Source organism: Schistocerca gregaria, chromosome 3 (genome assembly GCF_023897955.1).
Source record: "Schistocerca gregaria isolate iqSchGreg1 chromosome 3, iqSchGreg1.2, whole genome shotgun sequence".
In the NCBI taxonomy this organism is placed as follows: domain Eukaryota; kingdom Metazoa; phylum Arthropoda; class Insecta; order Orthoptera; family Acrididae; genus Schistocerca; species Schistocerca gregaria.
In genome coordinates this window covers 857,636,849-857,769,218 of record NC_064922.1, presented here as the reverse complement: position 1 = coordinate 857,769,218, position 132,370 = coordinate 857,636,849, and the positions used below count along the sequence as shown (strand labels likewise).

Genomic DNA, 132,370 nt, shown 5'->3' with positions numbered 1-132,370 from the left:
GTGTGGGATCCGCACCAGATAGGGTTGATAGAAGAGATAGAGAAGATCCAACGGAGAGCAGCGCGCTTCGTTACAGGATCATTTAGTAATCACGAAAGCATTACGGAGATGATAGATAAACTCCAGTGGAAGACTCTGCAGGAGAGACGCTCAGAAGCTCGGTATGGGCTTTTGTTAAAGTTTCGAGAACATACCTTCACCAAAGAGTCAAGCAGTATATTGCTCCCTCATACGTATATCTCGTGAAGAGACCATGAGGATAAAATCAGAGAGGTTAGAGCTCACACAGAAGCATACCGACAATCCTTCTTTCCACGTAAAATACGAGACTGGAATAGAAGGGAGAACTGATAGAGGTAGTCAGGGTACCCTCCGCCACACACCGTCAGGTGGCTTGCGGTGTATGGATGTAGATGTAGATGTAGAATGACTGGTTGGAATAAATTGCTACACCACCTCTAATTTGCTCTTTCCTACAGTAGCTATTTACTATACTAAAATTGTCCAATTTGGTAACTGCAAGTTCATTCTCATTAGCCCAGTGTTTACTCAGACAAAAAATATCAAACTGGTTATCAAGACCACAGTTCTTAAATGTTAAGGTAACATGCTTTAAGATCCACACTGCAGTTTTCTATTTACTTAGACATAAGAAAATGAAATTTTGTTCATGCATATAGAGAAGATAGGCATATTGCTGAAAAGTTATTGCAACATCTTGGTCAATTTTACTAAAGTATTAAATATTGTAGTTAAATAGGCATAATAACACGTAGAATTTTACATCCACATATACGGCACAAAAGATGCACATTATTAGACACATGAGTGTATTAGTGAAAGGAGTTTAGTTTACCTAGGAATACTTTGATAATTATGAATTGTTGATCAGAGAGATTATGAGGCAGAACCTGCAGATATGAGCAATTTTACAGGTATGCATATGACTGAATTTTACGAGATTAAATATTAGTTGTGACCCACATCTGCAATATAGTGTCTTTAATGATTACTGTATAAAGAATGTGCTTGAAGCAGCTTCAATACTACTTCCAGCATTAAAACTCATAATAATACCAGCAAAGTGTAAGGCAAATGATATTTACATTAATAAGTCACACACAGAATGTAAAACTGCTTAGTGTTGTAAAGACTGAACTGGTCAGATACAAGGATTATAAAAATGACTGTAATGTTAATGTCACACCACATGAATTCAGTGCCTACTGTGCTAGTGCTTGTGACATCAGTTCCTCTAGAGCGGCTAAGTGAAATTACAGAACTGAGAAGCTTTCAAGATTGCAGATTTTTTTCCTGCACCATTTGTGATGAAGCAAGCTGGGATAATTTTAATTCCTCTCTTGTTTTGCCATCTTCCTCTTTAATTTTTTTTTTCAATTATAACAAATTACATGATGTAATCTGCATTTTCATAATAGAGAAAGGTTGACCCTCAGTTTTAAAGATTATAAGAACTGATCTAATTTTGAGCTTAGTTTTATGTATGCAATTAATTTTCTGGTTTATTTTGATTATTCCTAGTTAGTATTTTTCATTATAGGGTGAAATCAGAAATTGTTTCGCAACTTAAATTCTATTGTTGACATATAAACAAGTATAAATTCTGTAGTAATTGTAAACATTTGGAAGACGAAGTACTACTAATCTTCAAGTATCTATTTAGCTCTATTCAAAAACATGTTAGCAAAACCATCTCTTTCTTAATTCCAAAGTAATTAACAGTTTTGTCAAAAGTATTGTTTGAGTAACTATATTTGTTAATTTCATAATTTAAACAAATAATTCGGCCTAAGCTTCATAGTAGAAAAAACTGTTAAACGGAAGCAATTTTTGATGAGTTCAGTTAACTTAAGTTGTAATTGTAATTTCTCTAAATTTAACTTTAAACAATGTGTAGTTTCAGCACTTATTATTGTGATGATATATAAGGGCCCAATTTTGGTCACAAGACAGTCAGTCCACAGCTGAGTTTCAGACAAGAAACCTGTGTTGATTAGAACAACAACAATGCTTCAAATTAACTGTGAAACAAGTGTTAAACAGTTAGGCCGTGTGTAAAAACAGTGACAGTGTCTGCTCCATATGTACCTGATTATTCCTCAAGAACTGTGATCTTTGTGGTCAGGTTTTACTGCTCGTAGATGTTCAACAAGAAACTATGGAAGCAGTATGTGGAGTTTTGCCTGCTAACTATTAAAGAGGTTTATCAATGGTTAACTAATAGTGCACTGTGTAATACTGGGGGCTACACAAAGTGAAAATTGAAGCACTGTGAAATGCAACTGTGCACCTTTCGGCAACATGATTTACAGTAGTGTGTGTCAGATTCAACTACCCATTTTTCAGCCAATATAACAATGCAGTATGTCAACACCAAGAACAATCATTAACAAACTAAGAATTAAAAGCAGGTGGGACCGCCACACATTTTGAATAAATTTCTTCTATATCTGAATAGAAACAGGTCCAGTTAAATGATATCATGAAATGAATTGCAAAAATAAACAGCTCAAAAGTGGATGGCATTTATGGATTACCTAATTTTGTAAGTAAAAAAATGGGAGACACAGTAGCATACCTACCCTGTTTACTTGTAAACTGGATTCTTACTAGTACTTATTTTCCAGCATGCATAAAAATGACAGTGGTTACCACACAAAAAAAGGAGACAGTCATGGCAACGTAACTATCGACCAATTTCTCTAAAACTTATTCGATTGAAACAAGTAGAGTGCTCCAAATCCGTAATCATCTGCTTGTTAACAGTATTCTTAGAGGCTCTCAGACCTGGCTTATCAACTGTGGAAGCACTGGAAAATATAATTCATTTACTTTTTCTTCATTTGAATCCAAATCTCTGTAAAACCTCATAGAGTTGAGTAAAGCTTTTGATTTTGTCAGCCACCAAAATCTATTAAAAGATTTTAATTTTTGTTGTTTTAAAGGCAAAATACTGTCCCTGGTTACATCTTATCTGAGTGAGAGAAAGCAAATTGTACATTTTAACGAAGTCAGATTAGACTCTCTGGGTGTCAAACAAGCCATCCCATGAGATGTCCTATCAGGTTCTGCACTGGGACCTTTGCTTTTCATTATTTATGTAAATTATTTGCCCAATATGATGCCACGTAAGTCCACATTATACACAGATGACATTACTTGTGTTATGGTTGATAGGGTCTCAGACTCAGTTAAGCAGAAAAGTGCAAAACAACACAGAATATTCAGTACATGGTTCAGTTTAAATGAATTAAAAATGAATCACTCGAAAACTGTAAATATTTTTTAGCTTGTGTAACAATGACAAATGTAGTGTATCTGTCAAGCTTCTTGGCATTCATCTCGATGCAGAATTAACTTGGGAAACTCACACTAACTATGTACACACAAAGTTAGTCCAAGTCACCTACCTGCTAAGTAAACTTAGAGCTTGTGTGAGTGACAAACTAATGGTGAATTCTTAATACACTTTTTGTCATAGCCACCTCATTTATACAGTGCTGATGCAATTCCTTTGGGGTGAAAAGAAATTTTATCTAGCAGAAAAAAGCCATTAGGTGCATTACTGGAGTAAGAAACCATGTGTCATGTAGGAAATAAAGATCTCAAAATACTAACAATTGTAATACTGTTTTTCTCAGCTGCCAGGTGCATATCAAACAAACCCAAGACAGCAATGATCTGTGGGAGTCTATACATAAATATAATACTTGTCAAAGACAAAAACAAAATAATTACACATACATAGGGTTACAATTATTTAATATCTTAAACATCACAGCATGGAGTGTATCACTGATTGTCTTCAGGACATTACAAAAAGGTGGCTTGGAAAACAAGCATTTTACGCAAGAGAAGAATTTAAAATGTATAATAAAAATGATCCAATCCTCTAAAGCTTCAGTATGCTCTGATAATTGTATTATTTGAGTTTTCTTAAAATGTTTATTGCATCATACTGTTGTGCTTTATTTTCATAGAGCATTTATACTTGATGACTAACACGTATCAACCATATCTCATTTATATTTGTTAAAATGTTTTTCTCAGAATGTGTATTGTGTCTCACATACTGTTTCTCACATTTTCATTCTGCATTTTTTATATTTAATGATTATAACATGTGTCTATTATAAATCATATATTCCTTTAACATGTGCAAAATATGTGATTATTATGGAGCCATACAATGTGTGTAAAAAGATGACATCAATTACATGGAAAATGCATAATGATACATCTGTAAATCAATGAAACAGATTTTAAAACAAAACTTTGTTTTTTAATGTTGGTTGAATGACCATCTGTCTTGTATTTTGGACTTATGACTGAGAATAAATAAAGCCATGGTAGTATATTAAAACAATGTGGCAGTGTTTAATTGTAGGGAATATGTTTTTCATGAAAAATGTTTGTCCTCATTTCCGAGCCAATTCTCCTGTTTTATGTATGACCTTTCCATTCCTTAAAACATAGATTCTCAATGAAAATGAGGTTCCTAAAGTCAATATTGACCTCTTCAGTATTGATTGTTCTATTTTCATGTGTGTTGTTTAACTTCAGTTTATGAATAGCTTTTCCCCTCCAAGCTATTTTCTTGCTATTTCAGTCTCTTCATAAATCCCATTTCCAAGTCCCTGACTGACTGCCACCAGAGACTGAATTCAGCATACGTACTCCCTTTCTCATTTACAGCTCCCAGCATTTCATTTAAGCATAATCTAAAAAAATGGTTCTAGAAATAGACTACAAACTTCTTCCTGATATTTCAGTACTTTGATTAATGTGTTGCGAAATCTGCTATTGTTGTTTTAGTGGCCCTACCCCCTTTGAAACCATGTTATGCACTCTTCGTACATTATAAGCCAATGTGGTTCTGCAAATGGTGATGTATGAGATGCTCACATTGGAGCTGGAATAAGAAGTTATGGGTTTAGTGTTGTAGGACTGCCGGATCCAATGGTTCACACTATACCACATTTAATAAGCACTATTTTATTACTTGGAAGCACACAGATAGTTATATACATTCTTAATTCTCCCTGCACCTGTGTACTATTTTGCGCTTGGCCACAGACTGGTTGCAAAGAGCTTGCCAAAACAAAGATATTACATGCGACTTGGTTGACAGTCACCACTTTAGCCCCCCCTAGAGTGTGGAGCACATAAATAACGGGGCATACATGTAAAGGAAACACCCAGGGGGGAGGAAGGAGGCATTTAAACCGAAACCATACCTTACATTACATTAGTAATTGAAGATTTCGAGCCAGCAAGGGGGGCGGATGGTCCTGCCTGACTGGGCGAATCCTCGCACAGCAGTCGTGGGATCCGGGGAGGGGATGGTGGGTTGTGAGGAGCTGGGGTAATGGGTCTGAATGCCTGTTGTGGTAGGACTTTTAGCATTCATGAGTTGGGACCAACAGGCTTGGGGACAGACTGGAGAAGATTCAATGTGTGTTAAGTTGTCATTGAGGGAGGTGGCTCGTTCATAGAAGATACACACATTATCCAGCTGCATAACAAAAAACACTTTAGTGCTGCAAATAAAATCTGTGTTAACATTCACTACCACTTCCGTATTCGGGTTGACAGTATGTCCACATGAGTCATCGGCAGCGACATCACACATTCCGAGGCTGGTTCCTGATATGTCGCTAAATACTAACAGGGGAGAGGAGGGGGGCTGCCTGTAGGAGGGGGAGTCATCACACACATGACTCTGTAGGGGAATGTCACATGCACCTGTAGCACTGTCACACGACTGGATGTGGGTAACATGGCATGTGCAGGAATGGGCATCACTCACCCATGGACTGTTGCTAGACGCCTCATGCGAGGCAGGTGTAGCAGGGGTTGGAAGCTGACTGGGTGGGGTATTGGGCAATTCTCTCAGAGACCATGCTGGTTTGAGGTGGCAGACAGATACCGTTTGAAGTGTGTCATTAATGAGCACTTTGAACCTGTTGGTATGCCATGATATGACTCTGTGCGGGCCGGATGGTGTCATCACACACCGTGACATGAGTGCACGACGCCAAATCCTTATGCAGAAATGCAGGAGGGAGCAAGTGTGGTCGAGGAGGTGGGATGCGAATGTTAGTGATTAGCTCCTTAACATGCCTGATGAATGTCGAATTGCAAATTTGTTCTGGAGGAAGTGAAGGACCAACTAGCTCTGCTGGGAGTGTGAGGGGTTCTCCATACAGTACTTCTGCCAGGGACGCACCAAGGTCCTCTTTGTAGGTGGCCAAATGCATAACATTACCCATGGTAAGGTGCTGGCCCACTCACCTCTGTGGCACATCAGGGAAGCTTTAAGCATTCGGTGCCAGCATTTGACAAGCCCATTGCTCTGGGGGTGGTACGAAGCACAAGATCCACATAAATAAAAGGGCTGTGATAGTAATGAGAGGAATTACCTCTACCCAGCAGGTAAGCCTGTCAATGGTGGACAGTATGTAATGGAAGGGGCCCGAGGGGGTTAAGGGCCCGATGATATCGATGCGTGTGTTGTGGAATCTTCTTTTCGCCACATCGAACATACCCATGGGGGGCTGTGCATGATGTCCTACTTTTGTGCTCTGACAAGCTACACATGCTCGCGCCCAACTGCGAGATTGTTTTATCACCCCAGGCCAAATGAAACATTCAGATACCAGATGTGCAGTGGCGCGAATGCCACGGTGTGCCAAGTTGTGGATACTATTAAAAATGTCCCAACAGAGAGGTGCAGGAATCACTGGACATATGCATCCTATTGAAATGTCGCACCAGATGGGCAATGAAAACCCGGGAAGTGTCTATAACTCTAGTTTGAGTCCTGTTTTAACACATGAGACAGGAAATCAGTGATGGTGTTGTTGCCCCTCTGACGTAATGTATGTCATTCATAAGCTGACATATGAGGTCCATATGTCGAAAACGTCTTGGGAATGAGTCCTTGCCTGAGTTACAGAAAGCGTATACCAATGGCTTGTTGTCAGTAAATACCATGAGATGGCGACCTTCAATATCGTCTTGGTGGTGGTGTAAATAGCAAACAGATCCCGGTTGACGGTCGACCATTTATGTTGGGAAGCGGGCAGTTTGTGGGAGAAAAATCTGTGCGGCTGTATGGCAGAACCCACGGATTGCTGAATTATGCCCCCACTGCTGTATCACTCACATCTGTAGTAAGCAAGATGGGAGCATCAGCAATGGGATGAGTGTCCATAATGGCCATCTGTAAGGCTGACTTTAGATTATCAAATGTGCGATGCATATCTGGAGTCCACGTGACTGCCCAAGAAGCTGAAGTGTTTTTTCCTGATAGAGCATCTGTCAGAGGGCTTCTATGCCAGCAGTATGGGAGATGTGTTTGTGGTAGTTATTTACCATTTCAAGGAAGCGGCAGAGGCCCTGAAAATCTTTGGGCAAAGGCACCGTACTAATGGCCTCGACCCATTCTGGTAGGGGGCAGATGCCTTTGGCAGAAACCCCATGGTCCAGAAAAGTGACACTAGTTCAGTGGAGTTGTTACTTAGCATTGTTCACTGTAACACCATTTGCTTTTAATAGTTGGAACACTGTATTTAAATGGAGTTCATGTTCCTTGAGGGAGGAAGAAAAAATTAACAAGTCGTCCAGGTACAGGTATGCAAAGTCCAGTTTTCCAACCAACGAGTCGATGAACTGTTGCCACATCTGTGCAGCATTTTTAAGGCTGAACAACATAAACAAATACTCAAACAACCCAAATGGGGTATGATAGCGTTTTTTTTTTTTTTTTTTTTTTTTTTTTTTTTTTTTTTTTTTTCAATGTCCTCTGGTGCCATTGGCAGTTGGTGGTACACAGTCGATTACATCAAAAATTTGTGCTCTGAGCAGTTGGGAAGCAAAGTCTTGATATCTGGGATAGGATAATTATCTAGAATTTTTCTGGTGTTAAGCACCTGATAGTCACCGCAGAGGCAGAAAGTGTCATCTTTCTTGGGCACCAAATGAATGAATGATGACCAACTACTAGAAGAAGGGCGCATAGTCTTACTATCTAAAAGTTGCTGAATTATAGCTTTGGTGTGTCTAAGTTTTTCTGGATTTAAACACATAGCCTTTGCACATACCGGTGGACTTCTATGGTATTGATTCTGTGGACAGTACCGCTGTTGATTGTGAACACTGATGGGGATGATGGACCTGCACCCAATGCACTATGACTAACCTGTAATGCACACGCTTGTGTGTCCCAGGCCAGCGGGTCAGCAGCAATGGTGGTGATCCACTGGCAGTCCTTGTCATGGAGCTCATTGGGGTACTTGGTGGTGTCTCGGGCACAACTTCTATTTGGCAGCAGAAACGTCACATTGCAGGTGCAAGGGAGCTGTGTGGGGGTTAGGGGCATGGCCATGTGTGATAGCTAGGCGACCTTTACCTAGCTCACACAATAGAATGGCTCTTTCGAATGAGAGGGAAGAGATATCTGAACCGGTGGTACGGTCTATCAAGTTAAAGGTTGTGTGACAGCGCATGTGCTAAGAGAAAACTTATCTCAAGCATGGGTTCAGTCCATGGTAAGGGGTTATCAGTGTCCTGCAGATTCAGGCTTAAATTAGTTATTCCATGAGATTGGATCAGGGAATTGTTGGTGGCTCGAAGCAGGGGCAAGGCTGACGCTCGAATTTAATACCTGCAGAAAAAGGTATCACACTAACCTTGGTTCCCGTGTTGACTAGAAATGATAGGCAAGACACTGCATCTTTCATGTACAAGCGTCCTGGCATGTGAGGTGAAGAAGTATGAAGTGATAGGCGTCTGTGCTGTGCAATGCGGCCCATAGCACCTGAATTGGGTTGTGTTATTAGTTTGGGAACGTGCATGAAGAACAACATTTCTTAGCTGTGTTGCCAAAGCAGGAATGGAAATAACACCAAGTGGGATGGTGCATGGCCTCATCTGTCAAGCTGGCTGAGATTGAATCAGCAATGGAGGGGGTCTTGTTTGTAGATTCCTCCGACGGCAGCGTTGCAATAGTGCTGGTAGGAGAGGAGTTAAGGCAGTGGCTGCCAGGAGGCATTGGGTTCACACGCATGCATGGAGCAAGTCATGTGAACTCTGTACCATACAATGGCAACTGCCACGCAGGTGTGCCAACCCTTGAGGCCTGAGGTCCCCCTAGGGGAGGGGGTTATGCAGGGGGGGGGGGGGGGGGAGGCGGGGGGCAGATTGTTGTAAACATGCTCTGCGATCTATAGTTTAGCGTCAGTGGGGCTGAAGTTACATGCAGAAGGTGAACTTTAACTTCTGGGAGAAGTTTGAGCATCCAGATGGTCCAAAGTATAACATCTGGCATGTGATGTGTGTCAAGCAACTCATTACTGATGAGGAGGATAGCTTCCTCTGTCGAAGTGGATAGTCGCTCAAGGATGGTGCATTGGGTGAATGTATATTTGTCTGTAGTGGAGGGCAAAGCCACAATAACTCAGATCAGGTCCAGTTCATCATGGAGGTGACATAGCAAACAAAGGAACTTCGAATTGTTGTAAGCGACACCGTGTAGCTGCAGGATGTGGTCAACCAAGGCAAACCATGTGCGTGGGTGGTCCTTGCAAATGGGTGGTAGCTTAGGCCAACAAATGGGGAAGTCTTGACATAACTGTTTGTCAGAAACTGTCACTCCCTGTCCATAGCTCTGCAGCGTAATTGGCTTGGGTCCAGTAGCGGAGCACCAGCTTCTGACTCTGTCAGTGGCACATGACACGGTAGGTGTGGCTGGCTCGACCTTGGTCGAGAAATCAATGAGTCGGGTGTTTGACGGAGTAATGTCAACAGGCATAGAATGGACCAGCGTGGTAGAGTCGACCGATGTGTGGGAAAATACGGAGTACAGTTTCCAGGCACCTCCCCTACAGTTGCATTAAAACTGTTAAAATCACCTAATGTTTGTGGAACACATGTGGCAGGAATAGCGCAAAGTGGACACTGGTAGTGTGTGTGTGTGTGTGTGTGTGTGTGTGTGTGTGTGTGAGGGGGTGGGGGTGGGGGGCTGTACCACCACTGATTCTGGTGCAAAGTTCACACTGGCACTTGGAAAACCCATAAACAAAGTCACTGGAGTTTGAGCACATTGTGTCAGCTGTTGTTGAGCACTCGGAACATGTGGAAAGTTCATATTCGGCCTTAAACGTTCACTTTCAAAGTTGTGTGTGTGAAGAATGTTTTGTTGGTACAGAACACTGCCACACGACTCCTGACTCATGTACAGTAACGAAAAGTTATTGTTCATACCTGATGCTATCACATGTGGCTGTGGGGATGTAGAAGCACTGTGATGCTGAGTACAGCTAATCAGTGTGTTCAAGCACTGCATCAAACTATTGTGAACACAAGATGGGTAATTGGAAAACCATGCCACGGGAAAACATAGTTGGCACATGTGTGGTGTAGTGGGCGGCAAGTGATCCATTGCATACTGCTTGACAGTGTGAGAGTTTGTTGTAGCACTCACCAACAAAATTCAGAGTCATCAGTATGTGTTTAGTGTTGTAGGATTGCCAGATCCAATGATGCACACTATACCACATGTAATAAGCACTATTTTACTACTCAGAAGCACACATATACAGTTATAAACATTCTTGATTCTCCATGCACTTGAGTACTATTTTGTGTAAGGCCACAGACTGGTCGTAAAGAGCTTGCCAAAACAAAGATATTAAACACGATTTGATCGATAGTCACCACAAAGTGTTATGTAGATCAGTGGGAGAAGTTTTGTACCTTGTTTGCCTGGTAAACAAAATCAACAGGGGAAAGAGTAGGGTGCAGTGTGTGGTACAGGTGTGTGTCACATAAAAATACAGAAGTTGTGTTCATGATTGATATTTTATTCAAATTTCATTTTATGTTGTTTACTTATTTTCACATCTTCTTGGTGTAGTATGGATGTAACACCATTTGTGTAGTTTGTAACTCCTGAGGGTTCTACTGAGTCACATTTCTGATAGTATCATCAAATGCTTTCGCAACATAATCTATGTTTTTTGTGTTTAAACCACACATATTTGCTCTTCCACTGCTGTAGAGGTAAATGTGCCATCTAGTCTTCAAATATTCAACTTGCTGGGCTGCAACAAAACAGAATATTTTAGCAGTATCAGTCAACAGCAACAATATTTTAAGTGTGCCAAAATGTATATAAAGTATGCATAATTTAGGAAGTAAATGAAGTAACTCATCAAATACTGTGTTGTAGATGGGCACATAATCAAGACTGAGAAAATTACTAGCTTTCAGATGAATCCTTCTTCTGAGCTGGCAGATTTTATCTCTGTGCTTGTTAGATTCTGAACATTGGTACTGTACATCTGCTGATATAATTTTTTTGAACTAGATGGGATATGTTATTCATTGATTAAGCTACTAATTAAGAGTCTGAATAATTTATCATAACGTAAAATAATTTTCAAAGATGGCATGCATACATGTACGTAGGATATGCTCAATGCAGAAGCATAAAATGGTTCTGTATACTAGAATGTCAGGCAGGGAGGTAGCACCAAACATGTTAAAGACCAGTATAATAAATAAAAATGTCTTATTAATGTTTTGTAAAATGTGTCCTAAAAATTCTGAAATGTAGTGTGGTAAAATTTCCTATAAGTTTGGCTGTAGATTGTGGCCCCAATGTTTAGGATGATGTGAAGGTGACAATTTGGCTGTGAGCTTACAAATACAGTGAGTGGCACGTAAATGCTGCAGTGGTGCCTGATACGTAGTGTAGTGCTATATTTAATGCATTTTACAATATTTCACACACTTTCCTTTGTTGCTGTTGTGGTCTTCAGTCTAGAGACTGGTTTGATGAAGCTCTTCATGCCACTCTGCCCTGTGCAAGCTTCTTCATCTCCAAATAACTACTGCAACCTATATCCTTCTGAATCTGCTTAGTGTATTCATCTCTTGATCCCCCTCTGCACTTTCCTTTACAAAATCTAAAACAGCTAGATAAGTTGCGGGTACTGTGTACATCTCCTGACATCACTTTTGCAGGAAAGTTACACTAAAAATGATGCAGTTTAGAGAGATCTTTAATGCAGTATACACTTAACCTGCACTTTTCATAGGCTTCAAGTACAAATACTAAAACTGCCGATTACATCACCTTAGCTTTGCAAACACGTAAATCAACAAGGCACTGCTTGGTTTGCATTATTTTTAGTGCAACTTTTTGTGCTAAATGTCTCACCAGCCGATAAACATAGCACAAAATTCAGATAATGTTTATTAGATAATAAACAATCCCTGATGAGTATTTTGATGCCTATTAAGTACATAAATCATACAGAAATGCAAGGGAGGGCCCTTCATGTAACCTGCACATAAAAGAGTTATTTCCCACATTTTACACCATTTTTCAAGTCCCTTGAAAAGTGTAAAAGCAGGGTTCTACTGTATTTAACACTGATAATTTCAAAGAAAAAGTTTACAAATTTAATTTAACAGGTAATTATTAACACTGTAAAATTTCTTTTCTTCTAGATAGCCTCCGGGCATTTACTGTCACATGCACCATCCTGTAGATTTTCAGGCTGACTTGTCCAAGGGAAGTTAGTTGGTGGGGTTTTCTTTGCAATTGGTTCTTCCTCTGAGGATTATGGATGCATTTGTTATCTGCTATGAATTATCTTTTATAATCATTGTTTTATATATGTACAGTAAAAGTTAAGACATCTGACTTTTGAAACAGTTTTTATTCTCCACTCTGTCATTCCATACCACAGATACAGTTAGAGACTCTACAGTACTGTGCACAACATCTGATTGGTGTGTTTGATGTTGCACATTATCAGAGTCTACAACTTCTGAAAAGTATTGAATTTTGCTTATTGTTCTGGAAAATATTAACCTCTTCAAAAATAATCAGCAGTTCCCTAAATTCCTCCCTAGGATTTCTGATTGCACCACAACCCCAGTAAACTTTTGCTATATTCAGAAAGAGTCAACATCTTGCACCCAGCACAAGTTATATGAAAGTATGAACATGAAAAGCAGTCTGTCAATGAACTTATTAGATCAAAAACAGTAACAGCACTATTTGTTTTTGTTGAACATTTTTAGTTGATTAACTTGAAAGCTTTTGAGATATCACTAAATGCACTACAGTGATTACATATATACAGACAGCTTAAAAACCACAGAGTAACAGTCAAAATAAGGAGTTGTGGGAACTATAATCCACAAGTTAATACAGAGATAGTATACACTAACTTTAACCAAACACAAAAATCCAGGAACAAAATACCCTGGGGAAGACCAGAGAGAGCTCACAAAACAGCATAATACATAAACAAAGATACTGTTAGATTGTTCATCACATAGGCACAAAGACAGTCCACACTTTCAGATACTTATTCAACTGCTTGTGTCATTACACAACCCTGTAGAGTGGAGTTCCTGGAATGAAAGGATACTTAAGCTGTCCATTCTCCTGTGAGCCGGCACTGGTATTGATGAAGTGCTTGTTGAGAGAAGAAGAGCTTGTCGACATGTGAACATCTGTCATGGCTGACTCCATTGACAATGACTGCTGGGTGGCGGGTGGGGCCAATGGGATGGAGGGCTGGTCAGCATTGGAAGGTCTAGAAGCAGACATTGGCTAATGGAGAGTCTTCTGTTGCTCAGTGTCACCTGATAGAAACAGGTATGTTTGTTTTGCCTGTTCAGTGGAGACCTTGTATGTCTTGGTGTTAATAAAGAGCATCATTGTTTGAGTGGCTCTTTCTAAAACTAGAAATGGGCCATTGCAAGGTTGCAGTAATGATATCCATGCAGAGGATGACATGGATACACTGAGTGAGGTTTTATGGATGAAAATGAGTGGATTTGCATGGTGAGGTGCCACACTGTGAGATACCACAGGAGACCAGAAATCTGAAATGCAGTTTCCCATTTGTAGCACCAATGATCAAGTATCGTCAGGTTGATTTTCTGGAGAAAAAGTTTGATGGAAGTCTCAGTATTTTGCTGTACACCATTTCTGTCACTGAAGCACATAGGTCAGTTTTGAAAGCAGTCTGTAGCACAACTAATACCAGCAGCAGTGTAGTCAATCAAGAAGACTTGTGACACATTACTACGGACTTCAGCATCCTGTGCCAGCATTCAACCATGCCATTGGCTGCTGGATGGTAGCTGGTGTAACAGTGATGACTGAACCCAAATAAAGCAGCTCAAATTGTTGACATTGATCGGGATGTGACATCTGTTGGGCATAAAAACCTTGAAATCCTTGTAGTCAAAAAGGCTCATAACACTGTCGGCAGAAATGCCCATAATAGGTGAGGCTTTGAGCCAGCGGATTGACCTGTCAATAGCTGTGAGAATATCCTGAATCCTTGCAGTGAGGGTAATGACTGTATGAAGTCTGTGTAGACATGAGAAAAACAGCATGTTTGTTCTCGAAAGGATCTGAGAGCCTCATGGTCATGGCATTTGACTTAGCCTGTCCAACACAGTAAGCAGGTATTAACCCACAAATAACAATCATGTCATACTCCCAGCAAAACATACCTGTCCATTACCAAACAAATAGTTGTGTTGGCTTCAGAATGTGCTCGGTCATGAATTGCATCAAAAACCTGTTGCCACAACAAAAAGGAATGAAGGTCAGGATCAGCTCTGAAAAATGTCACACAAGATGAGGAAGCTGCCCATAGATACTTTTTTCAGCAGGATTCCACTCATTTGTTTTGTAAGGAACTTGTGTAAATCCTTGTCCATTTCCTGTACCATAGCTAGACAGTTTCGATCCACTCTTGCAGAGAGTGCATTGATTCTCGAATAGTAGTTGATGACTACATTGTCAGCTCCTTACAAGTGATGGAAATCTTCAGTGAATTGCACAATTAATTTTAACTGTCAAGGATAGCCGGAATTGTGAGGGTTATTAAACACCAGAGACACTGAAGTGGCATGCTTCAACATGTGGTTGGAAGTATCTAATTGTTCTAGAGATTGCTAACAGCTTGCAGGAGTAGTCCCTCCATTTAGTCTGCACATCAGACAATTTATGGAAAAAAATAAAGAGGCTTTTGTTGCAGTACCTCCCCTATAGCAGTCTGTCTAGCATGTATGACCACATCTACAGGTGCTGAATACAGAGGGTGAACAAGGAGGGCTGACTCTCACAAGGAGGATTTAACTTTGTGGAAAGCAGAAAACATTTCAGGGGTCCACGTGATGGAGTATTTTCTTCATGAAGTCATGCCAGAAAGCACTACTGTGAGTGGTACCTGGACCACTGCTATGCATGGTAGGTGGTATGAGTAGAAATGAGCCGCACCTAAGAAACGACGTAATTGCTGATATGTTTCAGGACAGGGAAATGATTGAAAAAAGTCCACCTTAGACTATAAGGGCTTAATACTTGCAGGAGTCACCCAGTGTCCCAAAAAGTACACTGCCTATGTGTGAAGTACAAATCACCATTTATCTTCAATCCATAATCAGAAAGCCTCTCAAAAATAGTCTGTAGGTGAATTTCTTTCTCAGTATCAAATGGAGAAAAAATTACCATGTCATCAAAGTAAGCAAAGCAGAAATTCAGACCTCAGAAAACTTCATTGGCCAAACATTACCATGTTTGTGTGGCATTGTTATAGCTGAATGGCATCTGCACACATTCAAAGAGGCCAAAAGGTGTGATTACTGTTATCTTTTGTACATCCCCTGGTGCTACTGGGATTTGATGACAGGTCTTCTGGGGGTCAATAATGCTAATATTTATGAGTCTCCCAGAGCAGATGTAAAATTATATAAGAGGCGAATAGGATAGCAATCCAGTGTGATGCACATGTTCAGGTTGTGATAGTCACCACATGGATGCCATGAACCATATTTTGCTAATTTTTGAATTAGCAGTTAGGGAGAAACCTAAGGGCTGTCAGAATGCCTGATAACCCCACAGCCAGAAATTCTTCAAACTCTGTCTTTTCAGAAGCATAATTATCACAAGCTAATCAACAGGCCTTGCATAGTAGGAATAAAGTGTTTAGTTTAATGTTTTACTTGAAACTGTTGTGTGGACTGGTTTTCTGCTACATCATCTCTGAGTTGATGTAAGTGCTCGTGAGCCATATCAAGTACAGTGGTACTGTCAGAAATGTGGGCTTTCAGTGACTCATTGTCTGCGAGGATGTACATCTTTGTAACCTTTGAAATTAAATCACTAACACTGTACAGAAAGCTAAAGATTTCCTTTAACTCTGGTGTTTTTGCACCTACCACTTGTAATGGATCTGGGGAATGTATTATTTTCAACTGAAGTTATTGATACCGAATTTAGTGGGCGAAGTGGTGAATGTTTTTCTCTTATATTTTTGTCGGAATTTTTATAAATTATAATATACTTATTTTTTATGTTAATTTACTATTACGTTTAAAAATTGCGATATATTGATTGATATTGGTGGATATGACGAACAATATCAAAGAGACTTATTACAAGCGGAAGTTTGGGTGTCGAGTGGAATATCTTTGAAGCTAGAGTCATTCTTTGTCACTTGTAGGGTCGGCTGTGGTCGGTTGAGACGCAGTCATGGAAAAAAGTTGTACTTCCCTGTGAAATAAATCGAAAGTGAATGATGAACGTATGAGTTGTTCGTATTACTTATATCAAGTAGCAGCAAGCAAGCACATCCAGAAAGAAAAATGACATTAGAAACACCCAAATTGAGACAGACACGGTGAACAGTGGAACTTCTGCATCCAACAAATTGCCATATTGGAATCATACTCATATTAGACAACTGAAGCCACCTGAAGGAATTTAACTATTATATATATACAAAAAAGTGACCACTTTATTTGAACTATGCCAGGTTTTATTGCAAAATAACAATAGTGGAACGACAGTTTCACACTGCGCATGCTGAAGTCCTCTTGTGTGGGGGTACTGGTGTTGCCGAGCTAAAAGCACCTCATAGAATTATTATATCAACATGTACAATTTCATTCTCCATGTGAAGCGTAACCTCCCATATGGACACAGTCGTATTGCAAAAGTGCATAAGATCGCAATCAAGTATGGGCTCAGTGATGTCAGAGATCAGGAAAGTCCATCAAAACTTCTGTGAGAATCCTAAATCCACAATTGCAACTCAGTTACCGAACATTAGAATCTCAAACTGTTTGCTGCTATGAGCCAAGATTTTATGGATGAACTGTTTGTTGATATTGCAAGGAGGACACTGATGCCCAAGAATGTGTCAGTTAAATAAAATAGCTCATTCCACATGTTCTTTATATACAGAATAAACTGCCTGTAAGCCATGTTTTTGAAAGATATGTTGTGAATGCAAGGGAGTACACTGTTACCAAGAAGTGAAGTATCAGTGGTACATCTTCCTCTAGTGGGGGTAGAATTATTTGTTGTAGTGAGTAAGCACTGTACAGTGGAGCAATTGGTCATGCCTAATTTCGATTGCTGCCCCCATTTGAGTAATCACATGGCTGAATACATTTGTGTGCCATCTGACGAAAGTGTGAATGATACCAACACAATTATGTGTGCTGGTTGACATTAATTTGTGCACTGTACCATCTGAAACGTTGAATGCTGCCGGGAGTGGTTGGAACTCCTTGGAGTTGCTGCTGAAGAGTGTCAATGTTGCATCATAGCACACACACATGTTCTGAAAGGGAAGTGCTGCTCCTTAGCAGTGGTGTCCGTCACCATACCCACAATGCTGTGTTGTCTCAATTTGTGGGGGCCTACTTGTGTCATTGAATGATACAAAATGATAAAGTTGATCTTCGACATTTGGTTGGCATACAAAGATTACAGCCATGCATCATTGCTGGGATCCTATATGGTGAAACCCTTTCACTTCCCACAGACTTCACACAGTCTACAATTGACAGCACAAACTGATCTGCCAACATTAGTGGACCAGTTTTGCACACATACTCAGAACGTGTATATGATGCTAACATCACCACACATGCAGCCAAAAGTTTTCATTCATGAGGCCTTTGCCAGTGTGAGTTCATAATGATACGTGATGACATCATATGTCCAGCCGTCAAGCCACTTTACACAGGGCATCACAAAGTTTTGTCACATAGTGCATGGCACACCAACAAAGGTATCACTCCCAAGGCTCAAAACTATGTGGGTTTTGCAGGACAACCACACTATGCCCCACACAGACATTTGACCACATAATTCCAACACAGGTGAGCAGACTACACTGATGCCCACACCCTCATTCCTGGTACCAGCACCAACTAGACAGTTGCTCACAGAGCTACCATTACCATCAACAGCACCAGATGTTACCGCTGAATTGCATTACAGCAGCATCAGACAGCTACTCAACACTTAGGACAATATCACCTGTAGACCATTCACAGACACAGAGAATGATTTGATATGTGTGGAACTGTAGTTGCAGCTGCAGCCCAATACTCATCTGGTAAGATGGCACTGAACATTATAGTATGGGATTTTTCAACCACCATTCATTTAGCTCTCTCATTAATACAATTTTGCTTTGGACTATATCATATGGTAAACTGGGTAGTGATAGCTTCGAAGGGCAGAAATATTTTTAGTTCATTGTTAACATATTCCTTTCCATTGTCAGACAGCAACTTCTTGATATTTCTTTCTGTCTGCTTTTCCACCACGAATTTGATATTCTTAAATGCCTGTGTGACCTCAAACTTCTTCTTCAAAACAATTAACAAACTTGTATCTTGAAAAATCATCAACAAATGTGAGAAAATAAAGATTCCCAGCAATTGATGCTGTCTCCATTGGCCCATACAAATCAAAATATACTAAGCCTAAGATGTTTTTAGAATATTGTCTGCTAGCTTATAGCACAAGACAGGACTGTTTTTTCATGATTCATAAGTCACACAGATCCTGGACTACAACACCCTCATTTAGTTTTTTTGAAACCTTTGCCAAATTGGTATACTTTTTCAATTCATGTGCTCTAGCCTGCTCATCTTTTCCATCACAAACTAATCCAATTTTATGCCCTTTGCCTACAATTTTACTGACAGAGAGAAAATTCCCAGGTGAGTTTGGGATGTGAATGATGGTGGATGCTTCTGCTTCTTCTGTTTTATCACCAGTATAAAGGGTCAGATTAACACTTCCAGAAATGTCCACTACTAAACATCATCTGCCACACTGAGTAATGAGCTATTACAATGCTTGGCATTATGATGCTCCCCTTCATTGTTTGTGACATGATTCAATCCAAATACTACATCTCTCTTTTATGAGATGATTTAGAATCTTCTGCAAGAAAGGATTTGTTGTTTTCTGACTACTTTCTAGTTATATTTCTTTTGTCACTGCTTTTTGATGAACTTCCTCCTTTATTGCTCTCACTAGAACAATATTCAGCTATATGATTTGGTTTGTCACACTTGTATCATTTAGTAATTCATTTGTATGACCTCATTTATTAAAATATATGGTTCATTCTTCAGGTTTGACACCTTGTAGTAATTTAGTTTCAGTTTATTAGAATCTCCAGTGATATGTGTGCCACTATTTTTGAATATCATAGTCATTGGTTGATAATAATGATTAGGTAATTCAACCAAGATAAAATTTCCTTAACATACATGTGGTCGTTATGATTTGATCACAACAGTTCTCTATCAATTTGCCTTTATCGAACTTGGCTGTGAATAATGTTGTAAGAAAGCCCATTCTCTGTGTGAGCCCGGAGTCTTATATTCATACCCTTTAAATGAAATAATTTGTCTTGTCCACAAAGAGTACAATCCAAGAATGTGCTCTTCTGTCTCTTTTCTCCCAACAGCCATCCCATTTCATTAGTTCTGAAGGAGTGTTTGCTATAACATTCCACAGTTTGTCATTGATCAAATAATAAAATATGCCTTCAAGGCAAATTTGCACATCAAATTTTCATGTTTGACCAATTTTTCAGCTATCACAAAAAAAGAAGAGGGTGTTCCATTCATGTTCAGCTCTTAAGGTATAAAATAAAAGACAATCTGCACATACAAATGAACAGTCAGCGAAAATGGAAAAAAAAAAAATTGGCAACGTAACTTAATTACACACTGACTCTGGACTTCCGTGCATTGTTTCCATTTTTAACATTTATAAAACTTTGCTTTCAAATCTGGGATCATAATCTTCTGATTAGCATTTTTAGTTAATTGACATTAAACCTTTGTAAAAGAACGTTTTATTTAATAAAAAAAACCAGTATGTGCACTACAATGACTACACAGTTTTGGTCATGATAATAATCACAGAGTAACAGTAAAAACAAGGAGTAAACAAAAAACTGTTGATATCAACTTACATCTTCCAACAGTTTTAAATAAATAGTATAATTAATAGTGGATTGTTGCTGTTCTACATTTTTTTGTAATAATTAATTTGTGTCTTCACACAACCATGGTGACATCATGTCAGTTTTTGACAAAATAGAAAATAATCATAAATCTCACATTTCTAATTTCTTTACCATAATCACATGACGCTAAAACTAGAAAAGTTCATGCCCATAATGCAAACCATCCATGAATGTGTAAGATTGTATTAGGTTGTTGATTTTTCTTGGAAGCACCTTTTGATTATTAGTCTCTTGCTGAAAATTAGTTGACTGTTTGACTACTCTGAGAACCTTTTCATCCTGGCTGGTAGGTCTCCTCTGACCTGGGGTCCTTGGTAACTTTTCCAAACTCTGCCTCTTTTCGTAAACTCTCCAGTTGTTTTCCTTCATCTCTCCTCCTTCCCATTCAGTCCTTCTGCTGGAAGGAACAACTAGCTCTAAAAGCTTGCATACATAAAACCTTTTTTTTTTATGTGTGTGTTCTCCTGCCGCTGCTTGGTGAGTAGATTTTTTATCTGTCTAATTACATTATACAGACACAATACTGTGGATTTTATGTTCATTTACTGATATATTTATTTTGATTACAACACAACTGAATGACAACCAGTCCTTCATATAATCTCTTGTATGAGTTACACTTTGTTGTTTACCACTTAATCAACCAAGCAAGCAATCCCTGTTGATATCAGACAGTAGTTACAATAATCCACATCTGCACAAATATTCACTTGTAGCAAGTCATGAGCTAGTGACCAAAATGAGTTCACAAACTGAGGTAGAGATGTGGCTTTGGTGATTGCTACCCATATACTGTACTCAGATTTTAGCTGGTTGATTGCCCAGAACATACTGAGAGTTCATGTCTTTGTGAATTTAGTGATTACATCCTAGTTTATAAAAATTTAAAGATCATGTTAAGGAGTGATGTCAACTGGGGATTTCTATCATAATTTTCATTAACTGAATGATGGGTGACTAGGAGAGTATAAAAGTTCAGGGTGCTGTTTGCTTGATTCGCAGAGGATTAGCTGTTTCGTGTAAAATCTTCAGGTTCATAATTCTAATACTTTGGTTAAATTTTTAATAACTGACTCAGTTGAAAAAACAAATGCATTATCTGAGTGAGGAAAATTTAGCCAACAAAAATGTAATGCCAAATCTGAGAAGTAAACAGGCTAAAGAATTTAAATGGAAAAAATAATTTAGGGCATGGTAAAAATTCAATTACAGATATTTTCTTAATCAGTTTTCAGAAAAGTTAAACTGGTTACTACAAAGAGTGAAATACATAACTATGTCAGTCTCCTCAGATTTACTGATTAGCTCATAACCTTTTTTACAACAACATGTCTTTATAACAGGTACTGATTTATTTCAAATAAAGAAGTTCTATGTAAAATTAACTATGCCAAGTGAATCTTTAATTGTTCAGTTAGAATCTGCTGCGTAAGATTACCTCACCTATTACATAAATAATAATTTGGCATTTCTGTATACTACACTTCCCACAAACATTATGTGCACAAATGGAATTGTTTGAAAGAAAAGGAAAACATATTTAGCATTAAAGGGGTTGAATGGTAGCAGATGGATCAAATCAACTTTGCTATTTTTCAATTGGAATAGAAACTGGGGTAATATTATTCAGCCCAAAAGGCCTTCTTCTAACATAGAAAACACACACACACACACACACAGGTGCGCTTGCATCAATGAGTGTGTGTTTTCTATGTTAGATGGAGACCTTTTGGGGTTTGTTATGTCTATCTGTCACTCAGCATCTCCCCTGTACGCCGAGTAGCAGTCTACCCTTTTCATAATACTGTCATTATTCCTTCTTAGATTTTCCATTGTTTGGAATAGAAATAGGAGGAGAAATGATTCTGGTACATGTTAACTGATTATTCTTTAATTGCTTGGTAAAACAAAATATAGCCACAAAAATGCAGATGTTCTACACTACTAACTATTTAGTTAACCAGCATTCCCTCTAATGAGGCCATCATCAGATAATAATAATGGTGGCTTTGAAAGCAAAAAGCCAGTTAATTAAATAAGTCAGCACTGTTGAATATCCATATTTTTGTGTTTTTATTCTAATTAAAAAAAAGGTACTGATACACTAAACTGGCATTGAGAGTTATGGACCAGGAAAAACACATTCATGTCTGATGACATACCTGTGAGGCCTGTGTATGAGAACAGTCCTTTGTGTTCTGTTATATGGCTCCAGGTACCTGGTGTCTGTAGTCTTTCTAGAGCCAATTTCAGCTCTGACCTCATGTTCTTTATTCGTGTTGTCATGATCTTCAAACAGTCTTTCCTGAAACATGGAAATAAAATTAATTATGATTGAAATGAATCACATTATCTTTATGGATAAACAGAGCTGTAAAATGACATGAAAGTGAGATGGTAATTAAGAATGAAGTGAGACAGCATTGTATCCTGTCAACATTATTTAATGTGAACATAGAGTACAAAATAAGGGAAACAAGAGACATTTAGAGAGGAATTGAAGTTCAGGGAGAAGATATAAAAACTCTAAGGTTTTTCCAACAACAATGAAAATTCTCAAAGTGATTGCAGAAGTCTTGAAAGATAAGTCAAACAGAATGGGCCATGCCCTGGGATGATATTACAAGATGGACATTAATCCTTGGTTAGAGCATAAATTAAGACACTAAAAGTAACGGACAAGATTTGCTACTTGAGCTGCAATGTGACTGGTGATGGAAGATGTAAAATGGAAATAGAATTTAGTTTGGGAGCAGCAAGAAGAGTTTAGCTGAAAAAGAGGAATGTACAGTACTGACAGTGCATTAAATCTAAGTATTAGGAAGTCTTTTCTGGAATGTTTTTATGGATAGTAGCATTATATGGAAGTGATATACATGTGGTAACCACTAAAGCCAAGGAGAAAAAAGAAGCTTTAGAAATGTAGTGGGTGGGTAGATCAGGTGACCAACGATGAGGCATAAAATCCAAGAGACAACATGGTGGTACAAACTGACTACAAGAAGGGATAGCTTGATGTAACATTGTTGGACTCATTGGATAACAACTAATTTCAAATTTGTTAATGGAGGGTAAAGATTGTGGAAGGAGATCAGGGCTTGAATGTAGAAAGTAGATTCAAATGGATGTAGCTCTGTAGAGATCAAAAGACTTGTACACAATAAAGTAGTGTGAAATGCTGCATCAAACCAATCTCTGGACTGAGGATTACAGTTACAGATAAATAGTAAAAATATCAATTTAATCTACTTACCACTCATTGCGGAGGACTGGGTCATTAAGGATGTGATTAACCACTCGAGCTCCATGAGCCGGAGGGCTCTGATATATAGGTCTTATGATAGCATTGAACTGGGACTGTATTTTAAATTTGTCTTGTGGTTTTTTGACTACAATTGCTAGATTCCCAACCCTTTCACCTAAAACATTAAGATAAAAGAGGTACAGATTTAAATGCTAAAACGCAAACTGTATTCTTATGTAGTGAGTGTGTGCATTACGTACTGTATAGGCCAAAATTCTTTGAAAATGATTGTGCACAAAACAGTTCAAAACCTCTCTCTTCAAAATGTCTAACAGGCCAAGCATCTTCATCCAGGTCCCCAGATGCAAAGCCAAGATAAGCTGCATCAAAGTAAGGGAATAGCTTCCTCTCCTATATAAATAAAATGTCATTGGTCACATTACAATGAAAATTTATTGAATTTAACTGAAGGGAAATAATAATAATTTGTCATCAATGTTGAAACATTATGCACACCATGAAATTTCAAAGTTTTGACAGTTACTTGCATGACGTCGGCAATTCTGGTCCACTGTTCCTTTGTGGGATCACAGCCTGTTGGATTATGAGCACACATGTGCAAGATAATGACAGAATTTTCTGGTGCAGTAGAAAGATCATTTATCAGTCCATCAATATCCAGGGATCTTGTTGCTGGGTCCCAGTACCGGTACTGCCGTATCTCATTGAATCCAGAGTTGTGTAGAATTTTTTCATGGTTATCTACAATTAAATTTTTGTATCCAGTCAGTTTGGTTTAAAAAAAAATGTTTCTTGTAGTTTAAATTATGACAGATTAAATAATCATTTCCTTTTTGTGAAATAATGTATCAAGAAATGTTATTCAGTTATTGTATATTGCTTTAATGGTATTTTTCTGACTTTAACAATAAGCATAAATGTATCTCAAAATTCCTTGGAGAAAGTTGACTTAAACATACCCCATGCTGGTATGGAAACATAAGCAGTCTTGTAGTTTAGTATTTTTGATAGGAACTCTGCTCCAATTCTCAGTGATCCTGTCCCACTGAGAGAATGCACACCAAAGGCCTTGAAAAAATTTAACAGAGAAGTATTAAAACACAAACTCAGTGTTAAATAAAGAGGTAACTATCAAAACTGTCAGTTTTTAAGAAGTAATATTAATAGAAAATACTGAAGTTCTATACACGTGTAATACTAATATTGCTTAGTAACCTCATAATTAACAGTATATGAACAACAATCAAAACAGAATCAGCTGAAGTGAAACTGTTCCATTTGTACCTGTTGAGATGATTAGTACATAGAAAATATTCATGTAATCAAGTAAATACCACATTACCAATAGAACATAGATAGCAGAAATTTAGTATAACTGAGGATACAGCAGATCTTTTTAAAAGTAGTGGCTTTTCTTCTAACATGAATCGATTGACAACCCTCTTTTGTCTTAATCAATAACAGAAGTGATATCTCTCAAGGCTAGAAGTGAACTATTTGGTTCTAAGCCAGATGGGACTGAAAACTATAAAAAGGAAGCAACTAATGATCTTGAGCAAGCTGAGGAAATTTGTGGAAATGATGTGGTGTAAGAAGCCAACAACAACAATACAAATGAGGCAGTCACATGGATGGATATTCCAGGAGCAGAAACCATTCAGAAGCCAACAAGACAAAAGAAGAAGATGTCAAGCACCAGAACAGATGATTTTTTTATCGACAGAATCTCTCAAAACAAATTTGAGGTAAGTGATCTAGTAAAAATGTCCTCCGGAAATTTGGATGTTGATTTAAAATCCAGTAGACAAATAAACTGCAGTGACATTATCTTTCCATTCACCGCCAGAATGTCCAGCCAGTCACAAATATGGTTTTAGACACTGCAGTTCTGCTAAATACTGAACTACATTTTGTCTGTCACAGCACTGCTTGAATGTAGATCAGATTGCTTCATTTTCAGTACCCGGCTAGACACCTGTAAATTACTTCTGTAGAAGAAAAAACAAGAATTGAAGTACTGCTATTTTGATTAAAAGTGGATTGAAATACACAGCTATTGAGTTTTCAGTACCTCAATGCAGAAAGAGACTTTGAAGCAAGAGCTGTAGAAACCAGTGAAGTAAATACAGTTGTGCTGTATCTATTGTTCACCAAATAGGATGTTTGAGTCATTTCTCAATAAATTTGAAACATTACCAAATAGGATACCCATAGACAAGAAATCAACAGTACTGTGTAGGGATTTCAACACCGACTTTCTTGGAACAAGTGAGGCAAAATAACTATTGCTCAACCTAACAGACATTTTCAGTTTATAATAAGAAAAAGAATTAGAGTAACTACTGTTACTACTCTGAACCAAATATTTGTAAACACAACCTGTATGGCACAATGTGTAAATACAAATTTTAGTGATCAAGAAGCCCAACAGGTAACCCTCTCAGGCTGTTCACTCCCATCCAAAAGCACAGAATAGCTGAGACTGCAAAAATGTTCAACACACAGAGTGCAGAAACATTAAATCAGTTAGTATCAGTACATAGGTGGGAAGAAGTTTATCAAATGCATGGCACCAATAGAGATTTGAAAAGGCCCCTGACATTCACAAACATTATTTTGAGAAAGCATTTTCTCTCAAATGGTATGTGGTAATGAACAGAAGTCTAAAAACAAAGATATGTATAACAAGAAGCATAAAAATCTTGAGGAAGAAAGGAAGAGAATTGCTCAGTTACACAAAAAGGCAACATATTCCCTCTTCTTAATGGTCACAGTACAATTTGGAAAGCAATAAACCAGGAAGGAAATAGTAAAGTGGAAAATATCACCTTGAACTATGATAACAATGGACATACTGATTCCCATCAGCTTGCAAATTCTAATGACTTCAAGTTGAACAAATATATTTCAAGTAAGACACAATACACGAAAGTCACAGATCAAGTAAACAGAGTAAGACGTGTGTACACTTTAACAGTCAAATCATAACTGAGTCCAAGTCTAGCGGCCGCTGGCTGGCTGGCCGCCTAGGTGGCACTGATGCTTCACGGCTGGCAGACAGCGCCGCATGTAGAGGACACACGTAACTGCGCGGCGGCACTTTGAAAGATCAGCGAGTCACAACACTTTTTCCAACCTTTGATTTTTTTGCACAGGTCTTGGTGGAGGTGGCTTGTAGACTGCTAACGTCCATAGGTGTTGTTTGACTGGCCATAAAGTTTTGATGATGAGGTTTCCCATACAGACGGAAGTGTCCCCGATGATAGCAGTTCGAGATGACAGGAGATGTGGGGGTCGAATCTGCTGGGGCCCTGTGCACCAATCTGCCCATTGCAGCAAGTCCGGTTGTTATAACAGGAGACATGCAAAGTGTCCGCGTCCGTAGGAGAAGGAGGCGAGTAGAGTTGCTCCTGGTGGCATCAGTTCTTGTGCTGGCACCGATATGTCGGGGAGAGGACTGGGTTGTGAGTAATGGGACATTCCAGTATCCTGAGTGTCAGGTAGAGCCAAAGGTGGTGTATTAGCATCCGGAACAGGTGTTGCCGGCACACGAGGCCGAAGCTGGTCCAAATGACGCACTGCAACACCTGTGTCCGTCTGGATTTCATACAGCCGTTGGCCACGGTGTCGTAAGATGCACTCAGGACTCCATTTTGGCCACCTGCCATATCCCTGTACCCATACAAGGTCGTCGGCGGTGAACCGGACAAGTGAAGGCACCCGTGGCCGTGAGGTGGAAGGCCGCAGAAGATGAAGTAGCGTGCGGGGCTGTCAGCCATGTAAGAGCTCAGCCAGGCTGTGGTCGCCCATGGGGGTGAAATGGTAAGAAGCCAGAAATTGCAGAAGCGCATCATCAGCAGAAGAAGTCAGAAGTTTCCTCATCTGAGCATTAAATGTGTGGACCAGTCGCTCAGCCTCACCATTTGACTGTGGATGGAATGAAGCAGCCATGACATGCATGACGCTGTGACAGGTACAAAAATCCACAAAATCGGAAGAGGCAAATTGCGGACCATTATCAGTAACAAGAGTAGAGGGAAGGCCTACCAAAGAGAAAATGCGAGCTAGAGCATTGGTGGTTGCCCCAGTGGTAGGTGACTTGCAATGAACAATGAAAGGAGAGTTAGAGTAGGCATCAATAACGAGAAGCCAATAAATACCTAAAAAAGGTCCCATGAAGTCAGCATGAATACACTCCCAGGGCTTCTCATGCGAAGGCCACAGTGACAAAGATGACTTCGGGGCAACGGCCTGTGACACACGAGGGCCACAGGCAGTGATCATGTGTGCGATTTCAGAGTCAATGCCGGGCCAGTACACATGACAGCTCGCCAGAGATTTTGTGCAAGAGTACCCTTGGTGAAGTAGGTGCAAGACCGAAGCACTCAAAGACACAGGTACCACAACACCCGGCGAAGCATTTTCAGTGGAAAGGAGGATAACACCATCCCTAGCCATGCGGCGGTAACGCAAAGTGTAGTAGTTCTGCAACTGATCAGAAGTCTTAGCGGATGGACGATCTGGCCAACCCTTCTGAATATGGCATAAAACCTGGGAGAAGATAGAGTCAGAACCCGTAGCAGCCGCCAGCCCATCCCCAGTGATGGGGAACCTGTCCACAACCTGCTGCTCGGCAACATCCAGGTGGAAACACAAAAGTTTGTCCCTATCGAATGCCAGACCAGGACCCATGGGAAGGCGAGACAGTGCATCAGCATTTGCATGTTGAGCCATTGGCCAGAAATGAATCTCGTAATTGAAACGAGACAAGTAAAGAGCCCAATGCTGGAGGCAGTGTGCAGCCTTGTCGGGAAGTGACGTTGATGGATGAAACAAGGAAACAAGTGGTTTGTGATCTGTAACAAGATGAAATTTAGATCTATAGAGAAAAACACCAAACTTACAAAGAGCATAAATAATGGCCAAAGCTTCTTTTTCAATTTGAGAATACTTTTGTTGGGCATCCGTGAGCAGTTTGGAGGCATAAGCAAATGGGTTGTTCAGAACTGTCAGAAAAACGGTGTGCAAGGACTGCACCGACCCCGTATTGAGAGGTGTCCATGGCAAGAACAAGATGTTGGCCAGATCAATAAGCAGCCAGGCATGGGGCCTGTTTCAGCATAGTCTTCAATTTCTGGAGAGCCGCATTGCATGACACGGACCAGTGAAAAGGCACGTTTTTATGCAACAGGTGATGCAACGGCTGAGCCACCGAAGCAGCAGATGGTAAAAACTTGTGATAGTATGCTATTTTCCCCAAGAAGGCCTGCAGTTACTTAACAGATGTAGAGCGAGGAATGGCATCTATCGCAGGGACAGTTTGCTGAAGTGGACGAATACCATCCCGAGAGAGTTGAAACCCCAAGTGCGTGATAGATGCCTGAAAAAATTTTGATTTCTGAAAATTACACTTAAGACCGCACTCTGTAAGACATGATAAAGTGTGCAGAGATTCTGAAGATGTTCTTCAGTGGTGGAGCCAGTGACAACAATGTCGTCCATGTAATTTATGCACTCAGGGACAGAAGGCAATAATTGTTCCAAGAATCGCTGAAAGAGAGCAGGAGTGCTGGCAACCCTGAATGGCAATGGTTGGTATTGATAGAGGCCGAAAGGTGTGTTAAGGACCAGAAACTGAAGCCGGGAAACAGCGTTGAGAGGAAGTTGATGATAAGCTTCTGACAGTTCAAGTTTAGAAAAATAGTGGCCTCCAGCAAGTTTAGTGAACAATTCTTCAGCTCAAGGCATAGGGTAAGTGTCAATAAGGCATTGAGCATTTACAGTGGCTTTGAAATCGCCACAGAGACAAATATCACCATTTAGCTTAGCAACGACAACAGGAGAGGACCACTCACTGGAAGTGACAGGAAGCAATACCCCTGAAGCAGTGAGACGATCCAGCTCCCGTTTGACCTGATCACGAAGGGCCACAGGAATGGGCCTAGCCCAAAAAAACTTAGGCCGAGCAGTGGGTTTGAGCATGATATGAGCTTCAAAGTCATTTGCGCGGCCTAACCCAGGAGAAAAAAGGGACAAAAATGTCGTCGACAAGGAGTCCAATTGAGCATAAGGAATAGCATCAGAGACAATATTGACAGAGTCATCTATGGGGAACCCAACAACGCGAAAGGCATTGAAGTCAAAAAGATTCTCTGCATTACTATGGTCAACCACAAATATGGGAACAGTGTGAATGACAGATTTGTAAGATACCGCAGCATCAAATTGTCCCAAGAGAGAAATCTTCTGTTTATTGTAAGTCTGTAATTGCCTAGTGACAGGTGACAGGATTGGAGAACCCAACTGAAGAGACATCTGAGAATTGATGATAGTGGCAGGAGAACCAGTATCCACCTGCATCCGAAAGGGAAGAAGTACAATTGACAGACAACACAGAATCAGAATCAGTGCCAGTTTCATGAACATCATGTATGTGGTCAGATTTGCAAACGGATGACACACGACCCTTTTTTTTTGCATTTTTGACACACAGGCCAACTTTGTCGACAATCTTCTCGTGAATGTTTCGTAAAAAACCACAGACATGAAGGAAGTTGCCGTGGGTTTTGCTGCAGTTTCTTAGAGGTTTGTTTACGGTTAGGCCGAGGTTGCATTTGGGAGCATACTACAGCCATATCGGCTGGCGGGGACATGCCACACGCCTTGTCAACATTGCACAGAGGTTGTATTTCCCTGAAGTCGCCCCATGCCTCTACTTGCACTCCAGCAGAGCGAGAAATTTCAAAAGACTGAGCGGTGGATTGGACTTCATCTAGAGTCGGATTTGCCAACTGAAGGGCACGTTGCCTAACTTCTTTGTCGGGTGCCAATCGGATAATAGCATCCCGTACCATGGAATCAGCGTAGGATTCTTTGTGAACTTCAGTAACAAATTGACACTTTCTACTGAGGCTGTGAAGTTCACTAGCCCAAGCGCGATAGGATTGATTTGGTTGTTTTTGACAACGATAAAAGGCAACACGAGAGGCTACCACATGTGCTTGCTTTTGAAAATAGATGGACAGAAGTGAGCACATTTCAGCAAAGGACAAAGACACAGGATCTTTCAAAGGAGCCAACTGCGACAAGGACCAATACATTTGAGGTGAAATCCATGAAAAGAACAGAGACTTACATGTTTTTTCATCTGGCCAAAAGCTTACTTGTTTAGCAGTATTTTTGTCATGCCAGTAAGCTATTGAACATTCCCACTATGTGGTGAGTAGCAATCTATCCTCTTTATAATATAGTCATTATTTTTACCTGGGTTTTCCATTGTCTAATATAATAGTACATGTTTCACATTACTAACACAAAAATTTTCTGTAGAGTATATCGCCATACCCGGTTTTCGAGAATAGCCCTTGACTTTTCACCCAGCAACAGTTTAGTGGCAGAAGAGCTGAGTGAATCCATCCCAAGAATCATCAGATATTCATGGTTCAGGTTTTCATCGGTCACTACTTTCTCTTCTGTTCTTTTCACCACTGGTAACACCCATGGCTTGCCTTCATTGTTCCTGTAAGCTGAACACTAATAAATGCTGTTATGTTTGGAAAAAAGTGAAGCATATAACTTTGTGAAAAACTGCATGTATCTATTTAGATATACTGTTTCTGGAATATCAATTAGTACTTCATGTAGCAGAATCCTTAGTAAAGAAAGACTGTTCATATCATGCCTCACATTTTAGGAACATGATCCAAGTGCACACTTATGACAGTACCACAAAATATCCTTAGAGTTTATTTTTTGAAAGCAGAAAACTTTACATTGTGTATTTTTATGTTTCTTTGGATCTGTTAAATTTGCCCACTTATACTGTTATGAGTATGCACAGAAGTGACATGAACAGATTTTTTTTCCTTCCATAGACCAGTCTGTTCTCACGCATTATGTCATTTGTCTATCTGCAACTAAGGATATCTGATAGTTAGTTGTGCCTAGTACTACTAATTTACTGTAGTTCCTCATCTCACCTACCTTTAGAATATCACTTCATGCTGCCATACTATTTTTAATCATTTCATGAGGTGCTACTAATAGAAAAATATTTGTTTGCTTCATTAGTATACAAGTATCTTGTATAGTTTCTGCAAAACAGAAGATACTACAGTTTCTGGCAGTACAGCATTGGATATCCTTATGAAGTGACACTGTAAGCCTCTCTCTCTCTCTCTCTCTCTCTCTCTCTCTCTCTCTCTCTCTCTCTCTCTCTCTCTCTCTCTCTGAGACATCCAGTCCAGATGCTTGCTCAACAAGTCTGAAACTGGAGTTGGTTCACACCAAACAATTTGTATCTTAGTATCACAAACTCAAATGTTATGCAATTTCAAATATACAACTGTAGTCCATTGTTATATTAGTGAGATATTAATGATACACTACATGAAAGACTTTGTATAAAATTCATGTGTATTAGCTGGATAACAAATGAAATCCAAGCAAACACTTGGATAAATTCATCAAAAACCTTGGTTTGGAATATTTTCAACTGCATTATGTTTCTTTGAAGAACAAGATGCCAACTTATTTAGGATATTTTAATGACAGAATAAATTTATTTGCTTTAATAGTCTGGTGGGAAAATATGTAAAAACTGAAATGCCCTCACACTTCAAGAATATCATAATGATTCCAATTTCAAAGAAGGGAGGTGCTGGCAGGTGTGAATTTTACTGAACTCTGCGTTTAATAAGTTGTAGTTGTGAGATACTAACAGTAATTGTTTTTAGAGTAGTGGAAAAATTGGTAGAAGCCGACCTCAGGGAAGATCAGTTTGGGTTCTGAAGAAATTTAGGGATACTTGAGACAATGTAGACACTAAAATGTATCTTAGAAGACAGGCTAAAGACAAGAAAATCTCAGTTTATGTCAGTTATAGATTTAATTAGAGCATATAAAGATGTCAGCTGAGCTACACTGCTTGAAATCCTTTAGGCAGCAGGGATAAAATACCGAGAGCAAGGATAAAATACTGAGAGCAAAAGGTTATCTACAACTTGTACAGAAGCCAGACAGCAGTTATGAGAGACAAAGGACATGCTAGGTAGCATCAATTGAGAAGGAGTAGTTGTTCTCTATCCCAATATTACTCAGTACGTACACTGACAGTCAGTAAAGGACACTGAGGAGAAATTTGGAAAGGGAATTAATGTTGAGAGAGAAGATATAATAATCTTGAAGTTTATTGGTGAAAGTGTAATTCTCTTGGAGGAACCAACTTGGAAGAGCAGTTGCATACAATGGATAATGCCTCAAAAAGAGGTTATAAAATGAACACCAACAAAAGTAAAACAAGAGTAATAGAAGAGAGTAAGTAGATTCAGTCTAAAGAATGGATAATGCCCCAAAAAGAGGTTATAAAATGAACACCAACAAAAGTAAAACAAGAGTAATAGAAGAGAGTAAGTAGATTCAGTCTAAAGTTTCCATACCACACATTTTGTAAGCTTTGTGGAGCAGCCTTTACTGGTTGAGTCAGCCGAGGAGGATCATACAAATATATTACATACTCAGCATGATCCCTAGGGTTGCTGGAGTGGGAAAAGCTTGCCTTCTCTTAGAGATTACTCTGAGAGAATCATACAGCTTACATACATGCTAATGTAGAAACAAAAAGTATGCTGCTTAATAGCAGTCCTGTATAACAGGAATGCTTCTTTACTAACGACTTCACATAATGAACCAGCACTTCGAAGTTTCCTTATCTTGCCTACTCAGTTTGGGCAACATCCATCTGCTCCTCAAAATTGTAATATTAAACATTAACAACATATACAACAGAACCATTGATAAAGATTGCTATTGTGCCTTGTTTCTAATGGCTGTGATATTACTGATATTCCAAAGAGTTCTAGAATCTACAATTTCACACCACAGTCAGGAAATTCCAGGAGACTGCACACATTTTGAGATATTGGAGTGACTCAGTCAATGGCAAGCAAAAAACAATAACAGTCAGAATGGGACTGAAAAGTTTAGAAAAAAATTAATTTTGAAGCTGAAATAGTTTCAAAATGGTAAATGAATAGTATCTGAATTGTGAAAGTAACTGAAAATGGATAACAAATAACTTTGTAAAGTTAATTGTGAAGAACAGTGAGGTATGAGTAATTTAAAGACTGTGTATTGATACATGTAAAGCAGCCATTAGCAGTACAAAGCAACTTTATTTGTTACTGGCAACCTTGTATAAGGGTTGGATATCCAAAGGAGTCTTAAACAATTTCAGACGAAGTAATTAAATAATTGAAATGTTCTTAATGTGAACTAGAATTAAAGAAACTGACTTATGTGGGTTGTTTAGGGGAGGAGACCAGACAGCAAGGTCATCAGTCTCATCGGATTAGGGAAGGACGTGGAAGGAAGTCAACCATGCCCTTTCAAAGGAACCCTCCTGGCATTTGCCTGGAGTGATTTAAGGAAATCATGGGAAACCTAAATCAGGATGGCCGGATGCGTGATTGAACCATCATCCTTCTGAATATGAGTCCAGTGTGCTAGCCACTGCACCACCTCTTGGTATGTGGTAAGCAGTATGAGAGATGTTGAGCTGTCAGAGACTGACAAGGGTCCATAAACTCATTCCATGTGAAATAATTAACTGTGTTTAATTTGAATGATGTTAAAGGATGCAGTGGACATTTTGGTTTTGGCATTTTCACTTGTCTGAGTGCTACTAACATTAAATTAGCAACTAACAATCTCTCACTCCATCAGCAGTCAAATAATCCACACTCTCTAACTCTCTATATCATGTGCTCATACAGTATATCAACGTATAAAACATGGTTATGCATCCAGTACGCAGTTCCCTAATACACATAACATGTCAGCAGATAGTAGCGTCACCACCCCTATTTAAATTAATGTCTAGCTGTCTTGCGATGCTTTACCATGTGAAAACAAGCATTAGTGACCTTGCCTAGGATCATCCTCCACAACAAACGATCAATGGATCAGTGACAGTGGCAAGGGAGTGGCTATGGGGGCTATAGCCCCCCCGCCCCCCCCCCCCCCCCCCGGCCATGGAGTATCATATTACACTGTATAAAATCACTTCATAAATCAGTGAATCCAACAGATTCAATAATTTTTTTAAAAAAATAATTGTGTAGCAGTATAGGTTGCAATGTATTTAAAACACATTTTAACAAAAGAATAAGAGTGGAGAATAGCTTACTATCTAAACCAAAAAATGTCATTTCACTTAAAATAGGTGTATTGTTATAAAACACATTTTTTACCCCTGAACTCCAAAACAGTTACCAAAAACTACTTTAAGCAACACTAAATTTTAGTAGTTTGTCAGTAGAGGATCCAAATTCTCCTTTTGTTAAGTGATATTCCATCCCCTCAAACCCCCTCCCCCCTCCCTCTCACCATTAGCCAGCCGCCCCCCCCCCCCCCCCCCACCTTCAATGACTTCTAGATTCGCCCATGCATTGGATATATATTTGACAGTACTATGTAACACCTATGATATCTTTTTTAACAATCTCCTCCTCATAGTTCATAGGTTCAAAATTAAAGGACTACAGGCAGACAGAAAATTCCCCAGAAAACAAAATTGCTGAACAACAGTAGTGTCACACATTCACCTTATGCTTTAAAGACCCAAGATCATAGCACTTCTGGTCATATCTTCTAAATTTGGTTGTGTTAATTTTTTATGTATGTGTCTTTGGAATTCTAAGCGATAATCAACAAAATTGTAAACAGTAATAGAGAAATGTGACTATTAGTCACTGTTGTTGTTGTTGTGGTCTTCAGTCCTGAGACTGGTTTGATGCAGCTCTCCATGCTACTCTATCCTGCGCAAGCTTCTTCATCTCCCAGTACCTACTGCAACCTACATCCTTCTGAATCTGTTTAGTGTATTCATCTCTTGGTCTCCCTCTACGATTTTTACCCTCCACGCTGCCCTCTAATGCTAAATTGGTGATTCCTCGATGTCTCAGAACATGTCCTACCAACCGATCCCTTCTTCTAGTCAAGTTGTGCCACAAACTTCTCTTCTCCCCAATTCTATTCAATACCTCCTCATTAGTTATGTGATCTACCCATCTAATCTTCAGCATTCTTCTGTAGCACCACATTTCGAAAGCTTCTATTCTCTTCTTGTCTAAGCTATTTATTGTCCATGTTTCACTTCCATACATGGCTACACTCCATTCAAATACTTTCAGAAACGACTTCCTGCCACTTAAATCTATACTCGATGTTAACAAATTTCTCTTCTTCAGAAACGCTTTCCTTGCCATTGCCAGTCTACATTTTATATCCTCTCTACGTCGACCATCATCAGTTATTTTGCTCCCCAAATAGCAAAACTCCTTTACTACTTTAATTGCCTCATTTCCTAATCTAGTTCCCTCAGCATCACCCGACTTTACTCGACTACATTCCATTATCCTCGTTTTGCTTTTGTTGATGTTCATCTTATATCCTCCTTTCAAGACACTATCCATTCCGTTCAACTGCTCTTCCAAGTCCTTTGCTGTCTCTGACAGAATTATGATGTCATCGGCGAAGCTCAAAGTTTTTATTTCTTCATCATGGATTTTAATACCTACTCCTAATTTTTCTTTTGTTTCCTTCACTGCTTGCTCAATATACAGATTGAATAATATCAGGGAGAGACTGCAACCCTGTCTCACTCCCTTCCCAACCACTGCTTCCCTTTCATGTCCCTCGACCCTTATAACTGCCATCTGGTTTCTATACAAATTGTAAATAGCCTTTCGCTCACTGTATTTTACCCCTGCTACCTTCAGAATTTGAAAGAGAGTATTCCAATCAACATTGTCAAAAGCTTTCTCTAAGTCTACAAATGCTAGAAATGTAGGTTTGCCTTTCCTTAATCTAGCTTCTAAGATAAGTCGTAGGGTCAGTATTGCCTCTCGTGTTCCAATATTCCTACGGAATCCAAACTGATCTTCCCCGAGGTTGGCTTCTATTACTTTTTCCATTCATCTGTAAAGAATTCGCGTTAGTATTTTGCAGCTGTGACTTATTAAACTGAAAGTTCGGTACTTTTCACATTTGTCAACACCTGCTTTCTTTGGTATTTTAATTATTATATTCTTCTTGAAGTCTGAGGGTATTTCGCCTGTCTCATACATATTGCTCACCAGATGGTAGAGTTTTGTCAGGACTGGCTCTCCCAAGGCCGTCAGTAGTTCCAATGGAATGTTGTCTACTCCGGGGGCCTTGTTTACAACTCAGGTCTTTCAGTGCTCTGTCAAACTCTTCACGCAGTATCGTATCTCCCATTTCATTTTCATCTACATCTTCTACCATTTCCATAATATTGTCCTCAAGTACATCGCCCTTGTATAAACCTTCTATATACTCCTTCCACCTTTCTGCTTTCCCTTCTTTGCTTAGAACTGGGTTTCCATCTGAACTCTTGATATTCAAGCAAGTGGTTCTCTTATCTCCAAAGGTCTCTTTAATTTTCCTGTAGGCAGTATCTATCTTACCCCTAGTGAGATAAGACTCTATGTCATTACATTTGTCCTCTAGCCATCCCTGCTTAGCCATTTTGCACTTTCTATCGATCTCATTTTTGAGATGTCTGTATTCCTTTTTGCCTGCTTCATTTACTGCATTTTTATATTTTCTCCTTTCATCAATTAAATTCAATATTTCTTCTGTTACCCAAGGATTTCTACTAGCCTTCATCTTTTTACCTACTTGATCCTCTGCTGCCTTCACTACTTCATCCCTCAAAGCTACCCATTCTTCTTCTACCGTATTTTTTTCCCCCATTCCTGTCAATTGCTCTCTTATGCTCTCCCTGAAACTCTGTACAACCTCTGGTTCTTTTAGTTTACCCAGGTCCCATATCCTTAAATTCCCACCTTTTTGCAGTTTCTTTAGTTTTAATCTACAGTTCATAACCAATAGATTGTGGTCAGAGTCCACATCTGCCCCTGGAAATGTCTTACAATTTAAAACCTGGTTCCTATATCTCTGTCTTACCTTTATATAATCTATCTGAAACCTGTCAGTATCTCCAGGCTTCTTCCATGAATACAGACTTCTTTTATGGTTCTTGTACCAAGTGTTACCTATGATTAAGTTGTGCTCTGTGCAAAATTCTACCAGGCGGCTTCCTCTTTCATTTCTTTGCCCCAGTCCATATTCACCTACTACGTTTCCTTCTCTCCCTTTTCCTACTACCGAATTCCAGTCACCCATGACTATTAAATTTTCGTCACCCTTCACTACCTGAATAATTTCTTTTATTTGATCATACATTTCTTCAATTTCTTCGTCATCTGCAGAGCTAGTTGGCATATAAACTTGTACCACTGTAGTAGGTGTGGGCTTCATATCTATCTTGGCCACAATAATGCGTTCACTATGCTGTCTGTAGTAGCTTACCTGCATTCCTATTTTCCTATTCATTATTAAACCTACTCCTGCATTACCCCTATTTGATTTTGTGTTTATAACCCTGTAGTCACTTTACCAGAAGTCTTGTTCCTCCTGCCACCGCACTTCACTAATTCCCACTATATCTAACTTTAACCTACCCATTTCCCTTTTTTAATTTTCTAACCTACCTGCCCGATTAAGGGATCTGACATTCCACGCTCCGATCTGTAGAACGCCAGTTTTCTTTCTCCTGATAACGACATCCTCTTGAGTAGTCCCCGCCCGGAGATCCAAATGGGGGACTATTTTACCTCTGGAATATTTTACCCAAGAGGATGCCATCATCATTTAATCATACAGTAAAGCTGCATGTCCTCAGGAAAAATTACGGCTGTAGTTTCCCCTTGCTTTCAGCCGTTCACAGTACCAGCACAGCAAGGCCGTTTTGGTTGATGTTGCAAGGCCAGATCAGTCAATCATCCAGACTGTTGCCCCTGCAACTACTGAAAAGGCTGCTGCCCCTCTTCAGGAACCACACGTTTGTCTGGCCTCTCAACAGATACCCCTCCGTTGTGGTTGCACCTACGGTACGGCTATCTGTATCGCTAAGGCACGCAAGCCTCCCCACCAATGGCAAGGTCCATGGTTCGTGGGGGGGAGGGGGGGGGGAGCAGTAAAAAACACTTGCCTATCCCGCATTAAACAAATGATAAACTACAATAGATATGTATAAAGTATACATTATCTCTACATTACCAGTATGTGATGTCATTATAAGACTGATCCAAGAATACTCGTAAATACACAATGGAGGGAAAAAAATCCAGTCACAACACAACATTAAATTTACACTATAAAAACAATTTCCTTTACCAGCATAGGATTGAAATGGGATAGACAAGCACTTTAGTTAAAACACATCAAAAAAAGGACATGGTGGAGACCTACATGTAACTGTCCACGCTCATCTTATCTAGTAAATGGCTGGGAAGATACTGCTGCAGTCGCTTGTTGTTGCGAGGGGTCTCCCCCCCTCCCCAGACGCCGCCCAGTGCTGTCTCGCATATATGCATGTCCTACAGTCCCCAACCCAAGCAAGGAGGATCACAGCATTTGCAGGCTGTCTCTGGATGAACTTACATTGATCACAAGGCACTGCTGGCTGCATATGTGATGCCAATGTTAAGGAGGTGGTGAATTACTGATCAGTGTATTGCTGTGGCTAACACTCAAATTCTCTCTCCATGTTCCTGCCCACTATAGTCTGATCCATGAATGATGGTGGTTTGTACATGTCAAGTCACAGGCTGGGATTGAATTGTTGATTATTCCAAGTGGCAGTGAGATAAGCACATGCCCGTGATTTGTGCTTGAATAATGCATATACCCTGCAAATTATGTCTCTCACTTACTTTTGCAGAGTTTATGACTTACCACTGCTATCTACAATGACAACTCACAACAAACAGAATCAAGATTCCCTAAACAACTCACTATGATCATGTTTAATGATTGCATTAGCTTCTGCATTCACAGCAGTGTGATCAGAACATATTGAATGCTCACTGGCTGTCAGAGCAAAGAACAAACCCAAGCTTGACCACCAACATTTGTGACTCCAACTATAAATAGTATTGATGTATTACAAAGATTCCCATGCAAAGTAGTTGGGAGGCACTGACAGGAAGCTGCTGTGATAATATTAGCAAGATGCATCTTGTCAAAGTGCAGCAGCAGCAGAGGAGAATACAGCCAGTTTTAAAAAACTACGAGGGTCGGTCAAAAAGTAATGCCTCCCATTTTTTTTCTACTTAAAAAAATTAAGTTAAGTGAAAAATTTGAATTTGGCGCCATTCCTCAAACCTTCTTCTGCAATACACTGCAGTAGTAACTTTCTGTGTCAACAGGTGGCAGCACAGCAGAAGTTTGTAAGATGGCCGACATCGATGTTCGTTTGAGACAGCGTTGTGTGATTGAATTCTTGAATGCAGAAGGTGAAACGCCCATACACATTCATGAAAGACTGAAGAAGGTGTATGGTGTTGTGACAGTGGATGTCAGCACTGTTAGACGATGGGTTCGTCGTTGTAAGGAAGCTGAAGGGCAAACACCGTTGACTGACGAAAAGCGGAGCGGCAGGCCGGTGAGTGCAGTGACTCCACACAACATTCAGCAAGTTGATGACATCATTCGCGGTGACCGTCGGGTGACTGCAGATGAAGTGTGTCGCATTATTTCTCTTAGTAAAAGCAGTGTGATCACGATTATTAAACAATTGGGGTACTCAAAAGTTTGTGCACGGTGGGTTCCAAGAATGTTAACCGATCAGAATAAAGAGGCAAGGAAAACAATGGCCTCCCAACACTTGCAGCGCTTCCGTTTGGAGGGAGATGAGTTTCTGAAAAAAATTGTGACCGGGGACGAAACATGGGTGCATTTTTTTGAACCCGAATCAAAGAGGCAGTCAATGGAGTGGCGTCACACAAGCTCGCCGAGGAAGAAAAAATTCAAAACTGTGCGATCGGCAGGGAAAGTTATGGCAACAGTTTTCTGGGATACAGAGGGTGTGATTCTGGTTGATTTTTTGGAGCAGGGATGCACAATAAATTCTGTTCAATACGTCACAACCCTCAAAAAACTTAAAGCACATCTTCAGCGAGTTCGCCCAACAAAATCAATGGCAGATGTTCTTCTTTTGCATGACAATGCAAGACCACACACCAGTCGTCACACCTCTGACAAGATTGTCAAAATTGGATGGGAAGTTTTGCCTCATCCCCCATACAGCCCTGACCTGGCACCATCAGACTTCCATCTGTTCGGGCCACTAAAAGAAGCTCATCGTGGGATTCATTTTGAAGATGAGGAGGCCGTCAAAACATCCGTGCGTCAATGGCTTAGGAAGCAGAGCTGTGATTTTTACCGTGCTGGGATGCATTTCCTTGTTCAAAGATGGACCAAAACTGTAGAGATGGGCGGAGATTACATTGAAAAATGACAAAATGATCCTCAATGTTGTGGTTTTCAACCTATGTAATTGCATTTAAATTTACTGACAATTAAACGTAGAAAAAAAAATAGGAGGCATTACTTTTTGACTGACCCTCGTATTTAAATATTTTTATTACACGTCTCTAATTAACAAGAATGTAAATCTAGAAAGAAAGTGTTATTAACATTCTGTATACCAGCAAAGCTCTCCTGTACAGTAAACACTTTGTTTAAGCTGAGTATACTTGGAAAATACTCGTCCAGCTGCCAGAATCCATATCACATACCTTGACCACACAAGCAAGCTGTATTACCACTCTACTTAAATGCACAGGCACACAAGCCAGGCCTTAGCTTTCGATCATCAGTGGACCTACATGAGGACACGTGCACAAATAACTTATTTATACAAGTGATCATATCTTGGAGTCTATAATTGCTTTGACATCAATATAAATTAATTTATAGGTATTTTGGTGTATGTCATTCATACTGCAGTGCCAGAAGTTTTTTTTAATTATTTTAATTTTTAATTTTAATTTTTTTTTTTTTTTTTTTTTTTTTTTTTTTTGTGTGTGTGTGTGTGTGTGTGTGTGTGTGTGTGTGTGTGTGTGTGTGTGTGGTGGTGTGATGCTGGTGGGATTAAATCATAAATGCTGTTTAGTGTGTCTGTGAGCTAAAGGCTTTACCATCACACAGCCTTCCAGTGTAAGTCTGTGTGTTACCTTCTAATTATTTTCTTTCTCATCTGTTTATGGTCTAAGATGTATGTAAATGCAGTGAAGCAATAACCGCAACTTATTATATTAACAAAAAATACACTGATATCCTGTGATAAACAATTCCTGCAGTGCATTATTTGACAAGTACACTCATGTGTGTACTTTCTGCAAGCGTATGTGAAAATTACCGAACTATCAGTTTAATAAGTCACAGCTGGAAAAACTGATAGAAGCCGACCTCAGGGAAGATCAGTTTGGATTCCATAGAAATGTTGGAACACGTGAGGCAATACTGACCCTACGACTTATCTTAGAAGCTAGATTAAGGAAAGGCAAACCTACGTTTCTAGTATTTGTAGACTTAGAGATAGCTTTTGACAACGTTGACTGGAATACTCTCTTTTTAATTCTGAAGGTGGCAGGCATAAAATACAGAGAGCGAAAGGCTATTTACAATTTGTACAGAAACCAGATGGCAGTTATAAGAGTCGAGGGGTATGAAAGGGAAGCAGTGGTTGGGAAGGGAGTGAGACAGGGTTGTAGCCTATCCCCAATGTTATTCAATCTGTATATTGAGCAAGCAATAAGGGAAACAAAAGAAAAATTTGGAGTAGGTATTAAAATCCATGGAGAAGAAATAAAAACTTTGAGGTTCTCCGATGACATTGTAATTCTGTCAGAGACAGCAAAGGACTTGGAAGAGCAGTTGAATGGAATGGACAGTGTCTTGATAGGAGGGTATAAGATGAACATGAACAAAAGCAAAACGAGGATAATGGAATGTAGTTGAATTAATTCAGGTGATGCTGAGGGAATTAGATTAGGAAATGAGACACTTAAAGTAATATAAGAGTTTTGCTATTTAGGAAGTAAAATAACTGATGATGGTCGAAGTAGAGAGGATATAAAATGTAGACTGGCAATGCCAAGGAAAGCGTTTCTGAAGAAGAGGAATTTGTTAACATCGAATATAGATTTATGTATCAGGAAGTCGTTTCTGAAAGTATTTGTATGGAGTGTAGCCATGTATGGAAGTGAAACATGGATGATAACTAGTTTGGACAAGAAGAGAATAGAAGCTTTTGAAATGTGGTGCTACAGAAGAATGCTGAAGATAACGTGGATAGATCATGTAACTAATGAGGAGGTATTGAATAGGATTGGGGAGAAGAGAAGTTTGTGGCACAACTTGACTAGAAAGCATTGGAGGGCAGCGTGGAGGGTAAAAATCGTAGAGGGAGACCAAGAGATGAATACAGTAAGCAGATTCAGAAGGATGTAGGTTGCAGTAGGTACTGGGAGATGAAGAAGCTTGGACAGGACAGAGTAGCATGGAGAGCTGCATCAAACCAGTCTCAGGACTGAAGACCACAACAACAACATGCCATGAGATGATTAATTTATAGAATTTCCCACACAATACAATGCCAGAGTATCTTATGCCATTTAGAATCATTTTGTAGAAAATGCCATGATGTCAGTAATTTATATGTCCAAGAGCAGTGGAGCCCCACTGCTATTGACCAAGAGCAACAGCACATGATGATGACATAGGAATGCGACTGTCTGAGAGCAAATTGGAGACTGGAGGGTATGAAAGGATACAGAAGGGAGGGGATGTGCGACCTAGAATGTAACTCATGCAGTTGTGCTATCTGTAGTCTGATACCAGTGACCTTGAAGACAACAAAAGCAATTGCCTCAACTGTAATCTGACAAGCCCTCTCAACATGAGGTGTAAACTTAGAACTGTTTATAACTGGTTTGGGGGTAGCACTGACAGTGCTCCTCTACCACCCCTGTGTAATGCAGGATTAATCATTAGCTGTCCCGAGACGGAGACCAGCCAGTATCAAAGAACTTCAGAACAATAGATACCAAAAGCCATAATTTTATTGAAAAATTTTATTTAGCTACCAGTTTTGGTGCCTCATTGGCACCATCTTCTGGTCCCTATACATGAAAGTAGATAAATCATCAAGTCACAAAGGAATAGGCCAATGACCTCAATAGTTTGGTCCCACAGAAACTTACCACTACCACAAAGGAATAACCACAACTAAACTAAGACCAGGCAGATTTTGTGTACCTGGCAGACAGGGACTATTGAGCATTGTGATGAGTGGTTGTAAGATATGGCATGGAATCCATCGAAGGAATCACTCACGAGTTCCACAGTGCTACCAGAGTGGAGTACAGTTGTTGAACAGCTTGTCATAAGCCACACAGTTCTGCAGTCAGTTCTAAGAGATGCTTGAGGTGGTGTAAAGAGCAATGCTACTGACAGTGAGTAACTGGAAACAAGTGTTTTGGAGTAATGAGTCACACTACACCCTGAGGCCATCCGATAGAAGTGTTGAGGTTTGGCAAAGGCCTGGAACATGTTATCTTCTATCATGTGTAGTGTAACTGTGAATTACACAGGAGGTTGTGGTATGTTGCTGGGATGTTTCTCATTGTTAGTTTGTGGTCCCCATATTGTGCTTAAGAAAATGATAAAAGCACAAGGATATGAACTCTTTTTCAGTATTGTTTACTGCATACAATAGTGGAACAGTTTAGAGATGGTGATTGTGTCACCATGACAATGCACCCAGTCATAAAGAGGCATCCATCAGGGAATGGCCTGTGAATAATAATGTTCCTTAAATAGACTTCCTTGCACAGATTTCTGACCTGAACCCAGTGGAAAACCTTTGGGATGAGTTAGTGTGTCGATTTCACTCCAGACTCCAGTGTCAAACAATCTTTCAGGTTTTCACTCTTGAAGAAGAGTGGACTGCTGTTCCTTGACAGACATTCAGACACCTCATTGAAAGTGTCCTGAGCAGCAATCAGGCCATCATAAAGGTGCAGGGTTGACACACCCCATATTAATATCCACTAACAGCTGTCCAGATACATGTGATCAAGTTGTGTAACTTAAATCTGTCATCTGTCTTCCTCGAAGTTAGATTTATATGGTAGTTGGTACGCATATCCGTTTAGCATTACCATCACCCACTATTAGCGGGCGAGGCCACTACATGCTTGTCAAACTGGCTGCCAGCGATTCAGTTGTTGAGAATGGTTGCCGCAGCTTTGAAATGCTTGAAATAGTCAATGGCATCGCTTTTCCCACCAAAAACATCACTGGTATCGTTCGTATTGCAATTACAAACACGAAAAAATGAAATAAAAAATTCACGTCGATGAAATAAATTTTTGGCATTCATCCAAGTTCTCAACATCGTAAAAAAATTACTTTGTCGACGAAAAAGTTTAGGGGTACGCACTCCCAGAAACCCAAAGAAAAACAGCACTGATAATAAGTAACTAGTGTCTCTGTGTAAATCAGATGTGTGTTCAACTCAGTCACAGCAGCAACCCAGTACGGTTTCGTTTACCTAAGCTCACCAGGAAACAGCTAGCATATTATGGTCGCTCGCACGATATTCCCTTGATTGTGACTCTCGTCATTATCGATAGGTGACACTTAAGTTCGGCCATAGTAAAACAGAAATGCGAGTTGTGAGGTACGCTTTTTAGCCGCAGCATGCTTATTGTAGATCTTCATTCTGTGCGAGCAGTTGGATATTAATTGGCGGTAACTGAAAAATCCTCTAAAACTGGCATATGAATAAAAACAGTCATCACACTTAAACAAGATGATTTTGTTCTCAACAATATTTGAATTATATAGAGTACAAAAATGGTGTGTTTACTATGATGCAGGCATACCATTTGTTTTTCACCCTTCAAGTTTTACAGAAATTACTTACTGCTGCCTCTCCACCCTCCCCCCCCCCCCCCCCCCCACTCTCCCAGCCCACAGGTTGTGATGTTACCTTACAAGCCCGTGAGCGGTATTCAAGTACGCATCGCGCAAGTGTCTTATTTCCATCTCTTTTGTAGATAAGCTGCAGTTTCCAAGTATACTATCAATGAATCGTTCTTGTTGCTCCAGTACTCCCCAATCAAAAATGTATTGTGAGTAATGACAGGAATCGGCTACACAGATAATTTAAAAAAGAGCTGATTAATCGATTTACACAGTAAAAACCAGCAGAAAAGTACAAAGACCTTACTGACATGAGTCTTGACTGATTGCTTTATTGTCCCGCATCCTTCGATAGTGGTGACATATTAAACCCCTTGAACAGTATTCAAGTGTGGACCACTGAAGTATTTTGCGTGCAGTACCTTTTGTAAATAAACTGTAGTTTCCCAATATCCTACACGTCGATAATACCCATCCACTTCCACAGCTACAAGTGAGCCTACATCTTCGAGCCACTTCATCTCTCTAGAGACATCGTCAATCCCAAATATTTGTATGACATATCTGATTCTAGTAGTTATTGGTGGTACATAATTATATAGGTTTCGAAGTTGGAAGAACCTTGTAAGAAGATTTCCAGATCAAGTTCTGTTGCACAATTTGTGTCAATCTCCACCTGAGAAACAATATAATTAAGCTGCTGTCACTAGCATACAGTCAATTATTTTCGCCAAGGTTTACCATGTTACTGAAATATGCCTGATACAGACCAGGATATTTAGAGGATTACCCTCACAGTTTGAAATCCTGTTGAATTTTGTTTCGTATTCTGTTCTCCATCCTGTATACTATCTGAAGAATTTTCATTCATTTGCTGTGCATGGTGTAAAAAAAGGTTATGTTTTAAGCATTTATTTACAGATTATTATTATTGTAACAATTTTGTATCATGGTAATGAGTTATTTATTATTTTCAATTAACACATTTGAAATGGCAAACAAAAAAAGAATGTAAAACATAAAATAAAAATCTAAATAATGAAAAAATATAAGTAAAATAAATAACAAGGCTAATAATGGATGTTTAGATATTTTAATTTTATATGTTGAAAATAATCTGACAGTCCACTGTGTACACCATAGTTCTCAAAAATGGTGTTTCAGAAACAAGCTTTATTACACATAGATGTATATAGCTTGAAAGCTTCATTCATTTATGCTGTAACAAAAGTTTTCATTTTTCAAAATTAATTAATGATGCTGTGCCATTTCGCAAAATTTTAAATTATTACAAAACTCGATTATACAGTTTTCAAGAAGGTTAATTACATACCAACTTTCGCATGAGAAACATTTTTTATATATCACCATTTCACAGACATTTACTCCAATTCTAATACACCAAATTACTTTTTGGCGTGTGTTTCACCCCTTAAAAGTGAAATTGGTCACAAACAAAAAAATACATACTGCATTATTTTTCCACCTCTACACACGTGCCAAGTTACATCATAATCGTTTATTGACACTTGGGAATGTTCCCTTGTCAGTTCAGCATGTTTTGTTTAAAAAGTATCTACCACAAGCATTGATCTAAAGATAAAGGTGTGCTGGGTTATGTAGCACATTTTTATTCTGCATCTATAACTACATCTACATCCATACTCTACAAACCACTGCAGAGTGCATGGTAGAAGGTATTTTATTTATTTATTTATGTGTCCATGTAAACATCTTTTTCAGTACATACACTGTACGGAAGATATTGGACAGTGTATATTTTTATCTGTTTGTTTTACACCTTACAAATATTTGGCATTTAATTTTTTGTGATAAATTGGAACAATATCACGAATATTTACGAATGTACTTCGTAACTGCACCATGTATAGGAGTTCTTTTTGTTACATTCCACTATGCAACATGGGAAGAATGGCTGTTTAAATGTCTCTGCTTGTACTGCAATCAGTCTAACCTTTTAATTAATATCATACTTCCTGAGTCACTCTACGTGAGCAGTATGTAGAAGGGAATGTTGTCGCCAGTGGTCGGCGGAAGGTGCACGTGCCCGTCGACCTGGGACCGGACCGCAGCGACGCACGGATGCACGCCAAGACCGTAGGATCCTACGCAGTGCCGTAGGGGACCGCACCGCCACTTCCCAGCAAATTAGGGATACTGTTGCTCTTGGGGTATCGGCGAGGACCATTCGCAACCGTCTCCATGAAGCTGGACTACGGTCCCGCACACCGTTAGGCCGTCTTCCGCTCACGCCCCAACATCGTGCAGCCCGCCTCCAGTGGTGTCGCGACAGGCGTGAATGGAGGGACGAATGGAGACGTGTCGTCTTCAGCGATGAGAGTCGCTTCTGTCTTGGTGCCAATGATGGTCATATGCGTCTTTGGCGCCGTGCAGGTGAGCGCCACAATCAGGACTGCATACGAGCGAGGCACACAGGGCCAACACCCGGCATCATGGTGTGGGGAGCGATCTCTACACTGGCCGTACACCTCTGGTGATCGTCGAGGGGACACTGAATAGTGCACGGTACATCCAAACCGTCATCGAACCCATCGTTCTACCATTCCTAGACCGGAAAGGGAACTTGCTGTTCCAACAGGACAATGCACGTCCGCATGTATCCCGTGCCACCCAACGTGCTCTAGAAGGTGTAAGTCAACTACCCTGGCCAGCAAGATCTCCGGATCTGTCCCCCATTGAGCATGTTTGGGACTGGATGAAGCGTCGTCTCACGCGGTCTGCGCGTCCAGCACGAACGCTGGTCCAACTGAGGCGCCAGGTGGAAATGGCATGGCAAGCCGTTCCACAGGACTACATCCAGCATCTCTACGATCGTCTCCATGGAAGAATAGCAGCCTGCATTGCTGCGAAAGGTGGATATACACTGTACTAGTACCGACATTGTGCATGCTCTGTTGCCTGTGTCTATGTGCCTGTGGTTCTGTCAGTGTGATCATGTGATGTATCTGACCCCAGGAATGTGTCAATAAAGTTTCCCCTTCCTGGGACAATGAATTCACGGTGTTCTTATTTCAATTTCCAGGAGTGTATCTGACATCTGTATTCAAGCATCTGCCAGTTAAGGTTTTGCAGCCTGGGACAAGAAAACCTGTCATCATTCATACTGTCTTTTATTTATATGTCCAACATTTCCTGTTAGGTCTGCTTTGTACAGGTCCCACAAACTTGAAGATCATTCTTGTGAGGCACACAAGTTTTTTGTTAGACTTTTTATTGACTGATTGCATTTCCCTAGTATCCTACCAAAAGACCAAAGTATGTTATCTGCTTTACATATGACTAGGTCCACAAAAGCAAAACGACGATAATGGAATTTAGTCGAATTAAGTCGGGTGATGCTGAGGGAATTAGATTAGGAAATGAGACACTTAAAGTAGTAAAGGAGTTTTGCTATTTGGGGAGCAAAATAACTGATGATGGTCAAATTAGATACGATATAAAACGTAGACTGGCAATGGCAAGGAAAGCGTTTCTGAAGAAGAGAAATTTGTTAACATCAAGTATAGATTTAAGTGTCAGGAAGTCGTTTCTGAAAGTATTTGTATGGAAGTGAAACATGGACGATAAATAGTTTAGACAAGAAGAGAATAGAAGCTTTCGAAATGTGGTGCTACAGAAGAATGCTGAAGATTAGATGGGTGGATCACGTAACTAATGAGGAGGTACTGAATAGAATTGGGGAGGAGTTTGTGCCACAACTTGACTAGAAGTATGGACCGGTTGTTGGATATGTTCTGAGGCCTCAGGGGATCACAAATTAAGCATTAGAGGGCAGTGTGGAGGGTAAAAATCGTAGAGGGAGACCAAGAGATGAATACACTAGGCAGATTCAGAAGGATGTAGGTTGCAGTAAGTACTGGGAGATGAAGAAGCTTGCGCAGGATAGAGTAGCATGGAGAGCTGCATCAAACTAGTCTCAGGACTGAAGACCACAACAACAACAACAACAAGTCTGGCCAAGACATGCACTACCCGAGTGTGCCCGCAGTCCACAAGTGCAAGCGAGACTGCCAAGCGCTCCAGCTTCCCCGACCACTGCACTACTCTGAATAGGTGTGCGAGTTAGACGACTATATGCTTAAGATTGCATACATGGTAAACTTAGGAAGACGTGTTTTCAACACAGTGTGACTACTTCTAAAAGGTTAATATTGTAGCTTACCAGTATAAGCAGGATTTGATCACCCACGATTACTTTCAACTTTATATATTTCTGTCAAAGTAATAACTTTTATTTGTTGATTGAAGAAGTGTATTAGATAGTGCTGATGTGATGATCATAACTACTGCAAGCTTTACATATAGGCATTTAGCATTAAATTGTAATATTTATTAATTTATACACATTTCGTTTTTTAAAATGTATAATATATTTAGAACAATGATTCATGATTGAGTCAAAGACATGGAGTTATACAGAGTAAAATCTGTTAAAATCGAATGTTGGCAGGTTTTGTCAGTTTCATAAGAGAAAAGAAACGTTCATTCAAATGTTTAGAACGAAATATTGAAATAATTTTACCAGCTCGACTATGTAGTCGAGAGTACAGCTCTTGCAATAATATCTGATAAAACTCTTATAAATTCATATTTTGGACAAAGAGGTAGTGAGCTAAATGATACAGTGAACGTCTGAGGCATATTAGCAGCCAAAAGCAAGAACAATCTGGCAAATAAAACGAAATCCGTCTTCATTCATGCTACATTTTGGAATCCCTTTGAGCACTCATTATAAAATGTTTCAATAAGTGAAACGTAGTCACATCTGGTACACAAATGACTGTCTAGAGTTACCGGAAATGTAACATGTCATGGATGTAAAGCTGATTTTCCGCATGATTATTTTTCTCCATCGTATCTGTTACCAAATGATCCTCCCCTGGCATTAAGACACTTAATGGATTCAAATAATTGGTGGCGTCCAGTGTAAAAGATTTTGTCACCACTCTTCTTAACTATAACTCAGTTTTTTAGCTAATGGCCATTTTCAGTTCTGCGGCATTCACTATCGACCATCAGAAGACAAGAACATCATATCGTCTTTGTGGCTGGTCCTTTAATAATATTCCAATAACTGTTTTTACAGCTCATACTAGTACATTGGCACATTAAGCACTCTGCATGGTCTTTAAACGACGCAAAAAATATGGTGATTCCCATTCGACATTGAACAATGTGTCTGTTTTCAGTCGTCTATTTCTGGACAAACAAGTAGACGTCGTGGTATTGATAATCCGGAATGTTAATGTAATTTCAGGTGAACAGTATCGCTAGCAAGCTGGTTGGCATGTCACACAGCGACTGCCTCGCATTAGCGGTGACCGGCTCCAACCTGGCTTCTCTTTCCGAGTTCATCTTCGCTCTCTCAGCCCCACTTGCCGCTGCACCACGCTGCAGCATAGCGAGGCAGCAACGCTAGTGTGCTCTTTGGCCAGGACTGGTCTACGTGGTCAATCTGTTTTCCACATCCGTACAAGCTGTCATGAACGGTTTTTTGTGTGAGTTGACTGAATCGAATTGTGCTTTCCAGTGAGACCACACGGCAACTGAACTTTTTGTTTCTTTTTTTTCTATATTTATGGTGCATCAAGTTCAGAACTCAGATATCAATTTATGCAGAGCTGTTTCCACGCAACTCTCAAAGGTTTTTGAGAACATCGACTCTGAAGTTTTCCGAGCTTAACGCCCATAGTGAGGTCATCTTTTCGATGCCCACATGTTGCTGTGGTAGAATACTCATCTACCACGTTGGTTGTCTGGGTTTCATCCCAATTCGTAGTAAAATTTTAAACAAGTACGTAAGAATGAAAAAAATTAATTGGTAATGTGTTTTTAATTTAATCAATTTTTATAAAAGAACAGTAGTTAAATTTATATTTGTAATGGAAACCGTGTTTTTGTGTATGATATGTAATTACAAATAAGTATATCTGCATATTTCATTAAAAAGACATTCTGATATCTGTTATTTAGTATATACACACATCAAAAGCAGTTTTGCATCACCTCGGTTCCCAGAACTCCTGAAGACACACGTTGAATGTGGATATTGTATCAGAGATACAGTCCCTTTGGCTCTTCAGAGAAGTCACTAAACTCCCCCAAAAATGGAAACAACCATGCATGAACAGCACCTATTAGACGGAGGGGATCCGACAGCCGATCAGTTCCAGTCGCTCCATCAGGAAGAAGGTACACAGCTCGTGTTGTCTGTAGTTCAACCATGCCTAGACGGTCAATACCGCGGTTCGATAGCGTCCGCATTGTTACTTTGTGACAGGGAGGGCTCTCAACGGGGGAAGTGACCAGGCATCTCAGAGTGAACCAAAGTGATGTTGTTTGGACATGGAGGAGATACAGAGAGACAGGAACTGTTGATGACATGCCTCGTTCAGGCCGCCCACTACTGCAGTGGATCACCGCTACCTAAGGATTATGACTCGGAGGAGCCCTGCTAGCAACTTTGAATGATGCTTTTCGTGCAGCCACAGGACGTCGTGTTACGACTCAAACTGTGTGCAATAGGCTGCATGATGCACAACTTCACTCGACGTCCTTGGCGAGGTCCATCTTTGCAACCACGACCCCATGCAGCACCGTACAGATGGGCTCAACAACATGCCGAATAGACCGCTAAGGATTGGCAGCACGTTCTCGGATATGCTTTCAACCAGACAATCGTTGGAGGCTTGTTTGGAGGCAACCTGGTTAGGCTGAAAGCCTTACACACACTGTCTAGCAAGTGCAACAAGGTGGAGGCTCCCTGCTGTTTCGTGGTGGCAGTCCTGAGACTAGTTTGATGCAGCTCTCCGTGCTACTCTATCCTGTGCAAGCATCTTCATCTCCCAGTACCTACTGCAACCTACATCCTTCTGAATCTGCTTAGTGTATTCATCTCTTGGTCTCCCTCTACGATTTTTACCCTCCACGCTGCCCTCCAATACTAAATTGGTGATCCCTTGATGCCTTAGAACATGTCCTACCAACCGATCCCTTCTTCTGGTCAAGTTGTGCCCCAAACTTCTCTTCTCCCCAATCCTATTCAATACTTCCTCATTAGTTACGTGATCTACCCATCTAATCTCCAGCATTCTTCTGTAGCACCACATTTCGAAAGCTTCTATTCTCTTCTACATCTACATCTACATGACTACTCTGCAATTCACATTTAAGTGCTTGGCAAAGGGTTCATCGAACCACAATCATACTATCTCTCTACTATTCCACTCCCGAACAGCGAGCGGGAAAAACGAACACCTAAACCTTTCTGTTCGAGCTCTGATTTCTCTTATTTATTTTGATGATCATTCCTACCTATGTAGGTTGGGCTCAACAAAATATTTTCGCATTCGGAAGAGAAAGTTAGTGACTGAAATTTCGTAAAAAGGTCTCGCCGCGACGAAAAACGTCTTTGCTGTAATGACTTCCATCCCAACTCGTGTATCATATCTGCCACACTCTCTCCCCTGATAATACAAAACGAGGTGCCCTTTTTTGCACCCTTTCGATGTCATCCGTCAATCCCACCTGGTAAGGATCCCACACCGTGCAGCAATATTCTAACAGAGGACGAACGAGTGTAGTGTAAGCTGTCTCTTTAGTGGACTTGTTGCATCTTCTAAGTGTCCTGCCAATGAAACGCAACCTTTGACTCGCCTTCCCCACAATATTATCTACACTACTGGAAATGGAAAAAAGAACACATTGACACCGGTGTGTCAGACCCACCATACTTGCTCCGGACACTGCGAGAGGGCTGTACAAGCAATGATCAAACGCACGGCACAGTGGACACACCAGGAACCGCGGTGTTGGCCGTCGAATGGCGCTAGCTGCGCAGCATTTGTGCACCGCCGCCGTCAGTGTCAGCCAGTTTGCCGTGGCATACGGAGCTCCATCGCAGTCTTTAACACTGGTAGCATGCCGCGACAGCGTGGACGTGAACCGTATGTGCAGTTGACGGACTTTAAGCGAGGGCGTATAGTGGGCATGCGGGATGCCGGGTGGACGTACCGCCGAATTGCTCAACACGTGGGACGTGAGGTCTCCACAGTACATCGATGTTGTCGCCAGTGGTCGGCGCAATGTGCACGTGCCCGTCGACCTGGGACCGGACCGCAGCGACGCACGGATGCACGCCAAGACCGTAGGATCCTACGCAGTGCCGTAGGGGACCGCACCGCCACTTCCCAGCAAATTAGGGACACTATTGCTCCTGGGGTATCGGCGAGGACGATTCGCAACCGTCTCCATGAAGCTGGGCTACGGTCCCGCACACCGTTAGGCCGTCTTCCGCTCACGCCCCAACATCGTGCAGCCCGCCTCCAGTGGTGTCGCGACAGGTGTGAATGGAGGGACGAATGGAGACGTGTCGTCTTCAGCGATGAGAGTCGCTTCTGTCTTGGTGCCAATGATGGTAGTATGCGTGTTTGGCGCCGTGCAGATGAGCGCCACAATCAGGACTGCATACGACGGAGGCACACAGGGCCAACACCCAGCATCATGGTGTGGGGAGCGATCTCCTACACTGGCCGTACACCTCTGGTGATCGTCGAGGGGACACTGAATAGTGCACGGTACATCCAAACCGTCATCGAACCCATCGTTCTACCATTCCTAGACCGGAAAGGGAACTTGCTGTTCCAACAGGACAATGCACGTCCGCATGTATCCCGTGCCACCCAACGTGCTCTAGAAGGTGTAAGTCAACTACCCTGGCCAGCAAGATCTCCGGATCTGTCCCCCATTGAGCATGTTTGGGACTGGATGAAGCGTCGTCTCACGCGGTCTGCGCGTCCAGCACGAACGCTGGTCCAACTGAGGCGCCAGGTGGAAATGGCATGGCAAGCCGTCCCACAGGACTACATCCAGCATCTCTACGATCGTCTCCATGGGAGAATAGCAGCCTGCATTGCTATGAAAGGTGGATATACACTGTCCTAGTGCCGACATTGTGCATGCTCTGTTGCCTGTGTCTATGTGCCTGTGGTTCTGTCAGTGTGATCATGTGATGTATCTGACCCCAGGAATGTGTAAATAAAGTTTCCCCTTCCTGGGACAATGAATTCACGGTGTTCTTATTTCAATTTCCAGGAGTGTATGTGGTCCTTCCAACTGAAGTTGTTCGTAATTTTAACACCCACGTACTTAGTTGAATTGACAGTCTTGAGAATTGTACTATTTATCGAGTAATCGAATTCCAACGGATTTCTTTTGGAATTCATGTGGATCATCTCACACTTTTCGTTATTTAGCGTCAACTACCACCTGACACACCATACAGCAATCTTTTCTAAATCGCTTTGCAACTGATACTGGTCTTCGGATGACCTTACTAGACGGTAAATTACAGCATCATCTGCGAACACTCTAAGAGAACTGCTCAGATTGTCACCCAGGTCATTTATATAGATCAGGAACAGCAGAGGACCCAGGACGCTTCCCTGGGGAACACCTGATATCACTTCAGTTTTACTCGATGATTTGCCGTCTATTACTACGAACTGCGATCTTCCTGACAGGAAATCACGAATCCAGTCGCACAACTGAGACGATATCCCATAGGTCCGCAGCTTGATTAGAAGTCGCTTCTGTGGAATGGTGTCAAAAGCTTTCCGGAAATCTAGAAATACGGAATCAACTTGAGATCTCCCGTCGATAGTGGCCATTACTTAGTGCGAATAAAAAGCTAGCTGCGTTGCACAAGAGCGATGTTTTCTGAAGCCATGCTGATTACGTGTCAATAGATCGTTCCCTTCGAGGTGATTCATAATGTTTGAATACAGTATGTGCTCCAAAACCCTACTGCAAACTGACGTCAATGATATAGGTCTGTAGGTAAATGGATTTCTCCTACTACCCTTCTTGAACACTGGTGCGACCTGCGCAATTTTCCAATCTGTAGGTACAGATCTATCGGTGAGCGAGCGGTTGTATATGATTGCTAAGTAGGGAGCTATTGTATCAGCGTAATCTGAAAGGAACCTAATCAGTATACAATCTGGACCTGAAGACTTGCCCGTATCAAGCGATTTGAGTTGCTTCGCAACCCCTAAGGTATCTACTTCTAAGAAACTCATGCTAGCAGACGTTCGTGTTTCAAATTCTGGAATATTCCGTTCGTCTTCCCTGGTGAAGGAATTTCGGAAAACTGCGTTCAATAACTCCGCTTTAGCGGCACAGTCGTCGGTAACAGTACCATCGGCACTGCGCAGCGAAGGTGTTGACTACGTCTTGCCGCTTGTGTACTTTACATACGACCAGAATTTCTTCGGATTTTCTACCAAATTTCGAGACAATGTTTCGTTGTGGAACCTATTGAAGGCATCTCGCATCGAAGTCCGTGCCAAATTTCGCGCGTCTGTAAATTTTAGCCCATCTTCGGGATTTCGCGTTCTTCTGAACTTCGCATGCTTTTTCCGTTGGTTCTGCAACAGCGTTCGGACCTTTTTTGTGTACCACGGGGGACCCGTTCCATCTCTTACCAATTTATGAGGTATGAATCTCTCAATTGCTGTTGCTACTATATCTTTGAATTTGAGCCACATCTCGTCTACATTTGCATAGTCAGTTCGGAAGGAATGGAAATTGTCTTTTAGGAAGGCTTCTAGTGACACTTTATCCGCTTTTTTAAATAAAATTATTTTGCGTTTGTTTCTGATGGATTTGGAAGAAACTGTATTGAGCCTAGCTACAACGACCTTGTGATCACTAATCCCTGTATCAGTCATGATGCTCTCTATCAGCTCTGGATTGTTTGTGGCTAAGAGGTCAAGTGTGTTTTCGCAACCATTTACAATTCGCGTGGGTTCGTGGACTAACTGCTCGAAATAATTTTCGGAGAAAGCATTTAGGACAATCTCGGAAGATGTTTTCTGCCTACCACCGGTTTTGAACAAGTATTTTTGCCAACATACCGAGGGTAGGTTGAAGTCCCCACCAACTATAACCGTATGAGTGGGGTATTTATTTGTTACGAGACTCAAACTTTCTGTGAACTGTTCCGCAACTGTATCATCGGAGTCTGGGGGACGGTAGAAGGAGCCAGTTATTAACTTAATTCGGCTGTTAAGTAAAACCTCCACCCATACCAATTCGCACGGAGTATCTACCTTGACTTCACTACAAGATAAACCACTACTGACAGACACAAACACTCCACCACCAATTCTGCCTAATCTATCTTTCCTGAAAACCGTCTGAGACTTCGTAAAAATTTCTGCAGAACTTATTTCAGGCTTTAGCCAGCTTTCTGTACCTATAACGATATCAACTTCTGTGCTTTCGATTAGCGCTTGAAGCTCAGGGACTTTTCCAGCGCAACTACAACAATTTACAACTATAATTCCGACTGTTCCTTGATCCAAGCACGTCCTGTATTTGCCATGCACCCTTTGACATTGCAGCCCACCCCGTACTTTCCCGAGGCCTTCTAACCTAAAAAAACCGCCCAGTCCACGCCACACAGCCTCCGCTACCCGTGTAGCCGCCAGCTGAGTGTAGTGAACTCCTGACCTATTCAGCGGAACCCGAAACCCCACCACCCTACGGCACAAGTCAAGGAATCTGCAGCCAACACGGTCGCAAAACCGCCTGAGCATCTGATTCAGACCCTCCACCCGGCTCTGCACCAAAGGTCAGCAGTCGGTTCTGTCGACGATGCTGCAGATGGTGAGATCTGCCTTCATCTCGTAAGCAAGACCGGCAGCCTTCACCAAATCAGATAGCCGCTGGAATCCAGAGAGTATTTCCTCAGATCCAAAGCGACACACGTCATGTGCCACCACCTGCAGCTGGCTGCACCCTGTGCTCTTCATGGCATCCGGAAGGACCCTTTCCAGATCAGGAATGACTCCTCCCGGAATGCACACGGAGTGCACACTGGATTTCTTCCCCTCCTTAGCCGCCGTATCCCTAAGGGGCCCCATTACGCGCCTAACATTGGAGCGCCCAACTACCAGTAAGCCCACCCTCTGCGATTGCCTGGACCTTGAAGGCTGAGAATGATCCTCTGAAACAGGGCAGGCAGCTACATCTGGCTCAGCCAGAGACAGTGCCTGAAACTGGTTTGTCAGACGCACTGGGGAGGCTTTCTGATCAGCCTCTGGGGACGCCTTTCGCTGCCTGCCACGCCTTGGAACAACCTCCCAATCAACCACAGGCGAGGGCTCAGCCCCACTGCGGGCAGCAACCGGGGCAACCACAGCGGCAGACCGATCTGGGGACAGACGTGGGGACAGACGGGACGAGGTTGACATCCCCGTGATACCCAAGTCCGGCTCCCCACAGTGGTGCCCATTGGCAACAGCCTCAATGCGCGACCGAAGTCAGCGCCGATTGCAGCTGTGAGCGAAGGGATGCCAAGTCAGCCCTCATCCAAACACAGCAATCGCAGTCCCTGTCCATTCTAATCGATGTTGTCCAAACTATTTATTGTCCATGTTTCACTTCCATACATGGCTACACTCCAAACAAATACTTTCAGAAACGACTTCCTGATACATAAATCTATATTCGATGTTAACAAATTCCTCTTCTTCAGAAACGCTTTCCTTGCCATTGCCAGCCTACATTTTATATCCTCTCTACTTCAACCATCATCAGTTATTTTACTTCCTAAATAGCAAAACTCCTTTACTACTTTAAGTGTCTCATTTCCTAATCTAATTCCCTCAGCATCACCTGATTTAATTCAACTACATTCCATTATCCTCGTTTTGCTTTTGTTGATGTTCGTCTTATATCCTCCTTTCAAGACACTGTTCATTCCGTTCAACTGCTCTTCCAAGTCATTTGCCGTCTCTGACAGAATTACAATGTCATCGGCGAACCTCAAAGTTTTTACTTCTTCTCCATGAATTTTAATACCTACTCTGATTTTTTTCTTTTGTTTCCTTTACTGCTTGCTCAATATACAGATTGAATAACATCGGGGAGAGGCTACAACCCTGTCTCACAACTTTCCCAACCACTGCTTCCCTTTCATACCCCTCGACTCTTATGACTGCCATCTGGTTTCTATACAAATTGTAAATAGCCTTTCGCTCCCTGTACTTTACCCCTGCCACCTTCAGAATTTGAAAGAGAGTATTCCAATCAACCTTTTCAATAGCTTTCTCCAAGTCTACAAATGCTAGAAACGTAGGTTTGCCTTTTCTTAATCTAGCTTCTAAGATAAGTCGTAGGGTCAGTGTTGCCTCTCGTGTTCCAATATTCCTACGGAATCCAAACTGATCCTCCCCGAGGTCTGCATCTACCAGTTTTTCCATTCGTCTGTAAAGAATTCGCGTATATTTTGCAGCTGTGACTTATTAAACTGATAGTTCGGTAATTTTCACATCTGTCAACACCTGCTTTCTTTGGGATTGGAATTATTATATTCTTCTTGAAGTCTGAGGGTATTTTGCCTGTCTCGTACATCTGGCTCACCAGCTGGTAGAGTTTTGTTATGACTGGCTCTCCCAAGGCCGTCAGTAGTTCTAATGGAATGTTGTCTACTCCGGGGGCCCTGTTTCGACTCAGGTCTTTCAGTGCTCTGTCAAATTCTTCACGCAGTATCTTATCTGCCATTTCGTCTTCATCTACATCCTATTCCATTTCCATAATATTGTCCTCAAGTACATCGCCCTTGTATAAACCTTCTATATACTGCTTCCACCTTTTTGCCTTCCCTTCTATGCTTAGAACTGGGTTGCCATCTGAGCTCTTGATATTCATACATGTTGATCTCTTCTCTCCAAAGGTCTCTTTAATTTTCCCGTAGGCAGTATCTATCTTACCTCTAATGAGATAAGCTTCTACATCCTTACATTTGTCCTCTAGCCATCCCTGCTTAGCCATTTTGCACTCCTGTCGATCTCATTTTTGAGACCTTTGTATTCCTTTTTGTCTGCTTCATTTACTGCATTTGCATATTTTCTCCTTTCATCAAATAAATTCAATATTTCTTCTGTTACCCAAGGATTTCTAGTAGCGCTCGTCTTTTTACCTACTTTATCCTCTGCTGCCTTCACTGTTTCATCCTTCAGAGCTACCCATTCTTCTTCTACTGTGTTTCTTTCCCCCATTCCTGTCAATTGTTCCCTTATGCTCTCCTGGAAACTCTGTACAACCTCTGGTTCTTTCAGCTTATCCAGATCCCATGTCCTTAAATTCCCACCTTTTTGCAGTTTCTTCAGTTTTAATCTACAGGTCATAACCAAGAGATTATGGTCAGAGTCCACATCTGCCCCTGGAAATGTCTTACAATTTAAAACCTGGTTCCTAAATCTCTGTCTTACCATTATATAATCTATCTGATACCTTTTAGTATCTCCAGGATTCTTCCATGTATACAACCTTCTTTTTCGATTCTTGAACCAAGTGTTAGCTATGATTAAGTTATGCTCTGTGCAAAATTCTACCAGACGGCTTCCTCTTTCATTTCTTAGCCCCAATCCATATTCACCTACTACGTTTCCTTCTCTCCCTTTTCCTACTGACGAATTCCAGTCACCCATGACTATTAAATTTTCGTCTTCCTTCACTACCTGAATAATTTCTTTTATCTCATCATACATTTCTTCAATTTCTTCGTCATCTGCAGAGCTAGTTGGCATATAAACTTGTACTACTGTAGTAGGCATGGGCTTTGTGTCTATCTTGGCCACAATAATGCGTTCACTATGCTGTGTTTGTAGTAGCTTATCCGCACTCCTATTTTTTATTCATTATTAAACTTACTCCTGCATTACCCCTATTTGATTTTGTATTTATAACCCTGTATTCACCTGACCAAAAGTCTTGTTCCTCCTGCCACCGAACTTCACAAATTTCCACTATATCTATTTTAACCTATCCGTTTCCCTTTTTAAATTTTCTAACCTACCTGCCCGATTAAGGGATCTGACATTTCACTCTCCGATTCGTAGAACACCAGTTTTCTTTCTCCTGATAACGACATCCTCTTGAGTAGTCCCCGCCCGGAGATGCGAATGGGGGACTATTTTACCTCCGGAATATTTTACCCAAGAGAACGCCATCATCATTTAATCATACAGTAAAGCTGCATGTCCTCGGGAAAAATTACGGCTGTAGTTTCCCCTTGCTTTCAGCCGTTCGCAGTACCAGCACAGCAAGGCCGTTTTGGTTATTGTTGCAAGGCCAGATCAGTCAATCATCCAGACTGTTGCCCCTGCAACTACTGAAAAGGCTGCTGCTCCTCTTCAGGAACCACATGTTTGTCTGGCCTCTCAACAGATACCCCTCCGTTGTGGTTGCAACCATATCGGCAGCATATTGACGAGGCATTCGTCTTCATGGACGATAATTCGCGCCCCCATCGTGCATATCTTGTGAATGACTTGCTTCACGATAACGACATCACTCGACTGGAGTGGCCAGCATGTTCTCCGGATATGAACCCTATCGAGCATGCCTGGGATAGATTGAAAAGAGCTGTTTATGGACGACGGGGCTCACCAACGTCTCTGAGGGATCTACGCCGAAACGCCGTTGAGGAGTATGACAATCTGGGTCAACAGCGTCTTTATGAAGTTGTGGTTAGTGTGCCACGACGAATACAGGCATGCATCAATACAAGAGGACGTGCTACTGTGTATTAAATGTACCGGTGTGTACAGAAATCTGGACCACCACCTCTGAAGGTCTCGCTGTTGGTGGTATAACATGCAATGTGTGCTTTACATGAGCAAAAAAAGGCGAAAATAATGTTTATGTTGATCTCTATTCCGCTGTTCTGTACAGGTTCCGGAAGTCTCGGAACTGAGGTGATGCAAAACTTTTTTTGATGTGTGTATTTAATGAATTTTATATTTAAATGATGTAGGTATTCGAACTGAACAGGAAAAAACAGTGACTGACGTGAAATTCGAACCAGTGATTACGTGTCGAGCGCTACCGTTTTTCGCATCTTCACGTATTATATGATTCACGGAAATGCTTGTAGAAGATGCAACTCCATTTGAAATATTGCACTGGCTGACAATCGAACATACGATCCCTCATGGCAGGTGAGCATTCCACCGCAGAGCCACGCTGTCTATCGAGAAAAATCGACCTTACTTTACCTTATTAATGTTGGCAGCAAAACTTGAAAGTCGATTTTCTCGAGAATTTTTGTGAGCTGCAATGAAGTGCTTTTGTGGTTGATACTTCAGTTCTGAGATTCACGTACCATTCATACAAAAAATTACAGATAACTGGTAGTCAATTGGTCGCCTGATTAGCCATAGAAAATTACTTTTTTTTATTCTCTGAAGTGCAGATTTTTACATTTCTGAACATTTAAAGCAAATTACCAGTCTTTGCATCACTTTAAAATATTACCACGGTCTTAGTGAATATGCGTAAAGCTCTTTTTTTTCAGATACCGCCGTGTTAGAGACAACTGCATCCGCTCTAAAAAATCTGAAGTTACTACTAATATTGTCCGTCAGAGCAATAATACACGTCAACAACAGCAGGGCTGCTAATACGTTTTCCTGGAGTCAAGAGTGAAATTACTTCGCGCAATGGCCGATGACTCGACTTCCGAGATACGATAACATGCTGCACCCTCCTTAAAAGAAATGTTCAGTCAAGTACAAATTTCATACGACCAACTTTTTTAGAAGGGTTGGCGTGCTACTGATTCAAATTCTTTTGCGAACTCACGAAATATTACATCTGCCCGACGGTCTTTGTGTAAGCATTCACGGCGTCATTTGGGACACGAGCAAGATGTTTCACATGAACAATTTTTTCAGAACCCATGCTGGTTTTCATGGGGGAGGTCATCCTGTTCGACATACTTCATTGCGTTTTTGTTGAGAGTATGTTCTATGATTCCATGACACATGTGTACCAATGATATTGCGTGGTATTTTTGTGGAGCATCTCTGCTATTCTTCTCTTGGGAGTAAGCTGTTTTGACGTGAGGTTTCATCCAACTACTAAGTACAATTTTTTTAAAATGATGGACCTATGATAGACACTGGAAAGAAAGTGGTACACCTGCCTAATGTCGTGTAGTGCCTCAGCGAGCACGCTGAAGAGCCACAACACTATAATGTCTGAAGTAGTGCTGGAGGGAATTGACACAATGAATCCTGCAGGGCTGTCCATAAATCCATAAGAGTGCGAGGTGGTGGAGATTTCTTCTGAACAGCACATTGCAAGGCATTCCAGATATGCTCAATAATATTCATGTCTGCGGAGTTTGGTGGCCAGCGAAATTGTTTTAACTCAGAAGAGTGTTCCTGAACCAACTCCGCAGCAATTCTGGACGTGTGAGGTGTCACAATGTCCTGCTGGAATTGGCCAAGTCCATCGCAGTGCACATTGGACACAAATGGATACAAATGATCAATCAGAATGCTTACGTACGTGTCACCTGTCATAGTCGTATCTAAATGTATTAGGGGTCCCATATCACTCCAACTGCACACGCCCCACACCATTAAAGAACCTCCACCACCTTCAACAGTCCCTTGCTGACATTCAGGGCCCATAGATTCATTAGGTTGTCTCAATACCTGTACATGTCCATCAGCTCGATATAATTTGAAACAAGACACGTTCGAACAAACAACTTGTTTCCAGTCAGCAACAATCCAATGTGGGTGTTGATGGGACCACACGAGGCGTAAAGCTTTATGTCGTGCAGCCATCAAGGGTACACGAGTGGGCCTTCGGCTCCGAAAGCCCATATCGGTGATGTTTCGTTGAATGGTTCTCTCACTGATACTTGTTGTTGCCCAGCCTTGAAATCTGCAGCAATTTGCCGAAGGATTGCACTTCTGTCACGCTGAACGATTCTCTTCAGTCGTCGTTGGTCTCGTTCTTGCAGGATCTTTTTCTGGTCGCAGCGATGTAGGAGATTTGGTGTTTTACCGGATTCCTGATATTCACGGTACTATCGTGAAATGGCCGTACGGGAAAATCCCCACTTCAACGCTACCTCTGAAATGCTGTGTCCCATCGCTCGTGCGCCGACTGTAGCACCATCTTCAAACTCACTTCAATCTTGATAACCTACCATTGTAGCAGCAGCAAACGATCTAACAACTGTACCAGACACTTGTTGTCTTATACAGTATAGGGGTTGCCAACCGCAGCACCGTATTCTGGCTGTTTACATGTATCTGTATTTGAATGCGTTTGCCTGCAACAGTTTCTTTGGCGCTTGAGTGTATTACAGTTAAGACAGGGGCAAACTTGGTCGTAAATTCTGCTTGTAATCTAACAGGGACTCCATCGGGACCTGAGGTGTTGTTCAAGTTGAGTAATTTCAGCTATTTCTCAGCACCGCTAATGCTAATATCTATACCATTCACCTCTGCAGTTGAACTAAACTTAAATTGAGGAAGTCACTTGTGGCTTCTGATTTGCTTACTCACTCTCCATTGTCATACAAAATTCTACTCTGTGTCAATGCAGATACGCTAAATAAAGTATTTATTCAACAGAAGCGATCAGTAATAATATTCTGTTACGTAAATAACCACACATCTCGTAGAACCTCTTTAAGAATGTTTGAGTCTTACAGTCACTTCCCAGCACATATACGTCTTACAGGTACTTGTTTCTAATAACTAGTTTTTACTACATGGCTGCACGTTCAGAGACCGTGAATAGTTACAATTGAAAGAAAAACAGCCCTCGGTCACTATTTTTAACAAATTAACCTGGCTTCAACACTGCTAAGAGTGTCTTCCCCAGAATTTAAATCAAAGAATGGTCTATATTCTATAACATGGTCACAGAACTATGGCTAAAAACGTATGATAGGGTATAAGTACGGAATCATCGTGACAGACTGGTAGTACTTATATGCCATTTATAAAATAATAAATATGCCAAAAGGGCATTAGTCATAAAGATATTTAAGATAAAGAAAACTGTTATGGCGAGCCACTAAGGGCTGCTCGTTACTTGCGTGGTGCAGGTTGCAAAACGGACGAGTTCTTTATTTAAATTCTAAGGAAGACACTCCTAGCAGTGTTGAAACCAGGTTAATTTGTTAAAAATAGTGACCGAAGGCTGTTTTTCTTTCAATTGTCTTATCTCTGCAGTTATAATAAAAGACGCAGTGATAAGTTCCGTGTAGGCTTCGCTATCTAGTCTCGGTATCAGAGGAGTTTAGTACTCTGCTGCAGAGTCGTCAACAAGCTCTCATCTCATACAAAGCAATTAATTGGGAATCCCAAACAAACAAGTAGACATGCTTCTAAGCTGTCTGCCTATTTAGATTCAAGGATTAGAATTTCCCATTAGCTACATGGAAAGCAATAGTGTATTGTAAACAAGCCTCTATATTTTCAGATTTGGGTGACTATATTGTTTGAAAAATAGCAATGTATATCTACATCTGCGTACTTACTCCGCAAGCTACCGTACCACTATTGGTCATTTCCTTTCCTGTTCCAAATGCAAATAGAGCGGGGGGAAAACGACAATCTACATGCCCCCGTATGGGCCCTAATTTCTCGTATCTTACCATCGTGGTCCTTACGCGTATGTATGCTGGCGGCAGTAGAATCGTTCTGCAATCAGCTTCAAAAGCCGGTTCTCTAGATTTTTGTCAATAGATTTACTCGAAAAGAGAGTGACCTTCCCTGTAGGGATTCCTACTTGAGTTCGCGAAGCATCCACCATGATACACAAAATACGTCAGAACACTGTTGCAGAAGCAACGAAAAAAGCATGCCAAATTCAGAAGGACGCAAAATCCACAAGACTGGCCAAGTTTCACGGAAGCGCAAAATTTAGTGCGGACGTCAATGCGAGATGCTTTTAATACTTTCCACAATGAAACATTGTCTCCAAATAAGGTAGAAAAAGCAAAGAGATTCCGGTCGTATGTAAAGTGCACCAGTGGCAAAAAAAAGTCAATACTGTCACTGAGCGATAGCGTTGGAAATGTTACCGATGATGGTTACTAAATACAGTTTTCCGTAATTCCTTCACGAAAGAAGACGAAGTAAATATTCCAGAATTCGAAACCAGAACAGCTGTTAGCACGAGTGACATAAAAGTAGATATCTTTGGTGTTGCGAAACAGCTCAAATCAATTAAGAAAGGCAAGTCTTCCGGTCCAGATGGTATACCAATCAGGTTCCTTTCAGAGTATTCAGACACAATACCGCCTTTCTTAGCAATCATATACAACCGCTCATTCGACGAAAGGTCTGTTCTTAAAGACTGGAAAGTAGCACAGGTCATACCAATATGCAAGAAAGGAAATAGGAGTAACCCATTGAATTACAGACACATATCACTGGCCTCAATTGGCAGCAGGATTTTGGAGCATATACTGTACTCGAACATTATGAATCACCTTGAAGGAAATGACTTATTAATACATACCCAACACGGATTCAGAAAATATCGTTCTTGTGCAACACAACTAGCTCTTTATTCCCGCGAAGTAATGAGTGCTGTCGACAAGCGATCTCAGATCGATTCCACATTCCTTGATTTCAAGAAGGCTTTTGATACCGTTCCTCACGAGCGACTACTAATCAAATTGCTTGCATATGGAGTATCGTCTCGGTTGTGAGACTGGGTTCGTGCTTTCATCTCAGAGAGGTCACAGTTCGTAGTGATAGACGATAAATCATAGAGTGGAACAGAAGTGACATCTGGCTTTCCGCAAGGTAGTATCATACACACTCTGCTGTTCCTGGTTTACTTAATGATCTGGGTGATAATCTTAGCAGCCCCCTTAGATTGTTTGCAGATGACGCTGTAATTGCTGGCCGTTGTGGCCGTGTGGTTCTAGGCGCTTCAGTCTGGAACCGCGTGACCGCTTCGGTCGCAGTTTCGAATCCTGCTTCGGGCATGGATGTGTGTGATGTCCTTAGGTTAGTTAAGTTTAAATAGTTCTAAGTTCTAGGGGACTGATGACCACAGATGTTAAGTCCCATAGTGCTCAGAGCCATTTGAACCATTTGACACTGTAATTTACCGCCTAGTAAAATCATCAGACGATCAATTCCAATTACAAAATGATCTGGAGAGAATTTCTATATGGTGGGAAAAGTGGCAGTTGGCACTAAACAAAGAAAAGTGCGAGGCCATCCACATAGGTACTAAAAGAAATCCGATAAATTTTGGGTATACCATAAATCGCACAAATGTAAGGGCTGTAAATACCTAGGAATTGCAATTACGAGCAATTTAAATCGGAAAGACAACATAGATAATATTGTGGGGATGGCGAAACAAAGACTGCGCTTTGTTGCCAGAACGTTTAGAACATGCGACAAACTCACTAAAGAGACAGCCTACATTACACTTGTCCGTCCTCTGCTGTTATATTGCTGCGCTGTATGGGATCCTTACCAGGCGGAATTGACGGACAACATCGAGAAAGTGTAAAGAAGGGCAGCTCGTTTCGTGTTATCGCGCAATATGTGTGATAGTGTCACTGATATTATTCGCGAGTTGAGGTGGCAGTCACTGAAACAAAAGCGGTTTTCTTTGCGGTGAAATCTATTTACGAAATTTCAATCACCAACTTTCTCTTCTGAATGCGGAAATACTTTGTTGACACCCACCTACGTAGAGAGAAATGATCACCATGATAAAATAAGAGAAATCAGAGCTCTAACGGAAAGATTTCGATGTTCCTTTTTCCCAAGTGCCATTCGAGAGTGGAATGATAGAGAAGTAGTATGAAAATGGTTCGATGAACCCTCTGCCAGGCGCTTGCGCGACTCGCAGAGTAACCATGTTGATGTAAATGTAGATCATAACAAGTACATGTTGGCTGAAACTACCAGTAACAAATCTAGCAGCCGATCTCTGAATTGCTTTGATGTCTTCCTTCAATGTGACCTGGTACGGATCCCAGACACTCCAGCAGTACTCAAGAATAGGTCACCCCAGCGTCCTATATGCTGTCTCCTTTATAGGTGAGCCACTCTCTCCTAAAATTCTCCCAATAAACCGAATTCGACCATTTGCCTCCCCTACCACAGTTTTCACATGCTCGTTCCATTTCATATTGCTTTACAACGTTACACCCAAATATTTAAACGACTTGACTGTGTCAAGCAGGACAATACTAAAGCTGTATCCGAACATTAAGGGCTGTTTTTCCTTCTCATCCGCGTTAACTTACATTTTTCTACATCTAGCTTCCATTCATCGTACCAACTAGAAATTATATTTAAGTTATATAATATCCTCTTAGAGTCAGTTAACTACGGCACCTTCCCATGCACCACAGCATCACCAGCACAACCGCAGATTACTGCCCACCCTATCAACCACATCATTTATAGTTGTAGAAGCCGGCCGCTGTGGCCGAGCGGTTCTAGGCGCTTCAGTCCGGAACCGCGCTGCTCCTACGGTCGCAGGTTCGAATGCTACCTCGGGCATGGATGTCTGTGATGTCCTTAGATTAGTTAGGTTTAAGTAGTTCTAAGTCTAGGGGACTGATGACCTCAGATGTTAAGTCCCAGAGTGCTTAGAGCCATTTTTTGTACGTAGAAAATAACAGCAATATTATCATACTTTCCTGGGGCATTCCTGACGAAACGCTTGGCTCTGACGAACACTCGCCGTAGAGGACAACTTGTAATGTCCACGGTGGAGAAGCCAAGGCAATGGGTGGGCATCAGGGGAGAATAAGTTTCAAAAAGGAACAGAGAACTGCGTTAAAATGTGGTACCAGCTTTATTGAGTCTTTAGGGATACATGTGGTGCAGCTGGGAGCGGCCGAGATCACACGTGAGCTTTTTCCAACGCTCCCATTGGTCGAAGGTGCAGGTGACGTTCGCCAAGGCATCTGGTTACCGAGCAAACTATACTTACGCCCAGCATGGCGTGCTGGTAAGGTGTACGAGCTGTTAGGAGCGGTCTCCCAACAAGTAGCAAGCTTAGCCAAAGAAACCACTACATTTTTTTAAATGAATTATTCCGATTCCCTCCAAACGGGTGGTCACCTGCGGGGTAAGCAAGTAAACTTGAAGCCACCAGTAGGAAGCAGAGAACGGTCACTTAGTATACCTGAGGAGGCAACAGTTTCTTTTTTCGAAAGGTAGCCGCTCCATTTGTATTTTACTATGCCAAATTTAGCACAAATAGCATTAGGCAGTAAAGTGGTATCTTGTTGTTAATACAGTGCAAGTACTGGGTTTCCAAAAGTTGTTTCTCTTTTGTTAATAAACATATGCCTTCATTCGTTCCACATCCCAGAAGACTTTCTTTCCTGGCGGTCTATACATAACAGAACGAGTGGATAAATGAATGAATTCGATTTAGTAACGCTTTCCATTCGCTGTCAACACCCTTTCTCGCGTGACTCGTGTACCTGTTGCAGTGCACTGCGTTGCTAATTTGGACGCCTCGCTTTACACCGTCGCCTCGCCAATATTAAACGAAATACAGTACTGCTGTAGTAAGATGTGTTTAGAAGGGCCAGACAAATTTCATATAGTCAGCAATATACACCGAAAAAAGTTGCCCGACACCCCTGTGGCCACACGAATTGTAGCCACACGTGCTACAACATGACTGGCCATTAAGGCACGGCAGTGTGTTCTGCCCTACATTTAGGGGCGAGGAGAATTCGCAAGGGGGCACTGTTCCATAGCCGACAAGCGCCAGGTAGAAGTGAGTGCAGGTCAACTGCTTTTATATCACTACGGACTCAAGTTAGAAAGAATAAGAAAAATATGTGAGAAAATGTTTACCAGTCACGACCTGACTGGCGATCACCCTTCGGTTTTTCACTGCTGCTGATTCCTACAGAAGTCTAATGTTCCGGTACCTGTTTAAAGTTCACTATTCATTAATAAGCCTCATGCCACCTGGATTGTACACTGCTGTGGTAGAACGACTAAAAGATTTTATTAGGGAAGTCTGGAATAAGGAAAAACTCTTATTTTGTTTTTGTTTGCCAGCATCAGTTTGAAGTTTCAGGTACGCCTCGAGACAGTATCAGACTCATGGCATAAGGCGCAGCCCATGTGGGCGAACAGTCACCTGAGCTTCCACTCTTCCTACACAGCTTTTCTGTCGCGAATTTTGCATAGGTTCGCAGACTTTGGAATTTCTTGAATGCTTTATCAAACATTATTGAGAGCTCATCAACAAAAGCTTGCCCAGTTTTTTATTTTATTTTATTTTATTTTTTTAGACTGCCATCTTTATACATATTACTTCCGGTGACCCACAGCTCTGGACGTAGATGAATCGTATAAAATTCACAATTCTCTCGTTTGTCCAGTTTGACATTGTTCTACGCATCTAACTCACAAGACATTGCAAAAAATGGGGCAACATGTACGCTTTCAAATTTCGAACAAAAGCAAACCGATATCGTTTTCGCTCAGACGCGTGAGAGCGGCGCTGTCGGTGAGAAAAGTGAGAAACAAAGGCGAGAGTGAGAGGTAAGCACTTACAGACAAGGACAGAGATAGATACTGCACTGCAAAAGGAAATATTCGCCACCGATGATGGGCAACGCCAGCAGCCCCTTGGCAATACGCCGTCAACTAGATACAACAGCCTGCAACAGCAGCAATATTGCCCAGCCATAACGCAAAATAACAATCTACTGCAGCGAGTTTGACCGCACCACTGTTGGTGCCAAACAGTGTTGTAAAATGTGGCCCACCTACACGCACCTTCAGAGTCTGCATCGGTGTGATGTCCTCAATGCCGACCATTGCTCTACTCCTAGAAGCAGCAGACATACATCCTTATACTTATCGCCAGTTTCTGGTATGCAATTTTATGTTGCGACACGTTTTTAACATTGGAGCGTTCATAAAATAACTGAACTATAGCATCTTCGACGAACCAGTTGTCGTTACTGTCTTGAAACAAAAGGTGCCCTGACGACATTAGCCGCTACTCAGCAGAAACATTTCGTTCCTTGGCAGGCCACCGAAGGTACGAGCACCTCTAAATTCTGTTTTCTCAGTTATACTTTTCGTGTAACATACATCCAATCCCGGGATGTAGAACGTCTGACACTGACGACGTATTCAACACAACTTGCCAAATGCAGTGGCAGGTCGGAAATAAATTATCAACCGCATGTGGGTAGCGTCTTTTTTTCGTCCTGATCTCCAAGTAGGACGTCCACACTCCCTTGTTGAGAGCCGTTATTTATTCCAGAGCCAGTGGTCACTGTTGCAGGCTCTCGACTTCATCAGACTGCTTCAGTGGCAAGAAATCGGGCGAGAGACACTGTGGCAACGCTGGGGTAAATGTCACAATGGACTATCGCTTCTGTTTCTTACTCTCACTACCGTAATTTCTGTGCTCGCGAAACTATCGCTGTACATGTGAACATAATACTTGGCTTGTTTGCTTCATGGCACCATTAATGAACCCTACAGTGGCTAAGTTCTCTCACCATTTCTTCATCGTATCTGACTCGTTAAGGATACTATCGCTTGTCAACACACCAACAATACAGAGACACGACTGTTTTAATCTTACGAGTATAATGTCAAAGGTGGTTGAGCTGCAATCGTATGAAACCCCAGTAGAGATTCTCAGGGTTCCGCCGCAGCAAGACTTCCAACAAAACGAAAGCCTGGATTTCCTCGCAAAGGACGCGACGCGTAATGGTCGCTTGCTTAACCCATTACTGGCCAGTGTCCCTTTTGTGGGACGCGTATATTTTACTTACTTCTACGTAAGCAATGGAGCTTTTAGCCTTTATTGTTGCACCTGTAGGTTCAACTAACTGCTATAATGCCTGTAAATGCGAAATAACTAACTTTTTTCTAAGTATTTCACGTCAGGAAAATTATAAACTTGCCGATTTTTTGTTCTCGCACTTGGCAGCACTGTATGTCTGCTGTTAGTTCCTGGGCGACAATGAGCTGTCATTTGGTTGTCTGGGCGTGTTTGTTATGAACATATGGATGTCCGTGTAAGATGAAGTATACATAAGATTTTTTTCAAGTAAGTGCAATATCAACATATTTTATGCGTCCCAATAATAGGACAATCGCATGTTACACTATCATTTATTGTTCATGTGCCCTATTCTTGTACACACGTATTATACAGAGAAGAATTGCATTTTACGTTCATTATATCTGCTTTTTTTCATGTTCTATTCGAATTTTAAGATCCCAACAGGATAAAAACAGGCCGCGTGGACTTACACTTGAAGAAATTCTAGCAGAACTAGCGAACCATCAAGAGAGTGACGATGAAGATGATGACGTAGAATTGGTGATTATTCCACCCGATGCAGACGTAATAACAGATGAAGAAGACAGTGACGAAAATGTATTGCACAGTGAGTCTGTTGTACAAGATGTAGCCAGTACTTAAGAGAGAAGCTCTCACTTTTGGATGTCCGACAGAAAATTGTGGTGTTTTACCTATCAAAGAAAACAGGATCAGTACCAATACGCAGAGGACGACAAAGAAGCAAATTGATGGGAGGACGGGTGAGCACAGATGTACGACTAGATCCAGGAAATCATTTCTTATTCCAAGTAAAACACAGAAGAGGAGTGCTTACTGCAAGAAAAAAACAACAAAAAATTGTGATAGGTGTACGCGACAAGTGTTTTGCTTCAGTTCATACTGAATAGACATTCAATAATATTGAAACATTATTTATTGTTTGTGTTGTTTCTTACAATATTATGCATGGAGAATAAGATTGTGAATTTGGATAGCGCATTTGCCCAATATCCCAAAAATGGGACGGTCTGTAGTTATTGTTCTAATAAACTGAAAATTTTCAAAACAACTTTTTATTCAATCAATCACTCAATGTAACGTATTTATGCATAAAAGTTTACAAAAAATGATCCGGTAGATTTTTGGCCAGTAATGGTTTAAGCCCGACTTCGACACATCTGAGCACATCCGTGAATTCAAAGTCAGGGCATAGAAACGTCCAGAAAGAAGGACAGGAATAAACATGACAGCAGAGGAGCTGCTACTGCTTTAGCGTGCAAAATGCCGTCTCCCTCCCCCCGCCCCCACCTCCATAAGAGACCGTACTTTACTGATCGCAAATCTGACAGACTCTATGTAACGCCAGTGACACTGATTCGTTTCCAACATGGGTACTTCCCCAGTCATCTCCCACCTTACTCGTGACTCCCAACAGCAGAAGATGACTTAAATCATCTACATTGGCTGTCGGAAAAAAGCGAAGTACCCAGAAGAGATGGTCGGATGTCAATGTAAATTCGCACACGTGTACACCATTGGCGGATACGTTATTGACTAGAGTTTCAATTCTCTGTAACTAGTGGAACGGCCACCAGAGTGCCTTAGTGTTGTTCATGTGTAGTGTTGTTCCTAGGCCTGGTAGAATACATAAGGGGAGTGACCAGCTCAGGTGTCCTATGAATTACTTCTGCTACCCGACTTCTGTACATATGTGCTCTGCGCTTTCTTCCAACTACTGGGCGCGGTATCTAATCCATCGTAGATCCGTCGAACAAAAACTCGTGTCCAGAAGTTGCAAGAAAACACAAGTTACACCCGTCTACAAGGAGAGTGGCAGAAGTGATCCACAAAACCACCGTCCAATAGCCTTGTTATTCATTTGGTGCAGAATCTTAGAACATATTCTGAGGTCAAACAATGAGGATCTCGAATAGAATGACATTCTTCATGCCAGGCAGTGAGGATTTCGAAAACATCGAACGTGTAAAATCCCACTCGCACTTTTCTCACACGACAAACCGAAGGCCATGGATCAACACAGTCTGGTAGATAAAGTATTTCTAGATTTCCGAAAAGTATTTGACTCAGTATCACACCTATGTTTATTATCAAAAGTACAATAGTATAGGGTATTAAGCGAAGTTCGTGGCTCAACTGAGAATTTCTTTGTAGGGAGGACGCAACAAGTTATCTTAGATGGATGGAGACTCATCGACAAATGAAGAGGTAACTCTGGACGTACCCCAGAGAGACCTGTTGAGTCTCTTGCTGAATGTTATATATTGATGATGGTACCCTTACTCTTTTGGCAAATGATTCAGTTTCTATAACGAAGTACAGTCTGAAAAAAGTGCATAAAAATTCAGTCAGATCTTGATAAGATTTTAAAGTGGTGCAAAGTTCTGCAGCTTGCTTTAAATGGTCAGAAATGTAAAACTGTGTAATTCACAAAAGTGAAAAAGTGTAGTAACCTGTAATACTAGTGAGCCACAACTGGAATCGCTAAAGTCATACAAATATCTGGAAGTAGCACATTGCAGGGTCATGAAACGGAACGATCACATAGGCTTGGTAATGGGCAAAGCAGGTAGAATGCTAGGTAAATGCAATCAGTGCACAAAGAAGATTGCTTACAAATCTCTCTACGCCCATCCTAGAATACTGCTCGAGCGTGCAGTACCCATACCAGATAGGACTAACCACCGGAACAGCACCACATACAGTCTCAACCTGTAAAGTTTTATCTTGTTTGCTCCTTCCCTTGTGGATGCTCTCGTTCTTTTTGGCAAGCATTTTTGTATGACTGGTACATCGGCCAGCAAGCAACTTTTTGTGTGTGATTTAACAAGTTGAAACACCAGTTTCTTATTAATACCACTATTGTCCTATCAACAGAAAATCCAAAAACTTATGTCTACCCACACAATCTGCACGCCAAATTGTGGCGCATGTCTCAGAGTATTTTTGTTGGCACTATCATTTTCTCACTTTCCTGTTCCATTCGCAAATGGCCTGCAGGAAGATCGAATGCCCGTAAACCACTGTAGTATAGCTCTAGGCCTAATTACTCCGATTTTACTATCATGATCATTTATATAGGCGGAAATAATACTGCACCTGAAGTATCTTGGAACACACACTCTGGAATATATCCGTGATGCACGGCACCTCTCTTCTAGCGTCTGCCACTATAGTTTGACGAATATCCCTGGAACGCTCTCTTGCGATTACTGGAAACGAGCTACTCTTCTTTCCATCTTCTCTACCTCTTGTATTAATACTACTTGGTAAGCCTCCCATATTGCCGAGCAGCACTCAAGAATCGGTCGAACGAGCCATTTGTGAGCCACTTCTTTCTTGGAGGAATTGCGTTTCCTTAAAGTTTTCCCACCGAACCTCAGTGTGTCATCTGCTTCTCATTAGTTCACTTCAAAGCCCACTTGCAGATATTTGGCAGTTGTTTATCTTTCCAGTGATTTATCGCCGATAGCGTAATAGAACGGCAGTGAATCTCTTTGACTGATAAGCGCTGTGTATAACACTTGTTTGCGTTCAAGGTCAACTACCTGTCCCTGCGCCAAAAGTTGACCGCTTGTAGGTTTTCCTTTATTTCGCCGAAGTCTCCTGGGGTTGCTGCATAGTCGTAGACCACAGCTTCGTCTGCGGCCATTCGAGGGAATATATCGACGATGCCCTTATATACCTATATAGTAGAGTCTCGATTATCCGACCTAAACCGGCCACGGCAAGGTCGGATAAGCGGGAAGGTCGGATGACACGGAAAATAATACAAAAAAAAACACAAAAATTAAACTAAAGCAGGCCAAATGACTTAAACATTTAATACAATACAAATCAAATTAGACTGAATAGATATTTATTGTATGAAGAAGTTAGTAAGTGTCTTTTGTTTTTCTGGTTTTTGCCGTTTTTTGCCGCTAAATCACGTAGTCTCTTAAGAAGTAAGACGGTAGACGATGTTTTCTCCAGTTGCTCTACATATTTTAAAGCAGATTCTAAGGCCTTGTGTCCTTCGTTGTGAGAAAGCTTGGGCGCACTTTCCTCCACTACATCCGCTTCTTCGCCTTCTTCTTTTTCAATTACCTTATTGACTATTTCTTCATCTGTCACTTCAAATTCTTCATCTTGGACAATCAATTCATGTATGTCATCTTCTGTAGCGTCAGCACATCCGGGAACGTTTCGTAACAATGAAAGCAGGGTAGTATTTTCTGATTCGGTCTGCTGCAGTAGATTTTCATCATCTGGAGAATTTTCATATTTTCCTGTAGCAAAATTTTCCAAGATTTTGGAGTTGTATTTGCTCCAACACTCTCTCAAGATGGGCCACGTCATAAGCTACGTCTTTCAAATTAATACGGCGAAACTGCTCTAGTATGTCTTCTCCCTTGTCCATAGAATTAATTAAAGAGGAAAGCAAGTTTCTGCGGTAGTTTCTCTTCAGTGTCTCTAAGGTCCCTTGGTCCATAGGCTGACATAAGGATGTGACATTTGGAGGTAAAAACATGGCCTTTATATCTTGATCTTGTAGTTCATCTTCATTAGCATGATAAGTGGCATTGTCTGGAAGCAAGAGTGCTTTGCTTTCATTAAAATACCATTCTTTAAAAATGTCTGAGGTCATCCAAGCATTTTTTAGTTATAATATTCCACCGGTAGAGCATTTTTAGATACATTTTTAAATGATCTCGGTTTTTTTGGCTTACCTATCATAGACAGTTTCATTTTCAAATTTGCTGTGGCATTACTGCATGTAAGAATTTTCACTCTTTCTTTGCTACGTTTGTAGTCTGGCGCTGCCTTTTCGGCCTTTGACGCCAATGTTTTCTTCGGTAACATTTTGTAATTGAGACCAATCTCGTCGCAGTTAAATATTTGATCGCCTGTTAAGTTTTCCTTGTCCAATACCTTGTGAAGTTTATTCCTAAACAATTGAACAGCTTCAAAATTTGCTGAAAGCTTTTCACCACAGACATTAAGTTGCCGAATTCCGTATCTTTTCTTCCATCTATCGAGCCAGCCTACACTAGCTGTGAAATCAGGTTCACTTTCGTTTAGTTCGTTACGAAACTTTAAGGCTTTTTCCTGCAAAATAGGTCCCGACATGGGTACACCTTTATCTCTATGCTGAGTAAACCATAGGGAACAAAGCTTCACTTACTTTTTCATAATCACATTTTTTCATGGTTTTCCGATCTTCCAAAACAGCCGGGGTTGCTCGCTGAGAACTCCACTTATCAATTTTATTGCGGTTCCTTTTTCAGTCTCCAACTGTTGTTTCCGCGACGTTATAATCTTGCGCCACTTTTAATGAAGTTTCACCATTGTCTATTCTTTTTAAAGCTTTAAGTTTTTCTTCCATTGAAACGACCACCTTTTTTCCGTTATGAAGCCATCACCACAAATTTTTACAATAAACAAAGTGCAACACGTCCATTCCACTACAGATCTAAGCCAGCACTGAGGAGTGAGGAGTAGCAGACGGTGACAATGAACTGAGTGTCAACAAACAACACGTTAGTCACTGACCAGTCGTCGGTTGGAGCACAGCCGGCGCGGTGAAAGGGTCGGCCAACACAGAAGGTCGGATAACCGAAGATCGGATAATCGAGACTCTACTGTATATATACAGGGTGGTCCATTGATCGTGACCGGGCCAAATATCTCTCGAAAGAAGCGTCAAACGAAAAAGCTACAAAGAACGAAACTTGTCTAGCTTGAAGGGGGAAACCAGATGGGCTATGATTGGCCCGCTGGTGGCTCTACCATAGGTCAAACGGATATCAACTGCGTTTTTTTTTTAATAGGAACCCCCATTTTTATTACATATTCGTGTAGTACGTAAAGAAATATGAATGTTTTAGTTGGACCATTCTTTTCGCTTTGTGATAGGTCACAAACATATGGCTCACAATTTTAGACGGACGGTTGGTAACAGGTAGGTTCTTTAAATTAAAATACAGAACGTAGGTACGTTTGAACATTTTATTTCGGTTGTTCCAATGTGATACATGTACCTTTGTGAACTCATCAATTTTCAGAACGCTTTCTGTTACAGCGTGATTACCTGTAAATACCACATTAATGCAATAAATACTCAAAATGACGTCCGTCAACCCCAATGCATTTGGCAATGCGTGTAACGACATTTTTCTCAACAGCGAGTAGTTCGCCTTCCGTAATGCTCGCACATGCATTGACAATGCGCTGACGCATGTTGTCAGTCGTTATCGGTGGATCACGATAGCAAATATCCTTCAACTTTCCACACAGAAATAAATTCGGGGACGTCAGATCCGGTGAACGTGCGGGCCATGGTATGGTGCTTCGACGATCAATCCACATGTCATGAAACATGCTATTCAATACTGCTTCAACCGCACGTGAGCTACGTGCCGGACATCCACCATGTTGGAAGTACATCGCCATTCTGTCATGCAGACATCTTGTAGTAACATCGGTGGAACATTACGTAGGAAATCAGCATACACTGCACCATTTAGATTGCCACCGATAAAATGGTGGCCAATTATCCTTGCTCCCATAATGCCGCACCATACATTAACCCGCCAAGGTCGCTGATGTTCCACTTGTCGCAGCCATCGTAGATTTTCCGTTGCCCAATAGTGAATATTATGCCGCTTTACATTAACGCTGTTAGTGAATGACGCTTCGTCGCTATATAGAACACGTGCAAAAAATCTGTCATCGTCCCGTAATTTCTCTTGTGGCCAGTGGCAGAACTCTACATGATGTTCAAAGTCGTCGCCATATAGTTTCTGGTGCATAGAAATAGGGTACGGGTGCAATCGATGTTGATGTAGCATTCTCAACTCCGACGTTTTTGAGATTCCCGATTCTCGCGCCATCTGTCTCTTACTGATGTGCGGATTAGCCGCGACCGCAGCTAAAACATCTACTTGGGCATCATCATTTGTAGCAGGTCATGGTTGACGTTTCACATGTGGCAGCCGGCTGGGGTGGCCGAGCAGTTCTAATCGCTACAGTCAAGAACCGCGCGACCGCTACTGTCGCAGGTTCGAATCCCGCCTCGGGTATGGATGTGTGTGATGTCCTTAGGTTAGTTAGGTTTAAGTAGTTCTAAGCTCTAGGGGACTGATGACGTCAGAAGTTAAGCCCCATAGTGCTGAGAGCCATTTTGAACCATTTTTTGTGGCTGAACACTTCCTGTTTCCTTAAGTACCGTAACTATTCGGCGAACGGTCCGCACACTTGGATGATGTCGTCCAGGATACCGATAAATAGCACACGCCCGTTGGGCATTTTGATCACAATAGCCATACATCAACACGATACCGACCTTCTGCGCAATTGGTAAACGGTCCATTTTATCACGGGTAATTTATTACGAAGCAAATACCGCACTGGCGGAATGTTACGTGATACCACGTACTTACACGTTTGTGACTATTACAGCGCCATCTATCACAAAGCGAAAAAAGTGGTCCAACTAAAACATTCATATCTCTTTACGTACTACACGAATATGTAATAAAAAATGGGGGTTCCTATTTTTAAAAAAACGCAGTTCATATCCGTTTGACCTATGGTAGCGCCATCTAGCGGGCCAACCATAGCGCCATCTGGTTTCCCCCTTCAAACTAGACGAGTTTCGTTCTTTGTAGTCTTTTCGTTTGATGCTTATTTCGTGAGATATTTGGCCCAGTCACTATCAATGGACCACCCTGTATATGATGACGGCTCTATAACACGCACTTGTGATGGTACTAAAGCTAGTTTTGCAAAACAATCGTGGACTATAGCTATTTTGTCGTTATATAGCTTGTTGCAGGTTCTTTAGATGTATTGTAAAATACGTTTTATAACAGCTACTGACCACAAATCAGTTCATAAAATATTTTTAAATTGTTTTATTGTGTCTTCCATAGTCATTACCGGTTTTGAACATTTTGTTCGTCATCAGATAGCTACATTTAATCATCAGCAGTTGAATGATGACAGTGCTACGATGTCCCAGTTATTGCCGAAAACTTGAATGCAAATACACGTTGAACAAAATATTAGAAACGATTAAGGCCAACGGCAAGAAATAAAGAAATGTTTTTAAGATATTTCATGAAGTGATTCGTGGTTGAGGGCTGTTCAAACTTTTCACAGACTGTAAATATATCATTCCTCGACGATGTTAGAAATTTTCAGGAGTATTGGAGAAGGGTAGCCGTATCGATTTGAGGTAACAGATCCTGGTCCGAAAACGATAGAGTCGAAATTTATAAGAGGAAATCATTCTGATACCTCTGAGGGTGAACCTCTTCTACTGCAAGTGCTTTCCACACTCTGGGGGAGGTAGTATGGTCCAAAACAAAACAAAAATTGTTTAGTAAACATGGGTTCTAAAAGGGCGTACCTTAAGAGCTATGATCATAAGCAATGTGCTTTACGACAGCGAAGATGAACACTTCTTAATAGCTCTTAAGGTACGCACTTTAGTCGGCTGGTGTGGCCGAGCAGTTCTAGGCGCTTCAGTCTGGAACCGCGTGACCGCTACGATCGCAGGTTCGAATCCTGCCTCGGGCATGGATGTGTGTGATGTTCTTAGGTTAGTTAGGTTTAAGTACTTCTAAGTTCTAGGGACTGATGACCACAAGTCCCATAATGCTCGGCGCCATTTGAACCATTTGGTACGCACTTTAGATCCCATGTTTACTAAACTATTTTTTCTTGTTCTGGCCCGTACTATCTTCCCCCAAAATATGGAAAGCAAAGAGATTATAATAGAATAGATTCACTGTCAGAGGTAAGGAAACGATTTTTCCTTATAACTTTGGACTCGACCGTTTCCAGACCAGGATTCCTTGCCTCAAGTTGATACATTTACCTTCCTCTATCATCCCTGAAACTTTGTAACAGTATCACAGAATCACCCTGTTTACAGAATTCTCAGATGTCATGTGCTCTGTATATATTGACGTATTTTGTTGTTATCACCAGACGTACTACTCATGTCATATGGAATTATGGCTGCATATGTACACCTAAAGCGAGAGAAAACAAATTTAAAAATAAATACCTCCAATGCCGAGATCGACTTTGTTCTCGCTCTTATCTTGCATGAACTCCGTCCTCACTTTCCACATATCCAGAGGGGGCGCCACTTGCACCGGGTCGAACACAGACATGTCGTCTCCGGAAGCTGCGGTGTTCGAACCCATGGCGCGAAACGGCGATATCTGCAGGCTACGGGGAAAGAGCAAAGATGCACTACGCGTTGAGTAATCGCGACTGCCAGCTCTGACACTCTTTCTTTGACTCAAAACGTAATCGGACAGGATTCGTTGCGATTCGGGAGCGGTCGTGTATCGTCGCTGCTAAGGCTCTATTGAGGTGAGGAAGACAAGTCAGAGAGATAACGTTGCTGAAAAATAGCTGCACTTGAGATAACGTTGCTGAAAAATAGCTGCACTTGATGCGTTACGTAATAAGGGAGCACCATTCGTGTCCGCAAAGAGGGGGAGGAGGCAAGAGGGGAGATCAGCCCCCATCCGGGCTGCGGATCCTCGTACTCTTCTAGAAGTGATTTCCCGTGATTCCGGAGAACCCCTCGTTTAACCAGTTGTAGTATTGTGTGGCACATCGCAATGAGAAAATACTATTACCATCTTCTCTTTAGACAGCGCAATACCAGCCATAGATCGCGGGTCTCATTCGTTTGTGTGTCGTCCTCTTTTTCCCTAATAATGAGCACGCTGCTTTAACGCAGATCATACGAAGGCGAAAAAAGCACTGTTGTGTGCTACACCCACTTCCTCTGTAGCCTTCTTCGAAGTATTGTTGTCATGTTGGCTACGAAGCGTATCCCAACTGAAGTGGAAACAAATTTCTCGTTACAACAATCGCTAAACACAGCGCTTTTTGGAGCATTGTTGGGTTTCACATGACGCCACTGGCAGTACCGCCTCTACTACGTAATGCATTAACGGTCGTTATCACAGCAGTTTTGTTGTCATCACGAGCTCTTTATCATTGTGCCGAAAACATCAGAGAGTAGGTTACGCTGGAAGGAAGCTTAATGACTTAGGTTAGTGTGTTATGCTCATTTAACAACAAGCGAATGCTTTTGCCTGGAACATATGTTCAGACTCGAAAAATGCTAATACCGTGAACTTAAGTGGGCTAAAGATGGAAACAACGATCATCCACAATTTCCATGGCTTAGTTAAGTCGGCGACTGATGTTTTAAATAGCAAACAATTCGTCAGAACTCGTCATCTGATCGCGTTTCAAAGTAATTTGTATTTTAGAGGAGAAGGACGTCCGGCAAAACAACCAGCTTTATATTCTCTGTGGAGTTTTCCTGAGTCCTTTTTCTTTTGTGAAAACATACACACATCTTCCGATTTTCTCGATTTGGTGTCGGGTAACGAAGGCTATATAGACAGCTAACAATAATGTAAGCTGTTTTTCACGGATTTCCTCAAATCACAAAACTGATTACGTTCACTCTGCAATTTTCCATACCTATCTGACTTCGGGATGTGCACCAAATCGCTTATCGAGAAATTTAGTATGCTGTCGCATATGTACTTGATAATTTATCACTCGGTAAAGCGACTCAAAAATATTATAATGTTGATAACTTCTTATCTGAAGCCACACCGGAATGAGCTTTTTGTCCTAAAGAGCTCAAATAGCAATAAATATATCACTCTCCTATGCTACTGAAAAACTGCTATAAAAAGGGTCTAGTAATTGCTCTTGCTTTGGCTGACACTACATGTACAACTGAATGATCCTTAAGTATTCTATGAAGAGTAAAAGTATGGCTTCGCCCTAAAAAGAATGAAAACAGGTTGTGTGAATTGTGCATGCTAAGTGTTCACAGAAGAAAAGTGACTGAAAAACCTGATTTCTCTAACTTATTAGCCATTGACAAATTTGGGCAACAGCCTTACGATTGTTATTCGCCTTCAAAGCAGATCAGGTGTAATATTACATTCTTTTTGTGGTTTCATATCAAATGACGTTCTTGGTAGATATTCAAATCTTGGCCAGCTGTTTTTAAGGAAATGATTAATTACTTTATTATTTCGAACTATAATTTGTAAGTTTTTAGTTTTTATTTTATATGATTGAAGTTATATATTTTATGAATATGAGTATGTGTACATTTTGAAAGTAGTTATAGACCAATGGTGTATATGCATTATAAATTTGGTTTTTGGCTTTCCAGTTCCAAGGGTGACTAGTCAAAAGTTCTTCACAACTGGTATAGAAATGAGAGTACGTCATTGTGCACCATTAGTCCCCCATTCGGGGAAGTTCGGGCGCCGATGACAAGTACTTATTGCATTCGACGCCACATTGGGCGACTTGAGCGTCGGAGATTGGGATGAAATGATGATGACAACACAACACCCAGTCCCTGATTAGAGAAAATCCCCTGTCCCAGCTCGGAATCGAACCCAGGACCCTTGGCATGACACTCCACAGCACTGATCACTCAGTTAATAGGGCCAGACCTTCACAATTGGTCATTTTGGTACACAACCAACAGTATTCTCGTTTCTGATTTTTTCTAACTTCAGATTTTTCACATTCAGTGTTGATTTCACATTATTGATATTTGAATAAAAATATCTTTCCTACATATTTTATTACGAGGGTCGGTCAAAAAGTAATGCCTCCCATTTTTTTTCTACTTAAAAAAAATAAGTTAAGTGAAAAATTTGAATTTGGCGCCATTCCTCAAACCTCCTTCTGCAATCCACTGCAGTAGTAACTTTCTGTGTCAGCAGATGGCAGCACAGCAGAAGTTTGTAAGATGGCCGACATCGATGTTCGTTTGAGACAGCGTTGTGTGATTGAATTCTTGAATGCAGAAGGTGAAACGCCCATACGCATTCATGAAAGACTGAAGAAGGGGTATGGTGTTGTGACAGTGGATGTCAGCACTGTTAGACGATGGGTTCGTCGTTGTAAGGAAGCTGAAGGGCAAACACCGTTGACTGACGAAAAGCGGAGCGGCAGGCCGGTGAGTGCAGTGACTCCACACAACATTCAGCAAGTTGATGACATCATTCGTGGTGACTGTCGGGTGACTGCAGATGAAGTGTGTCGCATTATTTCTCTTAGTAAAGGCAGTGTGATCACGATTATCAAACAATTGGGGTACTCAAAAGTTTGTGCACGGTGGGTTCCAAGAATGTTAACCGATCAGAATAAAGAGGCAAGGAAAACAATAGCCTCCCAACACTTGCAGCGCTTCCATTTGGAGGGAGATGAGTTTCTGAAAAAAATTGTGACCAGAGACGAAACATGGGTGCATTTTTTTGAACCCGAATCAAAGAGGCAGTCAATGGAGTGGCGTCACACAAGCTCGCCGAGGAAGAAAAAATTCAAAACTGTGCGATCGGCAGGGAAAGTTATGGCAACAGTTTTCTGGGATACTGAGGGTGTGATTCTGGTTGATTTTTTGGAGCAGGGATGCACAATAAATTCTGTTCAATACGTCACAACCCTCAAAAAACTTAAAGCACGTCTTCAGCGAGTTCGCCCAACAAAATCAATGGCAGATGTTCTTCTTTTGCATGACAATGCAAGACCACACACCAGTCGTCACACCTCTGACGAGATTGTCAAAATTGGATGGGAAGTTTTGCCTCATCCCCCATACAGCCCTGACCTGGCACCATCAGACTTCCATCTGTTCGGGCCACTAAAAGAAGCTCATCGTGGGATTCATTTTGAAGATGAGGAGGCCGTCAAAACATCAGTGCGTCAATGGCTTAGGAAGCAGAGCTGTGATTTTTACCGTGCTGGGATACATGCCCTTGTTCAAAGATGGACCAAAACTGTAGAGATGGGCGGAGATTACATTGAAAAATGACAAAATGATCCTCAATGTTGTGGTTTTCAACCTATGTAATTGCATTTAAATTTCCTGACAATTAAACGTAGAAAAAAAAATAGGAAGCATTACTTTTTGACTGACCCTCGTACTTTATTTCCTAACCTTGAAGTATTTCAGGTTGGCTTGGGATGTGTGGTGGTTTTTTTATACTTCACCTCATCCACCAAACAGTTAAATAAGTTGCCACCTGGACACTCCTTTTACATACAATGTTGCCTACTTAATATTTGATCGCTATTAAGTATTTTTAATCAGGGTCCAGCTAGTCTGTTTATGCCCTGAGTCTGTGTGCCTTTTTCCTCCAACTTGACTCAGGCTTGGCCTCGACGGCTGCAGATAAAGCTCCTGGAAATTAACTTCCCGTTCCCATTCACTCCACAACATAAATAAGAAGTGAGTTCCAATTCACCTCCTTATGCAGGTTGTGATTCAAAAGTTTCAAGACTTAACTCAGAACTAGAAATTTATTGGACATTTATGGAAAGCAGACTAAAGTTCTTCAAAATACAATCCTTCAGCATTGACACAGCGGTGCCAGCACATCTTTCAAGGTTCGTAGCCTTTCTGGAAGGCCTCGAGCGTCATGCTGTCAAGGGCTCTCATCGAAGCCTGCTGGATGGCGTCGATGGAGTCGAATCGCTTCCCTTTTAGGCCTGTCTCGATTCGGGGGTAGAGGAACAAGTCACTTGGAGCGAAGTCGGGGCTGTAGGGTGGCTGCGGCAGTGTTGTCACGTTGAACTTGACCAAAGCTTCGGCGCGCGACGTGTGAGCGGTCGTCGTCTTCACCATTCCCGCGGCCATCTTCGAAACGTTTGTTCCACGTGAAAACCATTATACAGGACATGACTTCTTTCTTAAAGGCCTCTTGAGTCACACCGAGAGTCTTTGTGGCAGTTTTGTTCAGTCGCACGCAGAACATAATCGCTCTATTTTCGCGTCTCCCACTTTTCGACCGAGGTCAATGACACGCACTCACGCTACAAGCGATGCGCACTCTCCAGGGTACCGGAGGCAACTGCCGCAGTGTCCGTCCGTTCCCTGAGACCACCCTCCACTTCCCCCACCCAGCAGAACTGGTCCACACGCGCTCCCCTACTAAGAAATGAATCAGTCTTGAAACTTCTGAATCACACTTTGTATTGTCTTCAAAGTTACAACGCAATACCTGATAAATGAGGACAGCTAGCAACTCATGTATTACCTTTCTTTACTACATACATAAGAGATCGGATAGTCAACAGTTACAAAACATTTATTGTCTTTGACTTTTCGCGCTCTTAGATTTCATTGAGCTTTTTCTTCCACATTGTCCACTCCATGTAACTCCTACATCCACCTCCGCAGGTAGGGTCGTCTGCTAGCGACTGCTCCCCATTCCCATACATTCACTGGATCGTTAGCTCTGGAATCAGCACCTGCGATTTAAAACAGCTTCCCACAGTGGGATGTTCGCCACTTATTGATTACTCTGTCACAAACATCTTTTCTCTGACACATGTATTTAAGGAGGTGTGGCTGCGCGGGTTAGACATGCGGTCTAAGGGCGTCTTGTCACGGATGGCGCGGTTTCTCCCGTCAGAGGTTCGAGTCCTCCCTCAGGCATGAATGTGTGTGGTGTCCATAGTGTAAGTTAGTTTAAGTTAGATTATGTAGTGTGTAAGATTAGGGACCGATGACCTAAACAGTTTGGTCCCATAAGATAAAAAAATATTAAGCATGTGTTTGTTTTCAGAGGTTTATCGAACCACTTGCGCACTCTTTCTCTACTGTTCCGCTCTCCAAGAGCATGCAGGAAAAACTAACACTTAAATCTTTCCATGCGAGTTCTGATTGCTCTTATTTTATTACAATGATAATATACCCTTTTTAGGTGAACGCTAACAAATTAATTTCGTGTTTGCAGGAGAAAGCTTGTGTTTGACATTTCTTGGTTGGGTCAGGTTTTAATGGTACTACTTTCTGCTGACTACACAGCGGTGGCTGCCTAAGTATGTCATGCTGAACGATCTGGAACAGAAGCAATGACCACCTGCCTTGGAATGTAGTTCTTCCTGGAGACTTACCCAGCATTGGAACATCAGTGTGAAACACAGGGGTGGTTGGCATTTGCTGATCACGCAATTCGATGACTGTTTTCGACTGACTGTGGCAGTGGTCTGATTACAGCTCTAGCTCCGTCTTCTGTTTCTAGTACTCTGATAATGTATCCCATTTCAATCTGTCCTTCCTAACAAAAAAAAAATCCACCCTCGGATTCCTGTCGAAAATCTTGGAGTGACATATCACTAATTTGATTGCAAGTGTTTACATTTCACATTTTCAGCCTCAGTCACAGTGAGACTTGGTCTTTTTCGCTATTTACACTTCTTCCGACCTCGCCAGCACTTGGCTTGCATATGGAGTGTTCGTTCACAATTAATTCTTTCGTTTGTTAGGCTACTTCTTATTGGTGAGAAGGTATTGGCTTCACTGTCTGCGAGGGAGCAGGTCCCACGGCGGACTACTTGTACTAGGATCCGATTTGCTCTAATCCACTTTTCCTTGCATCATCTTCTCTAACTTTACTCTGTAAGTAGGCTGTTTAGGTTTTTGTATTGGTAACGCCACGTAGCGCTCTGTATGAAAATCACTGGCTGTGCTGTGTGCAGTCTGTGGCTGGTTTGCATTGTTGTTGGCCATTGTAATGTTGGGCAGTTGGCTCTTAACAGCGCGTAGCGTTGTGCAGTTGGAGGTGAGCCGCAAGCAGTGGTGGATGTGGGGAGAGAAATGGCGAAGTTTTGAAATTTGTAAGACTGGATATTATGAACTGCTATATATATTATCACTTTTGAACACTATTGAGGTAAATACATTGTTTGTTCTCTATCAAAATCTTTCATTTGCTAACTATCCCTATCAGTAGTTAGTGCCTTCCGTAGTTTGAATCTTTTATGTAGCTGGCAGTAGTGGCGCTTGCTGTATTGCAGTAGTTCGAATAACCAAAATTTTTGTGAGGTAAGCGATTTGTGAAACGTATAGGTTAATGTTAGTCAGGGCCATTCTTTTGTAGGGATTTCTGAAAGTCAGATTGCGTTGCGCTAAAATTATTGTGTGTCAGTTTAAGCACAATCTTGTATAATTGTTCAAAGGGGACGTTTCATATGAGTCTTACAAATTTCAAAACTCCGCCATTTCTCTCCCCACATTCACCACTGCTGGCGGCTCACCTCCAACTGCACTACGCTATGCGCTGTTAACAGCCAACTGCCCAACACTACAATCGCCAACAACAATGCAAACCAGCCACAGGCTGCACACAGCCTAGCCAGTGATTTTCATACAGAGCGCTACGTGGCGTTACCAATATAAAAACCTTAACAGCCTACTTACAACACTAATAACTCAATACCTAACGTTAATGGCTGTTGAGGAAAATACATGTACTATGGGCCTAAGGTTTTTCTTAATCTATGTGGAACAAAAATGACATACGCAAGTAGAACCGTTTGTGCACTGCTGCCCTATTGATCGACAATACTAGCTTGTGTGCAGTTCTCGGTTTGTGCACAGTCCTTTTCCGCCATATTTTATATCTCAGCAATTGGGAGAAGAATGTGCTCATACTTCCAAGACATCGTAGCTGGGGAAACTGCACAAACTCTCGTAACCTATTACTATTTTCACTCTTTACAAATTCTTTAATAATTCTTGTCGCTCTGAGAGATTTATCCAGTGATAACACAGGCCCAGCAACGGGCACTACACATGTACTGTGCAATAATCCTGTAGTTTTCCCAGATACAAATGGATGCCAGTCCCACCTGTACTGTACAATTCTTAACCTACTGCTAAGCGCAATCTCGGTCCCACTTCTGTCTTACACAAAAAGGACAAAACCTCTTGAATTCCTTTACTTCCACATGTTGTTGTGGTCAAAAGCTTTCTCTAAGTCTACAAATGCTAGAAACGTATGTTTGCCTTTCCTTAATCTTTCTTCTAAGACAAGTCGTAGGGTCAGTATTGCCTCACGTGTTCCAATATTTCTACGGAATCCAAACTGACATTCCCCGAGGTCGGCTTCTACTAGTTTTTCCATTCGCCTGTAAAGAATTCGCGTTAGTATTTTGCAGCTGTGGCTTGTTAAACTGAGAGTTCGGTAATTTTTACATCTGTCAACACCTGCTTTCTTTGGGATTGGAATTATATTATTCTTGAAGTCTGAGGGTATTTCGCCTGTCTCATACATCTTGCTCACCAGATGTTAGAGTTTTGCCAGGACTGGCTCTCCGAAGGCTGTCAGTAGTTCTAATGGAATGTAGTCTTCTCCTGGGGCCTTATTTCAACACAGATCTTTCAGTGATCTGTCAAACTCTTCACGCAGTATCATATCCCCCATTTCATCTTCATCTACATCCTCTTCCATTTCCATAATATTGCCCCTAAGTACATCGCCCTTTTATAGACCCTCTATGTACTCCTTCCACCTTTCTGCTTTCCCTTCTTTGCTTAGAACTGGGTTTCCATCTGAGCTCTTGATATTCGTACAAGTGGTTCTCTTTTCTCCAAAGGTCTCTTTAATTTTCCTGTAGGCTGTACCTATTTTACCCCTAGTGAGATAAGCCTCTACATCCTTACATTTGTCCTCTAGCCATGCCTGCTTAGCCAATTTGCACTCCCTGTCGATCTCATTTTTGAGACGTTTGTTTTCCTTTTTGTCTGCTTCATTTACTGAATTTTTATATTTTTTCAATTCATCAATTAAATTCAATATTTCTTCTATTACCCAAGGATTTCTACTAGCTCTCGTCTTTTTGCCTACTTGATCCTCTGCTGCCTTCACTACTTATTCCCTCAAAGCTACCCATTCTTCTTCTTCTGTATTTCTTTCCCCCATTCCTGTCAACTGTTCCCTTATGCTCTCCCTGAAACTCTGTACAACGTCTGGTTCTTTCAGCTTATCCAGATCCCATGTCCTTAAATTCCCACCTTTTTGCAGTTTCTTCAGTTTTAATCTACAGGTCATGACCAAGAGATTATTGTCAGAGTCCACATCTGCCCCTGGAAATGTCTTTACAATTTTAAAAACCTGCTTCCTAAATCTCTGTCTTACCATTATATAATCTATCTGAAACCTGTCAGTATCTCCAGGATTCTTCCACGTGTACAACCTTCTTTTATGATTCTTGAACCAAGTGTTAGCTATGATTAAGTTGTGCTCTGTGCAAAATTCTACCAGGAGGCTTCCTCTTTCATTTCTTAGACCCAATCCATATTCACCTACTACGTTTCCTTCTCTTCCTATTGCTACTACCGAATTCCAGTCACCCATGACTATTAAATTTTCGTCTCCCTTCACCATCTGAATAATTTCTTTGATTTCATCATACATTTCTTCAATTTCTTCATCATCTGCAGAGCTAGTTGGCATATAAACTTGTACTACTGTAGTAGGCGTGGGCTTCGTGTCTATCTTGGCCACAATAATGCGTTCACTACGCTGTAGCTTACCCGCACTCCTGTTTTTTTTATTCATTATTAAATCTACTCCTGCATTATCCCTTTTTGATTTTGTATTTATAATCCTGTATTCGCCTAACCAAAAGTCTTGTTCCTCCTGCCACTGAACTTCACTAATTCCCACTATATCTAATTTCCACATATCTCGAAACATTTCACGGACTTACCCACTATGCCACTTCATTTGCTTCGTTGGCTGCTGTTGGTTCTGTTCTTGAACATCGCGTATTGAGAGACTAAGAGTGCTTTGGCTGGTGACGTCACAGCGAACAGCGCATCTCACATACTGGTGGTATCTCAGCACTTTCGCTGTTTTGAGGCAATGCCGCAAGACGAGAAGATATTGAAACATAACTAAGAAACACCATTGTGACCCTTTATCATTGTTTTAATTTATCGAAACTGTACCACGGCTTACACCTGGATTAACTGTAACGATACCAATGCGTATGTAGGAGGATAAGAGTGAAGAAACTACAGGATAAGGAAATCAAGCACAAGTACATAACAGCGATCTCAGAACGGTACCAGTTAGTTGAATGTAGTCGAATACAGTCATTGGAAAAGGAATGGACAAGGTACAGGGACACAGTACTATAAGTGGCTAAAGAATGTCTTGGAACAGTAGCGTGTAAAGGTAGGATGAAGCAAACAGCATGGTGGAATGACACAGTCAAGGCAGCCTGTAAAAGGAAAAAGAAGGCGTATCAAAAATGGCTACATACTAGAACTCAGGCAGACAGAGAAAGTTATGTTGAAGAAAGAAACAAAGCCAAACTGATAATTGCAGCATCCAAGAAGAAATCTGGGGAAGACTTTGGAAACAGGTTGGAGACTATGGGTCAAGCTGCTGGAAAACCATTCTGGAGTGTAATTAGCAGTCTTCGAAAAGTAGGTAAGAAGGAAATGACAAGTATTTTGGACAGGTCAGGAAAACTGCTGTTGAATCCTGTGGATGCCTTGGGCAAATGGAGGCAAAGTTTTGAAGAGTTGCTCAATGTAGGTGAAAATACGATCAGCAATGTTTCAGATTTCGAGGTAGAATGGAATAGGAATGATGATGGAAATAGGATCACATTTGAGGAAGTGGAGAAAATGGTCAATAGATTGCAGTGCAATAATGCAGCTGGGGTGGATGAAATTAAGTCGGAATGTCAGGTCTTAAATGGCTACACAGAATAATTGAAATGGCCTGGGAGTCGGGACAGGTTCCATCAGACTGGACGAAAGCAGTAATCACACAAATCTTTAAACATGGAAACAGAAAAGATCGTAACAACTACATAGGTATCTCTTTAATCAGCGTTGTGGGTAAAATCTTCTCAGGTATTGTTGAAAGGAAAGTGCGAGTATTCGTTGAGGACAAATTGGATGAAAATCAGTGTGGGTTTAGGCCTCTTACAGGTTGTCAGGACCAGATCTTTAGCTTACGGCAAATAATGGAGAAGGGTTATGAGTGGATCAGGGATTTGTATCTATGCTTTATAGATCTAGAAAAGGCATATGACCGGGTTCCTAGGAGGAAGTTATTGTCTATTCTACGAGATTATGGAATAAGTGGCAAACTTTTGCAAGCAATTAAAGGTCTTTACATGGATAGTCAGGAAGCAGTTAGAGTTGACGGTAAATTGAGTTCATGGTTCAGAGTAGTTTCAGGGGTAAGACAAGGCTGCAACCTGTCTCCACTGTTGTTCATATTACTTATGGATCATATGTTAAAAACAATAGACTGGATGGGTGAAATTGAGATATGTGAACACAAAATAAGCAGTCTTGCATATGCAGATGACTTAGTTGTGATGGCAGATTCGATTGAAAGTTTGCAAAGTAATATTTCAGAGCTAGATCAGAAATGTAAGGAGTATGGTATGAAGATTAGCATATCCAAAACGAAAGTAATGTCAGTGGGAAAGAAATATAAAGGGATTGAGTGCCAAACAGGAGGAACAAAGTTGGAACAGGTGGACGGTTTCAAGTACTTAGGATGCATATTCTCACAGGATGGCAACATAGTGAAAGAACTGGAAGCGAGGTGTAGCAAAGCTAATGCAGTGAGCGCTCAGCTAAGATCTACTCTCTTCTGCAAGAAGGAAGTCAGTACCAAGACTAAGTTATCTGTGCACCGTTCAATCTTTCGACCAACTTTGTTGTATGGGAGCGAAAGCTGGGTGGATTCAGGTTACCTTATCAACAAGGTTGAGGTTACAGATATGAAAGTAGCTAGGATTATTGCAGGTACTAGTAGATGGGAACAATGGCAGGAGGGTGTCCACAATGAGGAAATCAAAGAAAAACTGGGAATGAACTCTATAGATGTAGCAGTCAGGGCGAACAGGCTTAGATGGTGGGGTCATGTTATACGCATGGGAGAAGCAAGGTTACCCAAGAGACTCATGGGTTCAGCAGTAGAGGGTAGGAGGAGTCGGGGCAGACCAAGGAGAAGGTACCTGGATTCGGTTAAGAATGATTTTGAAGCAATAGGTTTAACATCAGAAGAGGCACCAATGTTAGCACTGAATAGGGGATCATGGAGGAATTTTATAAGGGGGACTATGCTCCAGACTGAACGTTGAAAGGCATCATCAGTCTTAAATGTTGATGATGATGATGATGATACCAATCCGTTCTCCATAACGTGTACTACCACCACAAAAAAAATCAAATTAAAAAAATTCATTAATCGTTTTTCACTGTGATCAACATCTTACTTTCTAAAAGGGTCCACAACGTGAAAATATCTTTTAGCTCAATCTTAATAGCACCAACGCATTTTCTGTAACGTGTGCACCAAGGGGAGATGTATTTTGTGACCACCGTAAAAAAGATTTACGAAACACAAATTTCGTTACTTGTCGTTGACTTGTATTTACAACATGCTTTTTAAATATATATAGATCTCTAAGAATGGTCCTGAACCGGAAATTATTAATATGACGTTTGTCGCGAAAAGCTGTGTTTACTACTAAGACTTAAACTTTTGGGTTAAATGTCATGGAAAAAATTAAAAAAATTACGGAATCTGACATAAGAAATCATTAAAAACAATAAATATTTTTCCAAACTTTAACTATAATGTGCACGACTAGATTAAAATATTTTCAAAAGGTGGGCACTAAGTACCCCTGCCCCCTTATATTGCGATCGTTAATGAACTAAGTAGTACCTGTTCACTATTCTCCCAGATTACATGTCCTGATATTCTTGATTCAGTCATGATGTAAAATCCTGCATGATGCCCATCTTTAATTACTAATATATTACATGACTATAGAAGTGTAGTCTATGAATTTATCTAGCAGTTTGAAAATGTTAAATCTAATGAGTTAAAAATTCGGTGCCAATGTCATCAAATATGGTTGTTATGCAGTGACCAACCTGTACCTATTTGTTAGTTTCTACAGGTTTTGTAACTATTTAGGAGAATTTTCTAGCCAAATTTTTGTTATCAGTTCTGTAGCGGCAAATAAATCAGTATTGTTACATGTTCATGCAGAAAGCGAGCAGCATCTTTAAGTATCAGTGTGCAATACTAATATGCCTCGACTGGGGCTTCATTAAAAATCTAATCCAGGGGATTAAATACCTAATATCGCCTATCCATAACGTGAATCTAACAACAGTGAAAACTGAAGGGTGGTGACGCTATGAAGACCTTAGAATTGTATCATCCATGAATTCAACTCTAAAAGTATGTTCATATAGGCCCATAGCCTAAAACTAACATTTTATGTTATTCTTTGTTCATTAGATTAAATTAGTTCCTGAACAGCAGGGAGGTCTGCGTAACTGTCCCTTCTCAACCTCCCCCCTCCCCGTAACCCCAACTATAAACTTTGTGCGCTGCGCGGGATTGGCCGAGCGGTCTTGGGCGCTGCAGTCATGGACTGTGTGGCTGGTCCCGGCGGAGGTTCGAGTCCTCCCTCGGGCATGGGTGTGTATGTTTGTCCTTAGGATACTTTAGGTTAAGTAGTGCGTAAGCTTACGGACTGATGACATTAGCAGGTAAGTGCCATAAGATTTCACACACATTTGAGCATTTTTGAAATTTTGTGTATTTGGAATTCAAACTGTTATTAAATGTTTTTATCAATAACACAAAAATACGAAGAAAATTTGTTGCTTGTTGAGCTGTGCTCAAAACTTTGGTTATGTTTCTTGTGCAGGTTCCCTCAACAACGAGAAGTCCGCTGTAAAAATCTTTGAATTATCACTCGTCTTACCATACCTCTCTCTCTAAAAGGTGGAGTTAAGTAGTGTTCATTTCGTTTATATGTGTCCAACACAACGATGTATAAATGCCGGCCGGAGTGGCCGAGCGGTTCTAGGCGCTACAGTCTGGAACCGCGCCACCACTACGGTCGCAGGTTAGAATCCTGCCTCGGGTATGGATGTGTGTGATGTCCTTATGTTAGTTAGGTTTAAGTAGTTCGAAGTTCTAGGGGACTGATGACCTCAGAAGCTGTCCCATAGTGCTCAGAGCCATTTGGACCATTTGTGTATAGATAGATCATAATAAGTGTTCCTCTCCATTCTACCAATTGCAAAAATATCTCAGGAATCGAAAAATTTCGAGATTTACTGCTTCAGTGAATTTTCGACTGGAGGAAGAAACGCAGTTGTATATAAAGGGAGACAATTAATTGTTGAACTATATGAAAAAAAGTAAATTAGTTAGAAACTACGGCGTGCTCACACTTTATTCAACATGTAAGCGTCACTACAGATTTTCGGATTTAGGTTATGACATGTTCGATATGCCTATCATCATTGGCGGTGATGTGGCGCAGACAAATAGTGAAATTCTACATGACCCGCTGAAGTGCTGGAGCATCGATCTACGACCTCCTGAAAGACGGTTTTCAGCTCGGCAATGGTTTTGTGGTTACTGCTGTACACCCTGTCATTAACACAACCCCACAGAAAGGAGTCGCGTGTGTTCAGATCTGGGGAATATGGCGGTCAATCGAGGTCCATGCCAGAGGCCTCTCGGTTGACCCAGAGCCAGAGTACTCCTCCTGGAAATCAAACAGTCTCCTGCTTCCAGACCTATCTTGCATGAACCACATCTTGTCAAAACCAGGGTCGCTTTGGATAATAAGGATTAAATTATCTTCCAAAACCTTCACACACCGTTTGGTAGACATCGTGTGATAAAGGAATATTGCACCGATTATTCCGGGACTGGCCACTACAAACCACAAAGTCACCTGTTGAGGCTAAAGAGACTTCTCTATCGTGAAATGCGGATTCTCAGTTCCGCAAATGTGCCAATTTTGCTTATTGACGAACCCATCCAAATGAAAGTGGGCTTAGTCGTTAAGCCAAACCATATAACGCATGCTAATCCCCATCATGCCCTGCTGCCAACCCTGCAGTTTGAACGTCCTAACGCAAACCGTTCAGAAGTTATGATGAGTTTATTTCATATAGCCCAATAATTGTCACCCTGGAATTGGTTTCATGTTTACAACTACTTTTATTAACATATACTACCAATACATAATTGAGTGCCAGGTCCTGGTTTCCAGTTGTGTCTGCGGCCATTAATGGCCCCTCTCTTTCTTCACTTGGGGCACTAGGAAATCTAAATATTCGGAAACCACTTTTACAGTGGTCAGTGCAGTTCACAGCTGAGCAGCAACCAATATTTACGACGAATTCTCCAGCACATTTAATTAGAAATTTTTACCCACATTGTGACTCATAGCCGGCCGGGGTGGCCGAGCGGTTCTAGGCGCTACAGTCTGGAACCACACGACCGTTAGGGTCGCAGGTTCGAATCCTGCCTCGGGCATGGATGTGTGTGATGTCCTTAGGTTAGTTATGTTTAAGTAGTTCTAAGTTCTAGGGGACTCATAACCTTAGAAGTTAAGTCCCATAGTGCTCAGAGCCATTTGAACCATTTTTTGTGACTCATACGTAAACAAGTATGCATATTATATACTTTGGGGAAAACTTGGCGGACAGGTCGGCTCAGGTTATAGCGGTATTCATCACCACATCCTCACTGGACTGAAGTGCCATCCCTTGACTGAGATTTTTTTCGGGTATGTATTGGACACACATTACAGGCTCTTCATGCCGCTGTGGTCCCAGCCTTTTATTCCACAGGCGCAAGCGACTGAACACATGACATCAGAATTGCTGACCTCCGACTGTTTCCTGTTCTTTGAGAAACAGGGACACTCCACAGATGTTCACCAACAGAGGTGCTTGGCTTGAAAACACTCGCAGCACCATAAATACTTGGATAGCCGAACAGATTTATCTACAACTGTGCAAGAGGTAACCGCTATGGGTTCAGATACATACAGAAACTTTCTTCATCTACTGGACCAATCGCTGTACAGTGCTTGGCGGAGGGCACCTCGCCCCAATACTAGCATTTTTCTGCCCCTCTTACGAGGGTTGCACAAAAAGTAATGCACCGAATTTTTGTTCAACAATTCTTTATTGAACATAATGAGAATTACACACACGAAAGAATGGTGTTTTATCTACACATCCTATTTTTCCATGTAATCTCCATCCTGTTCTACAGCCTTCCTCCAGTGCTTAACAAGGGTGTGTATGCCCTGTCGGTACCAATCCTTGTCCTGGTGGAGGAGCCAGTGCTTCACTGTGTAAATCACCTCCTCATCGTCCTCAAAATGTCATCCACAAATGGCATGCTTTAATGATCTAAGCAAGTGGAAGTCCAAGGGGGCGAGGTCAGGTGTGTCAGGTGTGACAGCCATGGATGGTCTCCCCGACCGCTGCAAGTTGTGGAGCTCCACCGAACTGCCTTCTGATGACCTCACCTTCTGTGCCCAGCGACTAACTGCACTTCTGTCGACAGCAGATGCTCCATAGACTTTACGCAAGCGTTTGTGAATATTCCCCACAGTTTCTTTCTCTGCAGTGAGAAGTTCAATGACGGTTTGTTGCTTGTAATGTACGTAACCTATAGGCGCCATTCTGAAACTGTCCTGCAGCTACGCTGTCTGTTGGAAGTGACGGAAACTTGACGCACTCACTCAGGAAACTTCAAAACGTAATGTTTCGCATTCGTAGCATTGTGTTTCGATGAGAAAAAAAAATTCTGTGCATTTCTTTCTGGGGAAACCTCGCACAAATTACACTACTGGCCATTAAAATTGCTACACCAAGAAGAAATGCAGATGATAAACGGATATTCATTGGACAAATATATTATACTAGAACTGACATGTGATTACATTTTTCACGCAAAGTGGGTGCGTAGATCCTGAGAAATAAGTACCCAGAACAACCACCTCTGGCCGTAATAACGGCCTTGATACGCCTGGGCATTGAGTCAAACAGAGCTTGGATGGCGTGTACAGATACAGCTGCCCATGCAGCTTCAACACGATACCACAGTTCATCAAGAGTAGTGACTCGCATATTGTGATGAGCCAATTGCTCGGCCACCATTGACCAGACGGTTTCAGTTGGTGAGAGATCTGGAGAATCTGCTGGCCAGGGCAGCACTCGAACATTTTCTGTATCCAGAAAGGCCCGTACAGGACCTACAACATGCGGTCGTGCATTATCCTGCTGAAATGTAGGGTTTCGCAGGGATCGAATGAAGGGTAGAGCCACGGGTCGTAACAGATCTGAGATATAACGTCCACTGTTCAAAGTGCCGTCAGTGAGAGGTGACCGAGACGTGTAACCAATTGCACCCCATACCATCACGCTGGGTGATACGCCAGTATGGCGATGACGAATACACGCTTCCAATGTATGTTAACCGCGATGTCGCCAAACACAGATGCGACCATAATGATGCTGTAAACAGAACCTGGATTCATCCATGAAAATGACGTTTTGCCATTCGTGCACCCAGGTTCGTCGTTGAGTACACCATCGCAGGCGCTCCTGTCTGTGATGCATCGTCAAGGGTAACCGCAGCCATGGTCTCCGAGCTGATAGTCCATGCTGCTACAGACGTCGTCGAACTGTTCGTGCAGATGGTTGTTGTCTTGCAGACGTCCTCACCTGTTGACTCAGGAATCGAGACGTGGCTGCACGGTCCGTTACAGCCATGCGGATAATATGCCTATCATCTCGATTGCTAGTGATACGAAGCCATTTGGATCCAGCACGGCGTTCTGTATTACCCTCCTGAACCCACCGATTCCATATTCTGCTAACAGTCATTGGATCTCGACCAATGCGAGCAGCAATGTCGCGATACGATAAACCGCAATCGAGATAGGCTACAATCCGACCTTTATCAAAGTCGGAAACATGATGGTATGCATTTCTCCTCCTTACACGAGACATCACAACAACGTTTCACCAGGCAACGCCGGTCAGCTGCTGTTTGTGTATGAGAAATCGGTTGGAAACTTTCCTCATGTCAGCACGTTGTTGGTGTCGCCATCGGCGCCAACCTTGTGTGAATGCTCTGAAAAGCTAATCATTTGCATATCAGAGTATCTTCTTCCTGTCGCTTAAATTTCGCCTCTGTAGCACGTCATCTTCATGGTGTAGCAATTTTAATGGCCAGTAGTGTACCATATTCCCATCCCTAAGCGACATATGTGATAGTGGAAGCATAATGCCATAGTTGTCTTCCAATATCAGTTCTCTAAACTTACCAATCATGGTTTCACGAGTACAGCGTCAACTTTCTTCCTTCCTATAATATTAATTGCGAGCGATTTAAAGTGGACCGACCACAAAAAACTAATCGCACAAAAGCAGATGTCAGACTGCGATTCACTGGAACAATCCCCAGCAAATGTAATGCATCAACAAGGGATGTAGCTTACAATACTCTCGTTCGACAAGTACTTGAATATTGTTCGTCGGTATGGCATCCGTACCAGATAGGACTGATAAAGAAAACAGAACAGATCCAAAGAAACGCTGCGCATTTGGTTACAGGTTCATTTAGTAAGCACGAAAGCGTCACAGAGGTGTGGCAGATAGTGCAAAGAGAGGCGTTCTGCATCACAATGTGGCATAGTGTTAAAAGTTCTGACATCATACGTTCCTAGAAGATTAACAAATATATTGCTACCTCCTACGTGTATCTCACGACGGGACTGTGAAGATAGAATTAGAGAGATTCGAACCTACACAGAGGCCTACCGCAATCGTTCTTCCCGTGAACTATCCACGACTGGAACAGGAAAGGAAGAAGGCGACAGTGGTATACAAAGAACCCTCCACCACACACCGCGCGGTGGCTTTCAGAGTGTAAACGTAGAAGTAAACGACTAACTCGGTGCAGTTGCAAGTTGCCTGTCTAACGATTTCCAGGGGCAACACAAATTCGATTTTCATAATTCATATAGTTATTGACTGAATCTAATAATCTAAAATGCTGTCATAATCTACTCATTAAGAACTGTAACCTACTGTTAAAGGTTGAACACAATAAGCCAAGTATTGCAGTTAGGAACTTTGTATATGTCTTGAGGCAGTGTAACAAACAGCACGCAAATTATCCAGAGTATATTCATCCACTACTTGAAAATGAGATCACTCAGTCACTTGCAGCAGGCATTGTACGTAATTGTAAGGCTTTATGAGACTTTTTCTCGTTGATACGCCCCCACAAAATAAAGGAAACAATATTACCACTTACTACATTTTTGCGGCTTATGCAGTAAGACTGCAGCATTAGGCATGGCGTTTTAAGGATACAAGGTACTTTTCTGGCTCAATGTTATGTAGAAATCAACACCTATTTCTTTCAGGCACTGTTTATAATGTATATGTTTTACAATTTTTTTGTTGATATCAGGTAATGCAGCACACTATCTAAACAAATTAGAAGTATTTTGAATGTTTTTGAACCTACTTAGGATTATAAAAATATTACAAAGAAATTGATGCAATTTTTTTCCAAATGCTTCCTCAAATTGAGGTACCATTTAATCCAATGTTTACATTTGATGGAGACCAAATTTTTACAAGATTTCCATGAGATGATTGCTGATGTACAAGACCTATTTAATTCCACCTACTACAAGAATAAAAAAATCACATCTTACATTTTAATTTTTATAATTCTTTTTCTAATAAAAATGTTATTTTTCTATAATGTAGTTGATTCTGCAATAAAGCTTAGGTCTACTACATAATTATGAACTATTGCAAGTTACAGAAAGAATTAGAACAATGCTTTATAAACTTTAGGAAATATTTGTACCTGGATTCTAAAAAATAAAACATTAGGGAAATTGCGAATGAAGATATGATTCCAATTAGACTGTGCCTCAGAACATTCCTGAAGCATAGTCTTCATGCTGTTGCATTTCTTCATCTTCAAGCTTCCTCTCAGCATTCCTTTTAGCACTACTTGCTTCTTTGGTAACTTGGTGAGCGAATCTTTCAGCTTTATGCATCCACTGTCTGTCACAAGCAATCAATTGATCTCCCATATTAGAGCCCCATTTTATGCCTAAATTTCTCACAATTTCCAACCTTCCTATCACTCCATCATTGAAACACACCACTGCAGCTAGTACACCAACTTTTAATATATTTAGTCCTACGAAAACATTCTTTGGTAATCTTTCCCATATGCAATGGTTGAAACTTACATTTGTATTCTGAGTGCCCCCATGAAGACAGTTACTAAGCAAAACAGAGTCACTCAGGTCTCTAAAAATTGGTTTTATTTCATTCATAACAGGCTCAAGAAGAGAATGCTTATGATGGTATGTTTGACCACTTTATTTTGCTTTTTGGTAACCACACCAAGAAACTGCTCCTTTAGGGAAAATTCCGTGAACAAGGTGGTCATACGTGGACAACTTATGAAAGTAGGAGGCCGATACAGCTTTTCTCATTACTTAACATCATTCAGAGGTGCAGTTCGTCTAATGGCCAGTCCATAATAACTCTGAAGAAGGTCATTTCTGTTTCTGTCAGTCTGCCTCGGCCAGACAGGGACTGTCCAGCATATAGCAACTTTCCTTTCATTTCTCTTCATAGCTTCCTCAATCTAGCACCCATCCCCTTTTGCACATGTCCACAACACTCCAGTTTTGTTACCAAGGCATCATCATAAACATTCAACCCATTAATTTTATTGAAAGCTTCAGAGTCCTCATCACTTGGGTACTTCGTATATCTAATGTTATAGACGGACATCGACCTGTGAAATATTTTTAGAGCTCCATCACTCTCCATACCTCCACTGTAACCATCATACTTCTTAGAACAATGATGTTCAATATGTCCTTCAGAGTTACCATGGCAGGTATGGCAGTACTTAGATAAGCACTCAACATCAACAACGTTTCCATACTCCAGAGAAGTAGCACTTACAACACCATTCTAGGAATGATGCCCTCAGCCGGCCGTTGTGGCTGAGCTATTCTTGGTGCTTCAGTTCGGAACCGCACTGCTGGTACGGTTGCAGGTTCGCATCCTGCCTCGGGCATGGATGTGTGTGGTGTCCTTAGGTTAGTTACGTTTAAGTAGTTCTAAGTCTAGGGGACTGATGACCACAGATGTTAAGTCCCATAGTGCTCAGAGCCATTTGAACCATTTGTATGCTTACAGATAATATACTTAGTAAAATCCTCCCTGTCCAACAACAACATCTCATCTGCTGGACACTTTTTCCACCAAGACCTCAGATGTTAAGTCCCATAGTGCTCAGAGCCAATGATGTCCTCGACATTGCCATGTCCCATCAAGTGCAACAGCTATGTCCCAGGTTCCACTAATATTTACAGTTTCTTCTACTGCATGTTTCATAGGTGCTTTAGACACAACCATCAATGCACTTAAAAGTATTTTTGTGTACTTGCTGAAACTACTGGGAGGAGGAGGAAGGTCCATCAAATCACAAAACGTTTGAGCAGCCTTTTATCTTTTTCCTTTTGCATGCATTGCATACACGAACTTCAAATTCACATCATATGAATTATGCCCAATATTCGAAGTCATTTTCGAGGTAGATTTATTGCAGGATCTACAAAGGACAACTAATTTTGACTCTTAACCCTTCCTGCTACTTTATTGTTCAGTTATTTCAAGACAGCCTACTCCATTGCATTGTTTACATTTCGTCACTTCCTTTATCAAAGAAGATAAGGTGCCCACATCAACAACAACAAATCCACTACAAACAGTGTCATTGTTCATACAAAAATTTGAATCACCAGGAGGCATGTCATGTGGGAGTTTCTTTCCTGAAGAACTGATACATAGGTTACTTTCAGTAGTGTGGTTTGCTTTGTTTGTGAACTGGTTACCACGGAATTTCCATTTTTTTAATTTCTTGATGCATGGCATACTTCGTATTTATTGCACACTAAAGTATATGTACTTCCACGAATATATGTAGCACTTCGGCAACGAACCTTCAGTAACACGAGAACAAACTGCTTTGGCGAAACAAATGGAAATACTACCAAAGATAATCATTTACAGACACTAGAAACATGGAGGTAGAATAAGGGGAGATGGCACTACCCAAGGAGGTATATAAACTTATATAGGTCGTTGGGCACTACAGACTTACACTGCACGTTGTTTTGAAGCCAGTGGGCGGGGCCTGCCGCCATCTTGGATCCTCCAAAACATTAGCAGACGAGTGTTTACAATTGCTTCTTATTCGTCATTACTGTCTTGTACACAGGATATTTGTGTTATATAGTAAATGTTACACAGTTCTAGTGAACAACACAGCATAAGGAACGCAACTTCAAACGTTTTTCTTGTCTTAAATGCGTATTCGATACAGTAATACGACACGAAAATACGACGCATCTGGCCTCAGTACTGTAATTCCTTTTTGTTTATACACTTCAAATAACCGAGAAGAGAAGTATGTGATATGAAAAGCGTGCTTTCGTAATTCATTTCTATTCACTTTCATTGTGTTTGTGACGATTATTGATAAAGCCAGAACGCCAAAAGCAATGATTGATAGTTTAGATGCACCAATTTGTATTCGTCGCATTTTCAAGTCAAATGCAAAGTTAAACGTTCAAGTTTGCAAGAAACTTACCTTATTTCCTTTGGCGTCCCATAGACGTAAACAGCAATATATGACAATAAAGGACAATAAATGTCGATTTAATTTGCCTGAAAACTTCTAATTAAAACAAACAGCTACCATACAGTGCAGAAATAATATATGACACACACACACACACAGAGAGAGAGAGAGTGTTAGCTTAAGGACATTAGTAAATAAACTGGCATTAATGAAATGAACTTCCCCTTCAAAGATCTGTAACGTGTAATACAATAACAAAGTAAAATTAACATATCTATGGACAGATTCTACACTTTTATTACATACAGTTAATTCCATTGGAATCTCCACATTTCAGTGCGTAACTATTGCAATTGAAATCTCCAGACAAGTAGTTCCGGGTATTGAGGTTTTATACCGTAATTTGATGGCAGCTGAATTCCATATTGATATGCTACATTTCACGAACCTTTGGCAAGTGAGCAGGATAAGCGGGAAAAATTGATGGCACAGCATCTTCCCTAATGCGGACTGACGAAACTGATGTTCGATCAATATCTTCCTCCCGGAAATGCTGCGAACATATTTTACTGTACTTGGTTGGTTTCCAATCTTTCCTTCTCAAAGCGTTCACCCAGAGAGCTCTTCGCGTTGGATTGATAGGAAATCTAAAGTCAAATCACAGAAATAAAACCATACAGTAAAACTTTACAGGGCATCAGAATTTCAAGTATATATACGAAAATAGCGCTTACATGTCCACTTACGAATGAAATGTGATTTGTTTAAACTTTAGACTATAATCAGAACGATTAGTACACCTGTAAGCGACGCAAGCCAGCATTTTTATGTCACAACACTTCACGACCACACGGAATCAAACCACCAAATGCGAATGTTTTGGGGTAGGTAATATGGCGGAACTTCTCTTGGGTTGGCCTCAAGTTTGTGACGTCATGACAACTCCTCTTATTTTTACCTCCATGACTAGAAACCTGCAGTTACCAACATAATCACTGGAAACAGAAAGTTCACAGTTCTTTTCGAAATACAGGGGAAGTGGCGGCGTACACGACCATAACTTTAAAATTTGGTATATACAAGTCATTTTTCATTTGAAACCCTATAATGTGTTTATCAAGGTTATCAAGAAAGACTATAGAAATTAATACAGTCATAAAAAATTTCGATTTTTCCACCATTTATAAGTACCCAGTATACTTGATTTGTGACTACTTTGCTTTCCCAACACATTCTGCAGACAGCATCCTCATACACCACTGTACCACACGATCAGCTTGTAGTGAAATTGCGTGTTTATTGAATGTCTTCTCAGCTATGTGACTGGATTCGTGATTTCCTGTCAGAGAGGTCGCAGTTCATAGTAACTGACGGAAAGTCAATAAGTAAAACAGAAGTGATTTATGGCGTTCCCGAATTTAGTGTTATAAGGCCTTTGCTGTTCCTTATCTCTGCATACGATTTGGGAGACAATCTGAGCAGCCGTCTTAGGTTGTTTGCAGATGGCACTGTCGTTTATCGATCAGTAAAGTCATCAGAAGATTAAAACAAATTGCAAAATAATTTAGAAAAAATATCTATATGGTGCGAAAATGGGCACTTGATCCTAAGTAACGAAAAATGTGAGGTCATCCACATAAGTGCTAAAAGGAATTCGCTAAACGTCGGTTACACGATAAATCAGTCAAATCGAAAGGCCGTAAATTCAACTAAATACCTAGGAATTACAATTATGAACAACTTAAATTGGAACACACAGAAAATATTGTGAAGAAGCTAAACAAATACTGCATTTTATTGGTAGGACACTTAGTAAAAGTAACATATCTACTAAGGAGACCACCTACATTACAGTTGTCGGTTCTCTTTTAGAATATTGCTGCACGATGTGGGATCCTTACCAGATAGGATTGAAAGAATACATCGAAAAAGTTCAAAGAAGGGTAGCACATTTTGTATTATAGCGAAATACGGGAGAGAGTGTCACTGAAATGATACAAGACTTGGGATGGACATCACTGAAACAAAGACGTTTTTCGTTGCAGAAGAATCTTCTCGTGAAATTCCAATCTCCAACTTTCTCCTCTAAATGTGAAAATATTTTGTCGACGTCGAGAAACATAGGGAGAAACGATCACCATGATAAAATAAGGGAAATCAGAGCTCGCACGTAAAGATGTAGGTGTTCTTTCTTTCCATGTGCTGTACTAGATTGGAATAATAGAGAATTGTGAAGGTGCTCTGTCAGCCACTTAAATGTGATTTGCAGAGTATCCATGTAGATGTAGATGTACCAGTCATGTACCTGCAAAACTATACCACCGTACGACATTTAGCTCGGCACTTGTGATGTTTCATACGTGGGAGTTCCATTCTTTAGAGAATTTGGGCTGGAGTTTCCTGTTTATCCCTACTTACATATCTGTTACCTGCCAAACTGTTACCACCAGAGCAACACGTCTCTGAATTCGATGTGCAGCTGTGCTTTACCATGTAGATAAGATGTCTGTTGGCATGAATACTTGATAAGTAATCGATAGGAAAACCCTCTAGGAGTAGTCGCACTTGCGTTTGGTATAAAATTTCCTTTACGATTGCACAATACTGTCCGAGAACACTTTCAAGAAATCTAATTACTTACTCGAGATGTTTACCACTAATCTCGTAATCGATACCACCTGGTTATTTCTGTTGGTATGGACGTTATCTCACATTTATCCACATTCAGAGACAGCTGCCACTGATTGTAACAAGTGGAACACAGGTCTTTCTACATTTCATTATAAACCTTGAACAACAATATTTCACTGTTAAGAGGCTCTCAGACGCTCAGTATTTATTGCCTAACATTTGGCATTGCACAATAATATTGATAGTCTGGGAGCGGTATCGATGGTTTGCACAATATAGTGAAGTATACTGCACGTCTTTTAAAATATTGACAGCCGATCAGTTTACTGTTCAATATATTGTAACGTATAAGGGTGATATTGCGAACCACGTGGCATTACCTGCTGATTATATATGATTTACTGACTTGCAAACAACTGATACAGCGACGACATATGAATACGGCTACATCAGGATAGATGGGTGAAACTAATCATCTGTTGAAGTGCATTCAGGGGAGTAGTTCGCTTACATGCACCGAGGTGCAGGACCTACTTTTGCCCGTCGCGGTGCGGCAGCTCGACGTGGCATTGACAACAAAAAAATGGTTCAAATGGCTCTGAGCACTATGGGACTTAACATCTTCGCTCATCAGTCCCATAGAACTTAGAACTACTTAAACCTAACTAACCTAAGGACATCACACACATCCATGCCCGAGGCAGGATTCGAACCTGCGACCGTAGCAGTCCCGCGGTTCCGGACTGCAGCGCCTAGAACCGCACGGCCACCGCGGCCGGCATTGACAACAAATCGTTGAAAGTCTCGTGCAGAAACAATGAGCCATACTGCCTCTGTAGCCGTCCATAATTGCGAAGTGTTGGTGCTGCCGGATTTTGTGCAAGAACTGACCTCTCGATTATGTCCCATAAATGTTCGATGGGATTCACGTCTGGTGATCTGGATGGCTAAATCATTAGCCCGAAATGTTCTTCAAACCAGTCGTGAACAATTGCGATCTCATAAAAAATCCACCATCGTTTGGGAACATGAACTCTCTGAATGGCTGCAAATGGTCGCCAAGTAAACGAACGTAACTATATCCAGTCAGTGATAGTTTGAGCTGGACAAGAGGATCACGTGCATTCCATTTAAACACAGCCCACACCATTGTACAGGGTGATTCAAAAAGAATACCACAACTTTAGGAATTTAAAACTCTGCAATGACAAAAGGCAGAGCTAAGCACTATCTGTCGGCGAATTAAGGGAGCTATAACGTTTCATTAAGTTGTACATTTGTTCGCTTGAGGCGCTGTTGACTAGGCGTCAGCGTCAGTTGATACTAAGATGGCGACCGCTCAACAGAAAGCTTTTTGTGTTATTGAGTACGGCAGAAGTGAATCGACGACAGTTGTTCAGCGTGCATTTCGAACGAAGTATGGTGTTAAACCACCTGATAGGTGGTGTATTAAACGTTGGTATAAACACTTTACAAAGAATGGGTGTTTGTGCAAAGGGAAAAGTTCTGGACGGCTGAGAACGAGTGATGAAAATGTAGCACGCATCCAGCAAGCATTTGTTCGCAGCCCAGGAAAATCTACTAGCAGAGCTAGCAGAGAGCTGCAAATTCCACAATCAACTGTATTGAGAGTCCTACGAAAAAGGTTAGTTATGAAACCTTATCGTTTGAAATTGGTTCAAGCACTGTCTGCAGCTGATAAGATTAAAAGAATCGATTTCTGTGATTTTATCCTTGCTCAAATGGTAACAGATGAATCTTTCATTTCAAAGATTGTCTTTAGTGATGAAGCAACTTTCCACACTAACTGGAAAGTCAACCGTCACAATGTCTGTATATGGGGCACTGAGAATCCGCGGGAAACAACTCAGCATGAACGTGACTCGCCTAAGGTGAACGTTTTCTGTGCTATTTCAGCCAATAAAGTTTTTGGTCCCTTTTTCTTCGAAGGTGCTACTGTAACTGGACTACAGTATCTGGAGATGTTAGAGAATTGGCTGTTCCCTCAGCTCGAACAAGAAGCACAACAATTCATATTTCAGCAGGATGGAGCGCCACCACATTGGCACTTATCTGTCCGTAACTACCTGAACGTCAACTACCCGAGGCGATGGATCGGCCGCCAGGCAGCCCGTGACAGAGCACTTCATCACTGGCCTCCAAGAAGCCCTGATTTTATCCCCTGCGATTTTTTCTTATGGGGGTATGTTATGGATATGGTGTTTCGGCCACCTCTCCCAGCCACCATTGATGATTTGAAACGAGAAATAACAGCAGCTATCCAAACTGTTACGCCTGATATGCTACAGAGAGTATGGAACGAGTTGGAGTATCGGGTTGATATTGCTCGAGTGTCTGGAGGGGGCCATATTGAACATCTCTGAACTTGTTTTTGAGTGAAAAAAACCTTTTTAAATACCCTTTGTAATGATGTATAACAGAAGGTTATATTATGTTTCTTTCATTAAATACACATTTTTAAAGTTGTGGTATTCTTTTTAAATCACCCTGTAGAGCCACCACCAGCTTGCACAGTGCCTTGTTGGTAACTTGGGTCCACGGTTCCGTGGGGTCTGAACCACGCTAGACTCCTACTACCAGCTCTTACTAACTGCAATCGGGGCGTATCTGACCAGACCACGCTTTTCCAGTGGTCTAGGGTTCAACCAATACGGTTACGAGCCCAGGAGAGGCGCCGTAGGCGATGTCGTGCAGTTAGCAAAAGCACTCGCGTCGGTCGTCTGCTGCCACAGTCCAAATTTCACCGCATTGCCCTAACTGATACGTTCGTCGTACGTCCCACTCTGATTTCTGCAGATCTGTCAGTCGGTATCGAGTCCCATATTAGCAATGACAACTCTCTACAAACGCCGCTGCTCTCGGTTATTAACTGAAGGTCGTCGGCTGCTGCGTTGTCTATGGTGAGAGGTAATTCCTGAACTGTCGGCAAACTGTTGGCAAAGTGGATCTCGGAATATTGAATTCTCTAACGATTTCTGTAAAGGAATGTCCCATGCGTCTAATTCCAGCTACCAATCCCCGTTCGAACTCTGTTAATTCCCTTCGTGCGGCTTTATTCACGTTGGAAACGTTGTAACATGAATAACCTGAGAACAAATAACAGCTTCTCCAACAAGCGATAGTACCGCCAGTTGTGCATGCGCGTATTGCTATTCCATGTCTTTTGTCACCTCAGTGTACTTAATACTTACTCACTAATTAGCTGTAGAAACTTTCTACAGGAATTATGAAGTGCTGGCAAATAATATTGCAGCTGCTTATTTATTCGTTTCAGAAGCTTGAATTATTTGTTGCAGAAGCTCGTAACAATACTAGCTGAGGATTCGCTATAATTATGTAGCTTACTCTTTTCAGATTTATGGATCGATTCCAACATCATGGAAAGTGAAGTCCGACGATCGTATTTCTGTGTACATAAAGTGTAATGAAGGTCACCAATTTGTTGAAAGATTCCTCGTTCAGCGTTAAAAAATTCCAATACTCATCTAGGAATGCTGCAAGTTCTATTTAGCATGTTAGTGTGGCCGTAAGTAGAATGCTTTCAATGCCACTTTTTCACCCATCGACACTTCCTTTTGCTTTCCTTTCTATAGTACCTAGTTTTTGCAATCGCAATTCAGGCGAGAGCTACGTCATCGAACGCTGACGTGTTCGCTGCTAAGGCAGAGTTCGGGCTGCCGCGTCCCGGGCATAAATATTGCATAATAATACTGTGTAGTTCTTAGCGTCGTAATTTTGCGCAGTATTTTGACAGACTATTATTGCGCAACAAATACTGAGTGTGTGAGTCTCCCTGAAGCAACAGCATAATCAGTGAACAATGTGATGGTGCTGCAGAGTCCATTTGATAAATCGTTTGTGTATAGTCTACTGAAAGCATTAAGCGGTCCTATTACGCTTATTTGGAGCACTGTCATTGTTACTTTTGTTCCTATTCAACATTCTCCGTTAACTGTGTAGCCTTAAGGCAAAAAACAAAAAGAGTCCAGTATAATATACTGGATTCTGAAACTTCCTGGCAGATTAAAACTGTGTGCCGGACCGAGACTCAAATTCGGGACCTTTGCCTTTCGCGGGCAAATGCTCTACCATCTGAGCTACCCAAGCATGACTAATGCCCTCTCCTCACGGCTTTACTTCTGCCAGTACCTAGGTTCTGTTAGCAGAAAGTTTCATCGAGTCAATAGCGTATTTGGAGGTACTCAAACAAGACAGAATCTTTATTCTTATTCAACGATATGGTACAGTGTAAATGCTACAATTTTAAAATACTATGAGGTCGGGATCTACCCGTTCACTTGCATCAGCAACTGGCGATAAATCATGTACGAATGTAAAAGCTGTAGCATCACAGGGTTTGAATACTATATGACTTTCATAAAACAAACGCTTATTTGAGCACAATAAGATTTTTATTTTGTTTTCTTCTTCATACACACACTCATGGTCACCACAGACAACTCTATTGGCTTTTTCCTCCTGTAACGGTTCGTGCGCTAGTACGCTAATTTTGTTCTTCTTACAAATACACATCAAATCTATAGCCGAGCTCTTCAATGACATGACAGCGCAATGACATGGCTTGCTTTGCATGGTCTCCACATTCACCCGACCTAACGCCATGCGACTTTTCCTTTGGGGCTTCATCAAGGATCGTGTGTACGTGCCTCCGCTACCAGCAGGCCTTCCTGAATTACGAAACCGGATTGAAGCAACTGTTGCTACAATCACTGAATCACTTATCAACGTTTGGGAAGAACTCGGCTACAGACTTGAGGTGTGCCGTGTGAAAAATGGTGCTCACATTGAACATTTATAAGGTTCTTGGTAAAACTGTTTGAGTTGCTCTTTTATTTGACATATCATTTATAACTGTAAGTTTAATAAAATAAATATTAAAAGCGTTAAAACGCCGATACTCATTTATAAACACCCTGTATAAAGATAGGAGAATGCATTAACAAAACTGACCTCTATTGACGATGTTAATTTTTGTCCGATGATGACATGTGCCACCTTGGAGAATGTAGATGTACTGATAATGGTTTTAACGTCGTCCGCCAACAGATAGCGGAGTGGAATAGCTACCAGAGCGCCATCTTTGTCTACCCTTTAATAGGGAATGCTCAGAGCCAAAAGGCTCAGTGCGGTGCAAACGTGTGAAGCTAGGAGGCAACCATGCCACGGAGCTACAGCCAACTGAGCGAGTTTGAAAGGGGTCAAATTGTGGTCTTCCGAGCGGTCCAATGGTTCTTTCAGAGAGCTGCCAGACAAGTTGGACGTGATGCATCAGTTTGCAACGATGCTGGTATCAGTGGTAATGTGAACACTCTCACACCTTGCGAAGTGCCGCAGTGCCTAGTACACTAGACTCCCATTCAAGAGGATGACGGTGCAAACCTGCGTGCAGCGGTTCACATTTAGTTTTTCCATGACTTCCCTAAGTTTCTGCAGGCAAATGCTAGGATGGTTCCTGTGAAAGGGCACAGCTAATTTCCTTCCCCATCCTTGACACAATCTGAGCTTGTGGTCCGTCTCTAATGACCTCGATGTTGACGGGACGTCAAACTCAATCTTCCTTCCTTCAACACTCTCACACACGTACATGATGCTCTGGACGTCCACGCAGCATATACTCCCACCACGATCGTCGTGTTGTAAGAGCAGCATTGACAAATCATACCACTATTAGAACGCAGATAAGAGGGCGTGTGAGTCCAGACGTGTCATACGAAATGTTATGAATCAGTTATTGGCAGTGTTGACTACGGACACCAACACCTCTAGCCCATCTTGCTCTCACGTATAGCATCGATGTGCATGGCTTCACAGGAGGCATCAGAAGAGCACATATTCTGCATGCACGCAGGTGATGGTCGCTTGCGTGTACAACATAGGTCTGGCGAGCGCTGTCTCATACAGTGCATTCGTCCAAGACGCGCTGCAACCAGCCCAGGCCTCGTTTACCTTTGGTGTTCCTGGAGGGGACGGTAACGAGTGCTTAGTACTTGCAGGATGTTCTTAGACCTGTTTTGCAAATCCCCTGGACAGCATGATCTCTGGACTTATCTTCAGTTGAATACATTGGGGCTTGATTGGATGAGAAGTGACTGGTGTGAATCATCAACCAACAACTCTCAGAAAACTACGTGAACAGGTCGAGCAGGAGTAGCATAATCAGGACAGTATTTCACCACATGTATGGTAGACTGGATACCAGAGCCAGCCCTTGCATTGCTGCCCATGGAGGCAACACCAAATGCTAATATGGGTTTTCCAGCATGGGACCATACCTGGTACCTGAGAACTGCTTGTGCTACTGATCTGTAAACGTAATCAATTCATATACTCCATATCTACTGTTGCAAAATAAATCTTGAGTGAATTGGAATCCTCTAAAAGGGTGAACTAATTTTTTCTGGCGGTGTATATTGCTGAGGGACTTTAAAAAGTCACCAGTATGTGCATTTGACTTCTATTAATTTGTTGTAAAATTGTTACAGAAAGAGTATTGTGACTCCACGCAGTATCAGGAACGGCTGAAGGAAATGAGAGTATGTGGTCTGGACTACGTGTGTGGTGACACCAGGGCACCGCTGCTGCTGAAAAAGATTTGGAAATGAGTAATTTCATACGCCAGTCCTTGCCACGTATAAGTGAATGCCTGACGTAATTATATTATGTTTAATCAGGCAAACCTTTTATCACGTTAATTTTGAATATGAATTCAACTGAAACCTTTTATAACAGACAGGACAATACAATCCGTATTGCAAGTAATATTCGCCTGAAGAATATATGCGAAGTGCATTACAGCATACATCTTGTTCTTTTTGGTAGTTTGAACGAGTTTGAAATCAGTTGTGTGAAAAAAGATGGATAGAGCGTCTGCCAGGTAAGCAGGAGATCCCGGGTTCGAGTCCCGGTCGGGGCACATATTTTTATCTGTCCCGGTTGACGCATGTCAACGCCTGTAAGCATCTAAGGGTGTTCATTTCATTGTAATTGGATATAGTTCTTGCAGGCTGCGGAGAACGAATAAGTTTCCTCTTCGATGATAGTAGGGAGCTGCAGTCATTGATTTGAAGAATAATTTACTGCCCAACATTTTATTTATTTGAGAATATTTACGACACTGGAAGTTATAATTAATTCTTGGAATTTAGAAATACTCTTGAGAGAAGCTAAACACTAGATTTCGCGTCGGGAAGGTGATCTTAAAACACAGTCAGATGAATATATAGGGCCCAGGTATAGACAGCTATAAGTTAATATCTGTTGTGAATATTACGGAGACTTAATACAGGGTGCAGCAGAGGAAACGCTTATTCTTTAAACCGCTAGTATCGGCGGCGACTGGTGGCATTGATCTTGAGAGAACATTGGTAGACAACTCAGACAAAGCAGTTCTAGTCGCTATAGAGCATTGGAGCGTAGAACATCGTGCGTTCGCGGTCGAGCAGTTTTTTAGAAACAATGATCACAGTTCATCATCTCTTCAGTTGAAAGTTATATGTAGGACGTGGAGGTGCAGTCCCAGATTGAAACACTATATTCCAGTGGGTTGCAACGGATCTGTGATGAGAAGGAAACCACCCGGTCTTCCCCGTTTAGTTCCAACTCTGGAAATCGTAGGCATAGCAAGAACCGCAGTTCTTTTTAGTGCAAAACGATCTTCTGGGCGACAGGCTGTAACGTTGGGCATGTCACGCCGTTCACTTCATCGCATCTTAAATGATGAACTTACATGTCACAAGTACAAAATAATGATTGTCCACGAGCTAAGCGAGCCTGATTTTGTGCTTCCCAGAGAATTCTGTGGCATAATGGACGATATTCTCAAATAAGATGCAGATATGCCAGTATTCGTAAGTGATGAAGGCCATTTTCATCTGGACGGTTGTCTTAGTATACAGAACTGTCGGTACTGGGCGTCGGAGAACTCACATGAACCACACCAGAAACCTCTCCACAGGTCAAAAGTAACAGTGTCTTGCGGTATCTCCAAGATAGTGACTGTTGGACTTTACTTTTTTAAAGAGGGAAAAACTGCAATTACTATGACATCAGCAAGCTATATTGAAATTTTTAACAACTTTCTTCTTCCATAACTTGAAAGGCGTCGACTGAACGTGAGAAAAATGTGGTTAAAAACAGAATAGTGCCACAGCTCACAGAGCCCTAACCGCCGTCTGCTTCACGTCTGCTGTGCAGCGAGCTACCTTAATTTAAGTATTAACTGTATTTTTCTTACTTGACACTTCTTCTTCCGTGAGTTTTTGCTTTTAGGAAGCTTTAATTGTCGGGGGCTATTAATAGCGTTCCATAGCTTTCGTGTTTGTTTTGAATACAGTCAGAGAGAGTCCCTTTAGTCAGCCATAGTGCCAGTAGTGCTAGTGTTTGTTTTGAATACAGTCCAGAGACAGGTAGTGCTATTTTCATTGTTTTCTACAAGAAGAGGTTAGCAATCACAGTTTAGTCAATAATCAGCCGCCTTTAGTGAATTAAAAGTTGATTAAGTCTCTTCAGTAAATTGATTCCTTAGGATGGATAGGATGTGTGACTGCTGTGTACGGACGCAGGAGGAGCTGGCCACTCTTCGCGAACAGCTGAGCGTGTTGATGGCCGCGGTCAGCCGTCTTCAGGCTGCTGCCTCGGAGTGTAGCGGCAGTGGGGAGTTTGGTGCGTCGCAAGGTACACCCCAGGTGTTCATGCTTCACCCACTGTCCCTGCTGTCGAGACATCTTCGCGGGTACCGGGCGCGGTTGGGCCACCCTCTCCCCAAGGGGAGTGGCGGGTTCAGCGGCGTTCGCGGCGCACGAGGCGGAGGGTAAATGTGGAGGCTGGCCGTGTGGCATGCGGCTGCTCCTTCAGCAAGGTCCGAGCAGGCACACGGGGGGAGCGGTTTATTAGTTATTGGGAGCTCCAACGTTAGGCGGGTGATAGGGCCCCTTAGGGAAATAGCGGAAAGGTCGGGGAAGAAGGCCAGTGTTTACTCTGTCTGCTTGCCGGGGGGGGCCTCATCCGAGATGTGGAGGAGGCCCTACCGATGGCGATAGAAGTCACTGGGTGCACCCGACTGCAAATTGTTGCTCATGTCGGCACCAATGACTGCTGCCGTCTGGGTTCAAAGGTCATCCTCAGTTCGTACAGGCGGTTGGCGGAATTGGTGAAGGCGGAAAGCCTTGCTCGCGGGGTGGAATCAGAGCTAACTATTTGTAGCATCGTTCCCAGAACCGATCGCGGTCCTCTGGTTTGGAGCTGAGTGGAAGGCTTAAACCAGAGGTTCAGACGATTCTGCGGAGAGCTGGGATGCAAATTTCTCGACCTCCGCTATCGGGTGGAGAAATGTAGGGTCCCCCTGAATAGGTCAGGCGTGCACTACACGCCGGAAGCGGCTACAAGGGTAGCGGAGTACGTGTGGAGTGCACATGAGGGTTTTTTAGGTTAGAGAATTCCCTCCCTAGGCCCGACAAGACGCCTCCTGAGACGCGGCAAGGTAGGAGTAGGCAAAATGCAACAGGGAATGACAACATTAATGTGCTAATAGTAAACTGCAGGAGCGTCTATAGGAAAGTTCCAGAACTGCTCTCATTAATAAACGGTCACAACGCCCATATAGTACTAGGGACAGAAAGTTGGCTGAAACCAGACGTAAACAGTAATGAAATCCTAAACTCAGATTGGAATGTATACCGCAGACATAGACTCGACAGTGAAGGGGGAGGCGTGTTTATAGCGATAAGAAGTGCAATAGTATCGAAGGAAATTGACGGAGATCCGAATTGTGAAATGATTTGGGTGAAGGTCACGGTTAAAGCAGGCTCAGACATGGTAACGGGATGTCTCTATAGGCCCCCGGGGTCATCAGCTCTTGTGACTGAGCACCTGAAGAATAATTTGGAAAATATTTCGAGTAGATTTCCCCACCATGTTATAGTTCTGAGTGGAGATTTTAATTTGCCGAATATAGACTGGGAGACTCAAACGTTCATAACAGGCGGCAGGGAAAAAGAATCCAGTGATATTTTTTTAAGTACTTTATCTGAAAACTACCTTGAGCAGTTAAACAGAGAACCGACTCGTGGCGATAACATATTAGACCTTCTGGTGACAAACAGACCCGAACTATTTGAATCAGTTAATGCAGAACAGGGAATCAGCGATCATAAAGCGGTTACTGCATCTATGATTTCAGCCGTAAATAGAAATATTAAAAAAGGTAGGAAGATTTTTCTGTTTAGCAAAAGTGACAAAAAGCAGATTTCAGAGTACTTGATGGCTCAACACAAAAGTTTTGTCTCAAGTACAGATAGTGTTGAGGATCAGTGGACAAAGTTCAAAACCATCGTACAGTATGCGTTAGATGAGTATGTGCCAAGCAAGATCCTAAGAGATGGAAAAGAGCCACCGTGGTGCAACAACCGAGTTAGAAAACTGCTGCGGAAGCAAAGGGTACTTCACAGCAAACATAAATATAGCCAAAGCCTTGCAGACAAACAAAAATTACGCGAAGCGAAATGTAGTGTTAGGAGGGCTATGCGAGAGGCGTTCAATGAATTCGAAAGTAATGTTCTATGTACTTACTTGGCAGAAAATCCTAAGAAATTTTGGTCCTATGTCAAAGCGGTAGGTGGATCAAAACAAAATGTCCAGACACTCTGTGACCAAAATGGTACTGAAACAGAGGATGACAGACTTAAGGCCGAAATACTAAATGTCTTCTTCCAAAGCTGTTTCACAGAGGAAGACTGCACTGTAGTTCCTTCTCTAGATTGTCGCACAGATGACAAAATGGTAGATATCGAAACAGACGACAGAGGGATAGAGAAACAATTAAAATCGCTCAAAAGAGGAAAGGCCGCTGGACCTGATGGGATACCAGTTCGATTTTACACAGATTACGCGAAAGAACTTGCCCCCCTTCTTGCAGCGGTGTACCGTAGGTCTCTAGAAGAGCGAAGCGTTCCGAAGGATTGGAAAAAGGCACAGGTCATCCCCGTTTTCAAGAAGGGACGTCGAACAGATGTACAGAACTATAGACCTATATCTCTAACGTCGATCAGTTGTAGAATTTTGGAACACGTATTATGTTCGAGTATAAAGACTTTTCTGGAGACTGGAAATCTACTCTGTAGGAATCAGCATGGGTTTCGAAAAAGACGGTCGTGTGAAACCCAGCTCGCGCTATTCGTCCACGAGACTCAGAGGGCCATAGACACGGGTTCACAGGTAGATGCCGTGTTTCTTGACTTCCGCAAGGCGTTTGACACAGTTCCCCACAGTCGTTTAATGAACAAAGTAAGAGCATACGGACTATCACACCAATTGTGTGATTGGATTGAGGGGTTCCTAGATAACAGAACGCAGCACGTCATTCTCAATGGAGAGAAGTCTTCCGAAGTAAGAGTGATTTCAGGTGTGCCTTAGGGGACTGTCATAGGACCGTTGCTATTCACAATATACATAAATGACCTGGTGGATGACATCGGAAGTTCACTGAGGCTTTTTGCAGATGATGCTGTGGTGTATCGAAAGGTTGCAACAATGAAAAATTGTACTGAAATGCAGGAGGATCTGCAGCGAATTGACGCATGGTGCAGGGAATGGCAATTGAATCTCAATGTAGACAAGTGTAATGTGCTGCGAATACATAGAAAGATAGGTCCCTTATCATTTAGCTACAAAATAGCAGGTCAGCAACTGGAAGCAGTTAATTCCATAAATTATCTGGGAGTACGCATTCGGAGTGATTTAAAATGGAATGATCATATTAAGTTGATCGTCGGTAAAGCAGATGCCAGACTAAGATTCATTGGAAGAATCCTAAGGAAATGCAATCCGAAAACAAAGAAAGTAGGTTACAGTACGCTTGTTCGCCCACTGTTTGAATACTGCTCAACAGTGTGGGATCCGTACCAGATAGGGTTGATAGGAGAGATAGAGAAGATCCAACGGAAAGCAGCGCGCTTCGTTACAGGATCATTTAGTAATAGCGAAAGAGTTACGGAGATGATAGATAAACTCCAGTGGAAGACTCTGCAGGAGAGACGCTCCGTTGCTCGGTACGGTCTTTTGTTAAAGTTTCGAGAACATACCTTCACCGAAGAGTCAAGCAGTATATTGCTCCCTTCTACGTATATCTCGCGAAGAGACCATGAGGATAAAATCAGAGAGATTAGAGCCCACACAGAAGCATACCGACAATCCTTCTTTCCACGAACAATACGAGACTGGAATAGAAGGGAGAACCGATAGAGGTACTCAGGGTACCCTCCGCCACACACCGTCAGGTGGCTTGCGGAGTATGGATGTAGATGTAGATCCACGGAGGTGGTTCGACAAATGTTCCTGGGACTTGTTTTTTCACGATTTGATGATGTTTCTTTCCCCCAACACTAACCCAATCTATCGGTCTGTGACTCCTTTTAGCCGGCCGGTATGGCCGAGCGGCTCGGGCGCTTCAGTCTGGAACCGCGGGACCGCTACGGTCGCAGGTTCGAATCCTGCCTCGGGCGTGGATGTGTGTGATGTCCTTAGGTTAGTTAGGTTTAAGTAGTTCTAAGTTCTAGGGGACTGATGACCTCAGATGTTAAGTCCCATAGTGCTCAGAGCCATTTGAACCATTTTTTGTGATTTCTTTCTGTGGGGCTACTTGAAATCAAGAGTGTACATGAACAAGCCCCGTACAATCGATGAACTCAAGATTTCCATTCGTCAGAAATGAAGCTGTGTCGAATGAAATTTTGGAGAGAGCCATGCGTAACATTCAGGAGAGGATCCAAATTTGTGTCTGACAAGAAGGATGTCGTCTCAAAGACATTAATTTCCGAACCTAATTGACGTATTAGGAGCTCAAAACTGCAGTGAAAGTACTATTCCTAAATGAAAGATTTTTAAAAATAAAACCAAATTTGACTTATTGAATAGTGAGAAATGTACGCTTCCTCTGCTCTACTCGAATGGTTCAAATGGCTCTAAGCACTATGGAACTTAACATCTGAGGTCATCAGTCCCCTTGACTTATAACTACTTAAACCTAACTAACCTAAGGACATCACATACGTCCATGCCTGAGGCAGGATTGGAACCTGCGACAGTAGCAGCAGTGCGGCTCCCGACTGAATCGCCTAGAACCGCTCGGCCACAGAGGTCGGCCGCTCTACTCGATATTAGGCTCCTATTGCAAGTGGGTTCACCCGAGTCAAAGATCTGAATCCAGTAGTTTCATGAGCGTTCAGCAACAGAAGTATGTGAGCACATAGACAATTCAAAATTCACTCCGAATGCTAGGAGAAACGCTACACTCCTCTGAATCATACATCATACAGTGTATTTTACCAACTGATCCAATATAATTGATCGTGTGTCAGAGTTGCGCCAGTGAAGGCAGATGTTGTCCCAGCCAGCTGGTCAGTGATTTTTTTTCCATTCACTTCTCTTATTGAGAAGGGCAGGCGGCAGGCTGTTCAGAGGCTTCTTCTATTCCATTTTCAACTGTTGTGTTCGGTTATGCTGTTTGTATCTTTATTATTTTTGTGATGCTGAGTGGGTTCTCTCCCAGCTGGAGCCAGTGGAAGTCTCTCCAGGTGGCCGTTCTGCGTCCACAGCTCGTCCGCCAACCCTACCAGATATGCAGAAGTCATTTCACATCGCGTCAACGGTTTGGGATCCTAAATTCCCAACCCAGTGGAGATGGACCACTACAATGCAGCTCATCAGTTCAGTCGCTAATCCATGTAGCGGTCACAGTCATTGGAATTGGGCCACCAGTTCAATGATCCAGCATGCAGAAAAAGCAGTCAGGTGAGGTCTCAATCTGGGAAACATCCTCGTGTGGGAAGCACGATCTGTGGACAGCGAGTGAAGAGGCTTCATTATTTTCTGACTGAGGGTGAGTCAAATGAAAACCTTAAATTTGTAATAACAAATTGAAATTTCGCGCTGTTATCGTGCAAGTTGGTAAGCGTGCTACAAACAGCGTGCAGAATGGCCTGTAGGTGGCAGCATAGTGAAGATGCATACATTTCGTCGCAGTATAAAGATGGCCGCCCCACTTGCGACTTGCACCAGGGAAGAACAGCGCTCTGTTATTCGGTTTTTGCGCAGTGAAGGTGTGAAACCTATTGAAATTCATCGACGAATGAAGGTTCAGTACGGTGATGCATGTTTGTCACATCAGCAAGTCTACGAATGGAGCAGGAAGTTCGCAAATGGTGTGACTTCAGTGGAAGATGATCCTCGTCCAGGTCAGGGATAACGAATTGTGACTCCACAGAACATTGCAGCAGTTTAAGCCATAGTGAAGGAAAACTACCGAGTGACACTGAATGACATTGCAGCACGTTTACAGATTAGTCATGGGTCACCACACCACATTGTGCATGATGTGCTCCAGTTTTACAAAGTATCTGTAAGATGGGTGCCACAGCAGCTGACTCCCGAAATGAGAGAACGACCTGTTGATGCTTGTGAAGAACTTCTTCGGCGCTTTGAACGAGAAGGTGATGGCTTCTTTGCAAGAATCGTTACTAGGGACGAAACCTGGGTTCACTTCCATCAACCGGAAACGAAGAGAGTGAGCAAGGAATGGCCCCATTCCCCATCACCAAAAACCAAAGAAGTTTCTAACAGAACCATCAACTGGGAAGGTTATGCTGACTCTCTTTCGGGACGAAAAAGGCGTAATTTTGGAGCATTACATGCCTAGAGGGACCACTGCCAGCAGTGCATCATACACAGATCCCCTAAAAGATCATCTGCGGCCTGCAATCAAATCAAAGAGACGTGGATAGCTGTCAGCAGGTGTCCTTTTGCAACATGGCAATGCAAGGCCCCACACTACCAGTATAACAGTTGCAGCAATCACAGACATGCATTTTGTGTGTGTTCCTCATCCACCATGCTCACCAGACCTTGGCCCAAGTGATTTCCATAAGTTTGGAACACTCAAAGATGCAATGAGAGGAAAGAAGTTCCGTTCTGATGAAGAGGTACGTCACACGGTGCATGAGTAGTTGCGCGGACTACCGAAAGAATTTTTTTCTAAAGGAATTTATGCATTTTGTGAGCGCTGGAGAACTTGCATTGAGCGTAGGGGAGATTATGTTGAAAAGTGATACAGCTTTGTACCACTTCCGCACAATAATAATATTTTAAAAAATATTTAAGGTTTTCATTTGACTCACCCTCGTATGTTTATTGTTTGTCAAGTGTTAATATGCTGCTTTTATGAGAAAATATATAGTTATTGCTCAGTATTCTGTAAATGTCTATTTTGTAGACTATACTATGAGCAATACCCACAAAATGATGATCCCCGAAAAACAAAAACAAATCGAATAGCAAATTTCAGCACAGCACAGTGTGAGAAGGTGACGTTACGACGATGGTGAAGATCAGGTGGAAGAACAACTTTCAAGCTTGTAACAGGAGCTGGAGAGACAGATTATAGCCCTGCAGATGCAAGATGCGTCACGTAGACACGGGTAGTTGCGTCGACAAGCAGTAAATACAGCAGATGAAGGAACTGCAGAGTCTAACACGCCCACCAAGCCGACAAGAAAAATACTAGTGCTGGCGTTCCTGCTAGAGAAACCCGTACTTTGGTTTGCGTTGTTAGAGCTGGCGTTTACACATAACAACCTCACGAACGACTACACAAAGTTTGCGGTGGCAGTTAATAGCCGAAACATTCTAGCCGTGGAGACGATATTGGACGTCATGTTGCAGCCTCCTACACATGACTGATATTAACATTAGATAGACATGCTGATCCAGAACATGGGCAAATCTTTAGACCAGTGGATGTAGTAGGTCCTGTATTTCGAACATACTGGCGACAGGATGCCTCCCGAATTCTGCTGGCATCTCTGGAGTACTGTGTAGGAGGCAGCAATGTTGGATGTGATGCCTTAGCCTGTTTGGCTGATGCAGTTGCCACCGCCACTAAAAACGGCGGTAGTCACTTCTTGGAAGGACAACATTAGTTCTGTTCTGTGAGTCGCTGTCAAAGTACATGTGGCAATGGGGCAGGTGAGTTCCTCAAACATAACACAAGTAACAGACGACTGCAACATAGCGGAAGCTGCAGCTATGCAAGGGCAACAGAAGTCTGTCGACATGAAACTCTGAAGTCTACGTCTACAGTTGGACGCAATAAAAAAACAGTTATTGTCGCTGGTATGGAACAAGCGAGACAACGTGTGGAGTGGTAACGTAGAGTACTGGTCCCAGCGGCCTGCAGTAGGCACAACAGGCCTCATAGCTTCATAAGAGCGACAGAATGGATTTGAAATTACGTCCATTGCATCCACAGACAGCGATGGTGGAACGATAGAAGACAGCCAAGATGCAACACTCAAGATCAGCCTGGTTATTCGAGACAGTCCATCCATGCACATACAGACATCTAAGCAAGCTTGGCTGCTCGTATTGTTGCACTGCTTGTGTGTAACAGACATAAAGGCAAACTGGGCTCGGGCATCAGTGCACTTCAGTTTAATCAGAAACCGAAGGAAAAGTTGGGTGTAGCACTCCATCTAATTGCCACCACTAACAACTTGCCGTTGTGGCTTATAGTGAATAAGAGGCGACAGTGGACATAGGTTTTGGCAAGGTTTTTAAATGGAGATTCGTACCTGCTCGTGTGCACGAGCTGATTATCGGTGGCGCTACAGATGAGCACAGCACAAGATAGGTGGAGATAGTAATGGGCACAATAGCTAGAAGTACAAGGAGCATAGTAGCTTTACCATGTGATCAAGTTAAACCTGAAACAAGGCAGTTGGAATTGGACATGATGCTGTAGGTAAGCATTGTAAGAAGACCTCATAGTCCATCGACATCACCACTGCACATAGTTAGGGAGAGAGAGACGGCATGTTGGGAGCATCGGGCTCTAAATGCACAAACAATATCTGATTGCTATCCTCCACCTAACATGCGAGATTTTACTAATTTTTAGCTGGGGTTACGATCTTCAGACTGATAAACTGTAAGAAGGCATACAACAAGATTCGGGTGGCTTTAAGAGGTCATTCCCAAATATGCCTATGGTAATGCCTTTTGGACTATTTGAATATCTCCACATGCCATTTGGACTGAAAAATGCAGGTCGGACTGGCCAAAGACTTGTAGATGAAGTGCCAGCCAGAGTGGCCCAGCGGTTCTAGGCGCTGCAGTCTGGAACCGCGCGACCGCTGCCGTCGCAGGTTCGAATCCTGCCTTGGGCATGTACGTGTGATATGTCCTTCGGTTTAGTTAGATTTAAGTAGTTCTAAGTTCTAGTGGACTGATGACCTCAGCAATTAAGTCCCATAGTGCTCAGAGCCATTTCTTTGTAGGTGAAGTACTGAGGGCCTGGAGTTCTGGTTTGTATATACAGATGATATTTTAATATTTTCACAGACAGCTGAGTTACATGACAAGCACTTTAAAGCATTATTTGATAAATAAAGAAATCTGGGCTAATGGAGAATGAAGAAATATGTCGTCTCTGCCAGAGTCAAGTGACATTTCTCAGGCATGTGGTATCAGCAGATGGTATCCGTCCATTCAAGGTGAAGATGGAGACTTTTCAGAACTTTCCTAGGCCGACTAATCATCAGTAGTTACGAAGATTTCTCGGGAGCGTCATCTTTATAGGCGCCATCTACCAGGGAACAGAGGAGGTGCAGGTGCCACTGAGGGAGGCACTAGCAGGTAAGAACATGGTAGGGGCAGGCTGCCATACCACGGACATCAATCATGCAGCAGGCTTTTACAAAGGTAAGATTTAACTTACAAAAAACAATACTCTTGCCTCAGCCAGTTCATAATGCGCCAATGCCGACTGTCATAGATGACAACCAGTTGGTTGTTGGTCCTGCACTCCACCAAAAAGTAGAAGGAGGTTGGAAGCATTTAGATTTTTTTTTTTCTCCCAAAAGCTATGGTGAACACAGACTAAGTGGAGTGCATATGGTCGAGAATTGCTGGTCACTGATGAAGTCATATGACACTTTTAGCCATATGTAGAAGCTTGGCCATAATGATATACTCGACCATAAGCCAATCAAATTCGCTTTCCAAGGAATGAAAGACGGGTATTTTCCCTGTCCGTTCGACAACTAGAGTTTATTGGGCAATTTCCTACAGATGTAAGGCACATTAAAAGGGCAAAGAACTTAGTGGCTGATTTTTACTCAAGTACCGGCTCTATTTCTGCCTTAATAAATTACGATGAATTGAGAGTGGAGCACTCCACAGACTGGCAGCTACAACCATTGTTGCAAAGCAGCTCAATGTCCCTTAAGCACAAGAAAGTATGATTGCTAGGCAGGAAAGAGACAATTTGATGTGATATGTCCAGGACCCAGCCTAAGCCATTTCAGAATCGCTCACCGCGAAAAGTCAGTTTTTAACAGTGTCCACATCCTTACACATCCTGACGTGAACATCAAGGGGTCACTTCTCTTATCCCAGGCAGTCAGATGTATCTCAACACAAAGAATGCAAATTTAATGCCACCCACAATTGATGATAGCAGGTACTTGACTACACTCCTGGAAATGGAAAAAAGAACACATTGACACCGCTGTGTCAGACCCACCATACTTGCTCCGGACACTGCGAGAGGGCTGTACAAGCAATGAGCACACGCACGGCACAGCAGCCACACCAGGAACCGCGGTGTTGGCCGTCGAATGGCGCTAGCTGCGCAGCATTTGTGCACCGCCGCCGCCAGTGTCAGCCAGTTTGCCGTGGCATACGGAGCTGCATCGCAGTCTTTAACACTGGTAGCATGCCGCGACAGCGTGGACATGAACCGTATGTGCAGCTGACGGACTTTAAGCGAGGGCGTATAGTGGGCATGCGGGAGGCCGGGTGGACGTACCGCCGAATTGCTCAACACGTGGGGCGTGAGTTCTCCACAGTACATCGATGTTGTCGCCAGTGGTCGGCGGAAGGTGCACGTGCCCGTCAACCTGGGACCGGACCGCAGCGACGCACGGATGCACGCCAAGACCGTAGGATCCTACGCAGTGCCGTAGGGGACCGCACCGCCACTTCCCAGCAAATTAGGGACACTGTTGCTCCTGGGGTATCGGCGAGGACCATTCGCAACCGTCTCCATGAAGCTGGGCTACGGTCCCGCACACCGTTAGGCAGTCTTCCGCTCACGCCCCAACATCGTGCAGCCCGCTTCCAGTGGTGTCGCGACAGGCGTGAATGGAGGGACGAATGGAGACGTGTTGTCTTCAGCGATGAGAGTCGCTTCTGCCTTGGTGCCAATGATGGTCGTATGCGTGTTTGGCGCCGTGCAGGTGAGCGCCACAATCAGGACTGCATACGACCGAGGCACACAGGGCCAACACCCGGCATCATGGTGTGGGGAGCGATCTGCTACACTGGCCGTACACCTCTGGTGATCGTCGAGGGGACACTGAATAGTGAACGGTATATCCAAACCATCGTTCTACCATTCCTAGACCGGCAAGGGAACTTGCTGTTCCAACAGGACAATGCATGTCCGCATGTATCCCGTGCCACCCAACGTGCTCTAGAAGGTGTAAGTCAACTACCCTGGCCAGCAAGATCTCCGGATCTGTCCCCCATTGAGCATGTTTGGGACTGGATGAAGCGTCGTCTCACGCGGTCTGCACGTCCAGCACGAACGCTGGTCCAACTGAGGCGCCAGGTGGAAATGGCATGGCAAGCCGTTCCACAGGACTTCATCCAGCATCTCTACGATTGTCTCCATGGGAGAATAGCAGCCTGCATTGCTGAGAAAGGTGGATATACACTGTACTAGTGCCGACATTGTGCATGCTCTGTTGCCTGTGTCTATGTGCCTGTGGTTCTGTCAGTGTGATCATGTGATGTATCTGACCCCAGTAATGTGTCAATAAAGTTTCCCCTTCCTGGGACAATGAATTCACGGTGTTCTTATTTCAATTTCCAGGAGTGTATTTCATTGATAAGCTGTTAAGAGAACTTCAGACATTTCATGAGGCAGATGCCAGCTGGACATTGAAGAAAGTAGTTGGGCTTCAAGTTAGCGTTAATGAAAGTAAGGGATTTTGTGCAGCAGTATACACAAAACGGCCCAAAGTGATAGCAGATAAACATGCAGTAGTAAATATTCAGACAAATAATAATGTTTGCTTTAAGTGATTAGTTCTAGTCAGAGTGCATCCTGTAAATAAGAATGCACAATGTATGTCTAAATATACTGAGATAGCAAAAGTCATGGGCTACTTCCTAATATCATGTCAGACCTCATTTTTCCTGGTGTAGTGCACTAATGTGGACTCGCGAAGTTGTTGGGCGTCCCCTGCAGAAATACTGAGCCATGCGGCCTCTATAGCTGTCCATAACTGCTTATGTGTAGCTGGTGCAGTACTCTGTGCACGAACTGATCTTTTATTAAGTTCCATAAATATTCCATGGGATTCACATTGGACAATCTGGGTGGCCAAACATTTCACTCCAATTGTGCAGAATGTTCTTCTAATCAATCTTAACAATTGTGGTCCAATGACATGGCACTTTGTCATCCATAAACATTCCACCATTGACTGGCTGCAAATGTTATCCAAGTAGCCAAACATAACTATTTCCAGTCAATAATCGGATCAGCTGGACCAAAGGACTCAGTGCATGCAATGTGAACGCAGTTCACACCATTATGGAGCCATTAGCAGCTTTGCACAGTGCCTTGTTGACAACTTTGGTCCATAGTTCCGAGCGGCCTGCGCCACATAGAACCCTACCGTCAGCTCTTAACAACTGAAAATGGGATTTATCTGATCAGGCCACGGTTTTGCAGTCGTCAGGTTCGATCGATATGGTCACGAGTCCAGAAAAGCTGGTCGTAGGTTGTCTTCCAAAAATTAACAGCATACAGACAGAAGTGATGACACTTCTGCAGGACCTGACCATCATTTTGCAGGACAATGCTCAAGCATGTACAGTGCAATCTGTTACTGATTTGTTTGACTGATGGGGCTGCTAAGTGCTACCACCTACTGCACTACCCTGACTTAAGCCCTCGTAAGTTCAACTCGATTTCTAAACTGAAGGAAACACTTCACCTACTGCACTACCCTGACTTAAGCCCTCGTAAGTTCAACTCGATTTCTAAACTGAAGGAAACACTTCACGGCATTCGTTTCAGAACTGCTACAAATTCGTCGGGCAATAGGCCGCGCCGTACGAACTGTAAACACAACTGGCACTGCTAAGAATATGCTACGAATTCCGCATCACTGGCAACGGGTTATACACAATGCTGGTGACTACTCTGAAGGTCAGTAAGACTTCGAAACACGTATCTTTTTTTGTAAGAGCTGTAAATAAATAGTTGCCACTATTAAAGTTCCAACCCTCGTACATACACTGCAGCTATGATTAGGGATATTTTGAGTTCAACTGTACAGAAGCAGCGACTGCATCGAGTGGATCACTGAACAGCACTGTTTAGTCACTGAGTATGCAAATGGGTTTATATTACACAATAAAAAGAAAGAAATAAGCCCTGAAGAGGAATCGGCATTTCATCCAGCAGAGGCTTGCCATATTTGCAGGAAACCATTTGAGGAAGGCGATGTCAGAAGCAGAGGCCACTGCTATTTCACCATTGTGTACCAAAAGATATCAGATCCCAGCATCAATGTGAACTACAAGCCTCTCTAGACAGGATCCATCATATCCCACAATCTGAGAAACTATCACGCACATTTCTTGATCGTGAACATCTACTAGTTAACGATGACATATGAGAACAAAGAAGTAGTTAACTCAAATCCAAGTTGTGTTTCTATTCTTCCATCGAATATTAGAGTGCGACAAATGGGATGTTCCACTCCACACATGGTCTGTTGCTCTATTGATATGTGTGCCAACTTCTACCTCATAAATATCTTGTCATCACCATTAATAATGTTCTTCACTGTAGTGGACCTGATTTGCAGTGCCACTAGATTGTGACTTGTCCTCTTGACAATGGACTTCGGTTCTTACAGGGCAGATGCTGAAAGAGAGAACAGATCCATTCAAGCTGTTGAAATGACATAGTCGCTCTCCAACCTACTAAAATGACATAGTCACTTTTATGATAACTCTTCTGTATTATAAACTTCACTCACAATTTTGGGTGAAAGATCTCTCTAAAACTGAGGCTCAAAATAAATCACAACATGTTTTCATGTACTGACATAACATTACAGAATGACAGTTGTCATACATAATCTTCAGTTAAGACATTGACATTATCATCCACGCCTTTGCGCCATGACTTCCAAGACACTACCAGACCACTACACCAAAGTATAAATGCCCATCTACTGCAGGTGGAGACACTCGCTTGTGGTTGCATCTTGTCGACGCTCTGAACTGCTGTCTTCTGCATCCCATCTGCACATTTGACAAACCAGATCACACAGAGTGGGTTGTTCAGCATTTAACAAGTATCTAACAACATTTCCGGTTCCAATCAATTGAAGTTTCAATAAGTACAATGAGTTAACAAAAAGCATTGAGTTTTGTTTTCTAATACTTTGGTTTATTTATGAATCTGGTTTTAACACAGACGTTTTATTCTAAAATCATTGTATTGGCAAACTTGTGAGTCTAATATGGCGCATTTTGTTGTTGCTTCAGCACACTATATACATGTGACCAAAGAAAGTGTAAAGCACAAGAGTGTAAAGGTGCCAGTGTTGCGACTCAGAATAAAAGACAAAGATGATCAAAAGTATTATGTTCACAGAATCAAAGTTAATTAAACAATGTATCTCCAAGCGTGATTGCTTTTCGATTTATAGTTTAGCATAATGTTTCTTTTAAATATATTATTAAAATATATTACTTTAGTGCTTTCAATTGTTAAATATAAATCAACAAACAAACAAACCACCAGAAAATGTGATTGTTTTACAATAATCCCATTAGTTTACATAACATCTTTACGCATGGCTTCTGCAGAGCTTTGGTCTCTTCTTCAGTTGGGAACTCCAAATCTTTCTTCAGAAAATTTTTCACAAATGAAGAAATACTTGAAAGTATATAGTTGATGTGGTGTGTAAATTCAGGATTCTTCACCAACGTCATTGCTGCTGAACTGCCAATCTGTAGAACTGGAATTTCAGATAGTCTCGTTGTTTCTCTGAATAGCTGAGTTAACCAAATAACGTCCTTGACATCTTCATTTGTGGCAACTAGTTCAGCTTCAGTTGTAGATGTTGCTACCATAGCTTGTCACTGACTTCGCCATTTTTTTTACTTTAGTGCTTTCAATTGTTAAATATAAATCAACAAACAACCAAACAACCAAAACATTTTTTTACAATAATCCCATTAGTTTACACAAAATCTTCATGCATGGCTTCTGTAGCGCTTTGGTCATGATGTCTGTAATCTGTTCATCAGTTGCGAACTCTAAATCTTTCTTCAGAAAATTTTTCATGAATGAAGAAATACTTGAAACTATACATTTGGTTTGGTGTGTAAATTCAGGTTTCTCCACAAACTTCACTGTTGCTGAACTGTCAATCTGTAGAACTGGAATTCGGGATAGTAGTCTCATTGTTTCTCCGAATAGCTTATTTAACCACATAATCTCCTTGAAATCTTCATTTGCAGCAACTAGTTCAGCTTCAGTTGCAGATGTTGCTACCATAGCTTGTCGATGACTTAGCCATGCAATTGCACTTCCTGATTGGTTGGTGACTATTCCAGATGTTGATCTGGATATTTTTGAGCAGTCTTCGAAATCTGCATCACTGTAACTTCCCTATTGATTTGTACATGATTCCATAGTCAGTAGTTTCTGCTACATCATGAAGAACCTTTTTTACTCGTAAAATGTCTTGTTTGGTGGCATTATGGAGAGATCTTGACATAACACATCCACGAAATCTAGATCTGATCTTATGCCAAGTGTCAGATATATTAACACTCCAGCTGCTTCTCTATATGGAAAAGACTGTTATAACTTGTTACCTTTCCCCGACTGTGAAACTTCTGTAAATTTCAACAATGGACTATAAACTACTTTACATTCTGAAAAGTATTTTTAAACCGCTTTATGCTTAACCCCTCTGGTGAATCTTCATGCTGCCATCCTTGTGACACTCAGTTCGCAGATTGAAAAAGCAGCTTGTGGTTCTTGTTGTGATCTTGAACTCCTTTTGTAATTGTTGAAAGGAAATATTGAAATAATTTGAATCAGTGGCAGCTACCAACCTGTCACTAACATACAAACTTACCAGAACTTCTTTGCCATTTATATTTTAAATACACAAGTATAGCTGTGCTTGGCTTACCCTGATATCATGACTGAGCAAAAATTCTCTGAATTGCTTGTTCCAGCATCTCTTGGTTCTTGTTTTAAACCATAAAATCTCTTCCTCAACCAGCTATTTGTACTATCTTAATAAGCCATTGATTGTGCCACATAAATGGTTTCCCCATGTTTTCCATCCAGGAAGGCTGGCGATTTTCAAACTATCTAAGACACATTTTTTTAGTTGCAACAACACTCAGACATAAGGAATTGTTGTCATTTTTGCAACTAGACTAAACGTTTGACTGTAGTCTACATCTTCACATTGACTGAAACCCTTGGCAGCCAGTCGACCCTAAAATTTTTTGATCTGACCCTCTTCAAGTTCCCAGGTTTTATTTTCCATCAGAGATTCCATTTCCCTGTCCATTGCTATTTTCCATTTGATGCTGTCTTTGTGTCTAAGTGTATTCTCTTAGGTTTCAGGAACCTCATCTGTGACAAGGAAATCTTCTGACGTCATTGCATAACCATTGAGGTATTTTTGGCCTCTTTAATGTTGAACAACCACTTAACGTCACTCCTATTCTCTCTTTGTAAGTCTCCTGAATGTTATCATCAGAGTCTTTACCTGTTCTAGGTTTGTACTGCATAATATTTTCCAAGAGTGTATTTTCGTCACTCTCTGATTGATTTTCAACATAATCTAGATCTGGAGCTAGTTTCTCAGCATCTTGAAATGGTATTCAAACTTGTTCAATACAGATTCCTGGTTGTTCTTTAAATTGCACTTATCTCGATAGCAGAATTGAATTACTTTCCTTTATCCAAACCCTGAGCAATTAATCACCATAACCAATAAGATGTCCGTCCGCAGCTTTTTTGACTATTTTTCTCCATTTCTCACTTGGAATGTGTGCACAACATGTGGCACCAACAATCCTAAGATGTTTAGTTCAAGGTTACTTCTGTTCCCATAACTCATAGGGACTAACACCTTCTATGGATTATTTCCCTGTTCTATTCAAGGTGTAAATTGTTGCATTAACCAGCTCAGCCCACAACTGTTCTGGATAAGTTACATATGAATTTGAAAACTTAAATGTCCTGGCCATCTCAGCAACAGTCATATTATCTCACAATTGCCGTTTTGCTCAGGAGTAAAGGAACCAGTCAATCGATGTGTTATACGATTTGAACTTAAAATAAATTAACTTCTTTGTTATCAAACCCCTTGCCATTGTCATTTAGTATCTCTTTAACAGAGTAGTCTTACGCCTCTGTGTGTGAGAGAAAATATTGAAAACTTTACTAACTCCAATTTTTCTGCAACAAAATAACCATAGTGAAACTTAGTGTAATTCTCTGTGAACAGAATGAGTCAACATTTCTCCTGGAATGACTGATCAAAAGGTCGACACAGATCAGCTGGTATCAACTCAGCAGGAATGTTGACTTTTTTCTTGTTCCAAATGGTAGACGATATGCCTTCCCAAATTTACATGGTTCACTAGTCTCTGTTCCTTCCTTGAGATCAATTTTGAGTTTTGTTTTAAAATGGCGTTTGTTCTGATGGCCCCATCTTTTGTGATGCAGTTGAAGCACATCAAATTTATCTTCCACTGAAAGATTCACAGTCGCATCCTTCTCTGGTATTAAGGCCTTAATGACTGTTTTATGTGAAGTATCACCAACTTCACGAATTCCACACTTCTTACTTTACCACCAATTTTCAAAGAAGAATATGTAGATCTTAACTGAAACTGGCTATTTTTGTTGCGATCTTGGGCAGCTAAAATAGAAAGAAGACTTTTGGAAATTTTTGGTACATATAAGACATCAGTCAGGGTCATTTCTTCACATCTGCGTCCAGCTGTTGACAGGATCTGAACTGATCTTTTTCCTGTTGCTTCTAGAGACTCCTGTCTAGCTGTCTTGACACAGCAGAGATTGTTGAACCTTCGTATCTGACACAGTAATCAGGAAAATTTGTCATGTTTCGCTGTACGATTGCCATTGCAAGAACTGTATACATCCAATTCTACTGAACAGGCCTCCACATAGATGGTAAGCAGTGTTATATTTATAACCATGGTTTTGTCCACGTTCTTCTGCTCTGTTGCATTTTTAGCTAGTCTGTCATAAGCTAACCACTTTTTGTAGTATTTTTAGTATTTTATCCAATGGCTCAGTTGTTGGCAGCAGTTTCATTTCCCTTTAAGTTTGAAGTTGTGTGTTTCTGTTGGATTTGTGCACCTGATTTGGTTGCTAATGCCTCTTGTTCGATTTTGTCACTACACTTTGTGAAATTTCTCTCAAGCATGAAAAATTGTTCCTTCAACTCATCAAATGTTTTCTTATTATCTTTCATTAATAACATCCAGCTCGATTTAAAGAATCAAAACTTGCAGGCAAAATATGTAAAACTTTACATACCAACAACAAATCAGATAAAACATTTTCTCCTTTTGGTTTAAGCCTATCGTTCAGCTTGTACCACAGACTCGTTAACTCAGCTGTGAATGTGGAAATGTACTCTCCCTGAGTTCAAGTAAATGCGAAGAATGCAGAACAAATCTTGAACAGCTGATCCTTTGATGATGCTTCGAAACTCTGCTTCAACGCCTTCCATCCTTCATGAGCTGTTCCTTTTTCCATGATTTTCTTATATACAGCATCTGTAACTCAACTTGTGATCATCAACTTGGCGCAAGTGTTCGCCTTACAATGTGAATGAGGGATTCAGAATACAAATGCCCGCATCTCGTGGTCGTGCGGTAGTGTTCTCGCTTCCCACGCCCGGGTTCCTGGGTTCGATTCCCGGCGGGGTCAGGGA

At 41.6% G+C, this 132,370-nt stretch overlaps 1 protein-coding gene across 1 annotated transcript; it reads right to left on the bottom strand.

The window, feature by feature from the left end:
* Positions 1-10,865: 10,865 nt before the first annotated feature.
* LOC126354849 (aspartate aminotransferase, cytoplasmic-like) lies at positions 10,866-80,593 on the bottom strand. The gene is made up of 8 exons (XM_050004835.1): positions 80,303-80,593; positions 31,024-31,205; positions 24,639-24,747; positions 24,203-24,420; positions 23,919-24,069; positions 23,668-23,833; positions 22,577-22,719; positions 10,866-11,126 (listed from the first exon to the last, which is right to left on the bottom strand). The coding sequence occupies exons 1-8, from the start codon at positions 80,442-80,444 to the stop codon at positions 10,984-10,986; spliced, it is 1,254 nt and encodes a 417-aa protein (XP_049860792.1). The 5' UTR covers positions 80,445-80,593; the 3' UTR covers positions 10,866-10,983.
* Positions 80,594-132,370: the final 51,777 nt, after the last annotated feature.

Bases quoted from the DNA above. Each gene is read 5' to 3' on its own strand.
- LOC126354849 (XM_050004835.1), bottom strand. From the start codon at position 80,444: ATGGGTTCGAACACCGCAGCTTCCGGAGACGACATGTCTGTGTTCGAC. The intron at 22,720-23,667 runs GTAAGTAGATTA...TCCATGTTTCAG, and splicing joins CCAGTCCTCCGCAATGAGTG to GAAAGACTGTTTGAAGATCA. The intron at 11,127-22,576 runs GTATGTCATCAG...GTTTTGTTGCAG, and splicing joins CTCATACACAGGCCTCACAG to CCCAGCAAGTTGAATATTTG.